Here is a 144,179-nt window from a genome sequence, read left to right as displayed (position 1 = left end):
TTTGGGCTCAAATGAAGTTGGTGTTTGCCATTTGTTGATTCACTTTATGGGCAAAAATATGTGGCAGTGGACATCAGTGAGGGACAGCAAGGGAAGGGTCCCAAGAGGACATTTTTCTAAGGAGAAAAAATATTAGAAGGAAAAGGAGAGGGTCATTACTGTGGGCTGTACTCTGTGCAGTTGTGTGTTTATGTCTGTCTATGTCTATGTCTGTGTCTATATCATCTATATCTGTATCTATCAATCCACTCTATAGCCATCAGTCTATCTATCTCTATATCTATGTTATATAATTAAATACCACCACCAACAATCCTAGGTGGATTCTTTCTCTCCGAGATAAAGAGACCAAGCTCAGAGTTTGTGGGGACCACATAGCTATGTGAAAAGATGGAATTAAACTTATATCAGTCTGACTCCATAAAGTTCCATAGCTTATCTGCTCCATCATCTTCCCTGTGCCATTTAAAATACTTCAAAAAATTTATTTTTAATTTTATATTGGAGTATAGTTGATTAACAACGTTGTGTAAGTTTCAGGTGTACAGCAAAATGATTCAATTATACATATACATGTATCCTTTTTCAAATGCTTTTCCCATTTAGATTACTACAGAATATTGAGCAGTGTTCCCTGTGCTATACAGAAGGTCATTGTTGGTTATCTATTTTAAATATAGCAGTGTGTACATGTCGATGAATAGCAATATGTGATGTACATTCACTAGATAGGAAGTTCTTGATATTATTTCTTTTCATTAGAATACTCAGAAAGAGACTTTTTTGACATTTTTTTCCTAATCACCCCACATGAAATACTAATACCACAGATATGCTATATACCTGGTTATGTGCTGTCTGTATACTTGTACTTTAAAGGTAGAGTAAAATTTCCTTATTCCCCCCAAAACCAGCTTTCGCCCATTTGGGGGTAATTTTACCTTTCCCTTGAAAATACATGCTCAACCACAAATACTACATTATGAATGCATGGTCACTTAATAATATGTAAAAGCTTTATAAATTTGAAATGATAGACCTATATCATTTAGTTTGTCTTAGAGATAAATAAGAACCAAAAGGTCCAGGGAAGTGGGCCAAGCTCACAGAGGCAGGAAAAGCAGAACCAGAGAGATACTAAAGCATCCTGAATCCCACTCTAGTGTTCCCACCATGCCGGGGTGACCAATAAATGGTTGGCATTTCAAAGTGCTCTGGGTTTTTCCTGCAATATCTCCCTGTACTTAATAAAATAATAGTACTTTGGGAGAAACCAGCATCTGCCAGTGGCAATGGAAAATCAGCAAGTCACCACTTACACCCACCTTTTATACATATCTTTTGAGAAGTAGAGTGTATTAGTTTCCCATTGCTACCATGACAAATTACCATAAATTCAGTGGCTTAAAACCACACATATTTATTCTCTTATAGTTTCTGAGGTCAGGAGTCCAAAATGGGTGTTATAGGGCAACAATCTAGGTGTCAGAAGGGTTGTGTACCTTCTGGAGGCTCTGGAGGAGAATGTGTCCCTTGAATTTTCCAGTTTCTAGAGACAGCCCACATTCCTTGGCTTGTGATCCCTTCCAGCAATGGCATAACTCTGACCTCTGCTTTCTTCCTTACATCTCCTCTGTTTCTGACCCTCCTCCCTCTTTCTCTTCTAAGGATGCTTGTGATTACACTGAGCCCACCAGGGTAGCCAGAATAATCTCCCCATCTCAAAATTCTTAATGTAATTGCATCTGCAAAGTCTTATTTGTCATGAAAGTAACAGATTCACAGGTTTGGAAAATTAGGGTTTGCTCATCTTTGGGGGTCATTAGTTTTCCCAGCATACACATCACTCTGGTTTGCCTGAGAATGTAGTAGCCCTGAAACTGAAAGTCCTGCATCCTGGGAATCTCTTTAGTCCCAAGGGTACCAGGACAGTTGGTCACCCTAAGTGTATGACAGGATGAGGTTAAAAAGCCACACTTGTTGGAATGGTTGGTAGCTTATATTTTTTGCTCTGGTATGGACCCTTGTTAGCTCTCCAGCTTGGCACTGTCAGCCTCTACCTCCCTCTAGAAATGTCCAGAAACTGGTAGTTGTTCCTATCTCTGTGCTTTTGCTTCACCAACCCTCAACTTAGTGTTTCCTGCCCACCTTCTCCCTTTAAATGGCCAACTTCTGTTCACTGAAAGGCTGCACTGTATACACCCCAGTCACTGCCCTTATCAAGCCCTTAAAGCACTTATCAAGACATAACTACAAGCCTGCCTTCTAGATTATGAGTGGTATCTCTAAATCAAGGTCTAGGTCATATTTATCTTTGTTGCCAGAGGGGATTGCATGGGTCCTTAACACTTAACTGTGATTCAGGAAATGCCTGCTGATCTGAACTGAAGGGAAGGGTGAATACATGCCTGGCTGGGTGGATGGTAAGAGATGGATGGGTAGATGAGTAGATGGTGGATCCATAGATGGATGGCTAAGAATAATCAACATATCTAGAGAGTATCTTAGATCTTAACAGCACCTAGGCCAAGGAACAATGTATACCTAATTTGAGTCAGTAGTATATGTCAGTCCAGATAGGGAGCAATGAAAAGCAAAGGGACGTGAAGTGAAGCAAAGCAAAGGAAAGGAAAGCAGAGAAGAGAAAAGAAAGGAAAAGGAAAAAAATGTACCGGTGATCTCCAGCCTGTATCACATGCCCACAAATAGATCTGGGTCCCCAAGGTGAGATTGTTCTGGAATTCCAGAAGAAAATGCATGTAGCCCAAGCACAGACCATGCCATTGGTCCTTTTTAATCACCATTCCTCCAGCCCAAACTCACACTAGCAGGAGAATGTCTGCCATGCATTTTAATCTCAGAGCTCTGGGCTGATATTTGTCAGCCCCAGGTAAAAAGCTATTTCTTTGTCTACACTTCTCACATGCTGGGCAGGCACCTTACGTTTTGCAGGGACTGTGAAGGTACAAAGTCATGCAATTCTAGAGCTCAGCCCCTTCCCAAGTCAGAAAGATAGGGGATTAGAGATCAATGGGTTTAGTTATCGAGGGGGTTCCTATACCTTCCTGGAGCCATCTTGGAGAGAGACATGGGGACTTTTGATTTTCTACTTGCTCAGCTGAGACTGAACTCCTGACTCCTGAACACTCATAAGTAAATACTCCACTCTTTTGCTATGAACCTTCTTTTTGTTACTACTTCATCACCAATGAAGAATTGTCAGCAAAATATAAGAGAATTAGTGTCCTTGGGACTCTGTGGCATTGCCAACTTTTGTCACAACCACCTCCTCTGCATCTTAAATGTTCTGGTGCTGATATTCAGCTTGGGATCCTCATCTATATCCTGACGAGACGTGAGTTCAAGGTCATCAAATATGGTGCCCTGGTTGTTTGCCAAGGTGGTATTCTACTGAATGTCAACTTAGTGGGGTCAAGGCCAGCATTTTGGGGTTTCTAATAATTCATGGGATTTTCTGGAATATCCCCAAATTCAGCCCTAAAGAACTGCAGCACCTAGGTGAGCTTTGGACAACACCCAATGCCAGCTCTGGCCCATAGCAGATACATGCTTTTGAGGGATGAGCCTCAGTTTCTCCAGTCGAGCAGCAGGGTGAAGTTTAGACCAGGTGGTCATTAAGGGTATTTCCAGCCCTGTCATTCTAACATTCTGGCATGCCTGACTTTGTTTAGGATTGCTATGAATTCATTAGCACCCTACCCTTTGCCTACTCTGATAGATAAGGTCAGGAAATATAGTTCTTACACATCTGCAGTTAAACATTAATGTAAATTGTCTGCCTGAATCTTGCCTTTGGTTATTCTGTGGATCAAACCATGCTCTCCCCTATGCACAGTAATGATCGGTTATGGTGGCCATATGTCCTGAGTTTCTTTGGACAGCCTTGATTTCAAATATTCTGTCCCATAGACAGACATTGTGTCAGATCATCTATCCCGATTTTGATTCAGAAAATATGGTGTCCATATGGCAAATATATCTCCACCACCATGGCATAGAAGGCTTTCTTCATCTACCTACAAAAGCTCTGCCTTCTTCTCCCAGGCAGACGAGGCTGCTTCTCTGGGCTCCCACTCTGGCTGCTGTATCACCTTCATTCGAGCACTTTCATGTCTGTGTCCTGTGTTGGACATTGGCCCTCTAAGGGCAGGGACAACGAGGGTTTTTTTTTGTTTTTTGTTTTTTTTGTTTTGTTTTGTTTTTTCCATCTCTATATTCCTAGCACCAGTTTTGAATAAACTAGAAGCAATTTTTCAGGGATCTGTTACATTACACAGTAGAAATCTTCCTGAAAAGTCGGGATCATGCATTTTTAAATTAAAATCTCTTTTAAATAGAACCAGAGATTCCATTACTTAAAGAAGAAATTCTATACTATTTCATTTTTCTTTTTTTTTCTTCCCCCCAAATAATTATTTCAGGCTTTCTAAAAGATATGGACTGACAGATGCCATTTGCTAGAAGGCAGATTATCTTGGAAGCAGATTCTCTTAGCTATATGGGATTCAACTCATCCGTGGCCACCAAACTGAGAGATCAGAAGAAAGAATCACATTTCAAATCTGACAAGAATGTTGTCAGTTTTGCAGTCATAGAGTGCTTTGCAAATAAAAATACAAATTGCAGCTTTTTAATTGTTTCATGAACTAAAGAAGGAAAAGTCCTTTTCAGAGTGCAAGGGGGCAAGAGATCCATCTCATGACCTTTGGAGATAAACCTTAGCCACCTGTCTTGCATTTCTGATGGTTGGCTGCTTTTAGTACTAACTGCATTCCTTGGGTGCCATTTCTTCCTGATCTCTCTAGATGAGCTTATCTCCAAGTTTCCACCAACCCAGTTTCCACTCTGACCACCATGCTAAGATTTGGTCCAATGGCATCAATAACTTCTACCTGGTTGCTTAGCATCCCATTCAAGACTTCTCATGGTTTGATCACCATCTATCAGCCTACACCTCACCTCTTCAAAGACCTATATGCCAACACCTTTTGCCCCAAGTGATCCAGAAATCCATCTTTTGCTTCAGTATTTCAACTGGTGCTTATCTCTGAAAGTAGCCCAGTCCCCTTACCCCCCATACCTTTGAGTCTTTGCACAAACTCTTCTCTCTGGGATGCGCTTCTGCCTTCAGGCACCTTAGCAATCCCTGCATGTCTTTCAAAATCTTGCTTGATTATCTCTTTACTGTGAAGCCATCTCTCATCCACTAAGTAGAGATGATGATGATGATGATGATGATGATGACAATGATGATGAAAGTAATAAAATAATGATGGTAAAAATAAAGCTCACATATGTTTAGCAGGTATTGAGTGTTGGGTTAGGTGCTAAGTGCTTGGCACAGCTTACGTAATATTATGTTTTACAGAAGAAAAAAACCCCTCAAATTCAGAAAGATTTGGGGAGCAAAACTGAGTGCAAGGACAAATAGCTAAATTAGGGTAGACTGGGACTTGGGACCCATTTTCTGCCTGACCTCAAATCCTGGACCACTCCATACCTCATGGGACTCTATAAAACCCTCTTTTATTGTATGTAGTATGGTCATACCAAGCTTGGTGGGCAGCCCTCAGTATCTTTTTTTTAATTTAATTTTTTATTTTATATTGGAGTATAACTGATTTACAATGTTATGTTAGTTTCAGGTGTACAGCAAAGTGATTCAGTTATAAGTATACATATATCCAGTCTTTTTCAGATTCTTTTCCTATATAGGTTATTACAGAATACTGAGTAGAGTTCCCTGTGCTATACAGTAGGTCCTTGTTGATTATTTTACACATAGTAACACTGTTAGTGGGAATGTAAATTGGTACCGCCACTAGGGAGAATAGTATGGAGGTTCCTTAAAAAATAAAAAATAGAAGTACCATACGATCCAGCAATCCCACTCCTGGGCATAAATCTGGAGAAAACCATAATTCAAAAAGATACATGCACCCCAATGTTCACTACTAGTTCACTACTAGTTAGGTTGCTTCACTGTTCACTATTGTTAATAGTGCTAGTGAACTAGCACTATTTACAATAGCCAAGACATTGAAGCAACATAAATGTCCATTGACAAAGAACAGGTAAAGAAGATGTGGCACATGTGTATAATGGAATACTACTCAGCCATAAAAAGAAGGAAATAATGTCATTTGCAGCAACATAGACTGACCTAGAGATTATCCTACTAAGTGAAGTAAGTCGGACAGAGAAAGACAAATATCATATGATATCACTTACATGTGGAATCTAAAAAAAATGACACAAACTAACTTATTTACAAAACAGAAACATACTCACAGACTTTGAAAACCAAACAAATTTATGATTACCAAAGGGGAAAGGTGGGTGGGGGAGGGATAAATTAAGAGTTTGGGATTAATGTACAGCCCTGAGTATCTTAAGGACAGAGTCTTTGCCCTATAATTTTATTCCTCATTAACCTTCCACATGGTTCTTGACACATCTGCCATGTAAGCAGATTGTGCTAAACGAATGGGCACAAGATTACTCCCTCCTATGGTTTTATTTTTGCCAAGAGAAACCTTTCAAAGGGAAAGATTTCCCTTTCAAAGGGAATATATATATGCCCTCTAACCAGATCTGTACACATATTCACTGCTTTCACTCCAAAGGGACCACCATGATCTCTAGGCACCAACATTAATCTAGATCTTTCTTATAGAAAGACAAATACCATATGATATCACTTATATGTGGAATTTAAAATATGACACAAATGAACTTATTTACAAAACAGAAACAGACTCATAGACATAGAAAACAAACTTATGTTTACCAAAGGGGAAAGAGGGTGGGGGAGGGATAAATTAGGAGTTTGGGATTAGCAGATGCAAACTACTATTTATAAAATAGATAAACAACAAGGACCTACTGTATAGCACAGGGAACATAGGCAAACACAGAGTCATAGGCGATGGAAGCAACTGTTTGCTTAAGGGTCAGTGCCACTAGCATGGGAGCGTTCTTTGCTCCTTTGATGGAGACTGGCAGTCAAAGATTCACCAAGCCAACCTGACAGTACAAGAAACATTCAGAGTCTGCAAAACACATGCATCAGTCAATAAGGGCGAAAAGGGATCTGCTTTCAAATCTGATCCATATCAGCAGATAAAACCCTATAATTTTGGCCACCTAGACAGAGGAGACTGTTTCGGCAACATTCTATCCCAACACAGGCCTGATCTACTCATCTGGAGAGGCTGTATTGATGAATTCTGTTTCCAACACACCGTAGGCTTGCCCTTGCCCCTCATCTTACGCCACACTGAACAGGGCTCATCTGGAGTCCTGAAGACTCTATTGGATCTGACTCATTGATTGAGTGCATCTCAGTGGCCCCTTTTGGCATGCAAGCTATTCGAGATCTGTGGACTTTGATTGGCTGGGCTCTACAATGCCAGCTCCTGGATTTCCAGAGGTGCATTTACCTCCTTGATGCACTTTCAGGAGGCTTCAGAGTTGGTAAATCAAAACACACCTGCTAACTGCCTACTGTGCACTGATGACTCTGCTGGGAGAAACAGAATCTCATGAGTTTTATAACCTTACATCGTCAATAGAACCATAAGAATAAGACAAGACTGAGGTGCAAAACAACTGTTGGAGAAAAGTGGCACGTATATGTTCAAAAGTGGGCTGTATAGTTTCTCACTAGAATTTCAGGAAGGAGAAAATCTTTCTGGAGGAAGGACTTCAGTATGTCCTGTGGACAGAAGTAAGCAGAGAATGCTGTGGGAAAAGGCCGCAGAGGACTTGAAAGTTCAAAGCTCTATCCAAACAAGGATCTCACAAGAGGTGTGAGATGCAGGAGAGTGATCTAGACCAGGAGAAAAGATGAAGTGATTGGGAGGCATATAAAGCATCCTTCCCCAAATCCACATTATATTGTGTTTCACTTACTGTCTACACAGACTTCACTCCTCTGGATCACGGAATCCTTTAAAATATGATGGGGATTTATTTGATTCTGGCCCCCAGTGTCCAGTAGATATCCTGGCCCATAGTGTGTGCCCAGTAACTTTGAAGGGAAGAATGCCTGGTAGGTATAAGCAGCAGCTGATCCTCCACTGGCTGCCTTGCATGGATTGTCTCATGGAATCCACCCACCAATCCAGAGAGAGACAGGATGAGGATCAGTGCAGTGTGACACCCAGAACATAGGACCAGACTTCAGCTGGCTTTGGCTTCAGTTTGGACTCAGTTCCTGCTCTGTGTGTGAGTGTGAGCAGGTAGGTCCTCCTCTCAAACCTCTGCCACCTCTAACTGTTAATGAGAGAAAGTATATTGACAATGACACCTGGAAGATGCTCAATATGCAGGTGTTGTGATGATTTTCTCCTTTTCAGGTATGATGCCTGGGCTGTGGCAGCCACAAATGGGAGATGTCACCAGGACAACTGTGAATTAGAATGAGACATGCTATGGTCACATGAAGTCCTTCACTGGCTTAATGACAACTATGGCTTTTTTTCTATGATTGCTCTTTAGTGAGTACCTGATATATCCAGGTAGGATACTTATGGTCGCATTGACCTCTCACAATAGCCTCATAGGCAGAAACTAGCACTGGCCTCACTTTAAAGATGGGGACACTGAGGTATGGAGGGAGGAGGGCCTTTGCCTAAGGCCACCCAGCTAAGTAACACCAAAATCCACATCTGTTTCACTAACATCTCTTGGTCTAATAATTATCCTTTAGAATATACAAGGATAATTTAAAAATTATCTTAAGATATATAAGAAATTACCCTGATGTCCCCAAATGGAAATCACTTCCTCCTTATACGTCTGCCTTAGCTGACCATCATTTATCCCATTTTTTCACTGATACATGGTTACAAAGTTCCTGGATGCAGGTCTAGGACATAACTCGTCTTTGGATGCACCTGTCTGGCATGGTGTACAACACCGAGCAGCTCCTGAAAGAATATCATTGGAAATTTTCCCAAGTGTTCTTGGATAAAATGAGCCATTATGTATGTGCACATCTATGGGCAGATCTACAAACTGGCAAGTTGGGTGCTCAACCAAGCAGAGGGCTTTTTTGTTTTGTTGTTCTTTGTTTTTCAAACCAATTCTGGCAAAATGAAATAAAGGTTTGATGTCACAGTAGGATTAAGTTTTCCTTTTGCTCAACTACCCCACACCCCCTGTATATCCTTCTCCCAAACTTCACAAACATACAACAAGGAAGAAAAGAAAATGTTCCTGTCTCATTTTGGCATGACCAACTGAAAATACCTCACCAAACTTCTATCTGGGCGTGGTCTGAATGTTTTCAATTTGGTTAAGAAACGCCACGTTTACTTACAGTTGGAACGCAAGGTTATCGCTTACCTGCGGATTTCCATACTAGAGTAAACAAATAAACACAGCAATAAGACAGCTAATGAGAAGTTAAACACGCCGGCAACCTCTCCCCAGAGTTGTCAGAAGCAGGGGTTCCCACGGCCCACAGCTTCTTCTGTCCCCTGGCTATTTGTGGCATCAGACTCCTCCTCTGTCTCCATGGGCCTGGCATGACTTTTCTTTTTATTATTAATTTTTATTGGAATATAGTTGCTTCACAATGTTGTGTTAGTTTCTGCTGTACAGCAAAGTGAATCAGCTATACATATACATATATGTCCTCTTTTTTGGATGTCATCACCATTTAGGTCACCACAGAGCACTCAGTAGAGTTCCCTGTGCTATATAGTAGGTTCTCATTAGCTATCTATTTTATACATGGTATCAATTGTGTATATATGTCTATCCCAATCTCCCAATTCATCCCACCTCCCCTGTCCCCCTTGGTATCCATACATTTGTTCTCTATGTCTGTGTCTTTATTTCTCCTTTGCAAATACGATCATCTCTACCATTTTTCTAGATTCCACGTATATGCATTAATATGTGATATTTGTTTTTCTCTTTCCAATTTACTTCATTCTGTAAGACATACCCTAGGTCCATCCACGTCTCTGCAAATGACCCAATTTCACTCCTTTTTATGGCTGAGTAATATTCCATCGTGTATATGTGGGCAGAAGACCTAAATAGACATTTCTCCAAGGAAGACATACAGATGGCCAACAAACACATGAAAAGATGTCCAACGCCACTAATTATTAGAGAAATGAAAATCAAACGTACCATGAGGTATCACCTCACACCAGTCAGAATGGCCATTGTCAAAAAATCTACAAACAACAAATGCTGGAGAGGGTGTGGAGAAAAGGGAACCCAATTGCACTGTTGGTAGGAATGTAAATTGATACCATCACTGTGGAGAACAGTATGGAGGTTCCTTAAAAAACTACAAATAGAACTACCATATGACCCAGGAATCCCACTACTGGGCATATACTCTGAGAAAACCATAATTCAAAAAGACACATGCACCCCAATGTTCACTGCAGCACTATTTACAATAGCCAGGACATGGAAGCAACCTAGGTTTCCATCGACAGAGGAATCACATGACTCTTCTGTAAGGAGATCAGACTACCTTTCAGCTCAGTATGGCTAATTTCCTTTCACACAACTGACCTATAGCTTGGGCATGGATAGCATGTGATTTATTTTTTGCTCAAACTACCAATAGGCTGTAGAAACCCAGAAAGTGGGCAAATAGCAACAGCTGAAGCATCTAAAAGTGATTTAGGAATGCTGTTGTCTTACTCTCTCAAATATAATGAAAAATCTTTCTTTATTTATTTATCTTTATTAAACAAAATGAAAATTAACCTAAAACAAAATTATGTCTCAAGGAAGGGGGAAAATAAAACTTACTTACAATACGACATTAATTGAAAAAAGCCAGGTACCATCACTTATTCAGTGTGATCTCAAATATGTAAAATAATATTTGCTAAAAGAATGAAGCACATTAAGATGTGAATCGTTTTTAATCTCTGAGTGACTCAATCATGAATGATTTGCATTTTCTTACCTATCAATATTTTCCAAATTTTCTACAATGAGAATCAATTCTCTTTTATGATGATTAAAAATCTATCATCTATCTATCTACCTATCAAATCTATATCCATTCTACACACACACATATACACATATATACACAAGCATGCAGGTAATAAAACAGCACCTTTATGCATGTTGTCGATTCACTTGACGACTCTGTTTTATGAATCACACCAGCTTTTCCATGGAAAAGCAAACCCAAAGTAAAAGACACGAAGCAAAAAGGAGAAAATCCAGCTACTGGTAGACCATTCACATAACTTAGTGTCACGTATGTTGCCAGGCCCTGAAGACACCCCCGTCTCCATCCTCAGCCTCTGCTCCCCTCAGGTCCTGAGGGCTAGTCATGATCTGAACCGCATTAGCATTTCCCAAAGCTCTCGGCCCAGTCCCCCACCTCCCACCTTGACACACCTTGCCCAGAGCAGTTGTGTTGGCCTTGGATGCACAGAGCTTCCACGATGGGCAGTGCAGCCTGCAGCAAGAGCTGTCTGATCTGCAGGGAGACTGAAGGTTAGAAGATGGTGCTTCTGCATGGCATCGACACTGAGCCCCTCGGCAACCTGGAAGTTCCGAGATGGCGTGCATGTGGTGGCAGAGGGGAGCCAGGTTAGTAGCTCATATGCCTCTTGGCAAATATTGGAACAAATGAGGGAATCATCAGGCCACAGTCTTTCTGAACACCATCTTCTCTGTTCATTTTCTCTTCCAAGTACAGTTGCATGGGGACTTTTGAAGTTAGATTGATAGCCTCCAACTAATTTTCTGTCCATGGTTCCTTCAGGTGACCACCCTGGAAGACAGTGTCCACACCTGCTTCCTTCTGGTCCGTGAGTCACACCTCGAGGTCTGCAGGCCTATAGGAGGGATCCCCTTGCCAAAACAATTCTACTGTATCCAGGCCTCGCCCTCCTCCTTTGTTCCAAAAGCCTGGGAGCCTCCAATCCATTGCTCACATTCTGGCTGAGTCCCACGGGGCCAGGGTTTCAACACCAGGCTGGCTCCTAGGAACCAGGGAGGGGTCCCTGGCGGCTGTCAGCTTGGACAAAGGCACCCAGAAAGCCCCGGAGCCTGAGCCCAGGCACCCCGTTGCCAACACACTCGTTTGGAGCATCCCAGCTGCAGCAATGCGTGACTGAACCGGGCCTCACACAGCTGAGCAGAGCTGGAAGCGTCGGCCACACATTCCTGGTTTCAGCTTCACTTTCCCTGCCTGGTTCCTATTATTTCTGTGGGTTTCCAGGGCTTAATGGCAGAGCTGTGGCTGGGGATGAGGACTGCCCTGGGGCAGCGAGCTGCCAACCAGGTCACAATCCGAGATCTTTCCGGAGTCACCCTTTACGGCCTGGACACTGGGTTACTTACAAACTTCTTGAAAGCAAACAAACAAAAGCAAAATGGAAAACCTTGGAATGCAGGAGGCTGGACAGATGCTCCTTTATTCTGGGACAGAAGTCAGGCAGATTGAAAGTCCTGTCTGTTGGTAAACTTCTGCCTCCTTCATTGTGTGCCATGGCTGTTGCTTTCCACGGAGCCCGTTCATCAGAGGTGGCCGTCTCCATCCCTCCTCATGACACAGGCTGTAGGGCATGGAATATTCTGAGACTCCAGCCAAGGAGAAGGTGGCTTGGTGCATTTGAGATCCTTGGCCAGATAAGCCTTGGGCCAGCTCAGCTGCAGGAAGAGGCCCCCTGCCGTCCCTCTCTCCATCTCTCTGGCTCTCTTGTGGGACCCCCTCCAGGTGTTAACACTCTCCTTACACCCTCACCTTCTCTGAGGCTCTCTCCAGCATCTCCAGAAAGTCAAACCATAAGATGCAGCAATAAGTGGGAAGGAACGAGGGTAAGGTCTAAGATGAGGGGCCGATGCAATGATGTAGCTTTTTTTTCAGACCCCTGAGGTAGTGGTTTTCCTACCCACTGTCCACGGAGTCTACTTCTTTCAGTGGCCTGACTCTTAAGTAATAAATTTTGGTTCCTTTGTGAGGGACCTTTGCCAGGTAGAAGGGTCTGAGCTGTAGCCTTCTGGGCTACTATACACCTGTCCATTTTCATTATCTAATTAATTCATTTATGCATTCATTCATGTGAAACCTTTCTGCAGCATCTACCACATTCCAGGAACTGTGTTTGTTGTTGTAGGTACAGAGGTGATCAAAACGTGGTTCTAAAAGAGATAGAGTTTGGCAAAGCTCATAATAAATACAGCCCAGCTCTTGTGAAAATTAAATATTAGTGAGATATGCATTAAGAAAGAGGCAAACAATCATTGAGGGCAACAGATGCTATGGCCGAGAAGTGTAGGATGCCAGGAACAAGGGGAAGAAACTCTTAACCCTGTCCTGGGGGCTCAAGGATGATTTCCAGACATAGTATCTGAGCTGATTTTGAAGGACGAGTAGGAGTCTTCCAGGTGAAAATGGTTAAGAGGCTGCTCATGGTCAGTGGAACAGCATGTGCAAAGGCCCTGTGGGATGGCCCGAATGGCACAGAAGCAGAATTTGGTTGGAGCCTGAGAGATCATAAAAGACTTCCAAAGTTAAGGAGTTGACCCTTTATCCTGAAGGAAGGAGAGTGCTTATAAGTTTAACCAGGGATCAGATGGACAGTCTGTATTTCTCCCTCTGGCAGCCATGAGGAGCATGTATGGGAAAGAAGGAGGCTGGATCTGCAAAATGTCAGGGAGGCTATTGCCAGAGTCCAAGTGCTACGTGATAGGGCGGTAGAAATGGCTAAGCAAGATAAGGGCATTCAAGATACATGAGAGGGTTCCAGTCAGTGGGACTGAACCTCAGGGACAGATTATCCAATGGGAGGTATGGTAGATAATGCCGTTGAAGATGGCTCACGGTCTTGAAGGCTTGAGAGGGTGGTGATGTCCTTCACTGAATGATGGGAAGCCGGACATCCAGGTTACGTGCTAAATGAACGGTCTTCCCTCGCAAGGGGACGCTCCTCTCTCCCTCAGCCTCCCTGCCCTGAGATGCGCTGTCACTCACACTGCCAGCGGGGCCCAAGAAGTCATTTGCACACTCCTTGGTAATCTGGATCCCATCCATTGCTGCTTTCCCTTCACTTTGAGAATAAATGAAAAAATCGACTCCTCCGAATGCCAGATTTGTGTTCCTGTGTTAGGAGATTGTTTTTTCTTTTTTGCATCTGTGTGTATGTTAAACAGCAAGAAGAAAGTTGCGAAACTCAAGGAGTTTCCCCAAAAGTAAATCAATTTGCGGTTGAATGTGCTGTGGAATTTGTTTGCAAACCTACAAGAGCGAAGCGAGCTTAAAAAAGATGCAGTTGGATGAGACTGCAAAGTTTTGGAAAGTTCTTTGAACACATGTAAACATGATATGTGTAAGCAAATGTTTAACTTGCCTTTTTTACTTCTACAAATTATATTATGAAATCAGACGTCTGTGACTTCTTAAGAATGTCAAATCAGTGTATTCCTTCAAAACAGATAATTGCCTAGAGCTGCTCAGCTTCCAGGCTCCAGGGCTCGGGAAGGCTGGGTTTCCAGCCCGCCAGTGAATAGAAGTTTGTAGGAGAAGTTGATTTGCATAATGCAGGTGGGGGCAGGCATGACCATCAGGAGATGGGCTTGCTGAACACAGTCAACCTGCCCTTGGAGGAGGAAGAGCTTCCTTCTGTGCTTCCCTTTCCTGAGGACCCTTATGCCACATGATGATTCCGTTCCCTGCCCTGTCCTCCAAAGGGAGACACCAGCGCTCTAATCTCTCCTGGGGAAGGATGGTGCAAAATGTATTCAATCTGATAGTTGTCTCAGCACTGCTTTAATACTCCGCTCTCTGAGAACCAGGACTGAAGCAGCTAGAATTAAACTTCTATTAACATTGCAGCCGGACCTAGAAAGAGATCATCCGGGACCATTGCAGGGCATTTCAAAGAGCACATGGTCCCACTGAAATCAGTAGGATATTGCCTGGTCTCCCCACTGCATCCTGGGGTTCTCTTCCCACTCCTCCAAGCCCAGGCTAATAACAACACACGTTCACTTCCAGGGGAGAAAGGACCTCATAGCGCTTCATATGCAAGTAGGCATTGATTTGATTCCTTGGGTGCAAAAGAATGTCAGTGGGACCATCATAATGTATATGTCACCTCTCATTGGTCCAATTAAATCAAGGGGTATGGTTGTCTTGCAAAATCCATAGCAGATGTATGTATGACAGATTATTGTGGATGCAACTTGCAACATTGTATGTTATTTATTCCCAATTTATTAGCTGTTTGTGGTGGTTGCTTTGGAGAGGTCGTTTCACATTGAAAGTAAGCTCACAATGAAGAAATATGTGTCTTGTCTTGATTTGGAAATTGTACAACCATAGAGCTGTCATTTTCCAAAAGTCTGAAGAGGTTTTTATAGGCTCTTTGGGACTGGATTCAATATCACTGGCATCTATAAAGTGACTTCTGGTGGTGATTTTTGTTCCAGACACATGACCCACTTATTCTTCAAATAGGGACAACATTGCCACTGAATACATTCTGAAGGTGAAAAGCTGGGAGAGGCAGGCTCTGCCTTCAAGGAGCTTACACTTAAATTATCCGAGTTCTCTCTCTCTCTCTCTCTCTCTCTCTCTCTCTCTCACACACACACACAAACACAGACACATACACAGAGTTAATGAGGAATTTATGCATATCCTTGGTTTCTAGATGAGGTTCTTCTGATACACTGAGAAGGGAGCAACTCAACCTAAGTCAGCCATCTAGTAAATGGAAGACATGGGAGAGAAGCCAGGACCCTGCAGTTCCAAATTTGTGATCTTTTTGTGTTACCTCCTTAAGGAGTGAAATGTAAATAAGTCAATGATATGGCTTGGCTGGTCTCCACAGCTCCTGAAGAGCAATAGACCCTGTGCTCAGAGAACACAGGAATATCTTTTGTACACAGCGCATCATTCTTTAATGGGTGGGAAGAGATAAAAGGATGATACTTGAATTGGTATAGCACAGGGGTCTCGCTACCTCCCTCTCTGTAGATCTGTCCCGATTTTGAGATTCCAAGGGGCTAGTCATCAGTCTACAAGGACTATTTTCCCAGTTTAAAAGGGAAATCATTGGGCTTCCCTGGTGGCGCAGTGGTTGAGAGTCCGCCTGCCGATGCAGGGGACACGGGTTCGTGCCCCAGTCCAGGAAGATCCCACAAGCCGCGGAGCGGCTGGGCCCGTGAGCCATGGCTGCTGAGCCTGTGCGTCCGGAGCCTGTGCTCCGCAATGGGAGAGGCCACAACAGTGAGAGGTCCGCGTACCGAAAAAAAAAAAAAAAAAAAGAGAGAGAGAAATCATTAAGCATCTCGCAGAGTGCAATGAATGGGCTGTATAGATACACAGACAGGGACTGGTATCTTTTATGAGGGTATTTCTTCACTTCTCCAAGACTATTTTTATTCTGTAAAATAGGGATATTTTACACATGAGAAGGTGCAGTAGGATGAAATGAGAGGAATCCGGTGGTGCCCATGGTACAATCCACGCACCTCTCAGGTGAGTTGGGAATGAAGATAATGCTGCTCTTGCCAGAGAAAATGTCCCCACGTGTTTCCTCATTTGATTCACACTCAGCTAGAAAAGCACTCATTCTCCTAATTTTCAGAGGCACTCACAGATAATCCAAAAGTAACTTACCTAAATTAGGAAAGAGCACATCTGGAATCCAAGCCAGGTCTTTGTTCTCCAAGTTCTGTTCTCTCTTCATCTGCTCTTCCTTAGTCTAAAGCAGTGGCTGGGCTGGAGCTGGTCCTGGCTTGTGAGAGCCAATTACAGGCACCTCTTCCCAATTCCACATTCAGGGAGACAGCTTGAAATTGGCTGTGATGTGAGTATTTACACCACGGAAATAAGCAACTGCTACAACTCAAGGCTGTTTCCCCCAGAGAGCCGGTTGTTAAGTTTTACTGGCACATCACTGCTCCTCCGTGTCTCGTCTTCCTATGTTATCAAATGAAAGGATTATAGAGTAACCTTATTATAGGTTACTCTAAAAGGAGGTAGTCTTGACCTTTTGGGAAGTCTAAGCAGGCATTGCTAAGAAAGCAGGTTCAAGGATATTTTAACATAAATCATCTCCCAAGGGCATTTTAAAACCATGGGCCTCTCCAACAGGTCTTGACTATGGGCCCCTGGACAGCAATACCTGGTCTGTCATTGGCACAGGCTGTTCTTAAAATTCTGGAAACCAGAGTCCCCTTCAACGGGGCAGACCAGGGTCACTGCCAACAGAAGTCCTGTAAGAGTGTTCAGAAATGTGTTCTTTTCTGGAATCAGGCCACATCTTCCAGAGCAAGGAAGGAGAGTATTTCCAGATGACATCAGCTCAGAGCAGAAGAGCCTTCTGCCCTGATATCAAAGGACAAGAAGTTGGGAGGATGGGAAAGAATGAAATCACTGTTAATGGAAGATCCATGAACAACTCTTTTTTTTAATCATCAAAATCATTAACATCTGCTCTTGAGTTATAAGAATGGGATACCTTTGCCACCCTTATCATATCTGTCATCTCTAAGTTAAGCAAAGAGCATCAGATGTGAACCTTGAACAAAAATACACAGAAACTATACATTCATATCTTGTATATCATAATATGTTGAGTAGAAATAACAATGGAAACAAAAAAACAAAAAAACAAAAAAGTCCCATCTATTTGGGTTTGAGGGTTTGGGAATGGACCAGAAGCTTTGAGTGGCTTGTGTTGTTCTCTTAACCAGAAGATAAATTAGGTTACTGTCACCTCCAGTATAGACCCCTCTACACACACACATTTTCCCTCAATGACAGGATAGTGATATTTTCTGAGCCAAAAGAAAAATTCTAGGTACATAGTCTGACAAAATCAATTCTTGGAATATTTCCATGTCAAGAGGCAGTGTATAGGCTACACTTTTTATTCTGTCATTAGTGGAATTGTAGAATCATTTTTGTTTTCTTAAAGACAATGGCATGGAAATTCTGACATCACACTGTTCCAGAAATAACCAAACAAGACAATTGGGACATATTTTTTGTATACTAATCACACACAGTTCTAACATATATATATTATATATATATATATATATATATATATATATATATATATATATAATATATATATAATGTATATATATAATGTATATATATTATATATATATAATGTATATATATAATGTGTATATATATATATATAAATATATATAAATATATATATATATATATAAATGGAATCCAGCCATCTTCCTCCCCTCCTCGTTCTCCTCCTCTTTTCTTTATCATCATCATTGTCATTATAATCATCATAATTTTACCTTCAGAATCTTATTCAGAGGTATTTCTTCCTATAAACCACAGTAGAAGATTTTCCTTTCCTCGCTTCATTAGCCACAACTCACAGATCTCCTAGAATTCCCTTCTGGAAAACTGGTAAAAAGAAAGAAGCCACTTTTAGCCATACTTCCAAAGGCCAAACTTGAAAGAAGGCACATTTCCAGGAAGTCACTAGAATCTTTGAAGGGAGGAAGGAAAATTGACTCCAAAAATAAATGAACATCATTTACCTCCACACCATGTCCTTCTCCTAAGCCATTACACCCAGCCATCCAAATACATAGTTACACATGGCTTAAAACCCAGCCTATCTGCCCAATGTACTTTAATGGAGAATTAAAAGTATAGATAGAGTCCCAGCATTCCCAGTGCAGTTAAAAAAAGCTCTGTGGTTTGGTTCTCCCGAGGCGATATTGCTCAACAGTTAATGTAATCATATTACACTAGCTTGTATTAAAATCATATGCAAGACGAAAATCGGTCTGAACGGCCGCAACTAGGAAAAGACAAAGAAAGATCTGTGAGTTGTCACAATTCGTAAAGAAATTTTGGTAGGAGAAAAATACTGACACACATACTCACACGCATACACAGAGAAGGACCGATAAAGCATACGGGGCATTTGGAAATGCACAAATAGGTTCCTGCAATAGCTCCTCTTCACATGTATATCTTCTGAAGGATAGAAATTCTCACCCACGAAAGGCAGTGTGTTGAACAGTGATGGTCACCTCAGACCTCACCCAGACTGGGGCAAAGCCAAGTCTAGCTTGATAGATTGGGATATTATGCATTCATTGATTAGTTGGGGTCTTGCCAGGCAGGACCTGGCGGGAAACCACTTGAAAACCCATGGCTTTCCTGGTGTGGTCCTTGTTTTTTTTTGGCAGTTTAACTCTGCTATTTTATACCCTCCTGTGGTAGGGATTAAGTCTATCAAAACTTCAAGATTTCTTATAGTACTAGACACGCAGACACAAAGTCAGACTCCTGTAACCACCCTACCTCACTCCTCCATGCAAAGGAAAAATCAGACTTTTTTTTTTTTTTTTTAATTTGCAGTACCTGGAATCTACTTCAAACATTCTTTCATGGAACCAGAAGCATCAGATGTTAGGTTTTCTCAGCAGGACTTTACACAAACTTGAAACCTTGCCCTGTTTTCCATTTCCCCTCCTGAAAAGGGTGTGTAAAAGGGCACATCATGGTATGAAAGCAAGTTAAATACAGGAAGTGCCCAATTATGAGGATTACAAGACTTCAAGAGAGTTACAGGTCTAAGATTTGTCCTAGACCTTGACTTGGGAGCTGCAGCAAAACCACCAATCGTAGCAGGACAACCATCTCTCGACTGTTTTTGTTTTTTTCTTTAATTTGCAGGCAGAGGTCCTTAACTCTACTCATCCCTCCATGTTTTTGGCTGGTCTTGACTTAACATCCTCCACCCTGTCTTTAAAGCGGTGGACCCATCTCAGAACAAACTGCTCGGGACTATCAGTTCTTATAGCAAATGGTCAACCTTGGAAGGAGGAGAATGGCCTGATGTTAAATAAAGCCTGAGAATGTTTCACACAGCATGCTTTGGAGAGAATGCCTAGACCATACCATGAGAAATGCCTTCCTATTGACACAAAAGAAGCTTGTTTTCTTAACAGACCATGATGAACTGGTTCAACCACTTTGGAAGTTTTCCTTTTTCTTTCTTTCTTTTTTTTTTTTTTTCAGTTAATCAGTCTAAAATCTCCTAGTGGTTAGATGGATATCTCTGCCTATGTTTTCTTCTTCCATTTGATTTATTATTGTTATTATATTTTTGTATTTAGAATTTTTATAAAAGACCAATTAACATGGTTAATCTCATCAGCATTATTATCCTGATCAACATAGATTTGGAAATGGTTTTAATTAATGACTTGAGCTACTGCAGATTCAGCAAAAGCAGAGCCTTTTTGGCATGTGTGTGTGTTGTGGGGAGGTGAATATTACATTTGTGGCAATGGCTTTCTGGATTTTATTATTTTTTCTCCCATTATACACTTCTCAGTGGTCTGGCTCCTCTTTAAAAAATGTAGTGATTTCCTCTTCAATGACGTAATCTTATGAAAGACCAAAGCTTTGCAAACTTGAATTTAGCAAGGGGAATTCCCAGTATTTATATATGCGTGTTAACATGAATATAAAAAGGACTCAGACTAGCCAGGCAACTGCAGCTCACATTTATGTTTTATTTTTTTGTTGTTGTTCTTCTTGTCTTTTCCTTTGCTCTTTCTCTTCTTTTTTTTCTCACAGATATTTTAAAGCACGTTTTAAGTGCCAAAGTCTGTGTTTAGAGTCGTGAAAGTAGAGGTGACCAGATAGTTCTCAACCTTATAACATGGGGTGATAGATAGCCAGTCAATAAAAGAGAATTAAGAAAGGATACATGTGTGTAGGACAAAGCGCATGCTGGATTCCCTAACAGCCTACTGTGAGCCTCCAGTTCATCTCAGGTTGAGTCCACAGTTGGAACAAGTAAGGGTCATAGCAGTCTTTCAAGGAAAGCTGACATTCTTACTAAGTCTTGAAGGACAAGTCAATAATACCCAGGCAGCTTGAGAGGTATGGGTGAACTGGGTTCTCTAAAGGCTCCAACATAAGTAAAATCTATAAAAAGAGAAAGTGTGCTGGGTTCCCAGATCTAAAAGGAATTTGATGCCTTTATAATTCATAGGAAAGGGGGACAAGAGATGTGTAGGGGCCAGAGATAAAGAATTCTGCATGCTTTGCTAAGGAGTTTGAACTTTATTCTTTAAACAATGAGCATATCAGACTTTTAAGTAAAGAAAAGAGAGGCGATGGCTTATGGCCCAGGGGTAAAGCATGCAGATTGCAGCTTGTGGAACCGGATGTCTGGACTTGAATTCCAATTCTATCATGATGAGTGACATGGTCTTAATCAAGTTATATCATGTCTCCATGTGAATAAATGTTTTTGCAGCTGTAAAATGATAAGTATGGTTCCTAACTCCAACTGCCGATGTGGGCAAGTATCTTCAGTAAATCTGCTGTGGTAACAAGGATAGAACATGGTCATGAGCAGAGGAAATTAGCCAGACCTTCCTTTGGAACCTGGTTTGGACATTGATTAGCCATGCAGCCCTGGACAAGTGACCTCACCCTATGGTCATATAGCGTCAGCTTCTTCCTCTGTCTGATGGGGGTAATGAGAATTCCCATAGGTAGCTGAAAGAACCAAATGAGGGAGAATGCAGGCACATTGCCCAGTGTAAATTCTGGTACACATTTATGGCCTTGATACCTCAATCTCCTCTTCCTTGACACAGGAGATTGGTGTGAAGGAAAAACCACTTATCTTTTTGGACTCTTGAGAAGATTTGAAGCCATGCCTGTTGAATATAATACAGGTATCCTAAAGGAAGGTGGTGGGAATAGAGGTTTCTCATGGGAAAGAAACAAACAAACCAGGAAAACACTGGGCTGTGTGTCTCAGTATAAACGTAACAAGTCTCAGAAGGTTTAGGAATCTCAATCAGAGGTTTTTGAAAAATAACCTCATGTTGTCATACTTGACTCCCAGCACTGGCCATCAGCCATCATCCCTGGGCAACCTCTCAGGAGAAACGGACTGACTCAAGAGAACATACTACAGGTGCTGGGGGCTTTCCATCTAAGCAATAGTGAGGTCCAGTGTTGAACCAGGTCCATTCAAGCATACATTTCCTCTTAGATATTTAGTCTCTGGCTCGCAAATCAGAATTGACAACCAAGTATCTCCAGATGTTTGATGAAAACTCTTAGCATGATTCACATTCACCAAAACAAACAAACAAATGCAAGATGAAATCAAAGGAAATAGAGACTGCACTGACCAGAAGAAAGCTGCAAATAATTATAATTACTATCCTGAGAGAAATAAAAGAATATTGTATCCAAGAAACATTAGAATACCATGAAATAATATTCAGAGAATAAGAAAAAACTCTTTGAGTTTAAAAAGTATAATGGCAGAAAAAAATCCAATAGAAGGATTAGAAAATGAGTTTGGGAAAATCTTCAGGAAAAATAACAAAAAGTCAAGTATATAAAAATGTAATAAAGATAAGTAGATAAATCTAAGAAACTCAATATTTGGCCCATATGATCTCCAGGAATAGAAAACAGGAGAACATTTTTCAAGATATAATACAAGAAAATTTCTTAGAAATGAAAAACATAGATTTCCATTTGAAAGCTATTCCATCTCTCCAAAGTGGTCAGCACAGTTAATAAAAAAAACACCCATATCAAGGCACATCAGCATGGGATTTCACCACACATGGAATAAATATAGCATCCTGTGCATTCACAGAACAAAAATAAAGATAATGAATGATAAGAAAATTGTGTTTCCAGTGGTTATACTGGAAACTAGAAGACAGAGGAGCAATGCTTTTCTTGTTATGAGAGAAAATGGCTTCCATCCAAACTCCTAATCAAGTGTGAAGATAAAATACAGATATTTTCAGACACTTAACAGATTGAAATTTGAACTTCCATGACCTGACTTAAGAAGTTACTAAATTATATTCTCCAAGACAATAAGATACGATGCCAATAATAACAAAGATAGTATTCACGACAAAGTGATGAAAAAAGGGACAGAGAAATTTCAAGCTGAGAGTGGAGAGAAGTTCCCAGGTCAAAGCTGAGAAGTCAGCCTCAGAAACAGCCCATCTCATTGAAGCAGGACAGAGAAATGGAGAATGGATATCACTGAAGAAAAGAGGACTCCAGTAAATTACTAGTGTTTGGCCATATTGTGAGCCACTTACAATTTTTTTAAAGATAAAAATTAGATCAGGGGCTTCCCTGGTGGCGCAGTAGTTAAGAATCTGCCTGCCAATGCAGGGGACACAGGTTCGTGCCCTGGTCCAGGAAGATCCCACATACTGTGCAGCAACTGAGCCCGTACACCACAACTACGGAGCCTGCGGTCTAGAGCCCACAAGCCACAGCTACTGAGCCCGCCTGCCTAGAGCCAGTGCTGCACAACAAGGGAAGCCACTGCAATGAGAAGCCCATGCACTGCAATGAAGAGTAGCCTCCGCTCACCACAACTAGAGAAAGCCTGCACACAGCAACAAAGACCCAACACAGCCAAATATAAATTAATTAATTAATTTTAAATATAGATAAATAATAGCTATATAGAAAATTAAACAAACTAAATAATAATAATAAATATTTACTCCAGGGAAAATATCTTCACCACCAACAATATGTAATTATAGTCACTTTGTGGCTCAGTATTTGACTTATTCAAACACTTCTGATTTATCAAAAAATTCTATTAAAACTACATGAGAAGAAGTGTGTGTATTTTCAGAGAGCTAAATCATATTCTGTATTAGGAAGTTAATAATATTTAAAAGACAAAATCAAGATGTAGCAGTATTATAAGGATATTATTTATAAAATTAAAAGTAAATATCATAAAAGAAAAGCTATCAAAATGAAAAGTGTTAGCCCCTGGAAAGCCAGAGTCTGGAGTTTGGATTAAGTAGAGAACTCTCCTTGTTTGTGTGGTAATTCTTGTGTTATCATTTGACTTTTAAAACTATATTAACCAATTACATTAATAAAAATTTCAGAAATTCATCAAAGGAAATATTGTGGTTTGATAGCATCGATAGTTACCACTTGACACTCATAGGAGGTATGTGAATGACTTAGTTCCAATATTTGGGAAAAAATAAAGGCATAATCTAAAGGAAAATAGCAAAATAATAAATATAATACAATTTATTGAGAACTTCCTAGGTTCCAGTGGCAACAGTTAGGTAATAGATTCATCACGTTGCATGATCCTCAAAATAAGCGGAAGTTATATGCTGTGATTTTCAAACTAAGCTGATCAAGGTCACTGAAGATTAGATAGCTAGCCAGTGAATGAGTAAAGCAGAATCTGAACCCAGATTTGACTGAAAGACTCAGGAATGTTCCCTTATCACATGCTGTCTTTTGGGATCCAATGCTGGTTATTTAAATTGTGTGTCATAAAGGGGAAAAATGTCCCCTGGGCTAAATCACATGAGCTCATGTCTCCATCCCTAGAAGGGCTCTCTACCTTATTTCCTTCTGGAGAGTTTCCATAGATGTCAAAGGTGTCCTGGGCTGTAAGCACTATGGTACTAGAAAGCCACAGCTAAGGTGGGCTGGCTGCCCTTTCATGGGCTGCTGGTTTGCTGTTGGGGAAACCAAAGGGTGGGTATTCATATGACCCTTCTATTATTATCTTAGCCAGTTAGCATTAGCTGAGTGACTTACAGCAACACAATGGTACCATCTCACAGTTCTATGGGACGGAAATCCAACCTAGTCTCGGTGAGCTACAATCACAGTATCCACTGGGTTGTTCCTTTCTGAAGCCTCTAGGGGAAAATGTTTCCTTGCCTTTTTCTGTTTATAAAGGTCTCCCTTATTCCTCGGCTCACGGGCCCCTTCCTCTTTCTTCAAAGCAAGAAACATTGCGTCCCTCTGAGCCTCCTGTACTTACTTCTCCCCCCACCCCGATCTGAACTCAGCCAGGAAATGTTCTTTGATTTTAAGGATCCTTGTGATTACACTTAGGGCCCAACCAGATAATCCAAAATAATCTCCCCAGCTCAAAGTCTGAATTACGTCTGCAAAGTCCCCTTCCCGCCAAAGGTAACATATTCTTGAGTTCTAAGGACGAGGATGAGGGCATCCCTGGGGAGCTCTGATTCTGCCCATCACAGGATTTCATCGCGTAGACTCAGTGGCTTTCTCCAAACAGCTGCTGTCTCCCAGGGTGGGGCCTCCCTGGCCTCCTCTGCACTGTGCAGCTGGACGGCACACACGGGAAGCAGCTTCTTGCGCCTTTGTACACAAGTGGCGTTGAGAGGACTGAAACGCAGGATAAAAACCAGACACTTGAAGCAGTTGCTCTGTCTGCCCCTTGGTTCAAGGATGACACAATTGTTCCCATCCCATTCAAATGTGTGCCTTTGGACGATGTCTCCATCTTCAGATTCATCATTGTCGGGGAACAGAAGCCTTCAAGTGCAGGAGAAATTAAACTCTGCCAGGGCTTTTAGCCTCTATGTACATTTCAGGCTGCCTGACGGGGCAGGGTGGCCACAATGAACCCCAAGGACACTGCTCAGAATGGTCTGTGTGAGAGAGAAGTGCCAAGAAAGATGTTTGTGTGTGTGCTTTATTTCCAGGTCCTGGGAATGGAGGCAGTCTGCTTGAAGACTTAGGCTTCTAAAGGCAGGCAGATCTGAGGGCGGGTTTTGTGATGCTCCGTCACCTTGAACCTCAGTTTCCTCTCTTGTCAATGAGGAAAATGACACCTGCTGATGGAGTGTTGTAAATATTAGATAACACAAAACTCCTAGCATGATGCCAGGGTCATGTATAGCAGCCAAGATGCAGTGGCTATTTTATCTTCTATTCTGTTCATTCTCCAGTCTGTGCCATCATTTACACCTAATCTGCACAAAACATTGAGAGGTTAGTGGCTATTTTCACAAAGTAACTAAAACCTGCTATTGAGAAATGTGGGTTTTATGGGTGGTTGCAGGGATATAAACCAACAATGACACTGGAGTGTGACCATCGTAAACCAACAATGACATTGGAGTGTGACCATTGTGACTGACAGAGGTGAAGCCCAGGGAACTTTTCACCAAGAAGGTAGCCTTGGGCCCAGGCCTTGGAAGATTGCAGAGGAGAGAAGAAAGGAAAGATGTTTCTGGAAATGGGGAAAAGCCATGCACCTGCTGAGAGGGTCAGCAGAACGGGGTGTTCAAGAAAGAGTTAAGAGCTGACGTGCAGAGAGGAAATGTGGTGTAGCTATGGAGCCATTTCTCCTCCTGGCTTCCCAAGTAAAACAGAAATGCCCTCATGCCAACCTGCATAATCCCCACGTACCCTAGTTTAAGGTAGAATGTGCTGACCTTGCAGTCAAGGGAGCAGTTCCACAGCAGGGTTCTGAATGAAGCACACACCTTGATCTTGGGCAAGAGAAAGTCTCCCTGTGCTTTGTTAAAGTCCTAATATGCCTCCAACATGGGTTACATGTGTCATTCGTACCACCTCCTGTCACCTTTACCACATCCTTGAATGTACACATCATTCACCCAGTGTCAGAGAACAGGATGAAGCTCAAATACAGAGAGGTTAGGTAATGGACTGAGGTCACACAGCTAGAGCTGTATGGTTTTGCCAAGGTCGGGATGATCTCAGATTTTGCATATGTTTCAGGCTTCTGCTCTCCATGTCTCTCTGCCTTGGACCTTCATCTCCCATCTCTACAACCAGGCCCTCTAGGCTCCCCTGATTCCAGAAGCACATGTTCTCATGTGGCTCCATATATGTGTTTTTATTCTCCCCTACTGTAAATCAATTTCAAATTATTGGAGATGCGATTTCTAATCTCTTTTCCACTTGGATTTGGGATATTTATAAACTGGTGGAGATTGTAGACCATGTGAAGAGCCCCTCTGGCAGGCATTCCTGTTCTTGCTAAGCTGGTCTTGCCCTTCCTCTGGGTCATATTTCCGCTGCCATTATTGTCCATTCAGGGATCTACCCCCATGCTGGAGCGTTTTCCATCTCCAGAGTCACTCAGTACCCCAGGCTTTTTTTGTAACACCCACCCCTTCTCCTAATTCCATATTCCAAATTCTGCTTGTTCATTGAGACCTACTTTAAATGGCACCTCCTCCAGGAAGTCCTCCCTCAGTTATCCTAATGGGAGAAGGATTTCTCTAAGTCAAGCATTGACAAACTATGGCCCATAGACCAAGTCTACCCCATCACCTGTTTTTATAAATCGAATTTATTAGAGAACAGAAAGTCCCTTTCTTTTACATATTGTCTGTAGCTGCTTTCATGCTGTGATGGCAAAGTTAAGTAGTTATGACAGAGATGGTATGACCAGCAAAGCAGAAACTACTTACCATTTTCTGGCATTTTTCAGAAAAAAAAGTTTCTAACCACTGCTATAAGCCATGAACACCAAATCATTTTGTGAGTATATTTTTGTGGCATGGTTTGAATGCTGCTGCTGAAGATGATAGCAGTGTGTGTGCATGTGTGTGTGTGTGTGTGTGTGTGAGCATGTGTGTAGGTGTGTGTGTATCCTATCTGTCCATGGTCAGGATGCTTCCAGGCTAGACCATTCAACATTTGAGAAGACTCAGAATCATTGCAAGTAGTGAAAAGACTACAGATTCTGACATCGGAAAGGCATTTTACCTGTGCCACTTTGGGCAAATTACTCCACCTCTCCGCACCAGCAGGATGCCACTGCCATCTGCAGAGGATGGCTCTGAGAATTAAATGGAACAATGAGTTCTCTGTCCTACGACAGCACTTGACACACAGTAGGTTCTCTTTGGTGGAGAAATGTGTTCCCATATTCCCTGCCTCTCATCTGTGCCAAAATTACAATGGTTACCTTATGCTTGTGTCCCTATGCCTCCTTGATACTGAGTGGAAATCCCTGACATTGAACCTGAAACAGGAATGGGTGGGGGGGATGGAGCAGAAGCCACCTTGGACTCAGCCCACCACCGCCTTTCACAGAGTGAGCCTCCTGATAGCTGGAAACTTCCTGTCATTAGGAGCCTGGGCTGGGTTCCAGATGGTGCCCTGGAGAAGAGAGGTTTCTTAACCCATTACCAGCCTCCTCAGCCAGCCTGTCCCCCCAGGATTAAGATCTTATAAACATCAGCCAGTCCTCAGGGGTGATCTTCTGAGGGCCCCCCATCGATTCCAGATGGAGAAGAGACTTGTGGGGAGGAACAAATGTTAACTTTCTCTTTTCAGTGAGCAAAAAAGAACAACAGCACAACCACAAAGAGCAACGCAACCCAATGCCTCGAGCGAACCAAGTTATTTTCTTCCCCAGACTCAGAGAGCAAGACGTTATTGTTAGGGGGCTGTGGGCCGAGAGCACAGGGGTGCTCGCTCTGTGTGCTTTGGAGATTCCCCACCAGGGCAGCACGGGGACAAGGCGCTGGGGGTGTCGGGTGAAATCCTGCCATCGAGGACAAGAGAGGTACCAACCAACAACCAAGTGGCAATCTTCATATGGAAGCCGCACTCTCCAAGACAGGTTTTAGTTCGCTTAATTTTTCTCCTGTGGGTTATGCCACAACCTCTGCCTCTATCTGGCCTTTGTAAAACCCCAGCAGACTCTGATATAATGCTGTTCTTTTCAGTGAGATACAAACAACCCATCTGTTGAAGCTCTGGGCGCCTTCTCCTCTTTCCAAGGGAGAATCTTCCAGCACCTAAGCCCAGGACTCACGAACGCAGTCCCCACCCTCAGATCACCACCTACACGGACCCCTCTGTGGGCCACACCATGGTTTGCTTCCATTACATAGAACACCTGTAGGGATTTATTTTCATGTCTAGGTATGTAGAGAACATGACTCATAATTTCTAAATTACCTGGAATTCTTAGTTTTAGAACCACCAGGAAATATTTGAAAGAACATAGTTTATGAATTGAAACAACTGAGGCATATGCCACATTCAATCACTTTCTAGCTCTGTGGCTTTGGGCAAATCATACAACCTCTCTGAGTCACAATTCAATTAACAGTAAAGTGGAACATTTAATACTAACCTCACATGATTACTGCAAGTGTGTTTGAAAACGTTTAGGAGATCTAGAAAGCTGTACAGAGAGCACGTGTTATTGTCACTCTTGCTAATAAAATGATCCCTTTCCCTCCTCTGGCATTAAAGGACAAGCGAGAGATGTCCCATCTATGCAGAGTTCAGGAAAAAAGCTTATTGGATTAAAAGGAGAAATACAATTGCCAGACATGTAAAACCTTATATTTGATAGAGGTCAACAGTCATTATATGCATTTAAAAAAAATTAAATAGGTGTGGATCACACTGGCTGAAACAGTTTTCTTTGCGTCAGAACTTATCAGAGCCTTGCACTGGGATTACAACGAGGTCCTTCAAGCAAGTGAGTTCCTCAGTGTGACCTGACCACTAGACATGCTGGTTGAGCATCCTAGGGGACTTAACAAAAATCTCAGAGAGAGACGTAGATTTCATTGAAAAGGAATAATAATAAGGGTAAGAGTAATATTATCTTTAAAAACTTACTGTATACCATGCATTGGTTCAAGAGCTTTTCATGAATTCATTCACATAATTTAAGTAGAAAGGATGCAAGATCACATGGGGCTAAGTGTGCCAGGATGCTCTCAGGCTATGAGACTCAAAACTTCAGCTGGAACGGCAAATGGGCACAGCTTCTGATTTGCCAAAAGTGGCCATTGTGAAGGCAAAGACCTGGTCCTCTTCCCTTTTCTATCTCCTGTTCTGGCTCAGGGATGGGCCAAAGGAAGAATATAAAAGTGTTGATATCATTCTAGAAGCAGGAGTGATCACTGATGCACTGGGACACCAGTGTAGGGCTGCCTTACTTGAAGAGCATCAATTCTGTGAACCTCCAATGTGCTGTATCATCAAATACAGTGAAACCATTCACAAACAGAAAGAATTTAATCTTTTCGGTGGGTCTTCCTTATCTTCTGTTACAGTAAACTCTCCTGTTTTCTTTCTTCCACCATCTTTTTTCTAATGCTTTTTTTCCTCCTGCCCCTAGTTAAGTGAATTGCCCAGAGTAGACCACAAACTCTCTCCTCTTTATTAGCTTTACCCAAACCCTGGGAAAGCTCATCTGAAGATATGCAAGGTCATCTGTAGGCAGAAGGACCAAGGAAACTGTTAGCTCCTTGGGGGCAGTGTCACAGTTTTTGTTTTTGCTTCTTCAATACCTCTCTCAGATTTTTAGCTCATAGTTGGATCATATCAAGTGTCAGATCATAAGTGAATGAATGAATGAATGAATGAATAGCTTCCCAATGATTACTTTTAGCCCCAAACCTCTTTCCTTAACTCCAGTCCCATATTTCCAGCTGCCAATTCGATCACACTCAGAAATGCATCCATTCTTCAAACAAAGGGAACTGGTCTCCTCTTGCAATCCCCTTTTTCTCATTCACAAAGCTGATTCCCTGGAGTTCTCTCTCTGCCACGGAGGCTCTGTCCTCTCTCTGCTTCAAGCATGGATCTTGGGGCTGTTATCAGATCCTTCTTTACCTTTGGGACTGAAACACGGTACCAAATCCAGTCAATTCAATGACCACGGTACTCCTCTCTTGTCACCTCTGCCTAAGGCTATTGGCTGGCACAGCCTCGTAATTGATGTCCTGTCCTCACTCCCTTGATCTTCTTATCCATTTTTTATTCATTCACTCATCCACTCATTCAGGACATGTTGACTGAGGTTCTGGTTTATGCCAAGTAATCATGGTACTAACGACAAGATAAGGCTGATTGAAGCCAGTGAAAAGCCACACTCTTACTGGAGGAGTTAAGTGATAAATAAGCAGAAAAAAGAACATGATATTTTCAGGTAGTGACAAGTGAATGAAATAAACCAGGGTGATATAATAGAGAGTGGTGGACTGGTGGTGTGCAAGGGAGGGGGCTACTTATGTGAGGGTTCATGGGAAGGCATCTCCAAGGAGGTGACATCTGGGCTCAGACCTGAGTGATAAGAGGAGCCCAATGTAGGAGTGCCAGATTCAAAATATCTGCTGGGGAGCAGTTTCATAGAAGAGGAGTTCAGGTTGGGTGTGCTCAAGGAGCATGCAGCAGGGCCATGTCCCTTGAGCTGGAGTGTGGTGAGCAATGGGGAGCATGGGCAGGAGAAGAGAGCAGAGAGGTAGACTAGTTATAATTCCTCCCATGAACCACTCTGCTCTGATCTCTTTCCTGCACAAGTGGTGTATATTAACTCCTCGCTGCTAATGTTGCTCAGGTTCTCAGAGCTTCTCCTACGTGGGCTTGCTCACCATTCTGCCCCCAATATCACAGGTGCTTCTATTTCTCATCTTCTTCAGTCACAGGAAGAAATCTCTAGCTCCAAGCTTTGCTGTAGTACTTCCTCCCCCTGATTTTTCCCACACTCCTAACTTTTATCAAACCCATCTCCCCATTCCTCATTAGCGGTGGGAACATATAAGTCAACAAGTAGAGATGCTCTCATGGAGTCACATTTTAACAGCTTATTCATCCTGCATTAGGGAATGCAGCTGGCCAGATGGGAGTGGATTTTGATGCTCTAAACTCAGTATATTCAGATAACCGGGTCATTTTTTCTTACAATTTAACTTTATTTTTTTAATTGAAGTATAGTTAATTTACAATGTTGCGTTCGTTTCTGCTGTACAGCAAAGTGATTCAGTTAGACATATGTATGCAATCTTTTGTATATTCTTTTCCAGTATGGCTTATCACAGGATATTGAATACAGTTCCCTGTGCTATACTGTAGGACCTTGTTGTTTATCCATCCTATATATACTAGTTTGCATGTGCCAACTCCAAACTCCCAATCCTTCCCTCCCCCACCCTCCCTTGCCCTTGGCAACCACAAGTCTGTTCTCTATGCCTGTGAGTCTGTTTCTGTTTCATAGATAACTTCATTTGTGTCGTATTTTAGATTCCACGTATAAGTGACATCATATGATATTTGTCTTTCTCTTTCTGGCTTACTTCACTCTTCATGATCATCTCTAGGTCCATCCATGTTCCTGCAAACGATATTTCATTCTTTTTTTATGGCTAATATTCCATTGTATATATGTACCAATCTTCTTTATCCATTCATCTGTCAATGGACATTTATGATGTTTCCATGTCTTGGCTATTGTGAATAGTGCTGTTATGAACATAGGGGTGCATGTATCTTTTTGAATTACAGATTTGTCTGAATATATGCCTAGGAGTGGGATTGCTGGATCATATGGCAACTCTATTTTTAGTTTTTTGAGGAACCCCCATACCATTTTCCATAGTGGCTGCACCAAATTACATTGCCACCAACAGCATAGGAAGGCAGATAACAGGGTCTTGAATGGAATTCACAAAACTGAAATGGAGTCAATCTTGGCCCCTCCTCTGGGGAAACTGGGGAGGTTTGGATCAATGTAACAGAAACCTTTGCATCTCTCCTCCCTCTGTGTCTCTGGCCTGGTGGAGGTTTTCTTCATATTATATTCTTTTTAAAAATTGCAGTTATTTTGGCCTATCACTTGGAAAGTAGCATTTATGATTTCCATGTTGCAGTTGGGAAAATGATATCCAAGGTAAAATAACTTACACAAGACAGTGCTAGAAACCGATACAATTGTGAGGTTCAAATTGTTAATCTCTCACTTATTTTCTGAAAAGTGCAGATTAGTGCATCTCTCCCCTTAATCCACCACCCCCAACATGTGCACACACATGCACACGGGTGAACAAATACACACAAGCATACCCTCTGTCAAATAATATGAACACAATACACATCAGTTCTGTTCCTTCTCAAAGGCTCTGTCACAGACCATGAAGCCAGTCTAATTAATAAAGTTGGTCCTGGATGTCTCAGAGCTGGCCTTGATTGGAAAATCCCCCTATGGGGACTGTCATCATGCCTCTAACCCAATGGTTCTCCCTAAGAGTTGACCTCCTTCAGGGATCTTCATGACTACCTCTGGCTCTAGGAGTCTCTGAAACATTGTCACCAGGAGCAAAGCATAGAGTGTGCACCTCACTGGACCCATCTATGCCTCCCCCAGCCAAAGCTGAGACCACCTCCAACTCCAGTCTGTGAAAGCCTCCCTCATGCTCTTGTATCAGTTTTCTATTGATGCATTACCATCAGCTCCAGCTTAGCAACACAAAACCACCCCCATGTATCAGCCCACAGATCTGTGAGTCAGAAGTCTGACACAGTTACTGGGTTCTCTGCTCAGGGTCTCGCTAGGCTGAATGTCGATGGGTTGAGGCCTTTAGACCCAACACCGATCATTATTCAATCAAACACATACCGTAAATATTGAGTATTTCCTATATACCAGGCATGTTCTATCAACGATTTCATTTGGTTTTTCTAAATACCTATGAGGTTGGATCACAGTTCCTTGTTTTACAGACAAGGAAACGGAGACTTTGAGAGGGTAAGTAACATATTCAGCAACATGCAGCTGAGAAGCGGTCCAAGTTGGATTTGAACAAATACCTGCTGTGCTATGCTGTGGCCTCAAAGAAAATGCAGTGCACTCAGCATGGATTCAAGGCGAGCACACATGGAGTATGACACTGGGATGGATAAGTGCTCTGTAGACAAAACACTTTTCAGCAATGGCACCCTGGGTGTGGATCGGAGGTGTCTTGGGGGTTTCTCTGACCAGTCCATCTCTGGGTCCATTTGAAGCAGAAGAGGAGAGAGAAGTGATGACAGTAATGCCCTCTCAGCTACAAGCACCCCTGAGGGCCAGAGCTCAGGAGCCAGGGCAGATAAAGATCTCTACATCCTTTCAGACTGAGGATACACCCAGAGCTATGGTGGAGCATATCTCTCAACATCTATCTAGTTGTCCCCCCTTGACCTTCTCATCCATCCATCCATTCATTCACCCATTCATTCAACCGTCTCATGGAAGCCTCTCCATGCCAGGTCCTATGCTCTGTGTTAGAGCTACAGGGAAGAACAAGCACCTTCATCATCTTCAGGAACTCATGAGCATATGGAGGAGATGCAGCTCAAGGAAAATCATTCTAATAGATGGAGAAAAGGGCTAAGGTAGAAGCCCATGAAAGTGGTGGAAAGGCGAGCAGATAAGTTCTTTTGGGTGAAAGGTGAGCTGTGGTGGGGCAGGTGGCCTTCTCAGGGGGGTCCTTGAGTTGTCTTAAAAATGAGAAGATGATGTCCCAAGCAGAACAAATAGATAAGGAGTGGAACAGAAGCCTAAAAACATCCGGACTCAATTTGAGAATTGTAAAGAAAGCCATACTGCTGTAAGAAGAGATGCCGAGGAGTGGAAAAGAGATAAGACAAAAAGACAAATAGGGGTGGATCACGGTGGTTTTCATCATGACACAGATGAATTTGGGGGACCGTGTGTAGAGATATCACCATATAAACATGTCATCAGGGGGCCGTCTGGCTCCTCACAGCAATCCCTTTGCTCAAAGTCCACACCTGACTGTATTGTTGAGAAATCAGTCTTGGCTAAGAAAGGAATAATGAAACAGGGGGTATGAGTATAAAGCCAGATCATACAAGGGCACCCAAAATACTGAGTTCCATGAACTTTCCTACGTGAGTAACATGTTGAGACCTGCATGAAACCAAACCCTGGTTCTCTGCAAATAGTGAAATCAGGGGTTGAATTTGGGCAACCAGAGGACTACAGACTGAAATAACAGCCTTATAAAAGTTAAATGCAGTAGAATCAACCCAATACTTCCCACTACTCAACGGTGTGTGTGACTGTGTGTGTGTGTGCTTGTACGTGTGCTACATGATAAAAGATTGTGAGCTGAGAGCAGGGACTTGCAGCCCAATTTCCACTAGGGCACCGGCCTAAAGAAGATTCCATGGATTGGTGTAGTGATGTCAGGGTGGGTGGCAAGCCCCCTGGTGTGGCCTTCAGGTATCAGTCAAGCTTTTTCTCCTCCCAGGGCCCAAGTTCTCATCTCTGAAACAAATTCTCCTTCACTATGACCATCTATACTTCTCACATTGGAATGTTTTTAAAAATTTATTTTTATTTTCCCCTTTTTGGCTCCTGCATACATTAGAAGACAAAGTAACATAGTAAAAAGTGTCAACCAGGGCAAGACGACTCCTGACGCACCACTTACCCCTGGACAGCCTTGGGTCCTCTCTTCATGGCCCTGAGAGTTGGTACTTTAATCTGTTCCTATTTCTATAGCAAAATACCACAGATTGGTGGCTTATAAGCAATAGAAATTTATATCTCTCATAGTTCTGGAAGCTGGGAAGTCTGAGATCAAGGTGCCAGAAGACTCAGTGTCTGGGGAGGACCCTTTTGTTGGTTCATGGATATCTGTCTTCTCTCTGTGACCACCCATGACAGAAGTGGGGAAGGAGCCCTATGGGGTCTCTTTTATAAGAACACTAACCTCATTCATGAGGGCTCCCCCCTCATGATCCAATCATCTCCCAAACGCCCCACCTCCTAATACTGTCTCACGGTGAGGGGCAGGGGTGGGTTAGGTTTTCCAAATATGAATTTTGAGGAAACTCAAGCACTAAGTCTATGGCACTCGGCTTTCTCACCTGCGAGATGAACTTTGTCACACCCAAACACTAGAGCTGTTTTGAGGTCCAGAGGAAATAAGTGGAATAAAATCTCCAGCATCAACCTGTGCTCAGTGAACTTCAGCAGGTACAGGAGCTGGAACTCTGTCTGAGCAGGAGGATTGAGTCGGTCAACTTGGTGGGGGCTCATCAGCCAGACACTTGGATAAGTGTTTCAGGGCCAGCTGCTGTCTCCACCTCACTGAGTTTTACCTCCCTGGATCAGCAAAACTGCGGGCACTAAATTCATCTTAAGGTAGGATTCATTTCTTTTGCCTGCATGGCATCCAGGACAATGCAGTTGGAGACAGGAAGGCAGCAACCAGCAAAGGACACTGTGGGAGAAGAGAAGAATGAAGAAAGGAGGAGAATGTAAAGTACAAGAAAGCAATGAATGCAAAGGAAAGGAAAAGACAAGAAAGAAAGAAAGAAAGAAAGAAAGAAAGAAAGAAAGAAAGAAGAAAGAAAGAAAGAATGAGAGGAAGGAAGAAAGAAAGAAAGAGGGGAGGAAGGAAGAAAGAAAGAGAGAGGGAGGGAAGGAAGGAAGGAAGTGGAGACACTAAAAGAAAAGACAAGGAGGAAAGGGCAAAATAGGTAAGATAAAAGTGATTTCTCAATTAATGGTCTAGTACAAGACCTGAGTGCACACTTAGGAGCCAGCTCTGGCTATTCCTGGGGTGCTGGCTGTGTGGCCTTGGCAGGTTACCTAAACATCTCTGCACCTCACTTCCCTCATCTGTAAAATGGGTGCAGTAATAAGACCTACCTACAGGGATGGGGTCAGGGTCAAATACATTAATATGCAAAATATTTAGCATGGTGCCCTCAGGAAGTGCTCAATAAGATGTAGCTTTTTTTACAATAATACTTATCATTGCAGAGTAAAAAGAAAGGGGCAGGCAGGGCAGGGCCTGTCCCAGCACGTGGGGCTGCATAGTGAACCACAACCTCAGGCTGCAGGCCGTGGGGGTCCCCCTTCTCTTCTTCAGCCAGAGGCAGAGTTGTAAGGAGGAGTGAGGTCTTCACACCCAGGAGTGGGTGCCCTTCCTTGGCTGGTCAACATTCAGAGCACAGGCACTGGCCATGGAAGTCACAGATTCAGCATTGTCACTTAAGGTGGAGTAAGGCATAGGGGAGATATGGGTTTTAGGATGGAGTCAATGTAAGACCATTCAGTGTGAAACTAGCGATTCTCTTGCAGAACCCACATTTGGAAACTGTGATGCAGCATGGTCCTCCACTGAGAGCCAGAGTGGGTGATGGGAGTCTGTGCATGGCTGAGTGTGCACCAGGGCACACTTATGTGGATATGTGTGTATGTGTCTGCAGGAGTGTGTCTGTGCTTGTGTGCATGCATGGAGGAGGGCCCATGTGGGCTGAAGACAAACCAAACCCATGGCTGCTTGTTCCCTTGCTCTACCTTCCTTCATTCAGGAGTCCACCAAAGCTCCAAGTGGGATTCATAAACCAGTAGAATCCTGAGAGTTTGCGAGAAATGCAGAATCTCAATCTCAGGTCCTGCCCAAGACCACGGAGTCCAAATCTGCATTTCAACAAACCTCCTCTGCTGCTTCCTAGGCACATTCAAGTTAGAGAATTTCTGTATCTTCAGGGTAAGTTCTCTGAGCTCAAGTCAAACAGCCTGGGGAAAATGTGACTATCTCAGGAAACAGGTACAGCTGGGGCATTCATTAGGTACTCTACACACTTCAGCCCACTTGGGCCCTCCTCCATAAAGACTTTTCATTATTCCCATTTCAGAGGTGAGAAACTGAGGTGCAAGAAAGTAAATTCTGGTGCCCAAGGGCTCAATGGGAAGCCGAGTGTGGGTGATGTCACTTTTATTTTCTTGCTGCCTTCCAAGATGGAGGAATTGCCTAAGATGGGAGAGATTTCAGAAGGATAACTAAAGATATTTATTTTTTATGTTTGTTGAACCTGAGCCCACCTTGAGGATAAATCCTGGCTGACTCGAAGTTTTGCTTATGAGTTTCTATGTCAGCAAGAGGCTGTCTTTATAGAGGAGTCTAAGGGGCATATCTGGGAGCCATGGATGTTCACCTCAACTCTGAAAATGGTTCTTCATGTCCCCGAGGCAAGTTGTTACCCTCTGACTTGCTTCTCCATCTGGATGGAATCCTTGTCTTAAAAGCTCAACTGAGAAAGGGAGATACATAACATAGACTGGTTCCCACAGACCTCACGTTGGAAGTTCATCTATGAAAAACACAAAGTTTAGGTCTGTTTATAAATATACACAAGTTGCCAGGATATTTTTGATACCTTAGTTAGATAGGGGCTTTTGAATATTTCATCACATTTAAGTTCATGATGGCCCTAGGAGATCAACTTTATCAAATCCATTTTAGACATGAGGAAACTGGGGGTGGGGAGATTAAGTGACTTTTCCCTAGTTCTCAAAGGTAGTAAGGATGGATCCAGAGTCCTTAGCTGGCTGGTCTGGTCTTTGCTCACTCGATGGACCCCATCCTCTTAGCACAGCCTTGGTGTTTGAATTTCTGACTCAGCCTGAGATAAAGACAATCTGGATAAACAGATAGATGGAGAACCATGTGTGAGACAATTTTAGCAAGTCTGTCTTCATTCTGGACGCCTAACACTCTCCTTTTACTGACATCTCAGTAGTTCAAGAATCTAGTGAAAGCCAATGAAGTATTATGGCCCCTGGTGGGCTGATAGGTAGGATCACCTCTCCTGACCCCTAACCCTCCATCCATACAGGTCTGGGTTCACATGGAATCAAAAGCTTCCTTCTGAGAAAACATAGATGCTCGGGCTTCACTGGTGGCGCAGTGGTTGAGAGTCCGCCTGCCGATGCAGGGCACACGGGTTCGTGCCCTGGTCTGGGAAGATCCCACATGCCGCGGAGCGGCTGGGCCCATGAGCCATGGCTGCTGATCCTGCGCGTCCGGAGCCTGTGCTCCGCAACGGGATGGACCACAACAGTGAGAGGCCCACGTACCGCAAAAAAAAAAAAAAAAGAAAAAAAAGAAAACGCTGATGCTGAATTATATAAACCTCCAGATTCTATAGTATTCCAGAAACTCTTCCTCTAAGCCCATCACTAGAGTGTGGCTGAACTACAATGTTTCACCTGTCCATCTAAAATTGCCTACTCTCTACCATTATTCCCACTCTTAGAAGAACTGCACTGATCTCAGATTGTAATTTATATTCTGAGTGTGTGTTTATTATTTAATGCCACTCCCCCCGCTCTGACCCATATGTTCCATGAAAGCTGAGATGGCCCCGCCCAATGACTGCTTACCCAGTGCTGAGCAGGGCATGGAGCATGGGAGGCACTGGCTAAGATCTGGTTGAATGACTGACGGAATGAATGAGGTAGGCAACTCCTGTGCCTGATCAGAGGCCAATGTTAGGTCTTCAAGGGCTCATCTGTCTCCGGTGAAGACATGGGATGTGACTTTGGATCTCCTATAAGCAGCCAAGTGACTGAAATATGTCCTGTTGCCCAGTTGGTTTGTTTCTCCATCCAAGGTGACTGCATCATGCCCAGCACTGTGTCTGGTGCCCCCACAGAGTGAGGACAGGGACAGTCCCCTCTCTGCCAGCTCACAGGCTTTCCTAAAACACAGACACAGAAATAGTAAGTCGCAGGATGGAGGCTATTGGATTGTAGCCATGAATGGGGGGCATCTAAGGGATCTGAAGTCAAGGAAGATTGCTCCTCCCTCAGAGAAGGTGTCACAGGACTGTCCCTTTGGAGCTGGAGCTTGGAGAATATGGTGAAATGAGAAACAGCTATGGAGAAGCTATAGCCAGACTGGGTAGGGCATCCCAAAGGCATCTGGCTACTTTTTAATTTTTTTTTATTGGAGTATTGATGATTTACAAGGTTGTGTTAGTTTCAGGTGTACAGCAAAGTGAATCAGGTATATATATATATATATATATATATATATATATATATATATATATCCATTCTTTTTCAGATTATTTTCCCATTTAGGTTATCACAGAATATTGAGTAGAGTTCCCTGTACTATACAGTAGGTATTTGTTAGTTATCTATTTTATATATAGTAGTGTGTATATGTCAATCCCAATCACCTAATTTAATACTCCCTCCCAGCGCACACACACACACACATTTCCCCTTTGGTAACCATAAATTTGATTTCAAGATCTGTGAGTCCGTTTCTGTTTTTTAAGTAAGTTCATTGGGGGTTGGGTGTCAAAGTCACCAGAAGACAGATGCCTTCTATAAAGAAGTTCATTTGTTTCATCTAATTTAAAAAATGATACAAATGAACTTCTTTACTGAAGGTATCTGGCTTCTGGTGACTTTGCCACCCAACACCCCACTGCGATGAAACCTCTCCTGGAAGTTTCTACAGCGCTCCTCCCATGGGGCGCTGCCTCTTCTGCACAGACTGGAGGATGCCTGTGACGGATGCTGGTGTCCCCTCTGCCACAGGTTACAGCAGATGCTAGATCCCTTTCTAGACGCCACAGCCTTGACCCTCAGATGGTAGGAAGGAAGGAGAGTGAGCGGAAGGCAGAGAGGGAAGAACAGAAAAGCACTTGTATTAAGTGATCCTTGTGTTTCAGACTCTGAGTTGGACTCTTTAGATACATTGAGTCCTCAGAAAAGTCAAGAACTTCTTAAAGTAATTTGTATTATAAATAAGGAAACTCAGACAAGTTTAAGCAGCTTTTCAGGAGGCTCAGAGTTAGGAAGCAGAAGTGTCAAATTTTGAGAGCAGGTTTGGCCAACATCTAATGCATCCTCCCACCCACTCTGGACCTTCTATCACGAGTGTCCCACTTGGAAAAAAGGGCTGCCTTTCTATTCAGTCTCCAGATGAAGACGCATCTCATCCTCTTGGAAGAATGAAAACATTTCAATTGTTAACAATCTAAGGAAAGAGGACAATTATTATAATCTGAATCATATACATTTAGATCCTCCATTTGCCCCATCTTTTAAGGAATACTATGAGTCCTCTGGCATCTGCCTGTAGATGGATATAGGAGTTAACACATTTTTTTCAGTAATAAGCTCAGGTACCAAGCTTTTTTTTTTTTTCTTCATTGAGCATATTGACTTAATTGATGTTCAAAATAGGGACATCCTCAAGTGTCTGCTCTCACTTTGCTTCTCTGGTGACATTGCATTTGGAAGCCAGGACAAATGTTCCTTTCCAGATGCATTTTGGTTTCAACTTAAAATTTGGGTACTCATGTTTGTGTTTGGATACAGTGTAAAACCCCTTTCCTTCTCCCTCGCCTTTTCCCTCCTTCCCACCCACTTTCTTCGGTGCCTTCCGGGACCCTGGGGGAGATTGTCACAGGTCCCCCCCCACCAAAGCAGCTCATGGAAGCAGCCCCTGCTGAGAAGGATCCTGGCCCCAGAGGCTAGAAGAACTTCCATGGTGCCCCACATGGTGAGAGCCTAGAGTCCAGCAGGGATGTGGTGAGATTGGGAGTTCCACGTTGTGAGCCCAGATGACCGGAGGGAGAGATCTCAGGCTGACCCCAGGCTTGGGTGCTCTGGAGAGAAGAGCGAGCCCCAGGGGGCAGAGCGGCTGGCCACAGAATTGGGCTCTAAAGTAACTGAGAGTCTGGGCTTGGGCAGGCACTTCCTTCCTCTGAACCCACGGTCACTTCCTTTGTAAATGGTCACCAACATCGCAATGGCCTGGTGGATCTGCTTAGGATTGAGTAAAATGGCAGGTAAAGTGCTTAGGGCTGGACTTGTCCTTATTCTTGGTGGCAGGAAAGGCATGGGACTGTCAAGGAGAAAAAGGAAATACACAAACCCTAAGAAGGACATTCCTATTTCAATGGGTGGATCAGAGACTTCTGATTGACTTGTCCTTATTGACTTGTCCTTATTCTTAGTGGCAGGAAAGGCATGGGACTGTCAAGGAGAAAAAGGAAATACACAAACCCTAAGAAGGACATGTCTATTCCAATGGGTGGATCAGAGACTTCGCTCCCATAGTGCTGTGTCAATCTGCTCCTTCAAAAGTACTTGGGAAAATGGGGCTCATTTCTTTAAAAGAGCACGTGCCAACGTTGCTTTAGATTTGATGAGTCACCAGTGCCTGACACTAGGTCATAATTCCTAATATATAGTTGAGTTCCCTAACCTCAGGTCACACAGAGAGTCAGGGAGGAGTGGGGCGAGAACCCACGGCTCCCAGGTCCCGGGGGGCTCCTTGTCTGCCTCTCCTTTTTCTAGAAGATAAAAGAGCCAGGGGACAAGAGGTCAGATGAGGGCAGAATCCCTTGACAGCTGCTCTTGTTTACTCTGAGTGGGAGAAGCCGGGCCATGCTCGCTGCGGGCCCTGCCCTGTCCCAGGGTACTTGGCAGCTTTGTCCTCATCCCAACTCTGAAATTAATCACCACCTTTGGGAAACTCATGTAGAGAGGTGAGTGGGCCTGCCAGCTGGGAAGACGAGTGGCTTCACGTAGTTCTTGCTAAATTAGGCAAAAGCCCTGAGTCACCACCCCCCTCACCATGCAGGGGGACAAGGCCCAGCACCTTTCCTTCAGTAGCAAGAACCCACCACCTCCCCACGGCCTACTTGGCTGGAGGGATGGTAGGATGCCACGGGTGAACAGAGGAGTTAGAGAGGGCCTGGTGGATGGGGTACATGAGAAAGACTCAGCGCTCGGGCTCTGGGTCCTCCACGCACGTTCTCACAGCCCCAGACAAGATATCTCCCTACTTCCTGCAGAAGGTTTCACCAGCCAAAACAGTCTGGAGAGAACCAGTCTCACACCTCTTTAAAGCATCCGCTTACTAGCCTCCATGTTCATTCCAGGGCCAGAAACAAGTAGCTTTGTCCATCCCTCTGTCTTTTTCTAACCACTCTTGTAAGCTTGCATAAGGAAAGGAAAAAAGACAGTTTGGGCATCTACGTTGTGCTAAGTGCTTCAAGACCATGACTCTGTTCTCAAAACAAGCCTGTGGGCACAGAGAATCGTTTCTCTTTTGCAAAGGAGGAACTGAGCCTGCAGGAGGTGAATTTGCCCAAGTTCTGGCTTTACGTGAAAAAGGAAGGATGAACCTGGTTTCAGCTGCTGATTCTTTCAGCACCTCCATGTAGTCCATGACTGTACGTGTACAATGGCGAGTTTTGTTCCAGACCAGCCACTGGCCAGAATGGCACGTAGCTTCACAGGCTCATGGACTCACCTGCTACCCTCCAAAAAGAGGAGGCTCCAAAGCTAAGCTGCCCAGTGAGACCAGCCTCAGCTAAAGGCCCTGAGTTGAGACCCAGCTCTGCCACTTCTGCTGAGCTATGCTGAAGGGTTCTAATGTCTGCCTCTGTAATGTGGCCACAACAACAATTTCCACCTCATCTCCTGGAGGAGTTGATGAGAATATTAAAGGAGAAGTTGTCTGGGAAGGGATGTGACAGCGTGAAGCCTATGCAGACCATGAGTCTGGGGGCTGTTATTCATCCATTTCTAACTGGATGGGGACTACTTCACCCAAACACTGGGGAGACGTGGAAAATAAATCAGCGGCACACATCAGAACGATTCGGAGATATTTCCACACATCCAGGTAGCTCATTTCCTCCACCAGTTTAGAGAGCCAGAAGGGGCTGGAGTGGTGAATGTGAGTCTGATGTTGAGTCTTTTCTTCATGAGGACCCTCAAGAGAGGAGACTGCCTCCAAGGACCAAAATGGCTCTCAATGGAATTCCCAGTTGCACTGCGCTAAGAGCAGGGCACCCGACTTTGGAATCAGGGATCTTGAGAGCTCTTGTCTGTACCCCTAATAAACAGATGGGGAAACTGCTGGCTCAGAGAGAAAGGCTTGACTTGCCAGAGGTCACCTGCGAGTTGGTGGCAAAGGGGCACAGTAATGAATCTCTTCTGTTCCTTGGCCAGAACTTGCCTCCACCTCCTAGGCTTGGGAATACAGTTTGCCAAAACTCTGTACTTTAGTCTTGTTCCAAAAATCCACCAACATTTCTTTCAGTTTTTAAAGTTCCCATCCCCGCCCCCCAACATGTGAAATTTTCTGTCCCTGAGCCCAACCCCAAAAGAAAGCCCATGTTTGGAGAAATTGGAAAGCATGTCTACTTCACGGGCCACACCCCCATCTCCAGCCCCACCCTGAGATATGTCTACTCCACAAGGACCCCAGGAGCCCCATCTCTCCGAGATGGTTTGGATTTCCCAAGGGAGGAGGTAAGAGCTCTTCCACTTCCTGCTCTCTCCCCTCCTCAACAAAAGATGATGCAACAGGCTTCCCTGGTGGCACAGTGGTTGGGAGTCCGCCTGCCGATGCAGGGGACACGGGTTCGTGCCCCGGTCCGAGAGGATCCCACATGCCGTGGAGTGGCTGGGCCCATGAGCCATGGCCACTGAGTCTGCGCGTCCGGAGCCTGTGCTCCGCAACGGGAGAGGCCACAGCAGTGAAAGGCCAGCGTACCAAAAAAAAAAAGAAAAAAAAAAAAAAAAAAAAAAGATGATCCAACAAATTCAAGTGTGGGGAATGCACGCTGGATGAATGGGGAGCCAGTTTCCCTGTGACCTCAGTCACTTTGAGAGGCAGACCTGGGGTCAGCAGGAGAGAAAGCAAACAGCTATGGAATTTACAGATTTCTATAATTCCAGAGTGCCAGCCTTGAGCAATTGAGTTACCTAGAGCCTAACTGTCCATCAGAAATGTCCACAAAGATGGAAATATCCTATGCAATGTTCTACACAGGTATATACACTGTACAGTCCACTACATAACACAGAATAATACAGAAGCCATGAGCCATGCAAGGTCACTGAGTGCCCTAGAAGTGTTACCATGACTGAGGAATGGAATGTTTACTTTTATTTAATTTAAATTTAAATGGCCACGCATGGTTAGTGACTATCTATCAAACCAGAGTTCCAGAGAAGCTTCCTTTTTAACAGATTTCACTTGATTGTCACCATTTTTGTATTCAAAGCATAGAGCCATGAACTGCTTGCCATACCCAACATCCTATTACTAATTACTAATTACTTAGTTCAGTCCAATACCTTGTCAGACTCTCCTCCCAACTAAATGCAGGCATAAGCACACAGGGTCCCTGTTTTGAAACTCACCTTCTGGTTCTGGGGGGGTATCTGGAAGCAGGCACAGGGTGAGAGGGCTCGACAGGGCTGGGGATTATCCAAGAAAGCTTGATCTGCGTCTGAACAGGGCTGAGAGGGACAGAGTTGGGTTCCAAAGAGGCTCTAGTCTTGGGCTGTAAACTCCAATGATGGGGCTAAAGGGAGGGAACTGCCAAGAGAGGTGTGATCCTAGATCCTGGAGAGTCTAGCATGTCATACTGAGGAGCTTGGGCTTTGTCCTAAAGGGAATAGGGATGCCCTAGAGCCGTGGTTCTTAACCTTTTAGGGGCCAGGGAGCTATGAACTCTTTCTCCCATCCATACCTCGGCATACAATTGCCAGACAGGATCGTGGACCCCAGGAAGTCCATTCTTGGATGATTTGAACCAGGAGGGTGAAGCAGTCACATATCTGATTTGGAAGTCCGCTCTCTGAGCCAGGGAAGGTTGCCTGGAGTGAGGCGGGGCTGGTTAGTCCAAGAGGCGGCAGCCTAAGCCTCAGAGCACTGGCATGGGGCGAGCTGGCCCAGCAGACAACGGATGGCCCGTGGATGTTTCCTGGAGCATAAAGGGGCCTGTCTCCTTTCCCTCCTGCAGACACCGAGCCTCTAAGCCAGCTGACCCCCTGCCCCCAGGGTGTGCCTATGTGTCTGTTTTCAAAACTGAACTGCTGGGGTCCACTGCTCACAGCACAGGTATGATCCATCCAGAGGCTGCTCCCTAGCAGGTCTAAAACATAGGGAACCCTGTTCAAGGTGGCCTGAGAAGGGATTCAGCCTTTATTGAGTTTGGTTTGGGGAGTTTCCATCTTCCTTATTTATTTCTTGCCTCTCCTGCATTCAAAGGAAGTGAAATGAAAGTATTAATCAAAATCATACAAATGGGGCAGAAGTGTCAGGTGGCCCCTGCATTGCACTAATTACTTCCAGCAGGTCTGGCCCCTTCCCGGTGTAGAGTGGGAGCCGTAGCGGGGGGCAGGGTGCACCCCTCTGCTGCTTCCCCAGTCGCCACCCTCACCAGCAGGACCGACTTTAATTAATCCTCAGTTACTGTTGAAATTGCACTGTCCCGAGGGGAGGCCCAACTAAGCAAGAATATTATTTTAAACATATACTGTAAACAACACTCATTCTCTGGGGAGCCCTGGGGTGCTGTGGTCTTGACCCTTTCCCTGCCAGGATCAGAAGCCACTTATTTTTTGGTCATTTCCAAACCAAGCACTTTGCACTTCTTTACCCTTTATCTGTTGGGTTGATTTTCTAATACTAAAGGGTGAAGGTCAAAAGAAAAGAATCATCAACAATGCTGAGTATCTCAGCTGTCTTATAAAATGATTGCTCAGAACTTATTTGAAATGTCATCTGTTAAACTGTAATAATAGCTAACAATTGTACAGTGCCTGGCACTGTTTTAAACTACACACACACACCCTTATATGACATATATATATATATATATATATATATATATATATATATGTACACACACACATATATTTATTTATTTCAACTTTGACAACCATGTGATGCTGGTACAATTATTAATCTGATTTTATAGAGATGGGGGTGTGTGCAGAAAGCTTAAGTAACCTGCCCCAAATCCCACAGCAGGCAAATGACAGACCCAAGCTTTGCACACACATAGGGTGGCCTCAGGGTCCATATTCTTAGCTACTACGTTACACCAGATTGATATTTTACTCTTTCCAAGTTCCTGATTTTATTCAGTCCTTTGCAAGAATCAAATCCAAGTTGGGTTCAACTCCCATGTCCTACAGGCTGTCTTTTGAAAGTGAAATGCACACTTCTTTTTTGGCATTGCCCTCTTTTTTCTTTCTTTTTTTTTTTCTTTTTCCTTTCCATATACAACTACTTAATTGCATGCCTAATTACTTGCATGGGAAATTGGTTCCCTAGCATCAGACCAGCACTAGGAACTCAACGGATTGCTCCCAAGGCCTCTTGAAAGGTGGGATGGATCATTCAGAATTAGCTGCTTTCTTTGGAATTCTTTAAAAAATGACTTGCTTTCCTTTCAAAGGGCTGGAGAGGGGATTTGGAGAGTGCTTTTCCCCCAGAGGCTCCCCCAGGATCACTGAGAACTTGGCAAACTTGCTCAGAATTACCCCAAAAGAGCAATTTGTTCCCTAGCAAAACAGGATAATTGTCTGGGGCAGACCTGAGGCTGTTGGTGCATGGGTCACCAGAATGGGAGGGAGCGCGCCTCTCCAGTGAGAGTCTGTTTGGGAAACAATTATCTCACTTCCGTTGAATCAAAGATAGTCCTGTGTGCCTTGTGCACACAGAGATCAAATATATTGTACAGTCTCTACAGATTCTCTTCCTTTCAGGAAATTATTCATTGATAAAGCTGCTGGCCCAGACAGGCAGCTTCCTTACAGTAACTGTTCTTTGCTTTCTGAGAAGAAGCCAACTAGGCAGGAACTGCCGTGGCTCTTAATGATGTTTCTTCCCTTTGGAGAATGGTCTGTCCTCTGCCCAACTTACATCATCTCCAAGACGTGGAGAGACAGCCGCTTCTCTCTCAAATAAATAAAGGAGTGTTCAATGCTCCTTCCAGAGAGATGACATCACTTTTCAGTTCTAGCTTCAAAGATGTAGGAGTGAGAGCTTTGATTGCTGAGGGTAACTCATTCATTCTGCACCCATTCAACTGCCACCTGTACTAGGCACCATGCTTGGCACTGGGTTTTTAGGGAGGTAGGAGCAATCATCCTTGCCCTCCATTGTTTCTTGGTCTATGCACAGTGAAGAGACTGGAACTCACCTACAACTGAGGCTGACAGGCTGGACCATAGTGTGGAAAGATTCAGAGGCCCTTCCAGGCTAGATAGAAAAGGGGACTGTTATTAGTTAGACTTGTCCCTCATTGGCCCAGGAGATAGAGCATCTTCACCTTGCATTTGTCCTCTTGGATTCTAGAGCAATCCTAGAAATGATCTAGCCTAACTCTATCATTTTAGACTCATGGAAATGAGGTGCAGAATTGGCGATGCTTTTTGGACAAGGGGAGACTGTGATAGCAAGAGTTAGCCAGGGTGAGAACGGCTCTAGGTTCTGCTTCCAGAGAGAGCTGGGAAGAGATGGAACAGTCAAAGTGGAACCGTTCGTGAATGGGAGTCCTGCAATTTCAGAGAAGTGGGGTCAATCCCAGAAACGGCCACCCAGGTGAGGAAGAAAGACCAGGGGGGTCCCAGAGAGTAGGCAGCCACGTTTGCAGTGAGTCCCAGTCCTGGTGCAAAGTCTGCCTTCCCCCCATGTTATTTTTTTTCTCAGTGTTGGTGGCCCCACTGGTCATTGTAGATAGAAAGTATTCAGAAAACAAGAATATGATTGACTTTGATTGGACAGGGGGACGGGGCAGGGGTCTGCAAAGTTCCTCTGAATTTCTGACATCCATAGATATCTTGAAACTTTCATGGTAAAGTATATTAGCAAGAATGTAAAGAGGGACCAGTTATTAACTGAGTTTCAACAATTTCCCCATCACTGCCTCCCTAGTCTCCACTTATGTGATCATCTCAATAAATCCTTTCAGTAATTTGCATAGACTTACTCTTTCTTTTATTGATGAAGAAATGGAGGATCAGTGAAAATAAACATCTCACAGCTCAGGAGAGAAATTCTTATTTAAAGCCATGTCTCTCAGACTTTCTACCTGTTCTCCTGCCATTATTATAATCCTGTCTCAGGCAAATGGCCCTACAGGTTGAAAAGTTCTTTCTTACATGCATTTTCATTGGATTAACACAAATACCCATTTCACAGGTGACAAAACTGAGCCTTTAAAAAAGTTACATAATGTCACCAAAATTGTACAGCTAGTAAGGACAAAGCCAGGTTTAGAAATCTGAGATATTGTTGCTTCTGTTTTTTGCTATTATTCCCTGTATGAGCTTCCAAGGCAGGGGACCAAAAGTAGAACTGTTTTTGGCAGAGCAACCTGGAAATCCAGTAGCCAAAGCCTGTTAAAGACAGCTTTCTCAGAATTGCCTTGACTGTCATGAAATTCACTAACTTCTGGATAGACAAGCTATCAGTACAACCCTTCTGCCCCATTAGAGTTTTCTCTTCATGCAAATCATTAGTGAACAAAGAAAGAGTATCAGACAATTCAACATGACCATTATAAATTTTGTTTTCTCTCCTGCATCTCAAAAAAAGCATGTGTACATTTGGGAACAATGCAGTAAGCATGGTCAGAGGATATAATTCCAGCTAGAATGTCTTTCTCTCTTCTGAGAAACACACACACACACACACACTAAAAGTAAAAGTAAAATTAAAGAAGAGAACATTTTCAATGTGACAAGGAAATGGCCACAACCCCAAACCACAAAATATGAAGATTTTCTGCCAAATATAATAAAATGTGAATCCAAACGTGGAAAGTGGGAAAGAGCCAACACAGATCTCCTCAGACAGAATACAGTTTTCTCTAAAAGTTGCTCTCACATCCCTACAAGTGCCATCCAGGAATCCTTAGACCCAGAGTTGTGGGTTATACACAGAGGGAAAATGGAGAAAAGAAATAAAAGGAACAGGCGAAGAATGTCTCTCTAGATCCAGCTTTGTGCCACATAACATCAAGGTTGGTAGAGGTGAAGGTGGAGCACAGACGTGCCATCTTCACTTTCTGAGATTCTGTCTCCTCACCAAGGAGTATTGATGCAGACGAGGTAAGGTGTCGAAGGGAGAGGAATTCACAATGGACACATCATAGCACAAGAAGCTGGGGGTCATGGGATTCCATGGGATGCTTACAAGCCACCGGAATGCCAGAAATTGATGTAGATATCTACCCCAACACAAACAAACAGCCTCAGTCAAATCCAGCTTCCCTCTATCTTTTAACAAGATACTAGCCCAGAAAGGACTGCTCTTATCTGAAGATGAGTAAATACCAGAAAGCAAGTATCAGGGTGTTCAAAAGTTGTTCAGAAAAGGAAAGAACAGAGGGAGGGAAATGAGAACAAATCAGGTAAGAAACATAAATCTAAGAAAGAACGAAATCTGAAAACAGATGAAGAGTAGGGATAAATTAAAGACAACTGGTGTTTTGGGAAAAGAGCTCAAGAAAGGGATACAACAAATTAAAGAATAGATGGTAGGATTAAATAGAAAGGAATCAAGGTCAGGAAAATGCATACAAAAGAAAAATGAAAAGAAATAAAAGGTACATTAGAAACAACCAGGAAAAAATAATGGAAGAATAAACAAACTGAAACAGAGATAAGGGCATAGAAAATTATCTTGGGAAAATGACAGTCCCTTAAATGAAACAAACAAACAAAAAAACATTTTAAATGACCACAGAGAAGTTACTACATATGAGGAAGGAGATTCAGCATGATGGTATTAAGCACAGCTAATCAAGAGGTCAACTAAGTGGTCACAGGAAAATACCCAATGCTATAAGAAAGCTTAATGTTTGTATAAAGACTTGAATTGGGTATTAAAAATATATAGTAGGTCCCAAGGTCCCAGGGAAGAATTTATTATTTTTTTCTTTAAATCACTTAAGCAAAATTTTCATTTGGTAGATTTTTTTTAACATCTTTATTGGAGTATAATTGCTTTACAATGGTGTGTTGGTTTCTGCTTTATAACAAAGTGAATCAGTTATACATATACATATGTTCCCATATCTCTTCCCTCTTGCATCTCCCTCCCTCCCCCCCCATCCCACCCCTCTAGGTGGTCACAAAGCACCAAGCTGATCTCCCTGTGCTATGCGCCTGCTTCCCACTAGCTATCTATTTTACATTTGGTACTGTATACGTGTCCATGCCACTCTCTCACTTTGTCCCAGCTTACAATTCACCCTCCCCGTATGCTCAAGTCCATTCTCTAGTAAGTCTGTGTCTTTATTCCCATCTTGCCATTAGGTTTTCCATGACCATTTTTTTTGTTTCTTTTATAGGTTCCATATATATGTGTTAGCATATGGTATTTGTTTTTTTCTTTCTGACTTACTTCACTGAGTAAGTAATATTCCATTGTATATATGTGCCACATATTCTTTATCCATTCATCTGTTGATGGACACTTAGGTTACTTCCATGCCCTGGCTGTTGTAAATAGAGCTGCAATGAACATTATGGTACATGACTCTTTTTGAATTATGGTTTTCTCAGGGTATATGCCCAGTAGTGACATTGCTGGGTTGTATGGTAGTTCTATTTTTAGATTTTAAGGAACCTCCATACTGTTCTCCATAGTGGCTGTATCAATTTACATCCCCACCAACAGTGCAAGAGGGTTCCCTTTTCTCCACACCCTCTCCAGCATTTATTGTTTGTAGATTTTTTCATGATGGCCATTCTGACCAGTGTGAGATGATATGTCATTGTGGTTTTGATTTGCATTTCTCCAGTGATTAATGATGAGCAGTCTTTCATGTGTTTGTTGGCAATCTATATATCTTCTTTGGAGAAATGTCTATTTATGTCTTCTGCCCATTTTTGGATTGGGTTGTTTGGTTTTTTTGATATTGAGCTGCATGAGTTGCTTGTATGTTTGGAGATTAATCCTTTGTCGGTTGCTTCATTTGCAAATATTTCTCCCATTCTGGGGGTTGTCTTTTCACCTTGTTTATGGTTTCCTTTAATGTACAAAAGCTTTTAAGTTTCATTAGGTCCCATTTGTTTATTTTTGTTATTATTTCCATTTCTCTGGGAGGTGGGTCAAAAAGGATCTTGCTGTGATTTATGTCATAGAGTGTTCTGCCTATGCTTTCCTCTAAGAGTTTGATAGTGTCTGGCCTTACATTTAGGTCTTTAATCCATTTTGAGTTTATTTTTGTGTATGGTGCTAGGGAGCTCTAATTTCTTTCTTTTACATGTAGCTGTCCAGTTTTCCCAGCACCACTTATTGAAGAGGCTGTCTTTTCTCCACTGTATATTCTTGCCTCCTCTATCAAAGATAAGGTGACCATATGTACATGGGTTTATCTCTGGGCTTTCTCCCCTGTTCCATTGATCTATATTTCTGTTTTTGTGCCAATACCATACTGTCTTGATTACTGTAGCTTTGTAGTATAGTCTGAAGTCAGGGAGCCTGATTCCTCCAGCTCCGTTTTTCTTTCTCAAGATTGCTTTGGCTATTCAGGGTCTTTTGTGTTTCCATACAAATTGTGAAATTTTTTGTTCTAGTTCTGTGAAAAAATGCCAGTGGTAGTTTGATAGGAATTGCATTGAATCTGTAGATCGCTTTTGGTAGTATAGTCATTTTCACAGTGTTGATTCTTCCAATCCAAGAACATGGTATATCTCTCCATCTGTTTGTATCATCTTCAATTGTTTCATCAGTGTCTTATAATTTTCTGCATACAGGTCTTTTGTCTCCTTAGGTTCGTTTATTCCTAGATATTTTATTATTTTTGCTGCAATGGTAAATGGGAGTGTTTTCTTAATTTCACTTTCAGATTTTTCATCATTAGTGTTTAAGAATGTAATAGGTTCTGTGCATTAATTTTGTATCCTGCTACTTTACCAAATTCATTGATTAGGTCTAGTAGTTGGTTTTCTGGTAGCATCTTTAGGATTCTCTATGTATAGTATCATGTCATCTGCAAACAGTGACAGCTTTACTTCTTCTTTTCCAATTTGGATTCCTTTTCTTTCTTTTTCTTCTCTGATTGCTGTGGCTAAAGCTTCCACAACTATGTTGAATAATAGTGGTGAGAGTGGGCAACCTTATCTTGTTCTTGATCTTAGTGGAAATGGCTTCAATTTTTCACCATTGAGGACGATGTTGGCTGTGGGTTTGTCATCTATGGACTTTATTATGTTGAGGTAAGTTCCTTCTATGCCTACTTTCTGGAGGGTTTTTATCATACATGGGTGTTGAATTTTGTCAAAAGCTTTCTCTGCATCTGTTGAGATGATCATATGGTTTTCCTCCTTCAATTTGTTAATATGGTGTATCACATTGATTGATTTGCATATATTGAAGAATCCCTGCATTCCTGAGATAAACCCCACTTGATCACAGTGTATGATCCTTTTAATGTGCCATTGAATTCTGTTTGCTAGCATTTTGTTGAGGATTTTTGCATCTATTACTCATCAGTGCTATTGGCCTGTAGTTTTCTTTCTGTGTGACATCTTTTTCTGGTTTTGGTATCAGGGTGATGTTGGCCTCGTAGAATGAGTTTGGGAATGTTCCTACCTCTCCTATAATTTGGAAGCGTTTGAGAAGGATAGGTGTTAGCTCTTCTCTAAATGTTTGATAGAATTTGCCTGTTAAGCCATCTAGTCCTGGGCTTTTGTTTGTTGGAAGATTTTTAATCACAGTTTCAATTTTAGTGCTTGTGATTGGTCTGTTCATATATTCTATTTCTTCCTGATTCAGTCTTGGAAAGTTGTGCGTTTCTAAGAATTTGTCCATTTCTTCCAGGTTGTCCATTTTACTGGTATATAGTTGCTTGTAGTAATCTCTCATGATCCTTTGTATTTCTGCAGTAACAGTTGTTACTTTTCCTTTTTCATTTCTAATTCTATTGATTTGAGTCTTCTCCCTTTTTTTCTTGATGAGTCTGGCTAATGGTTTACCAATTTTGTTTATCTTCTCAGGAATCAGCTTTTAGTTTCATTGATCTTTGCTCTCGTTTCCTTCATTTTTTTTTCATTTATTTCTGATCTGATCTTTATGATTTCTTTTCTTCTGCTAACTTTGGGGTTTTTTTGTTCTTCTTTCTCTAATTGCTTTAGGTGTAAGTTTAGGTTGTTTATTTGAGATGTTTCTTGTTTTTTAAGGTAGGATTGTATTGCTATAAACTTCCCTCTTAGGACTGATTTTGCTGGATCCCATAGGTTTTGGGTCATCATGTTTTCATTGTCATTTGTTTCTAGGTATTTTTTGGTTTCACCTTTGATTTCTTCAGTGATCTCTTGGTTATTAAGTAGTGTATTGTTTAGCCTCCATGTGTTTGTATTTTTTACAGATCTTTTCCTGTAATTGATATCTAGTCTCATAGTGTTGTGGTAGGAAAAGATACTTGATATGATTTCAATATTCTTAAATTTACCAAGGCTTGATTTGTGACACTAGATATGATCTATCCTGGAGAATGTTCCATAAGCACTTGAGAAGAAAATATATTCTGTTGTTTGTGGATGGAATGTCCTATAAATATCAATTAAGTCCATCCTGCTTAATGTATTATTTAAAACTTTTGTTTCCTTATTTATTTTTGTTTTGGATGATCTGTTCATTGGTGAAGGTGGGGTGTTAAAGTCCCCTACTATGATTGTGTTACTGTCGATTTCCCCTCTTATGATGGTTAGTATTTGCCTTATGTATTGAGGTGCTCCTATGTTGGGTGCATGAATATTTACAATTGGTATATCTTCTTCTTGGATGGATCCCTTGATCATTATGTAGTGTCCTTCTTTGTCTCTTGTAATAGTCTTTATTTTAAAGTCTATTTTGTCTGATATGAGAATTGCTATTCCATCTATTTTTGATTTCCATTTGCATGGAATATCTTTTTCCATCCCCTCACTTTCAGTCTGTATGTGTCCCCAGGTCTGAAGTGGGTCTCTGGGTCTCTTGTAGACAGCATATATATGGGTCTTGTTTTTATATCCATTCAGCCAGTCTATGTCTTTTGGTTGGAGCATTTAATCCATTTACATTTAAGGTAGTTATCAATATGTATGTTCCTATCACCATTTTCTTAATTGTTTTATATTTGTTATTGTAGGTCTTTTCCTTCTCTTGTGTTTCCTGCCTAGAGAAGTTCCTTTAGCATTTGTTGTAAAGCTGGTTTGGTGGTGCTGAATTCTCTTAGCTTTTGCTTGTCTGTAAAGATTTTAATTTCTGTGTCAAATCTGAATGAGATCCTTGCTGGGTAGAGTAATCTTGGTTGTAGGTTTTTCCCCTTCATCACTTTAAATATGTCCTGCAACTCCCTTCTGGCTTGAAGAGTTTCTGCTTAAAGATCAGCTGTTAACCTTTTGCAGATTCTCTTGTGTGTTATTTGTTGTTTTTCCCTTGCTGCTTTTAATATTTTTTCTTTGTATTTAATATTTGATAGTTTGATTAATATGTGTCTTTGCATGTTTCTCCTTGGATTTATCCTGTATGGGACTCTCTGTGCTTCCTGGACTTGATTAACTATTTCCTTTCCCATATTAGAGAATTTTTCAACTATAACCTCTTCAAATACTTTCTCAGTCCCTTTCTTTTTCTGGGACCCCTACAATTTGAATGTTTGTGTGTTTAATGTTGTCCCAGAGGTCTCTGAGACAGTCCTCAATTCTTTTCATTCTTTTCATTCTTTTTTCTTTATTCTGCTCTGCAATAGTTATTTCCACTATTTTATCTTCCAGGTCACTTATTCGTTCTTCTGCCTCAGTTATTCTGCTATTGATCCCTTCTAGAGAATTTTTTATTTCATTTATTGTGTTGTTCATCACTGTTTGTTTGCCCTTTAGTTCTTCTAGCTCCTTCTTAAACGTTTCTTGTGTTTTCTTCATTCTATTTCCAAGATTTTGGATCATCTTTACTATCATTATTCTGAATTCTTTTTCAGGTAGATTGCTTATTTCCTTTTGATTTGTTAGGTCTGGTTGGTTTTTACCTTGCTCCTTCATCTGCTGTGTGTTTCTCTGTCTTCTCATTTTGCTTAACTTACTGTGTTAGGGGTCTCCTTTTCACAGGCTGCAGGCTTTTAGTTCCTATTGTTTTTGGTGTCTGCCCCCAATGGCTAAGTTTGGTTCAATGGGTTGTGTAGGCTTCCTGGTGGAGGGGACTGGTGCCTGTGTTCTGGTGGATGAGTCTGGATCTTGTCTTTCTGGTGGGCATGTCCATGTCTGGTGGTGTGTTTTGAGGTGTCTGTGGCCTTATTATGATTTTAGGCAGCCTCTCTGCTAATGGGTGGAGTTGTGTTCCCATCTTGCTAGTTGTTTGGCATAGGTTGCCCAGCACTGTAGCTTGCTCGTTGCTATATGGAACTGGGTCTTGGCATTGAGTTGGAGGTCTCTGGGAGATTTTCACCATTTGATATTACATGGAGCTGGGAGGTCTCTTGTGGACCAATGTCCTGAACTTGCTCTTCCATCTCAGAGGCACAGCCCTGACATCTGGCTGGAGCACCAAGAACCTGTCATCCACATGGCTCAGAATAAAAGGGAGAAAAAATAGAAAGAAAGAAAGAAAGAAAGAAAGAAAGAAAGAAAGAAGGAACGAAAGAAGATAAAATAAAATAAAATAAAGTATTAAAATAAAAAATAATTATTAAAAAAGATTTTTAAAGTAATTTAAAAAAAATAGAAAGAAGAGAGCAACCAAACAAAAAAACAAATCCACCAATGATAACAAGTGCTAAAAACTATACTCAACAAAAGAAAACAAACAAACAAACAAAAAAAAAACGGACAGACAGAACCCTAGGACAAATGGTAAAAGCAAAGCTGTACAGACAAAATCACACACAGAAGCATACACATACAGACTCAGAAAAAGAGAAGAAGAGAAAAAAAAAAATATATATATATATATATATCATTGCTCCCAATGTCCACCTCCTTAATTTGGGATGATTCGTTGTCTATGCAGGTATTCCACAGATGCAGGGTACATAAAGTTGATTGTGGAGATTTAATCCACTGCTCCTGAAGCTGAGAGATTTCCCTTTCTCTTCTTTTTTTGCACAGCTCCCAGGGCTCAGCTTTGGATTTGGCCCCACCTCTGTGTGTAGGTCACCTGAGGGCGTCTGTTCTTCTCTCAGACAAGACGGGGTTAAAGGAGCAGCTAATTCATGGGATCTGGCTCACTCAGGCCGGGGGGAGGGAGGGGTATGGAATGTGGGGTGAGCCTGTGGCGGCAGAGGCCAGTGTGATATTACACCAGCCTGAGGTGTGCCCTGTTCTCCCAGGGAAGTTGTCCCTGGATCACAGCACCCTGGCAGTGGCGGGCTACACAGGCTCCCAGGAGGGGAGGTGTGGATAGTGACCTGTGTTTACACACAGGCTTCTTGGTGACTGCAGCAGCAGCTGCCTTAGCATCTCTTACCCATCTCTGGGTCCGTGCTGATAGCCGCAGCTCATGCCCATCTCTGGAGCTCCTTTAAGTGGCACTCTTAATCCCCTCTCCTCGCACACCAGGAAACAAAGCAGGAAGAAAAATTCTCTTGCCTCTTCAGCAGGTCCAGACTTTTTTCCAGACTCCCTCCCAGCTAGCTGTGGCACACTAGCCCCCTTCAGGCTGTGTTCACACAGCCAACCCCAGTTCTCTCCCTGGGATCTGAACTCCCCGAGCCTCAGATCCCAGTCCCGCCTGCCCCGGCGGGTGAGCAGACAAGCCTCTAGGGCTGGTGAGTGCTGGTCGGCACTGATCCTCTGTGCAGGAATCTCTCCGTTTTGCCCTCTGCATCCTTGTTGCTGTGCTCTCCTCTGTGGCTCCGAGGCTTCCCCCCTCCACCACCGACAGTCTCCACCTGCAAAGGGGCTTCCTAGTCCCCAGGGAAGAATTTGTCAGGGGTGAACAGCATCAAGATATATAAAGGTTACTGAATAAGGATGAAGGCTGAAAACTATGGGCATCAATGTAGAAAAAAAAAATAATAAGCTAGTGACCTACAAAGAAGAAAATAAGCAAGTTAGCCACAGGTTTCTCTTTAACAAAAGCCAATGTCAGAAGACTGGAATGCGGTGTTTCCCAACTTCTGAGGGAAATGATGCATGTCTTAAGAATCCCTGCTCACCTAATGCCTTGGATATATAGAGTCCTCTGGGGAATTACTTCAAGTCAGGAACCACCACCACCACCAGTGTGCCAAACACATTTGTAAAAGCTCTGTCATCTCTCAGTCCTGGGATTCCCTTTGCTTTAGCAATATCCTCAATTAGAAAGCATGTTGGTAATTCCTAATTCACAAGCCAATGTGGTCCAATTCCATCCCTTCAAGATCTCAACCTCTTTCCAAACCAAAATTCCTTCCCATGCTATGTTCCACGATGGAGCTGGCTCAACCAATCACATCAATATATCAAATCATTCTTATCTTTAAGTATTCACCAAGTGAACAAAACAAAACAAAAAATGCTGTCACCTCAGCCCATAATACAATTCATTCCATTTTCTTGTAATATTTCATTGTGAAGAAATTTAAATGAGGGAAAGGCTGCTAAGTAGGCAACAGGTGTCTGCAAAATACAGCCTTCACCAGGAAGGTTAATCCACTCAGCTGAATTCCCAACTGTGCTTGGGATGAACTCATCAATGGGATCATTAGAATATAAGGCTTTGTGGGCATTTCTCCCTCATTTTCTCTGCCTCTCTTAGGGTCCCTCCTTGCATTTATTGTTTCAATACATTCTATTTCTAAATTTCTAATTTTCTAGAAAAAAAAGTGAAAAAAAGAAGAGACATTAACTCTAAAATCCCTTCTAACTCCAAAAGTGGTTTTATTTTCAAAACATCATAATTTCCATGGGATATTAATCTAAGATATTATCTGTTTAGAATATTCAAACATTTTATCGATATCTTTATAATTTCTTCTGTTTACATTTACTATTAATCTTGTGATTTACATAGTTTTAAAAATCACACCCATAAAAGATATTGGGAAAATTTGTTGTGTGAGGCCAGTGTGATATTTTTTATTTGAAATTAAAATTATGATATTAATTAAGATGCTGGGAGTTAGGGGTTAGTAAATGCAAACCATTATATTTAGAATGGATAAACAAGGTCCTACTGCATAGCACAGGGAACTATATCCAATCTCCTGGGATAAACCATAATGGAAAAGAATATAACAAAAATGTATATATGTGTATAACTGAGTCACTTTGCTGTACAGCAGAAGTTAGCACAACATTGTAAATCAACTGTACTTCAATAAAAAAAAGTGTAAAAAAATTAAAAATTTTAAAAAATTTAAAAATATTCTAATTTTATAAATTGATTTACCCCCTTCAGTAGAATGTATCTTCCTGCTTAGCAATATTATCTAATGCACTTCATGTACAAGAGTCATGCACAGAAATTCTCAAACAGTGAAGAACTTGAGAAATGAGACTTTCCTGGGGGTGGGAGGATCAAAATAAAGAATTTAGAAATAGAAAAAAAATTAGAAGGCTGGCACTTAGAATCATATTGTTGAGTTAGGAATAGGCAACTGTTGGATTGATGGTTACAGAAAAAAAATACATGTTATAAACCTTGGCAATATAAAAACAATAATATAACTGAAAAAACCCAAAGGGAGGGGAGAAAAGTACAAGTAAAGGTATTTTTGCAAATGTCTTCATCTTTCATGGCAAAGAATCAATGAATACTGTCTAAAAGTTATATTTACAACAACTCTTTTAAGAATCAAACAATAAAATGCCAATGATTCCTAACTTCTAATTGTTTTTCACAATTTTTTTGCAACTGAACCTGGGTATTGAGGGCTAATCTGAGTTGTTTATCTATTTTATATATAGTAGTATGTAGTAATCCTAGTTGTTAAAAGACATTTAACTCAAGTTCAACAATGATTGCAGTTTCACAGCTCTTTTTTTCTTTTATATGCAAATACATTTATTTTTAAAACCCTAAAAAGTAGTATGTCTAGTAAATGTTACATTTTACCAAAATGATTTCCATCTATGTATCCATCGAACTATGTAGCTTTTTATATACGTGTATGCATTAGAGAGAGGTTTAAAAATATATTAACTATTAAAAGTCATTTTTTAGATGAAAGCATTTTAGTAATTTAATTATGCTATCTTTACATTTTTTGTGTTGCTCAAATTTTCATATTATGAGACTATATATCTTTTATTAAATAATGAAATGACTTTCAAAATTCAAGAATGGGTAATGTAATCAACTGAATAATTTGTTATTGAGTATGAATCATCTCCATCATACTAGACAATCTGGCTGGCCCTAATGAGAAGACCCATTCCTCCAGATAATTAAGTAGAAAGGAAGCATGAACAAGATGAAGCAGCAAAACATAGACAAAGTGATGGCACTTGAGTTTAGTTATAGGAAGACATTTCTGTGAAGGCAATAGGCCTTGAATATGGAATCTTAGACTGGAGAATGAAAAGACCCCAAGGGTGTGCTCAGAAACCAAATCATTGGCATCTCAAACTCATTATAGGGAAGGGGAGGATTAAAGGTTTTTAGACTTGACAGACCTAAGCCTCGCCCTTCCCCAGACTTTTTTTTTTTTGTGTGTCCTGGTATTATCTTTTGGGGGGGTATAATAAAAACAACTCATAACACAGATAAAATATGCACAGTTTTGTAGACTTCTGCTGAGTTGCCGTCCAAAATCGGCTTTGTCCTGAAATCACTTGAAGAAAAAACTGTAGCCTGATGAAGTTATCTGGGATTTGGGGGCTAGTGTATGAAAATCCTTGCCACAGACAAGGCCACATTCTCCAGATTTAGCAGAAAGTTTTAACTGTAATTAATCTGTAAAAGGAAAAAGCAAGGAGAACATTTGAAAAACATACAGTCTTAAGAAAGGGGGCTTCGTGAAGTTTTGGAAAATGTATTAAGCAAGTGGGAGAGAGGCAGAGAGGATGGACAGAGAGGACCAAATAGAATCTGAAGTTCCTGCCAGTCCCTGGGGCTGCCCCCAAATTATCACAAACTTCTTTGGTATAATGTAAGTAAAATGGGATCCTCTGTCATTAGACCTCCACTAAACAAAACCCTATTCCAGTTTGCACCCAGATTTGTGGCCACTCCCAGGCTTTGAAAGTCTTAAAGAGAAAGCCACACCAATTATAACAGGTTTTATTAGCCTGAATCTTCCACTGGTGAAGTCCAGCCCATCTAAGCAGCCACATCAGTTGCAAAACAAGAGAAACAAGCCTATTTGTATGTTTATGGGACAGAGGCAGTTCACCTCTGTTATACACCACATCTCCAAAGGAATGTCAGTAAGAGTTTGCAGATCTCTCTAGATGTTAGGTGGTCTTGCCTGGAGTTTCCTCTATATCTTGGCCCCATCCTTTTCCAGGTGTGGTGCTTGCATTGTCTTCGTTTATCCTTGAAACCACCCGTTTGACTGTCATGAGGATTAAGTCGGATTCCTGAAGACACATGAGAGATGTTTAATAAATACTCACTAACTGAGTGCCTGAGTAGGCTGGCTCAGAATAGGTGCTCAGAGATAGAAGCTTTATTATTGTTGTCAGATATTAAGGCCCATTTGTCTGATAGCAAGCATTAATTTGGCCACTGCCAGGAACAGTTCCTGTATAGCTAACCTCCAAGGCGCAACTTGAAATTCAAAAAATCACCAGAGCTGTGCTGTGTGTGGAATTGCATTGCTGAGCTCCCTGTGTCTTTTATAAAACCACACACATTTATACCCAGCAGCCAAAACACATATGGTTTAGGAGCTGTGATACATTTTGATGATAAAGGAAAATGCACTTTTATATATATTTTTTCTCCCCTGTCTCTTTTGCCTTCAGGGAAAACTGGGAACTGAATAGTTGGTATGAAGACAAGAGGGCAGTTCTTGCTTTAAAAGGGTTGAAGTGACTATTAATTTTTTTCTGTTAGTTCTAAAAATCATCCAGAATGGAATTAAGAAGAACAAAATTGATTTTCCTAAATTCAAAACCCATTCAAAATACTGAATTTGTAATAAGATTCTGAGTCTGTTCTCTGGATTTCTCAGGAACATGTAATGTCTGGCTTTTAGGGAGACACCTTTTAAACTCAGAATGCCTTTCCAAGCAACCCTTCAAAGGCCAGGCTCCTCAGCCAGTGGAAACTAGTTGTCATTTTTTTCAATTCTTCTGTTCTCCTCTCTCTTCAACTATACCATTAACTGCCAATTTTTTCTTTCCCTCTTACAAGAATATATTAACCTGGATCTCTGGGTTACAAGTGAGATAAATTTAATTATTGCTTCCAGTAACTAAGAAATCCAGGGCTGGCAGACTTCAGGCATAGCTGGATCTAGTCACAAAAATGATATCTGTAAGAATCTATCTTTCTCCCTCTCTGGCTCTGATTTCCCCTATGCTGGTCTCTGTCTTAGTCAGGCTTTACATCATTGTGGCAAAGATAACAGCAAAGGAAGAGAACCTCTTTTCAGCAAAATCCCCATGGCCAATTCTCATCAGTGTGCTTTAGGTCACACGATTATCCTTAAATATGAGCATCCAGGCTTGTGTCCTGGTCCCATCCCTGGAGCTGAGGTTGGGTCTGTTCCATTAAGAACCACATGGACTCAAGAGAGAGGAGAGAATGGGGGTGGGATATTGGCCCTGCACTAACAAAACAAAAATATTCTTTATAGAGACCCCATCCAATATGCACTTCTCCACAAATCTTTGATGAGTTTTCTGGGTTCAAGGAAAAAAAAATCTCCTGAACAACCCAGTTTATGGTTGGTATTAACCATAAATTTTTTGGTAATCACATTCCATAGGGTGCATTATCACAGCGTTGGTGCACATCTTTTCTTCTTTGCTAGAGCAACACAATGGAGGGACATTAGCACAGAGTTCTATACATTAGGGTGTGAATTTTTCCGTAATAAACCTGAGGACCACAAGCATGGAAACCAACTCTTTGATGATTGAACACACCCAATTCACCCGTTTTATTTCTCAAAGTACCTAAGACAATGTGTTGGACATAGATCATTCTTTACACTTGTTGAATGAATAAAAACATCACTTAATCAATGGGGAAATAAAAAAATTTAGAGATCTGTCTACCCACCTGGGGAAAAAAAAATCAAGGCAACCTTTTCGGTATCCTGCTTAAGCTCCCATGTCAAGTCCTGTTGGTCTTCGAATATGGAATAGAGGCAAATGTGTCCAAGGCTTGGTAACGTTTAGGTGCCTCCTTAGTATGAGGCCGTACACTGGATGTTGAGACATCACGTTTTCAGACTGTGAGGTCATCACATGGTTTGGCAAAGGCTGTATGACTTGAACTAGCAGAATGGTAGAAATGAGAAAGCTCTAGGCTGTAGTGTAGCTGATCTGGCTGCATTCAAACACTGCTTCCACCATTTAAAACCATGAACTTGGTCCAAGGGTCTCATCACTGCCTCCCATTTCAAATAGAGATTTTAATGCTTGCTTTAAAGTATTTCCTTAAAGATTAGGTTCAGTAATGTTCCTTAGATGAGTGCCTCAGGATATACTGACAGACTCCTTTGTGCCATCCTGAGACTCTCTTTCCCAATTGTTAATTGAGGGAATTGGACTAGCTCAAAAAATCTGAAGATTCGTTTTAGGGCTAAATGAGACTTATGCTGTAAAAATGCTGTAAAAACACACAAATCATTTAAGAAGTATTATTGTTTCCCCTAACCTGGTAATGAATGGGAAAGACATCCAAATAAACACGCTGTGAAGTAGATGATCAACGGCTTGAGTGAATGTTGTTTGCATTGATAAACAAAACCCAAACCAAAACAAAACAGCTCAGAGAAATTGATAAAATCTAAGATCTACACGTGACCGAACTGATGTCCTCCTAGGTAGTGTTTTCAACTTTAAAGTAAAGCACCTGGAAATGGTCCCCTTCCTGGACCCAGGTGACACCCAAGAATAAAGATAATTCCAAGAGAGCCATCACCCCACCTCAAGTGGCCTTTCTCTGTAAAGTCAAACTCCTCTCATTGTTTCTGTGATAAACTTTTTATTTCATGCTTCCTATGGAAGTATTTTGAAGAATTCACTCAGAAAGTTGAGAAGACAATGTTTTTTAACTGAATGACCTTGACTGATTTATTAAATCACCTTGAACTTTGGCTTTCTCATCTGCAGAGTGGAGCCAGTCACTTCATATCTGTGGTTTTCTTTCCCCACATACATAAACTCAGTCTAATCATGAAAAAACATCACACCAATCAAAACTGAGGAGCCTTTTTTTAACAAAATACTCTTTAAAAGTGTCCAAGTCATGAAAAACAAGTAAGTGTTGAAAAACGGTCACAGATCAGAGGAGACTGAGAAGACAGGACTACTAAATATAATGCAGTATCTTGGATGGGATCCTGGAACAGGAAGAAGGTATCCGTGGGAAAACTGGTGAAATCTGGATAAAGTTTGTAATTGAATGAATAGTGGTCTATCCATGTTAATTTCTTAATTTTAAAAACTATACTGTGGTTATGTGAAATGTTAACATTAGAAGAAGCTGGGTGAAGAGTATATAGAAACTCTGTACTATCTTTGCAACTCTTCTGTAAGCCTAAAATTATTTAAAATAAAATTTTAGAATTAAAATAATGGGACCAAAGAGATATCTAACTCATAAGGCTGAAGTGAGGACCCAAGAACATAACATATACAAAAAGTGTACTACATTGTGGGGACTAAATAAATTTCTCCTTCTCTCTGCTGAAGGATGTGACGTATGAGTCTATTGTTGCTTTTGCCACCTTTACTCAGAATGTAGATAATTTGCCTTCAATCTGAAAAAAAAAGCACAAATAATTGCTTGTCTGTAATTTAGACAAGTGGACTGCATTATGGCAGGGGCAAGGAGCAAGCAGAAGGAGTATTATTTCATCTGTCTAAATCTTTTGAGAAAATCAAGGGGGAAAAAAAGAAGAAAGCCACTCAACATTACTTTCTGTCTTTGGTGCCAGCTGCTGACTGTGTCTGACAAGCACAGAGCTGGAAGTCTGGTCGTGGAGGTAGAAAAATCTCAGGTTCCATCCCGCCAACCACACGCTGCCACACACACGAAATACATTTTTCTTTCCTCAAGTAGAACATTTCCTCAGTAGAGCAGGGGAGGATTTCAGAGGTCAGTTTGGAAGCAAACCGCATGTAATTTTCTGGAGTCAGAACACCTGACCTCCTTGGTCTCTGACCTCAGCTTCACATATACCAAAATCAGGGGTATCACCTATCCCAGCAAAGTGGGACATGAGGCACATTTGCACTGAAAAGCCTACAGTCTTAACAACCTTAAATATCTTCACTGTTCCTTAACTAAGAGACCACTTAATTTGTGTTTTTGTTTTTTTTCCAGATTTATCCAGGAGTAGCATTGCTGGATCATATAGTAGTTCTATTTTTAGTTTCTTAAGGAACCTCCGTACTGTTTCCACAGTAGCTGCACCAGTTTGCATTCCCACCAACAGTGTACAAGGGTTCTCTTTTCTCTACATCTTTGCCAACGTTTGTTATTTGTAGACTTTGATGATAGCCACTCTGACTAATTTGAAAAGATACATGCACCCCAATGTTCATAGCAGCACCATTTACAATAGCCAAGACACAGAAGCAACCTAAGTTTCCATCAACAGTTGAATGGATAAGAAAGATGTGGTATATATATACAATGGAATATTACTCAGCCATAAAAAAAGAATAAAATGCTGCCTTTTGCAGCAACATAGATGAATCTAGAGAATATTATGCTTAGTGAAATAAGACAGACAGAGAAAGACAAATTCTGTATGATATCACGTGGGATCTAAAACATAATACAAATGAATGTATATGCAAACAGGATGTGACTCAAAGATATAGAAAACAAGGGAACTGTATAGGAAAGTGGTGAGGGGTAAATTGGCAGTATGGGATTAAGAGATACAAAATACTATGTGTAAAATAGACAAGCAACGGGATATATTTTACAGCACAGGGTATTATAACCATTATCTTGTAATAACTTTTAATGGAGTATAATCTGCAAAAATACTGAATCACTATGCTATACACCTGAAACCAATATAATATTGTAAATCAACTATACTTAAATAAAGAAATATATTTATAAATAAATAACAGATTTTTCTCTATCAGAAAATAATGAATAGAAACTTTTGAGATAGGCTGTGTAAATGATAACATAAATAAAACTCATAAAGACTACCAAATATACTAATAAAATGAGCTTCAGAAATAATATGTAATGATACTTCAACCTTATACTTTCATATCAGTTGTATAGTTTCTTAGAATAAAATGGTACACCAAAAACAAAAACTAAAAGGCAGATATCTATCAGAATGGCAAAGCTATCATCAAATAGCAAGTTCTAGGCACTGGAGGAGGATTTGAGTTGTTCTGTAGGATTTTCCCAAGGATTTCAATTACTGCACAAGGAGAACACAATTGCACTTAGTCTTGAATCTCTGCTCCTTCAGTTGATTTTTCTACCTTGTTTCAGCTCCATAATTCTAAACCAGAGCCTTCTACCAGTTTGTATTGCTTCTCTGCTCAGCATCAGCACTGACACCTTGCTGCTTACAGCAATGTTTCCCAAAGTGTGGTCCCGGGACCAGAAGAATAAGCATCACCTGGGAGCATGTTAGAAATGCAGACACTTGCGTCTCACCCCAGACCTACTGAATCAGAAACTCTAGGATATGGGGTCCAGCAGCTGTGTTTTAATAAGCTCTCCAGGTCATTCTGATGTCCATTAAAGCTGGAGAATCCCTGGCTTATGACATTAAGTTCAAATTTCTCAGTATGCCTTTTAAAACATAATACAGGTCCAAACAACCTTCTAGGCTTATCTTTCATGGAACATGAAATGACAGGAATGACTTCACCTGAGATACAAATATTGTCCTATTCCATAAATATAAATAAATAAATATATGTATGTCTAATTATTTACTGAATCTTCTACCTGCCCAACTTAGCATGCTTGTCAGTATCTCCCTCTTTAAGACACATCAGTTTCCCTAACTAATCCAGAGACTCAATCTAAAGTGGTTAGTTCTCATAACTAACTCTAAGCCATGAGGGACTTTAGGTGTCACTTGGAATCACCATTGGACATGGTCCTTCATGGCCCAGTGGATAATTATCCTCTTCTGTAGAGATTAACTTGCTGGTCCAGATTTTTCACATCAGCCTATACTCAAGTCTCAGCCACTGAAACCATATGATGGCCATATGGCTGGGGATTAGGGGGTGGACAGGTCTAAAGAGACTTCTGCAAAACCCAGCTCTTCTCACAAGCCAAGGACCCTGGTGACAAGACCATGTCCCAGCCCAGCTTCCTTAAAGATGAGCTTACATTTGAAGCCCTTTCTTAATGGTTGACTTTGGAAGGGACCATACCACCCATCAAGCATATTACAGTAATACTGAACTTGTAAAAGAGAGAGATGGAGTTTTGATTACTCTTTTATTAGGATGCTTCTAAGCCCCTGTGCAAAAAATGTCTCAGCTACCATTGTTGTGTAGTGAAAAGTATTAAGAACTCAAGAAAACCAAAGGTCAATGATGGTAAACCAAGGCTCAGGTTCACCTTAGAAAATTGGCCAAGACCCTTCTTACTCATTTGTCCCCATGGAATTAATTTTATTCAGCTTCTTCCTTGCTCCTAATCTGAGTTTTGTCTCTTATTTTCAGGATAACTCCTGACTTCCAGGTTTGTCAACTGGTCTTCTTTTCCCCAATTCCACTCTTAAGAGAACTCAGAGGAAGCTGGTCACTTCTGGTCCTTCAGGAATCATTCTTAGTTCAAATACAAGCCCCTTAGCGGACAAACCCTTGACTCTTCTCCTTGAAGGCATGTTAATCAAAACATACAACTCTGCCTTTTCCTTTGCCAGGAGCAGTGGAAGTGGGGATAGTCTTAAAACTCCCCTTTGATAGCAATATGCATAATTTTTACAAAAACAGAAGTAAAAACAAGCTATCAACAGCTTCTCTACTAGTTAGAAAAAAAGTATTCATTATCTATTATCTATAACTGCATTTGCATAATTTGCATAAACTACCCATAGTAGTTTAAAATAACAATAATTATTGATTAGCTCTCATAGTGTCTGTGGGTCAGGAATTTGGGAGGAGTTTGGCTGGTCAGTTCTGGCTAGCATATCTCATGAGGTTGCATTTATCTGAAGGTTTGATCAGGGCTGGAGGGGCTGCTTCCAAGATAAAATACAGAATACCTTGTTAAATTTAATTTCTAGATAAATAATGAAAAATGTTTTAGTATAAATATGTCTCAAATATTACATGGGACATATTTATACTTTAAAAAAATCCATCATTTATCTAAAACTCAAATTTAGTTGGGAGTCCTGTATTTTTATTTGATATATCCAGCCATTCTAGGCATTACGATGTACAACTGGCTTAACTCCAGAATTAACCATCCAGGAGACCAAGAGACCGAAGAACAGTGCTACAGAGCCTTTTATAATCTAGCCTTGGAAGTCATCTGCTATATTCTGCTCACTGTGAAGTCCAGCCCTGATTCAATGGATAAAAAGTGCACACAAGATTGTGAATATAAGGAGAGGTGATTCACTAAGAACCACATTGGAGGCTACTTACCACGATTTCCATAGCAGACTCACCTGGCAGAGGTCTTAAACGTTGAAACAAGGATGTTTGGGAAAATAGATGAGAAGCATTGTGATTAAGGTTTATCCTTAATCAAACACAAATTAAAATATTGAGAGCAGGGTTTCCCAGGTGGCGCAGTGGTTGAGAGTCTGCCTGCCGATACAGGGGACATGGGTTCGTGCCCCGGTCCAGGAAGATCCCACATGCCGTGGAGCGGCTGGGCCCATGAGACATGGCTGCTGAGCCTGCGCGTCCAGAGCCTGTGCTCCGCAAGGGGAGAGGCCACAACAGTGAGAGGCCCGCGTACGGAAAAAAAAAAAAAAAATTATTGAGAGTAGAAAAAATTAAAAAGATCAGTTCATTGTAATAATTTTTACACACAGTATGACTAGTCAAAACAAAAGTTTAATTTTATTTTTAGACACAAAAATGGTGATTTAAGCCTTAAGGCATTAATTAGGTCTTGAGTCACAATTCAATTCTACTTAAAGTTCATATATATATATATATATATATATATATATATATATATACACACATGTATATATGTTAATATTAACATACAAAAAGTGAGAAAGTTCATAGTTTATAAATAAAGAAAGACGAATAGCACCCAGACACAGAGGGGAAAAGGGAATGTTGTAAAAAGTAAAAAGGCCTAAGTTATTAACTCACCAATTCTTTAACTACTTTCAACATAAGAAAGAAGAGGTTAACTGCCTTTAAATTAAAAAGACAATATGTGCAACTGAGAGCTTGCCATCTGTCTACTTAACAGATCCCAGGGGCTCTGTCAGCTTATTTAGGGGGCTTGCAGAATATAGGATTAATATATTTTTCAATATTTATAATAGGCTAGAATATGTGCTGTAATCTTCTCTTATCAAAGATGTTACAAAATTACTCTTTACCTATCCACAAAAAAATAAATAAATAAATAAAAGAGAGAAGAATAAAAGCACCAAAAATGTCAGGTTTTCTACTTTATAAAATATTCTATCTAAATGTAGATTCCAGGCAAAATAGCCTAGGAAATTTACAGCCGCCATGCTAATGTGGGCAGCCAGGAAGGCACCTAGCAGCGACTATCACAGAGGAACAGATCTCCTGTCGTGTTTTGATTCAGGTGCCCATGACAGGGACAAGGAGCCTGGGGTCCCAGCCACTTGAGTCTGGATATCAGCAACTGCGCTGTTCTGCAGGCATACCCTCCACTTGGCCTTGGTCATCCACAAACTCATTTCTTAGCCTCTGAGGAAACTACAGCCTCAGGCTTTCTAGCTGAAAATAAATTAGACTATCAATGGAGAAGATATTTACTAGGAAAGAAAAAAAATGCATTTCTTTTCTCAAGTATAAACATTAAGCAAGACTCAGGTCACCTCCACTCCAGGGTCCAGACTATTTTGTTCCTGTGGAACCATGGAGTGGAATAAGATGTTTAAAATGATCATCATATAAATAACTGTTGGGATATGGGATGGGGACTAAGGGGGCATCAGTATGCCAGGGCCTGGAAGTTGGGTGAGCCAATAGAAGGGCAATGGGGGATATGTCTGGATGTTTACTCTTCGCATGGAGAATTGTGTATCAGAATGTTCTTTTGCTAATGAGTGAAGGTTGCAGCAAAGTGAATAAACTGAAAAAAAATGCAAAGAATAGTCTCCTGACTGTTTTATAATATTAAGTTTCAACTTCAAGGTGTCAAAGCTTAGGGTATGATTGACTTTCAAGATTCTGCCTGGGGCTGTTAAGAAGGGTGAATAAGTGGCAAGGCTGGGAAGTCACACCAGTGCAGGTAGAAAGAATGTGTGTGTATGTCCGTGTGTGTGTGTGTGTGTGTGTGTGTGTGTGTGTGTGAGGGCACTTAGTACCTTTTAACAAATTACCAGAACAGTACAGAGTATTTAACCTAAACCCAAATAGTGGTTCTTAACCTTGGCCACACATTAGAATCGCTGAGGAGCTCTTAAAAATCCTATATTTTTAAAGCCATGCCACATGTCAATTAAATCAAAATATCTGAAGGTGGAACCCAGGAAGTATCAATACTTTTGAAAACTCTCCAGGTGATTCCATTGTGCAACAAAGGACAAGAAAACCACTGCCCTTCTAGAACATTCCCAACATTAAAGGAGCATTAGAGTTACCTGGATACTTGTTACAAAGGCCAATTCTAATTCAGAAGTCCTAGGGTGGGATCTAGAAATATTGTTTTCAGCTACACCCTACACAACTATAATAAAAATGGTCCTTGACCCCTGCTTTGAGAAACTCTCCCATAGATCATTTTCAGTTGAAATAGTGAATAATACAGAGACAGAGGGAATGACAGGGTAAGGAGAGTGGTACATGGGAGGGCGGAGCTCAAGCTGAGGACTTCATAGAAGCACTTCACAGGAGACGCCTACAGAATTCACAGTGAGTTGGACGAATCTACCTGGTTTATGACAGAGTAGTGAAGCTCAATCCAGTCTCAATCAAATGGGAAAAAAAAAGAAAGATTTCCACTATAAGTCAGCACTCACACCCATACTAATTATTTTGTTAACCAGATCTGTGAGAATTACATGCAAAGAAACACCCCATAATCTTTGATTAGGGTCCAATGATTTTTTTTTTTTTTTGCAATGAGAAAAGTACAGGAGTTTTGTATATGTGAAACTGATTTTGGCTTCCCCGAGTAATATTTTGCTCACCTATCAGGTCTATGCACCATCCCAGAGATTTGAGACTTCAGAGCAATTGTTAATTTTGAAGATGTCAGTGTAAGTTTACATTCATAACAAGCCTCTCTGTTTCTGTCTCCTTCTCTGTCTCTCTATCTCTTTCTCTTAGTCATGTATCCACTTGCCAATCTGTTTGTGAATATAAGTTTGCCATCTCTTTTCTTAACTCAGAATGAAAGGATACCACCCAGAGCTCTTAGTTGGGTTGACAGGAAATGTTTTTACACACCCATCTCTCCCCAGCTTCTCCTGCAACTTGACATTTCTTGGGCTGAGTCCATTGCAGAGGAGGAGATGAAAGGAAGAAAGTTTGGCCAGCTGAAGCTTTTAGGGGAACTCAGGTGAGGAGATGATTTTTTTCTAGGCTGAAATGCAGCCAGATAGCTTAACACCTCACCTTTTGCAAGAAGGGACTTGGGACAGCAAGTGATGAATCCAGAGATTTGCTCCGAGCCGCCTGTTACCTGTCAGTGCCCCCTGGCTTCATCCTGCTTAGTCCTGACTAATGGGACAAGCCTGGCAGCCAAACCACCTGTCCATGTCCCACGGACCTGGAGATGCACTCTCAGGGTTTCTGTCCAATGACTGACTCAGCCAACCCATCTTCCCCATTTCAGACATGAATAGGGCTTGGGGTGAAACTGCTCCACCGAAGAAAGATGTCCACACACGGAAACCATAGGCTGTTGCAGTCCTTCAGAAGCATCTCCTGGAATTTCCCCCACCACCACCGCTGAAAAATTATTCAATCATTGGACCTCAGAGCTAAAAGGAATCATTACTTCCAGCCCTTTCAAGTAGACAAAGGACAACTCAAGTCCAAGCCATTGATTATTTTACCTCCAGACCTTATTGCAACTTTGTAGAGGTGCTGAGGCTGGAATTGGGGTCTCCTGGCTCCAGGTTCAGTACTTGTGGTGGGACACCAGGGATGAATCTGTACAGGAGGTCACTGGCTCAGTTTTCAAGTGGGAATTCTAGAAGATTCTAGATCAAAGCTGTGCATGAGAGTAGCCAGTAGTGGATATTACTGTTAAGTGCTTCACTTGAAAAGCAGGTAGATCAAATTGAGATGTGCTATGAGCATGTAATACCACCAGATTTCATGGGGAAAAAAGGTATGTAAAATATCTCATCGATATTTTATGTTGATTTATGTGTTAAAATGATGATATTTTGGATAGATAGAGATAAATAAAATATTAAAATCAATTCATTTGTTTTGTTTGTTTTTATTCTTTTTGAATGTGGCTACCTGAGCATTTTTGTTTCTTTTGTTTTCTTTTTTGTTTTGTTTTTTAAATAGTGACAGATTTATTTGAAAGGGAAATTGTGAACTTTCCTCATGCCCTTTATTCTTTTTTTTAAATTAACTTTTATTGGAGTATAGTTGGTTTACAATGTAGTGTTAGTTTCTGCTGTACAGCAAAGCGAGTCAGTTATACATATACATATATCCACTCTTTTTTTAGATTCTTTTCCCATGTAGGTCATTACAGAGTATTGAGTAGAGTTCCCTGTGCTATACAGTAGGTCCTTATTGGTTATCTATTTTATATATAGTAGTGTGTATATGTCAATTCTAATCTCCTAATTTATCCCTCCCCCTGCCTTTCCCTCTTGGTAACCATAAGTTTGTTTTCTACATCTGTGACTCTATTTCTATTTTGTAAATAGGTTCATTTGTACCATTTTTTCAGATTCCACATATAAGCAATATCACATGATATTTGTCTTTCTCTGTCTGACTTACTTCACTCAGTATGACAATCTCAATGTGGCTACTAGAACATTTAAAATTATATGTGACTCCTATTATATATCTATCAGACATTGTTTTGGATATATGAATTTGGATTGACAACCAAATCTGGGAATCTGTTACTTCTTCTCAAAAAAATTGGTACCATTACTACATTAACCAAACTGTTGTCTACTCTCTACTGGAATGATATAATAAGTCCTAACCATATCTTCTCTTGAATGCTCAGATCTTTTCTGTTCACCCCAACTAAAGGTCTCTTCGATAAACAGAAACCTAATTATGTTACTCCCCTGCTTGTAATCCTACAAACTCTTCTCTATCCTCCAGTACTGCCCTCCCTACTCCCCCCTCTTCCCTCCTGCCTCTCTGTCTTTGTTGGTGTTGTTCCCTGTTATCTTAGTCCAGTCTGGCTGCTATAGCAAAGTACCACAGATTGAGCACTTTGTAAACAATAGAAATTTATTTCTCACAGGCTGGAAGTCCAAGGTCAAGGTGCCATCATGGCCGGGTTCAGGTGGTAGCTCTTCCAGGTTGAACAATGCTATCTTCTCCTTATATCCTCACATGGTAGAAAGAAGACAAGGGAAGCTTTCTGGGGTTCCTTTTATAAAGGCACTAATCCATCCATGAGGGGCCCACCCTCATGACCTAATCACTTCCCATCCTTGGTCAACATAGTAGTTTTGGGAAGATACAATCAGTCCATGACACCTCCAATAGAAATGGCCTTTTTTCCCTTGACCTCTTGGAAATGAGGCTATTTTGAGAACTCAATACACTTTTCCTGCCCCTCTCCCTCCTGGCTCATGATCACACCTTCACACAGCCAGATCACAGGACATGGTCCAGTGCGGACCCATCTGTCTGACTTGCTGAAATGAGAACATGTCTTCTTATCCTTTTTTTTTTTTTTTTTTTTCATCTCAGGTCCATTAAATGCCTCCTGAATGTAGGACTTTATATCCAGGTATCCAGAAAGTTCATTTTGGTCTTCAGAATACTGATGTGGTAAATAAGGGGAGCGCTTAAAACCTCTCAGATTTTGCCTAGAGTTTAGTTAGTGCCACAAAAACCACAGACTGAAGTCATCCAAGCAACAAGTTAAGTCTAAGTAAAGTCAGGGAGATTTGCTGAGCCCAAGAAGTAATATTGACTTGTTCTTCTTTGACTGCTATATGTTTTGAAAACCTCACAATTTGAAAACTATACCAGCATTTTCAAATATTGCACCATCTGCCCCAAATTCAGCTCATCAGCAAATACTATAAACTCTATCTCCTAAATAGATGCTGAATCATCTTATTGCTCCATCTTTCCTACAGTCACCTTATTACAAAACAGGTGTCCTCTCTTCTCTGGGAACCTCAGATTGCTTACCACCTGGTCATCTTGCATTGTGAACAGATCATTCAGATCATTCCTCTGCAGAGGAACTGTTTAGCTATGATATAAATACATACATGAAAAGAATGAATATATGTATATGTATAACTGAATCACTTTGCTGTATAACTGAAACTAACACAACATTGTAAATCAACTATACTCCAGTAAAATTAAATACATACATACATACGTGGAAGAGATAGACCCAGTTGAACCCTATGTCAGGGTCAGGGTTCTAGACACATAAGTGGATGGGCTAAGCAAAATGAAACAAACAAATAATAAACAAAGTGAATGTATGTTGTAGCAAGATTTATTTATCTTTGGGCTTCGTATATGTGTATTGTCCTTGATCCAGGTTTTCTAAATGAGTGAAACAAGATTGAAACTTAACTCAGGGTTTAAAAGGACATGATCTTTGGGTTATGTGACCATGTATGGTGGTCCTGTTGGCTTCTGAGCATCCTGCTCTTGTTCCAGGACTTGCAAAACTCATTTAGTTTACCTAGGCTTTGGATTCTTCTGTACGATGAAAAGACAGCATCAGGCTACATGAACACCAGGGAGACCTCCATTTGGAACACCCCTAGCTTTTGTATTTTTACCTTCTGTCATCTGGCTCCAACATAAATAGACAAATGACATCTTATTCTAGGAATGCTGTCTTGCACTGGGCATGCAGCCTCACAGGTGGCCATGGCTGGACCTGTGGTTGTAGACCACCCCCAGCAGACGAAGGGACGAGCTGAATGTCTGGGTGGCTTCGGTGTCCTGCCAGAGCCTGTGCCTGGAGCGCTGAGGTCACAGATGTCCCTCCCAGATAACAGTTACAACACATGCCTCTCCTCTCAGGAGGAGGTTGCTGGCCCCCAGTTCGGAACAGGCTGGGAAGCCACCCAACCCTTCACACTGTGTGCTCCACATGCCGGGGTGTAAGGACAGTTTTGCTCCAGGTGAGGATTGTTTGGAGTCCAGTTCCACCCTTGCCACCCTCTGCCACCTCCATTATCCTGGCCTTGCTGGATTCCACTGTGTGGATCAACAGGGGTTTCTTTCTGTTTGTCCATTTGCCTTCCTGATTGGGGCAAGTCAAGCACCTGGCACCAAACATCTCCCTCCATTTGGCTATGTTCCCAGGTATCCCTGGAGACCAGACCCGATTCCTTTTATTATATGTGAGCTTGTGCAGAACGCTGCTATAGCTCTTCTTTGATTTTATGTAACATGTAATCATCTGATCAGAAATAGATCTTGTTCAGGTGGTTTAGGGCCCCTTCCCTAGGGGGACATCTCGCCAGGATAGTGCACCATGGGCCACCGGGGTCTCGACAAATATCAGCTGGTTTCAACTGGGAGAAATTTAAGGCCTAAGTAGAACCAACTTGGTAATGGTGGCCAGGTCTCTCTTCCTTGTATCAGTTTTCTAAAAGCTAGGCAAGCAAGGCATCTAGGGTGTCATATTTAAGGAAGCACTTGCCCTAAGGTCTATACAAGTGTAGGATTGTCACCTGACAGTGAAAGCCACCTTAAGTTGTGCAGGTGGGCCCTTCTTTTGCCTCTCTCTAGTCTCTGTCCTGCTGTTTACATGAAATGGGTGGAATAACATAGTTCAGGATTATTATGACAATATAAAGAAATCATGTATATAAAATAGCTAGCACTCTTCCTAATATCTCTTTCCATTTCATTTGTGAAAAGTATCAGGAATCTTGAATTCAGAATTCACAATGACAAGAGAGAGGCTTAGCTGAAAAAGTCTAAATCTACACAGTAGAAGAAGTCAGTTTCCATTTACAGATTTAAGCCATCTATATGTGCAAACCACATGACATCATGGCCTGATAATGCAAATCTTTTCTCACTATGAACTGAGGACAGCTCTCCACTGCGTCCTGGGTACAGGACGGAGCTCTCTTTGATCCGATGCTGTGTCATTCATTCGTTTTCTTCCGCATCCCACCTTGGCCTGCATCCAGGACCACTCTCCACTGGGGGTTCTCCTGCTTTGATCAGGTCCCTGGAGTGACTACAGTCCTCTTTCACTATCTTTGACAGCATTTCACAGTTAAGACTTTAAAAATAGACAGTATCCACCACAATCTAAACTGCTGCTTCCAATCCTTCTTGTGCAAGAGTCTTTGCATAATCCTGAAATTTAGGAAAGTTTGCTTTTCCAGTAACACTCTACAAAAGCCTTGCCTTTCCCCCTGTGCCTTAGTATGTTAGGGAGATGAGATATGTCATATAATCTTTTTTACAAGGATTCAAAATAACAGTCTCAGGTTAAGTGTAACAGGAAAATTCCCTCTCATGCAAAACATCCATTGACGATTATAGTCCTTGGCTGAAGAATCCTGGAGATTTGCCACTGAATGGATTCATGCTCATCATATATGTAACAGAGATGCACGATTTATACTCTGAGTTCTAGATAATTGTCAGTCACTAGAATCTTTTTCTTTTGTGTGTCTACCTCTACATTTTTGCAGTATCTCCTCAATCTTACCTCTTCCTACTCATTTTGTAAAATTTCCACTGGACTAAAACCTTAACAAGAGCCCTTTTTTAAAAAAAGCGGTCACTGTGGGCTTAAAACTGGGCCTGGTACTTTGCAGGCATCATCTCTAAGTTTCATACTATCTGACAAGCAGATTTATTAGCCCCATTGTACAAACAAGAAGATTGAGGCACAACGGAGTTAACGATCTTTCCAAAGCAGGTTAAGAACTGGAATTTGAACCCAGGTTTATTTGAAGTTGAATGTGGCATCCACTTTTCCCAAATATTTGTGTATTTGGGCATTCATGTGTTAGTTGATCCCTGCAATGGTTCCTTTTAGTCTCCTTGTCAGGGATGTTCTTCTCTTTCTCTGAATCACTGCAGCCCGCAATCGAAGATCTCACTAACCATACCATGGCATTTATCACAAGGATTGCTCAGTGATCTTTCTGAATGACAGTGTATCTGTATGAACTGTTCCTTCTGCTAACCACATTCTGAGGATTCCATGTTTGTTGGACTTGGTGCATTTCCCTCAAATAACTTGAACCCTATGCATCCATTCTGAAAGACATGTGTCCAAAAGACATGGAGTTTTGGAAGGCATTGGGGTCTGTTCCCAGATGTCTAATGATTTATCTCTGTGGCTTTTGGTCCTCATTTGCCTCAGAATAAAATGCATGGTGAAACGTTTCTCTGAAGTTTTAATATGTGTTGGTTATTTAGTTTTACATTAGAGTAATTGCTTTGATGCATATAACTTCCATAATACACATTCAAATATATATTCACTTTGGGAGATTCAAAATCCACCAGGCCAGTGTAAATGTTAACACTTGGAATTTAGTTTAGCTATTCAAAATTAAAATAAGCCTGCAAAGTGGATGATTTTGCAGAGTATTCTAATTGCCTTTGATTGAGCACACAAAGTTCCTCCATAACATGAGTTCAGATCCCTCAGCTTCAACGAAGCCTGAAAATCAAGAGCTACAGGCTCTGAACAAAGGAATGGCCTGTGGGATGGGAAGGAATTTGGAAGAAGGGTGTTATGTGGGGTGAGCAAAGACAGAAAAGCTGGAGGGCAAATGATTATGGGATCTGTAAGACGAGGAGAAGCCACATGTAAAGATGCAAAAACAGGGAGAATCCAGTGGACCCATGTGAGCAGGTCTGGATGTAATTATGGATTAGAGAAGACCATGGGTTTCAGGATGAGGCCCATGCAACCTCCCGCAGAACAGTGCTAACTGGAAGCCAACTGTTAAGGATGCAGAGTTGGCTGTGGTAGCTTGAAGGGCCTGATATAGGCTGAATCATGTCCTTCCCCAAATACATATGTTGAAGTTCTAACCTCAGAATGTGACTGTATTTGGAGGCAGGGTAATTAAAGAGATAATTAAGTTAAAAAAATGTCATTAGGATTGACCCTAATCCAATATGACTGGTATCTTTATAAGAAGAGGAGATTTAAACACATATACACACAAAGGGAAGGTGACGTGAAGACACAGGGAGAAGGCAGCCATCTACAAGTCAAGGAGAGAGGCTTCAGAGGAAACCAACTCTGCCAGCACCTTGATCTTGAACTTCCAGCCTCCAGAGCTAAGCCAATGCATTTCAGTTGTTTAAGCTACCTGATCTGTGGTACTTTGTCATGACAGCCCTGGCCAATTAACACAAGGCTCAAGTTGGAAAACACTTGCTGGATTCATCTTTGTGGTCAACTCCAAATTCTGACAAATTGATATGTCAATTTTTTTATATATTAGTTCTAATTTAAATAACTATTTTTTTCATACCTGTTTTGTTCCGAATGTTGGTTTCTCCTTCAATGTTATAAAGATAATGTTGTCATTAGATTATATTTAATTCTTATACTTTTGTATATTTTTAAAAATAAATTCTCAAATAGGAAAGGAAAGATCTGTTCCTGAATCAGGAGTCCTCTTTTGTGGTTCTGAAAAAGTAGGTGTATATACCCATAATGAATTTTATACTTTACAATGCTTGCAGTATGGCAGTTACTGATTTCAAGTAAGGCTAGAGAAAGCAAAAACCCTTTTAATTAATAGAACTAATCAGATCATCTCATATAAACAGCTCCAGAAAGCTGGTGGTTTTTGGTAGCAGGGAGATATGTGCATTGGCAGAGAGTTTGGGAGGTAGAGTGTTATTTCTAAAATGGCCAAAACATGTGATTGAGTTTCCTTATTCCAGGATATTTGTTATCTGGGGGAGCACTCTTTGCCCTTTGATGTGATCAGGTCTTCAGACCCCTGGCCGCTAGTAACCTCAGAGGTACATATTTAAGATATTCTTTTAGGCTGCTCTCCTTACCTCTTTTTTTTAAATTGAAAGTACTTGTTTCTTTTCTACAACTGCCACCAAAGTCAAACTATTGGAAAGGAACAATAGAATGACAGATTGCTTGTTCCAAATAATTGGATCGACAGTGCAGCAAGCAGTGGGTTATGACAAAAATATTTCTCCAAGTGTGTCAAGCTGCAGTAATTCACTGGACAAAGACACCAAGCTGTGTCTTCCAGGGAGACGAGGCTGTTTGAAAATCAGGATGAAATTCCCCACAGTTTTCTCAACACAAGCAAAGAATGAGAACTGGCCGGAATGCAGGCATGTGATCTTGAAGGGAGATGCTGGCTTTGTCTCACCCTGGACACAAAGAGGTGGCAGGAGGGAGGTAGAGTCGAAGCTGAGATAAACACTTAGATGGCTGTGCCCCAACCAGACCCTCATGGGGGTAAATGTAATTAACAACAGAGATGGGGCAATTCTCTCTAACCCATGGCTAGGTGGGGGACCTGGATTAGAACCTCTTGGAGTTGTTTACACATCCCATGGCACATCCTTAAGACTCAAAGACTATGCCCAAGGTTTTGGCCAGAGTCTGGGGTCAGGTAGTGATGGGGGTAATGGTCACACTTCCTTTGATCAGAGAAGGTTGAGAATCAAGGCTGTGCTGGGGAGGGCGGCTGTGAGCTCCAGCAATAGCTGCGACTCACCCCACAGGGCGTGACTAACCAGAGGCAGAACTCAGCCCAATCCTCCCTTGATTTGGATGGAAGGGAATTTGAGACGCTCACACCCCCCAAACCAGCCCAGGGCTCCTCTGATATTGGCAGGGGGTGAGCTTTATGACCCGCAAGGTCTTTTTCATGTCCAATGTCTGCATTCAAAGGCATAACTTTCAGATTGGTTTAAGCTGACAGTCTGAGGCTCTCGCATGCAATGCTTAGTTTGGTTTTTTTTTAAGTATGTTTATTTCATTAATTTAAAATCAAAGCAATATCAGCAAAAAAAGAGAGAGATGAATTCATTGTCTCTATCGTTACTTGGCTGTTAGTTTTCTGAGGCATGGGGAAAACTCCCAAACCCACCTACAACCCCACCAGGCCCATGTTAGTTTGGCAATGTGACAGTCACACATGGACAACAAACTGTTTGGGCAACCAAGTTGTAGCTGATGGGCTTGGGGATTCTGGCAATCCTCAGAATATTCCAGAAACAAATAACAGAAGACAGAAGGTCTAGTAGATATACCTGCATGCTAACAGAACACCAACATAAAAACTCAACAATGGAGGGGATTTAATTTATGGCCACCATTTGGCGGTCCCGAGAACAAGAATCTTTTCCCTTCTCTATAGGCTTTTGGGCTATTGTCAGTGACCAAAGTTTTATGGCTGACACAGAGGAGCCCAGCTACTCCAGTAAAGGACAGTTCAGCCTGAGAAGTAACTCCAGGCAGAGCATGAGGAAGCATGGACTTCCCTTGACCCCAGAAGTATCTGTTGGGCTTTGTTGGAAAAACTAGGAGTTTATTGCTGAAAGGATACAGTTCATTTATTTCCCAAATCAGTCCAAAACCTCTGGCATCAGATTCCACAGCACTTTCCAACATGTATGGTATCACTCTCAAGTTCACCATGAAAGAGAAAGAATCTCAGATCGGGATCAGGTGGGCAATGGGGAGCCCAGCTCTGCCAGGTACTGGCCAAGAGAGTGATCTTCAATAAGCCAACGTGGTCATCATTAGTGTCAGAGCCATCTCATTAGGGTCAGGCTGACCTTGAATCTGGGTTTTGTGTCACACAACTGAAACCAACAGTGTTGTCCAGCAGCAATGGAGAAGCTAGTAAAACGGCAGTACTGTGCCTTGAACTCCATGGGGAGAAGTGCAGGCTCTACCCTGGAGGTGATGGGACATGAGGATGGATTTTACATCCTTAGGAAATTGTTCTACCAAGCCAAATAAATAGACACATAGGAGAATTAATAAAAGAATAGGATTGAATCCACATTAGGTAGGGACTCTGCATCTGCAGAATTAACGTGGTATGTTTCCTCCCCTGTCTAGGCATTTGGATTTTAACCACTCAATCCTTATGGACACATCTAACAAAAAGATAAAAGTAGGGGTGGGTTGGAGAAGAGTCAGACATCCACGTATGAACTTGTTAATATCTACAAGGATCTGGTGAAGAAAGTGGGCCAGCAATGGTTACCATGAGATTGCTCATCTCCATTTTTCTTTTATTTGTCCATTCAATCCATTGCCTCCATCTCTATGCCCTGGTGATCATCAGCTATCAGGGGATTGAATTTCTGAGAGACACTATGATCTGGCTGAAAGAGGACAAAGCCAGTGGCAGGAAAATTCTCCATTACATCATCCTCTTTTGTGGCTAGTAGATTCTGCAACTTCTCTAAGATGCAGCCCCCTCATGTGTCTTAGTAATAATAATATTTCCTTGTTCTCCAGAGAGATTTTGCAGTAGTCAAATATAGGTTATGGACTGGATTAGAAAATCAAGAAGTAATAATTAAATCTTTACAAGGACTATAATTCCATAAAGAGAGGGATCCCATAATCCAAACACTGCAAAATGAATTCACAACCATTTATAGGACATGCAGAAAAAACAAGTGTGAAACACTCTAATATTTTAAACATAATGCTTGTCCTTGGAGACTCTGGTCCAACTGGGAAACTGGGGCCAAAATACAAAGAATGAAAACTAACAGTGCTAAGGAGTACCTAATTAGTTGTCAAAAAAGTGGTCATATTTTCTGAATCCAAGTTGAAATATATATGGTCCCAAGAATATATATATTTTGATGTGCATGTTTATTCATGAGAAGTTCTTGTAGGGTTATACAAATAAGTCTATTTCAAAGAGTCTTCATTTAAAAGAACAAAATGATAAGATGATGGTACTTTCCAAGATAGAGGCTTTGTGGTTTCGTTAAGTGTGGTTAATTTCTGAAAATGTCTTTGTGAACATCATAATGATGGTGGGCCTTTAACAGGCAATGGTTTTGGAAAGATATAAGGTAATTACTAGGCTATCAACGAATTAAAACAAGACTCCATGTCATATTCTTTTTTGTATCTTCTAAAGTGACTAGAACAGTCCCAGATACATCCTAAGCTTAAGATAAATACTCACTAACAGAAAGAAATAGGAAGACATCAGAAAGGACATGGCATTTGAGAGAGAAGAATTTTCTTTTCTTTCTGGAGATGTGTCCCTATGTGGTTTCCAAGAACAAACTTCTTTTTGGAGCCACCCCAAACTTGGGGTAGACATGAATCAACTTTCAATTTTCCCCTAAAATTACACCCCGTTGTCCACACTCTTGCTTCATATAAGAATAACTCTTATTAGTTCGACTATTCAGAACTACCATATGACAACAAAGGGACAAACATGATTACTGAGAAACTTGAATTGATACCTGAGGCCCTCATGGCCATGGGCCCTTCCTAACCATTTCCTTTTTTTTTAAGCAAATGTCAATGTAGGTAGCAGATATTGCACTAAGGCAGGAGAGAGAAATACCTTAGCAAGCTCTTCAGTTGAAGGGATGAAGCACTTACTCATACTGGCTCCAGTAATGGGGTTTATCCTGGGGATACAGAGTGCTGGCCTGGGGATTCAGAAAATGCCCCCGAAACACACCTCAGAGAAGGCTGTAATCATAGCAGTTCTGGGAAATCTATGCATTTCCTGGGCCTCTCGCTCAAGGCCACAGTGGCTATCTTAGCAGCACACCTTATTCCCCCTCCACCCCCCTGCTCCTTCTTGATTACCACCTTTCTCTTTCAACTCATACAATGCCCTGATCATTTCCCTAGTCTGAGTACCCAGGACTTAGCTCAGATCCCTATAGCATTTTGGCAACAGGCTCAGAATTCCACTTCCAAAACACTTGGCAAGAGATCTCCTTAACTCAGCTCATCTTTTCCAGCCAATCTGCAGAGACTTGAGGTCTCTGGCCAAAGCACATGTGCATCTTAAGCTAATGAAGCTTAAGATGTATATCTTCACTTGCTTGGGCCCCCTCCTCGGCTGAGGAGGAACCCTAGGAATGTGTTCCTGTGGTCATGTGTCTTCAGAAATCTGCCCTAGTAAGATAGTTTATCCACATTGTTTAAGACAGCTGTCTCTTTCTGCTCTGACTTTTGCTCCTTCACACTGGCCCTCATCCCAGGAAATCTTGGGGCAGCCAGAATATTTTGGGGACCTAGAGAAGGGAAAGTTGAGTATACATTTAGTTTGGATTTTGTACGTCCACAGTTACTTCCAAGAAAAGCTAAATTCTCCTTGTTCTCCTGATGTAAATGGTCTGGCTTCAGGAAACCATTGACTACCTCTGGTGCTAACCTACCTACCATGGTAACAGGAAGCAGTGAGGCTAGAGGTCCTGTGGGGATATGAATGTGTCCTCAGTGCTCAGCCCTGGAGGTAGATGAATAAAGGAGGATATATAACAGAGACAGAAGCTACTTGTGGACATTTCTTCCATGTATCAGATGTGTAATTCTATAAGAGAGCAATGAGTTCTCAGTAATACCGGTAGAAATGGAAGTCTTATCCTGTCACAAATATACTAGACTATGCAGTGTATTCAGGTATAAAAACATAATCCTTCTTTTAAGTGAAATTGGGTTTGTAAAGCAAAAGCCCCTGGTAGAGCTACAAACAGCAGTTAATTTTTTTTTTGTAAGGTATCAGGTCTCTCTCTCTTTTTTTTTTTTCATTTTTATTGGAGTAGAGTTGCTTTACAATGTTGTGTTAGTTTCTACTGTACAGCAAAGTGAATCAGCTATACGTATCCATATATCCCCTCTTTTTTGGATTTCCTTCCCATTTAGGTCACCACAGAGCACTGAGTAGAGTTCCCTGTGCTATACAGTAGGTTCTCATTAGTTACCGATTTTATACATAGTAGTATATATATATATGTCAATCCCAATCTCCCAATTCATCCCATCCCCCTCTATCCCCAAGGCCCCAGAATCCATACATCCATTCTCTTCATCAATGCCTCTATTTCAAAACAAGACATATATTCTTAACAGCTCATCCATATAAGGTATCTAACAATGTTTTTTATGCTTGGCCACATCTTAAAACTCTACATGAAGAGCAATATTTTATGATAACTGTAAATGGAAAGTAACCTTTAAAAATTATATAAAAATTTTAAAAAAGTTAAAAAATCTACATATTACCAATGAATTGTGAAGTTGAAAGAAACTTTTTCAAACAATAATTTAAAAAAATCACCCGTGAAAGATCTTCTTTTTTTCCTCTCTGGAAAAAAATGATATTTTAAAAGTTTACTTATATGTACAAGTGGCCAAAAATGCAGGGGTAAAGAATTTTTGAGATGTTTAAGGCAGTAAATGAGCACAAATTATTTTGTTCTTCTGAACATTTGTCAATTTCTTAAAAATCTGTAATTTGTTGAAATGTATTTTCTCATTCTAAATATATATTTGCTGTCATACAGAAACTTTATATTATTTTTCATAAAGAGGATTCCCAAATAGCATGGACTTAGGCCTCATGACCCAGCTCTGCCTCTGGTCAGAAGGATAGCTGGATGTGGGCTAGCCTTGACTCAGATGATCACATTTGGTTTCATAATCTGTGACAGAGTGGTCAGGGGTACACAGCCCATGTTACAGGACATGACAGAGGATGTGGCTGCTGCCATTTAGCTAAAAGAATGGTGAAAAATTCAGAAAAAGGAAAATGAGCAACCATGCACCCAAAACATTAAAAGAGATAAATCACACATCACATCTTTTCCTTCCTCATGAAATAAATCTAAGAACATTATTGTTATTTTCACATCTGTATGTTTCATAAGTATGGATGATACAGTGAAGGACTAAAAGAGAAAGAATTAACCCTAGTTATTTAGTAACTATATAGTAGTGTCAGAAAGTGCTTTCAGTGCCTTACAAATATTAATTGATTTAATCTCCAGAACACCCTCATGCATTAGATACAATGATCATTCCTACTTTACAGAAGAGAAAACTGAGGCATAAGAACAATAAGTTACCCAAGGTCACCCGGCTGGTCACAAGGCAGGAGTTTGAACTCAGGCATTCTTAATGCTCCCAACCCTTCTACCATTCAGAGGGGAAGAAGGGAGAACAGAGAAGGCTTCCTGGAGGTGGCAGCTCTACAACAAAACCCCTCGGGTTTCTTTCAGACACCAAGTCAGTGGAGGTGAGCATTGCATGTCTGAGGCTATTGTAGATGAGAAGTCCAATACTGGGAGGGAAGAGCTGTGTTCAGAAGTGACAGATGGCAGCCTGAGATCAAGGAGCAGAGACACTCAAGAGTGCAATTAATGGCATGACACAAGAATTGAAAAGCACAGAAAACCCAAAGTCCTTTTATGTAGGGTCAAATGTTCCTATTCCCTCTCAGTGGCTCTGATGAAGTCATGCAGATAGTACAGTCATCAGAATCCCAAATAATAACCTGGAGTCATCAAGAAGAATTAACATGAAGCTCATTTCCTTTCCTGCCTACGTAATTCATTTTAGAAGGACTTCATGGCTAAAGAGGTAAAAGTTGTCTGAGATGCTTAAAAAGATAAGCTTCAGTCATATGATATGTGAACTAGCTTAATGGGTAAAACTCCAAGTGGCTGGGATGATACAGTTATTTGAAGCATCCTTCAAAAGGGTACTGGAAGTGGGGAGGGATCTGCTAAAGGATGTTGACTGAGAAGACTACTTTCAGGATTTGGGTCCTGAAAGGATCAAACAGAAAGGGGAGATTCTACTCTCGGAAAGGAATAGTGAGACAGCCAAGAACGTGTGACACTTAAGAATAGAAGTGGGGGGACTTCCCTGGTGGTACAGTGGTTAAGAATCTGCCTGCCAGTGCAGGGGACATGGGTTCAATCCCTGGTCCAGGAAGATCCCACATGCCGCGGAGCTGCACTCTAGAGCCCGCAAGCCACAACTACTGAGCCTGCGTGCCACAGCTACTGAAGCCTGTGCTCCACAACAAGAGAAGCCACCGCAGTGAGAAGCCCACTCACCACAACCAAGAGTAGACCCCGCTCACTGCAACTAGAGAAAGCCTGCCCGCAGCAACAAAGACCTGACGCAGCCAAAAATAAATAAATAATTTTTTTAAAAGAAGAATAGAATTGGGTTAACATATACACACTATTATATATAAAATAGATAATCAACAAGGACCTACAGTATAGCACAGGGAACTCTGCTCAGTATTCATGACCTATGTGGGAAAAGAATTTGAAAAAGAATGGATATATGCATATGTATAACTGAATCACTTTGCTGTACACCTGAAACTAACACAACATTGTAAATCAACTATACTATAATATAAAATAAAAATTAAATTTAAATTTTTAAAAAAGAATAGAATTGGGATAACAGAAGCCATGTAAAACAAGCTAGAAAAGGATCGAAAATTAAATAAAGCAGGAGAGTCTGAGATCAGATGGAGAGAGATTAGTGCAAGTCAGAAACAAGAGCAAAGAATCCATCTCCTTGAGATGTGGCCTTCAATGTTTGAGTGGGTCCAGCAGTTTCACAAAGATACCCATTTGTTTTTATAAGAAAATATGTTAGCTCCCATGATGAATCATGATTGAATGATTTTAAGACTCCATTCCCTCCTCTTTGCTGGGAGAAATAGGAAGTTTGGGCAAAATTGGACCAACACATAGTTTGGTATTCCTTAGACTGTGATTGCAAGATGCTTTGTGAATAATCACACACAATCTCTATAGTTGTCGTTATAGTTGTTACTCTTGTCCCTCTTTAATGCTCACGTCCTTTTAAATGCATCAGTTCTGTGTTTCTGACCATGAATTCTGGAAGCTTTTCCTTGCTGAGGGAAGAGGTGTTAATTTTTAGAAACAATTATCATTATGACCTTGATGATTAAGTAGAGTAATTAAATGGCATTGTGACTAATATGTTTTATATCATAAACACTGCTTTCTGATCTACTTATGGGTGGGGGAGAAATGCCATTTTTGAAAAGAAATGAGTATTTTTTAACATGATTAGCAAGCCATCTGTTGACATTTCGGTGCAATCTCTCATGAAAGTCCCTAGCTTACAGCTTCAGTTTTATCATAGCAAGAACCCAAAATAGTACTGCCTTTTGCAGTTACATCAAAATAAGGTGATTTAGAAAGGGCGCTCTTTTGAAAATGCAAGCATACATTTCAAGCTTACCTAGGCCATCTCTTTAGAGACCCCGGGGAGCTCTGATTTGATGATTGGTAAGTTAAGGAGAAAGTGTTTCTTCCTTGTTTGCCTGCCTCCTTCCTTTCTTCCTTCTCGAGCAGTGGAGTGAACATAGGGTCCTCTGGATTTAGATGGACCTGGGTCCAAATCATATATTCACCAAGATTCTTTTGATTTAAGGTGATAGAAATTCCACTGGACTTAGCCAAAGCAGAAGGAGGGAAGTTATTAGTCATGAATAAAATCACAAGAGGGACAGGGGTGAAGCTTACCCCAGGGATAAACAAACCTGTGATCTGCACTTTCCTTCTTGTTGTGTCTTGACTCCGTTGTATGTCACCTTCAAACTCTCAGACCAGGGCTTCCCTGGTGGCGCAGTGGTTGAGAGTCCACCTGCCGATGCAGGGGACACGGGTTCATGCCCAGGTCCAGGAGGATCCCACATGCCGCAGAGCGGCTGGGCCCGTGAGCCATGGCCGCTGAGCCTGCACGTCCGGAGCCTGTGCTCCTCAAGGGGAGAGGACACAATAGTGAGAGGTCTACGTACCACAGAAAAACCTCTCAGACCAGCCACTCTGTGTCGCCCAGACCCAGCCATAGACAATGCCAGGTAGGCAATCAGAAAAGTGAAGAGCTCTTCTTTCTGCTCCAAATCAAAAGGACCAGGGATGGGTTAGACTTGGGTTCCATGACCAAGATTTGAACCCACCACTGTGGCCTAAGGGCTGAGGAATTTTGATTTTTGATAGTCCCCACAGGGGAAATACATACATAACAGCCAGGACATTTATTCCATGGCCTGTTCCAAATTATCCAACTTCGTGAACCTTCCTCCCTCGTCTATAAACTGAATAACAACATTTATAGGAAGACTCATGAGAAGTCAGAGAGACATGGTGTGACAAGTGTCAGCCACTGAGCATGAACTGAGCTCCTACTGTGCTTGCTCTTTCACACACGATACCCAGATACCCAGTTTGGAGTGGTACCCATTACCCCACCATTTTACAGTGACTTGAGTGATTTATGTCTCTACAGAGTGGAAACGGCAGGAATGAAACCAAGGTCTGATGCATGACAAATCCTTAGTATGTCTCTACGCCATCCTGAAATTCAATGACTGAACACCCTGAGCAAAAGAAGTGAATGCAACTGGTTTATGTTAGGTAAAAACAAGCCCAGAGAAACTGGGAATTCTTATGTCCACTGCTTTACTGCCTCTGGGAGCTTCAAAGTGTCCTTCTCAGTCTGGTCCCTTGTGACTGACTGGGATGAGCTGGGAGCCTCAGCCCCTTCCTGTGGACCACACTGTGTCATCATTACCTCAACACATGTGTTATCATGACCTCCCTTGCCTTCCATCCTGATTCTCCTGTTGGTGGTCATAAGTCACTTAAGACACTGCTAACATTGGACTCCAATGTGGTCAACCAATTGCTGTGGATTTCCCCACCAAGAGGGCAGGGATTATTCAAAGATCTGATTTCCTGTCCTTCCTCTTACTTGTCATGGGAGTGCTGGCAAATAACTGAGCCTCAGGCTCCTCATGAACAAGAAGAGAGGGTTCAGGGACTTCCCTGGCAGTCCAGTGGTTAAGACTTCGCCTTCTAATGCAGAGGGTGCAGGTTTGATCCCTGATTGGGGAGCTAAGATCCCACATGCCTCGCAGCCACAAAACCAAAACATAAAACAGAAGCAATATTGTAACAAATTCAATAAAGACTTTAAAAATGGTCCACATCAAAAAAAATCGTAAAAAAAAAAAAAGATGAGAGGATTCAGACAAATCTGAAGTCCCTTTAGAACTAACTTTGTGAAAGTACAATCTACATGTAATTACTTTGTTTTTTGAGGATTTTACCTTCTTGGTGTAGGTCTGAAATTCTCAGGGGCTTATTATATGGTCAGAGCAGCTGTGGGCAGGGGTGTCTGCCTCTTGGTCCCGCTCTGATCTCCCACCTTGCCATGGCTCTCAGGTCTGGTCACCCTGTTCACACCTTCCCCCATTGCTTACACAGAGGAGTCTTCAGCCCCCAGCCTCCCCACCCACGTTTCACTCTGCACCATCCACACTCAATCACTAGATCAGCTCAGACCTTGGGCCCTTCCTCAACTCTCTGTGCCATTGTTATGGGTTCTGGATGACTCCTTTTTCTCCAGGGACTTTCACAGGTGAACTGTGGGGAGGGGGAATGCTGCCTTGTCCACCTTTTCCCTACTATCCTCACCCCTTGATGTACTGGGATAGCAATAAAACAGGTCTGCTGTTAATGAGAATTCCAGAAGAGATGGGTATGCACAGTTCCTCCTAACTCTTGGATCTCCCAGATTCAATGTAGGGTTTCTGTGACCTTCGTCTGGAACCAGGGCTAGGGACCCAGAAGACAAGGTGCAGAGTCCTCCCTCCAACAAACATGTTCTCTCTCTCTCTTTCTTCCCCTTCAGTTTGAAGGACTTCAGTAGTTTGGCAAAGCAAGGGAGCACACTTTCTTCCACCTGTATCCCTCTTCCAAACTTTCCCGTCTCATATCTGAAGTATGATTTTTCAACTAAGAGATTAAGATTTCATTCTTATGATTCTGGCTTTGGAGTTAAATCTGACCCTCTTCCCCCCAAACAGTGGTGACTTATGTCTGTCTGTCTGTCTGGATTTGAATGAAGATCTTTGTGGTACAAAGATGGAAATTCAATGAGTATGTCCATGGGGGTGATAAACACTTTGCATATCAAGATGCCAAATCAATGCCATACTTGATGTGTATCTCTATACCCTAATAAGCTAATGAAGACATAGAGGATCTCCATTTACCTTGAGTATAGCTTGATATATCGAAAAATTTGTGTGCACAAAAATGTTTTAGCAGAGGTATAGAAAATATTAAAAACATAAAAATTAGAAAAAAGAATTATCCAATAAGAGATTATTGCTTAGTCAATTCATGATCTATCAACTTGAAAAATATTAGAAAATGATTGGAGACAATGACTGGAAGGAATATATGCTTCTTTTGCCATTATAAGTCAATAATTTGAAAAAAAGAAAATGATGTTACAAAGTCACAGACTTTCTATTATATATAATACACATATATATAAATATATATAAGCTGTGTTGCAAAGACAGTTGCGTTTTGTATAAAGAATGCATAAAAATATGAAATAATGTTTTCACAATTATCTTTCAGTGCTAGAGTGATGGGCGATACTTTTCTCCTTTCTCCTTTACAATTTCTAATTTTTTTACAATGAGCTGCTATTATTTTTTTTTAATTGGAGAAGAATATTATTAACTTTTTATTGATATTATTGATAGGAAGCACACAAACATTGTATTCCTCCTTCAAGGTGGACTTTACATCCTGCCTCTCCCTCCAGGAACCTCCTTGATGGATTCCCCTCCTGCCTTCACTAGTTCCTCCATCTAGAGAAGCTTTCACCCCCTCTGGTATTGACTTCATCCTCCTTTGTATTATACTTATTTATTTCTATGTCTTAAACCCTCCCAACTCCTGTTTTAATAAGATCAGACCATCTATGTCTTGTTATTAAAAAAAATAAAAGAAAATCTCAACTAATTACATTTGATTTACTCCTGGTCACTTGTGTAATTGGATGAGCTTGGAGGAAATGGGATTTGGAGGGGGCAGCCCTCCCCGGGGCAGACAGGTTCAAGGGCTAACCGGGACGTCACTCCAGACCACCCCTGACCCCTTACACGCTTTCCCTTTCTGAGTCAGGCAGCTCATCCCAAATTATGTGATGCAGAATACAAAGACCTTGCAGAGATTTTTTTTAAGTTTTAAAATCTTACAGAGATTTCTTTTCTGGGTGACTCTCCAGAGCCTTTGATACATTTGTGTTCATTGTGAGTCACCAAGTGGGAATGCGACTCACATTCCTTCTTGGTGACTCACAGTGTGGAATGTCTCCCAAACCCAGGTGACAGATGGGCATTAGGTGAAGGAGAAGCATCCCCTGGACCAGCGGTCCACTGACTGCAACTTGGGAAACACTGAGCTAAGACATGCCCAGAAGAAAGCAATTAGGCCAGCTACTCAAAGGCAAAGCCCAAGATCTCCTTGACATCCCTGGTGCCCTGAGAAACCACTCTCTACCCCCCGAGGCAAAGCTGACCTCTCATGTTCCAACTAACATGATGTTTAATCCTTTCCTCCAGATGAGTCCAGCCCTTACCATGTTCCACATACCCTCAGTGCTTTGGAGCCCAGAGGACCCAGAGTGAATTCTTTTTAGTTCCTTTTCATGTGGTCTTTCAGCTGAGGTCAGAAGCAATGCACTCCATCTACAAAATAGTTTAAATGCTTTCCATATTCATTGTGAGGCAACAATGTCTCCTGATTAAAAAGCCATATCAAAGCTGAAGGGTGGCTGGTGTAACTTGCTTTGAAGGATGTTTCAATTATATTTCAATGGTATCAATAATATTAAATAAGAAGAGCTAAGGGAGCTTTCACCAACCCCCAACTTTTATGCTTTGTCTCTTGATCATCAAGGGGACTTATCTTTGGCAGGAAACCCCCCAGAGAAAATTTTAATTATAACATTTGATTTTTGCACCCTCGTATGACATAGCGTCACAGAGTGTGTTGTTTGCAAAAGGAAAGGGAGTTGGTTTGCAAGAAAATGAGAATTCTTAAATTCACTGGGAACCAGGTAAACATGTCCTGCTAAAGGGTTTCTTTGTCACTCTTCTCTGAAAGACATGATCATCCGTGCCTCATTCAATTAAAAAGCCAGTTGCTGATCGCCTTCCAAGACAGGCAGTAAGTGCAATGGTTAGAGCATGGCTCAGGGCTAGACACTTCCAATCCCAGCCTTATCTCTTTTTCACAGTGATTTGAGGCACTTTGCTGGGTCTCTGTTGATGCTTCCATTTCCCTGACTGTAAAATGGGAATAAAAATAACACCGATCTCAGGGCCAGGCTCACAGTGAAGCACCACACAGGTGGCTGCTCTGGTCCTTACGATGATGTATGATCCCAGTGCTAGCACAGTGAGGATGAGGTGGGACTCATTCACAGAAGATGCTCTGGATCCTGAGGCATGGCCAGATATCCCCTTGTCTAGAACAGTGGGTGGTAGCCGCTATCTCAGAAGCACAAGCTAAGCATGGTGGGAGCACACATTCTCCAATCCCCTAGTCGGGATGGGCAAAATCTGGTGGACACTCTTGTCACATCAGCCAAAGATAAGAGCTGTGGTCTCAGGGCTGTTTCCTGGGGTCAGCTGCAGGGGTCAGCTCAGGCAGGTTAAGGCTGCCCCAGGCAGAGAGATGGCTGCCACTCCTAGCCTCTGCCAGAGACTCCAGGTTTAATACATTCAGTTCACAAGGCCCAGGAGGCGGAGGTGAGAGAGACCCCAGAGGTGAATGTCCAAAGGCAGCAGTTCAGTCCAGAAAACAAAGTGTGATGTGAAAGAGGTGAGTATCCATAACATCAGCTGTACTTATTTCATTATGATCACTAACATTCTTTTTTTTTTTTTTTTTTTTTTTTTCTTTTTGCTGTATGCGGGCCTCTCACTGTTGTGGCCTCTCCCGTTGCGGAGCACAGGCTCCGGTTGCGCAGGCCCAGCGGCCATGGCTCACGGGCCCAGCCGCTCCGCGGCATATGGGATCCTCCCAGACCGGGGCACGAACCCGTATCCCCTGCATCGGCAGGCGGACTCTCAACCACTGCGCCACCAGGGAGGCCCGATCACTAACATTCTTGTCGGTGTAGCTGCAGTTGTTATTGCTATGGGTTACTGCCAGCTCTTTCTTAATTTTCTTATTGTAAAATTCTGAATACTTTCATCAGTATGGAACTCCCTCTTTTCTTTGCTGCTTGGCTCTGCATGTGCCTAGCCTGCCTGGCAGACTTGAGGATTTAGAGTGACTTGTCCCCAGCATTAGCCCACGTGAGAAGATCTGACAAGTCCGTGGCCCCAGCTCTCCTGTCCTGTCTCACAAGGGTAAAGCACCTTTCTGGTTTGTTCCCTCTTCCCGTCGTTGAAATCTCTCATCATAACTGTACTTCTGGGTCTCTGGATAGATGTGTTTTCTCCCCCACTCTCTGCCTAGGACATGCAATCATACCTCCCATGTCCCTTCTTCTGTCCTATTCCATTCTCCAAATATGCTCTTTTCCTGGACCACCCTGAATTTTGCTTTACACAGCACAGGAACATCCACTCTTCTGCACCAGCCTTCAGATCTGGTTCCATCCAATAGGAGGTCACTTGGGGTCTGTAACTCACCCCCATCTTTGCCACCCTCTTTCAATCAACAGAGCCATCCCTATTTTTTTATTTCTGCAGACATTTCCAAGTGAAACCGCTTTTAAAAGACGTTGAAGAGACTGTCATCAAGTCATGATGACGTTGGTTGGGGAAAGGTTGTAGTTGATTAACCTATCTTGCCTTGCTGTCTCAGAGCAGGCTCCCTACATCCACCTTGGTTTAGCAAACTTTGCCTGGCTTACAGTGACACTACAGGTCAGCACCATTTGAGGAGCCTTGAGATGGCACCCTAAAATAGGTCTTCCATATTAGAAGTGACATATTTTCAGGGGACTTGAGCAGTTAAGAACTGCCAGCATTGACTTTCAGTTTGAAGACATAAAGAATGTCAAGTCCATGTGACACAGTTATCATCCTTCATCACCCTTCCTTGTAATACAACTTTGTGGCATAGGCGGCATCCTTGGTATGTGAGTTTCCATGCAAATAATGTCATTTGAATCCTTTTAACAGGAGATAATGACACAAGAGCTCCTGGAGCCAAGGGAACAGTCTTGAAATGAGGACTTTCAAGTGACAAAAAGCAAGGTGTGCCTTCTTATTTGCCACCTTCTAATTTCTGCTCTTTTTTTCCTCTGATTATGAGTTGCTGTTGCAGAACCTCTTTGTGAACCCAAAACTAGGAGCCCTGACCTGCAAGACAAGTAGAAACTTTTTTTTTTCATCCAGATTTTACAATTTGGGACACAGAGGCTCAGGGCAATGATATAATCTTCTACTAATGATGATGACGAAACTGAGGATGAGGATGAGAGTCAGGGTTTGTTGTGCATTTACCATGGACCACGCCCTGTTCTTAGGTATTCATCCATTCAGTCCTCACCAAAACCCACAGCAGTAGTTTTTATTATTGCCCACAGCAGAGAGAGGTGACGTAACTTTTCCAGGGCCACCAGCTAGGAGTTGAAAAGCCAGGGGCGTGGGAAACCGTTCCTTCTGCCCTAATGCATCACTATCATTCTCCTTTAGAATAATAATTTTCTCTGAAGTTATGCACACACTTCTGTCTTTGGATCAATCAGCATTTGGTTCAAATAATGTGAAAGCCCGATCTCAAGTCCCAGGGTAAGGCTTAGAGCTGAGCCGACCATCCCTGGCTCCATGGGATGTGGACGCTGGTCAGGGAAAAAGCTGTCCCCTTCATCTGCCTCTTCTGACTCCAGAGTGGGTCCTCACTTCTCAGGTGAACGTGACCACATGATGAAATGAATGGGAAAAAAACAACACATAAAAACATGGCTTTGGGAGTGTGTGTGGTGGGTGCACAGAGCTTGATCCTCACAGGGTGCAGAGAAATATTCTGAATAGCAGCGCTTTTGTGTCTTGCTTCCTGTAGATAGGCAGCCTCCAGCCCTCCCTCTCCCCTCCTCCTGTGTGGCCTTGACCTTGGCTGTCTGGCAGTCATCTCAGAGGAAAGACAGAGGCAGATGGAGGGCTCCTGATATTTAATAAGGGCTTGACATTCCCCCACGGCATGCCTTAAAATGGGACATAGGGCCCAAGGGGCAAGGTGAGTCTTAAAACCAAGCCAGACCCCAGTACCTCCCCCATGGACAAAACAAACCAGGACATGAACCCTGGGTTCAGTGTCCCTAAGCATAAGAAAGGAGAAAATGGCTCGAGCCTTTGGAAAAGTGAGCAGTGATGTCCCCTGCCACACCACCCTGCAATGGTCTAATGCTCTTGAGGATGCCAAGAAAGAAAGAAAGGGCAAGACACGATCTCCCTGCAGTGGAAGAATCCTTAGAGAGGATTTGGTCCCCAGTACACTTTGCATCCCTTTTGGATGAAGTAATTGAGGCTCAGAAGGAAGAACTGGCATGGTTCACGTCCAGACATGGTCTGCAACATGGATCTCAGGACTCCAGCTCTCTTCTTGTAGCTACCTCTCTTTGTGTGTGTGTGTGTGTGTGGTACGCGGGCCTCTCACTGTTGTGGCCTCTCCCGTTGTGGAGCACAGGCTCCAGACGTGCAGGCTCAGTGGCCATGGCTCACGGGCCCAGCAGCTCCACGGCATGTGGGATCCTCCCAGACCGGGGCATGAACCCGTGTCCCCTGCATCAGCAGGCGGACTCTCAACAACTGTGCCACCAGGGAAGCCCTGTGGCCACCTCTCTTTAATTCTCATCTATGATGCCAGAATATTAAATTTTTAAAACTCCAGCAAAAATTATTTAAAATGCAGGCACCCTCATGTAGGAAATAAGACTGCTTCCTTTAAAGGCCGTTCCAGGAGTGGGTGCCACTTGGGGCCCAGCAGGGTACAGTGGGAGGAACACAGAGCAGAGAGGTTCGGGTGGGGACTGCAGCTTGCAGCCACCTGGCTCACCATTTTGGGAGCCTCAGGTTCTTCTGATCTAAAGCAGGGTGACTGACATGCATCTTCAGTTTTGGTCATGAGATCAAATGCATTTATGAACAATTGAACAGTCTCTAATACATAGTAGATGCTCAATAAATGGAGTCCCTTTCTGTGAGATATATTTCATCATAAATGTCCCTCCTGCCTAAAAGAAACAAAAAATCAGTAGCCAGAAGATATATATATATATATTTTGTTGTTGTTGCTGTTGTTATTTTTTTAACGGTACGTGAGCCTCTCACTGTTGTGGCCTCTCCCATTGCAGAGCACAGGCTCGGGACACGCAGGCTCAGCAGCCATGGCTCACGGGCCCAGCCGCTCCCCAGCATGTGGGATCTTCCCGGACCGGGGCACAAACCCGTGTCCCCTGCATCGGCAGACGGATTCCCAACCACTGCGCCACCAGGGAAGCCCCCAGAAGATATATTTTAATAGGGTAGCTCCAATGTATTAACCAAAGTGTTTTGTAATATGGTTCTTAGAAGAGGGAAAGAAGTCTATTTTGCCAACAGCCTAACTTTTGTCAGAGGGAATTTAAGACCAAAACCTCCCTGATTATGACACTTAATCTTCCTATGAACTCACTAAAACCTAAAACATGCTTGCATTTCTAAAGCCTGAGGATCTTAAAACATTTTAGATATTAGATTATTTCTCTTTCTGAACTTGAACCAGAAAAAACATAGACTTGGGTTCCTTGCTTTTGGTGTGAGCTTAGGGTCTGACACTTGGGGTATCACATCACTTGGGACTGAACACAGGTGTGCTTTTACCTAACTAGGTAACTTAGAGCACACTTACTGAACTTTGCCCTCACTCAGTTTCCCTGTCTATATGATGGAAAGGGTCAAATGCTGTGATATCTGAAAAGCTGTGATCTAGCTCTGAACTCAGAGTGGTCCCTCTGTTCTTCATCTTCCCTTCTTCTCTCTTCCCTAAGTCTACCCATCCTTCCAGGCCCATCTCAGGCCCTTATAATCTACTCTCCAAAAAGACCCCCACTTCTCAACCATGCCCTGAGCTGGTCCTACTTTCCTCCCTAATCCCTTACAGACTAGTAGGTCCGATTGTATTTTGCTCATCTTGCCTTGCACTATGTTTGTTGAACTGATACCTTGGTTCTTGTCTCCAACCCTCAGCCATGGTTACTGACCACTGGTCAGACTCTCTCTCTGTAGATCCAAAGATGAACGAGTGTCTTCTGAGACCCACTCTTGATTCTCCTCCATTACCAGCCATTTCAGGAGGCTGTGTTGGGTGTCAACAAGATGATGGCACTTGATCCTTTGTAACAAGTGAGGTCATTGGCCCCAGGAACTTTCTTACCAAAACCCAATGCCCCTCAGATCTGTGAGTATATTCATTTAACATGAGAAGACCCTACAGGTTATACAGTCAAGGGTTTACCATTGCTATACGAACTTTGTATGGCCATGCAAATTATTTCATGCTGTTCAGAAACTCAGGTTTATTACTATATAAATTTTTTGAGTCCCCCAAATTGAGAAATACATTTATTATATTTTTAGTAAGTAAATTATATATACATATGATTATATATATATGATTTATATATATAAATCTTCTGCAATGAAAACCCCCATGGAAAATTATGAAACTGGTGTATTATTATTAATCTCTATGACACAATCTTCTCCTAGAGCTATGATTTTTTTAAAAAATTCTTTATCTCTGCCCAAAGGGCCCATTTTCTTATGATCTGAGTCTATGTTAGAATGCATTTATTTGGATTTTGAAAATATAGTCTTTCTGGACTTTCATGGCAGAAGTCCACTTGCAATTTGAAATGCCACCAGCACCTCTCTTTCCTTCTTTCATAATTGATCTGCTTCCAAATTTAAAATTTAGTTGCAGCCATACCAGCGTCTGGCAGGGGCCATGTGTCCTAAATCACGGCCATGCATGTCATCTGACCCTTCCTCCTGCAGTCTGTTGGAAAGTCCGTGCAAGCTTCTTTCTCTAACCTAGGATCAAACAGTGTTTCTCACTCAAATTTGATTAAACGTGCCCTCCCTCACTGCAGTCCATATGGCAACAGAATGCAGGCTGCCTTTCTCATTTTTCCAGACTCTGGGGTCAGACAGTGCCCAGACACGCAAATAATAGTCAAATTAGACAGGAAGTTGTCAAAGGAGTCCGAACACAGACAGAGGCAACCCCTGACCCCACAACTGGTCAAAGGTCTGGTTCAAGTTTCTCCTTCTTAATCTGTCACCACAGCAACATTAAAAACAGCCCTTTGAATGAAACCATTTATAGATTCTACTCTTTTTTCTTCCTTATTTCAAAAGTTTTGCCTTTACTGCAACTTGAATCTTACTTCTTTTAAATGACACTAACAATTCTCATCTGAGAAGACATATTTATAATATTAAAAGATGAGAATTTTTTCCCCCTCTCTTTCTCTTTCAGGAAAGGACCCAACTTAGGATATTTTCTCCTCACTAAATTTAGATGTAGACCTTTTTTATTTTCCAAGTCAGAAAAGGCACCAATAAATACGACTGTCTGCCTAACACACATCCAAACTTTGAACACCTGCCAGCAATCCTAAAAATATTTTAAGATCCACAGCAGGCTGTGAGAAAAAGAAGAAAAAAATAATACAGTGGGATAAGGAGACATTGTCGCCCAAGAAAGACAAGGAGGCAAGATTTAGAAGGACTCCCAAAGTCATATTTAAAGGCCAAAAAATTTGTTGAAATGTTACGATAGTGAAGATGAACTTGATGTTTTCTAAGCCTTCCTCTGCAGTTAACAGTCCTTTGCCTTCTTTTGCCCAGAGCAGAAGGTGATGGAGAAGGGAAAGCTGGTCATGTGATTCCACATATTTTCTTTTTTCAGGCTGATATCAGGATAGCCACCTCCGTGATTGAAAATGCAAAGCTTTTGTGTTTTCTACTTCTTGTCTGATTTTTAAGTTGTGATTGATGAAGGTGTCGACAATATTCCCTGGGGCAGGCTCTGTTGGAGGAAATTGATGGTGGTCTCGGTATGGACACTGAGAAACTCATGAGGGAGAACACTCAACATGCCAGATTCACTCCAATGAAAGATCTATGAAGTACACAGAGGGGAAGGAGTAGGTGAACCCTAAGTCTTACAGGGAGAGGGATCTTTGTCCATTTCATTTCCTGATAGGCCACAAACACTTAGAATATTGGACTAGCATAATAAGTATCTGTTGAATGAATAAATCAGTTAACCTACTGCCTATTTAAACAACTTTTAAAAAGTTTTAGGGGTTAGTAATCAAGGAGATATTCATATCCCTCTGGCATATACCAAAAAGAGACAGCAAGCTGAATTCTACTGTAAAGGATTCCATGGATTACAATAACAGAAAATCCAATAATTATTCAATTAAAAAATTAGGAAGTTGTTTTCACCTTAAAATTCTACATGTAGGACGTGAAGGGCTAGAATATTAACAGCTTAACAATACCATTGAAAAATCAGGCTCTTTGTACCTTTCTGCTATTCCATTTCAAGTATATCAACTACTGCTGCTTGGGTATAAGATTGCTCTCTTAAACCAAATCATCATGTCTGTATTCAAAGTGGAAAGAGGGGGAACTGGTTTGGAGCAGCCACATTTGTCCCTTTTATCAGAAAACCAGAACCTTTCTCAGAAGTTCCTAGTAGGCTTCTACTTCTTGTCATTGACCTGAACCTTTGTGTGCCAATCTATATTGGTTTTCTACAGCTACTGTAACAAACTACTGCAAACTGGGTGGCCTAAAACAACAGAAATTTATGGTTTCACAGTTCTAGAGGCCAAAATCCAGGTATCAGCAGGACTGCATTCTCTCTGAAGCTCCAGAGGAGAATAGTGGCTTCCTCTAGCCTTTGGTAGCTCCAGGCATTCCTTGACTTGTGATAGCATCACTCCAATCTCTGCCAGCATCCTAACTCGGCCATCTTCTTTCTGTGTCTTCACATTGTCTTCTCCACGTATGCCTATGTGTCCAAATCTCTCTCTTCTGATAAGGACATGGATCTTATTGGATTAGGGCACACCCTAGTCAAGTATGACCTCATCTTAATTAATTACATCTTTAACAATTTTATTTCCAAATAAGGTTATATCCTGAAATACTGGGGGTTATAATTTCAACAAATCTTTTTGAGAATAGAGTTAAACCCATAACACCCTGCTTGGCTTCAGGGAAATCCATAAAAGTGAAAGTTTACCTTTGTAAACTTTTACGTGGAATGTGTTAAAAAGGAGGTTGGGAAAGATTTGGGGGTCAACAAATGAGCAGCATCTGTCTTGCCTCTTGATCCACATGATAAATGATGGACCATTGAACATCATTAACCCAGAGATGCCTTTCAACAAGATCTAAATTATGTTCATCTCATATAAATATAGTGTAACTTTACTGTATTATATTAAGCCTGACACATCCCTGAAGACATCAACTTAGACTATGTGGTTGGGAGCCCTTCGTAGAAGACTGGGTCAAGATTTTGACAATCTAACCTCTTAGGCCCTACCTGGAAATGTCTTTCTCTATTTGAAGGGAAAAAGTGAAATAAGAAATGACTCTTTGTCTGAAAAGTACAGGGTCAATTCAGAGTGTGTGTGTTGGGGGGTGGAGTCGGGTGGGGTGGGTTAACTCATAGTCATTGAAACAGAAACACAGTGACACAGCTCATTTGTTGAAGTGGACATTCAAGCCTGAGAGGGATTTGAGATATTAGTAATTTCACCGTTTTCCAACCCCCTTCAAACAATTACGTCACTGAATTTCTTCTAGTGATGCAAATTTATCATTAGCAATCTACTTCTGTAAAACAACAAGCAGATCCATTTTAAATAAAAATAGTCTCAGAATATTGTCACACTAGGCCATCAGGCATAAACTGTGGAATTTTGGCACTTGTAGGATTTTATGACTTATCTTTGCATCAGTTAGCTGATGTTGAAAAAATGTTGGTTACAAACAGCCAGAAAAATCTCAGCAGGATGCAACAAGCATTTATTTAACTCATGAGACTGTCTGTCATCTGGGGGGAGGCTGATCTAGCCTGGACTTGGCTGGTTTGGACAGGATGCATCCTTGTGTCTGTGGTCAGCTATGTGTTTACTGCTCTAGGCTAAGTTCAGCATGTGGTGACTCTTCCATGGCTCTCTCATCCTCCTTCTGGAACCATCAAACAAGCATAGGCATGTCTTCTCAAGACAGTGGTAGAGATGCAAGAAAGCAAGTTTTTCTGCTTATATCACATCTGCTAACAACCCATTGGACAAGAAAACCAAATGACCAAATCCAAAGTCAAGGGATGGGAAAATCCTCCTTCCCACAGTAAGCAGGCACTGGTGAGTCACATGGCAAAGGTACAGATACAGGTAGAGGTGACTAATTCAGACCATTGATACGATACTACCACAATCCTGGAAACTTCCTCATGCACAGTAAGAGAAGCATGACTGTTAAATAAAAGACACTAATTAGTACAGGTGAAGAAATGAGGCAACTTCAGTTGGCTGATAGATACCTTATCATAAAGCAAGTTAAGGAGAGTAATTTAAACCTTAGTAAGAAAATTTGTTCTCACCTGCTTCCTATTCCTTATTCAGCTAGTCAGGTCAGGTAATCTTTAACATTAAAAATACATTTAGAATAATTTTCAAACTTATTTAGGAAGCAGTTCAGACAGTGCCTCTTGAGATAAATAGGTACTTTTTGAGAAACCACAAAGCCAGGCTAGGAAATACTATTTTAATAATTATCATCAACCACCTGGCCCTAGATATGTCATTCCTTGGGTAAGAAATTAACAAATGTATAAAATGAAGTCTCAAAAACACATATACTTGCTTGTCTTATCACATCTTTAGGACACTGTACAGGCAACAGTTATGTATGCATGTCTACAGTATTTTCTGAAAACCAATAATCAGTTTTCCAATTCTCTAGATACCAACTGGATGTCAAACAATTCAATTCAGTTTTGACACTAACTACCCAGAGTTAACCTCAGACCCCACAGGTTTAAGTGTTCAGTCCCACAAGACTCTCCCCACTACAGACACCCCTGCTTCTGTACTTCTGACTGACTGGCTGTAAATTATAGTTCCCACGACTCCCATTTTCAACTAGAATGGCTCATAGAACTCAGGAAGGCACTTTACTTATGTTTACCAGTTTATTACAAAGGATAAAACTCATGAGCAACCTGAGGTAAGAGATATGTAGAGCAAGGTATGGGAGGTGAGATGCAGCATGGAAGCTTCCATGCCCTGTCCAGTTGTACCTCCTCCCAGCACCTCCATGTGTTCACCAACCTGGAAGCTCTCTGCATCTCATTATTCAAGGGTTTACAGAGCTCAGTCGCCAACTCTCTCCCATTCTATTCCCAGAGATTGGAAGTCATTAAGGCTGCAAGTTACAATCATCTAGTCACTTGGTCTTCCTGATGATGAGTCCCACCCTAAGGTCATCTAGGGACCCCCACTCTAAGTCACCTCATTAGGATAAACTCTGGTATGAGAGTGAGGGGATCTTAACAATAACAGAAGATACTCCTATCACTTAGGAAATTCCAATTGTTTTAGGAACTCTGTGCCAGGAACTGAGGACTAAGACCAAATATTTATTTTTTTATTATATCTTAGCATGTGAGTAGTTAACTGAAGACATACTGAGACATCAAGATCTACTCCCCACTGAAAAATGTGGTGGCCTGAATCCCTTTAATGTGACTTTGTGGACATTACAGTACAGGCTACAAAGGCCATGAGTTGGACTCTCTTTGGACCTGGATATATAATACCTGGGTCCATCACTCTACTGCCTAGAAACCTTGCAAATAAGATAGAATCCAAACTCTAACATGAAGTGTAGGACCTTTTATGATGTGATTTCTGTCCAACCACAGGACTCTTTTACTTGATTTCTGCCATCTTTCCAGTATCCTCTTTAAACTTGGCCTCCATTTCAATCCCTGGATTTCTGTACATATCAGAGCTTCTGCCTTCAATACACATCTTGCTTTCTTATCAGTCCTTGAAATGTTGACTGAGATGCCCTTTCCTTTAGAAATTCTCCTCAACATCCCAGACAGTTGGGGACAGGTGTCTCATAGCCCCTGCCACTCTCTTATGGCACGCATCACCCTGTGCTCTAGTGGCTTTCAGGACAATTTACTCAGTAGAGTGAGTTTCCCTTTGGACCTCTATTGCTCCTTGCAGTGTCACTATTGAAGGCTCTTGGGGTGCAGTAGTACATAAAATAGAGAACATTCTCTGTCATCCTGAAGTTCATGTTGTAGTGGAGAAGACAATTAAAAAAATAAATAAGTAAATTATATTACATATTTGATAGTAGTAATTACTAAGAGGAAAAAGTAAAGCAGAGGGAGAAAGGAATGTCGAGTGGGAAGAGTAGATATATTAGGTAAGAATACCAGAAAAAACCTCACTTAAGACATTATACTGAACTCATCCATCCATCCATCATTCATCCATCCATCCATCCATCATCGATCCATCCATGCATCCATCCATGCATCCATCCATCCATCCATCATCCATCCATCCATCATCCATCCATCCATCCATCCATCATCCATCCATCCACGCAAATATCCATCCATCCATCCATCCATCATCCATCCATCCATCCATCCATCCACCCAAACATTCATCCATCCATCCATCCATCATCCATCCATCCATCATCCATCCAACCATCCATCCATCCACGCAAATATCCATCCATGCATCCATCATTCATCCATCCATTAATTCATCCATCAGTCATTCATCCATCCAACAATCTGTCCATCCATCCATCCATCCATCCACCCAACTATCCATCCATCCGTCATCCATCCATCCATCCATCCGTCTGTCCATCCATCCATTCATCTATTCATCCATTCACTCATATATTCATTCATATATTCCTTCATCCATCATCCTTCTATCCTACTAACCAACCAGTTATTCTTTAAGTTATCCATCCAATTATAGAAAAATGTATGCATTCAATATTTTACTCACCCATTCATTGACCCATTCATCCATCCATCCATCAAATTATCCACAAGTTAGTTGGTTCGTTTGTTCATTCATTTATTCACCAATTCATTTATTCATCTATCCATTTTATTTATTTACTTATTTGTTCAAATATCCATTCACATAACAGATATTCATTAAACCCTTCATTATCCTTCAGCACTAAGAAAAACAAAGGGTGTGTGAGTGAGACAGTCAGAGCGAAAATTTCCCAGGCTGTCCCTGATTGTAAATGTTCAAATGTATTTTATTTAAGTACTCATGTCCTTGCTGGAGCCTCTGCTTGGACCCTGAGTGCTTGCATTGAGCTCCTGGGATGTCAGATAACAGGGCAGCAGTGCCAGGTGCCTTATCAGAGCCTAATACTACTAAAAAGGTGTTATCAGGCTTAACCCTGTCACATTGAACCATAAATGAATAATGCACACCTTTCACAGTTAGTATTCATCCAGACTGTCTCCATATATTATTCACCAAAAGGCATAGTTTCTCCCTGAGTCCAAGAGCTTTGGTGCCACAGTAAAGGGCATGGTGACTTCAGGGGAAAATGTTAGGGTGAATTCACACTTTGTAGCTGAGTGTACCCATACCACCTCAAAACAGAAAGCAGGATAGATAGATTAATAAAAGAGAAAAGTAAAGAATACATGGCATTAATCAAAAGCAAGATCAGTATTCACATGGAACAGAAATCCAGTACATAAATGAAGTTAATGTCACAGGCTGCCAGAGTTTAAGTTTGGAAGTCAGCAGCAGAAGTTAGAGTTTCATATCCTAAGGCATAATATTTTTTTCTTTAACCTACTATATCTACAGTATTATCATTTCAATATGTAATCAATATAAAATACATTGATGAGATAGTTTATATTATTTTCCTTGAACTAAATCTACAAATGCCAGTGTGAATTTTATGCATATGGCACATTTCAATTCGGACTAAACACATTCAAGTTCCCAATAGCTACTTGATGCCAGTAGTTATTAACTGGATATCACAGGTCTCAAATTTGGTGGCAATATTAGGGCCAATGGGAGTAAAATACGGGGAGTGGAGATGAAGAATGTGTTTTTTCATTTGTTGGTAAGGAGGATCACTGGGCATTGACACAGAGTTAGTCAATTAATACCATGGCGACCTTTTGAGGTAGTGTTTTTTGTTTTGTTTTGTTTTGTTTCCCATTTGTAAGAATAGGGAATGCCAGACACAGACAAATTCAATGACATGCCCACAATTGCTGGGTCAGGAAGCAGTGACATGTGAACTAGAGTCTGGGATGCTGAAAGTCGAGTTCTTTACTGTGCACCTGATGCCTCCCTGAATATTAAGCTGTGTGCAAGGGAAGCGTACACCTTACGTGACTCTCAGCTCAGGATGTTTGCCCTGTCTCTGCAATTACTTCTTGTCTTGCGTAGTGGCAGGGGAGCTACTCCTCCTGTGTTGTCGCCACTTAGCCAGCTGATGCCGTCACCTCCTCCCTCCTTCCTTTCCCTGGTTCCCCTGCTCCAGGAACCACTGATCTACATATCCAGTACCCCACCCTCCTCTCCTCTCAATCCTCAGCCCCCTGGACAGGGGGTACATCATCTCTCCAACGTTTGGTGCATGACAGACAAATGGATTCTTGGAGCAGCCACCAGAAAACCAAGACCCAGACATTAAAATGAATTGAGAAAAAAAGTACCTTGTCATTTTCCTTGTTTGCTTCATCAACATGCCAGTAAATCACCAGAAAGCACTTAACAAGGACACAAGCTTGTAATGTAAATAATAAGACCCTTTGGTCACTGACAGAGCTCCAGAAGCCAAACTGGAGAGGCTGCTTGGAAGAGAGGTGAGTGGTAGGTATCAATGCAGAGCCTCTGGCTCAGGGCTCAGCTTCTGGTCTTGGCTTCTCTGCCTGCTTCCTCCCTGCACACTCTCACCCCCGGCTGAGTTTCCTCATCGGTAATTAGGGCTAAGAGTCCCCATGTAGTTTATATACAGAGGTAATACATTACTTTGTTTTATAGAAGCTAATCAATTTATTCATGTTATTTTATTTATTAATCCATCCATTCAAAAAGCCCTATAATGTGCCAGGAATTGTGCCTGGAGATTCAATAACATGGGATGTCAATCTATTTATCCTCTCAGCCCCGAGAACATGAACTCTACAGAAGAAGAGACTGAGTCCAGTGTCTGTTTCCATGTCTAGAACTATAGTGTCTGACTTTTGTTGATCAAAACTTATTAAGAGAATAAGATCCCTGACTTCAAATTGCTCACATTCCAAATGAGGAAGACAAGCAGGTCAAAAGATGACACGGAACTAGAGTGTTATTACATTCTCACATTTAGTGGTGGAGAGATACCAGATGTCAAATGTCATGGGAGGCAGAGCAAGGGCACTAAATGTGGCTTTTGAGTGTCAAGGCAGGCTTCCTGGAGGAGGAGTTTTCTAAGCTGAGGTTAGAGGGGTAGATAGGAGTAAACGAGGTGAGAAGGGGATGTAACTAGCCGCATAAGGGTGATGGTAAGCTTCCAGGAAAGGTACAAACCTGAAGAATGGGTCAGCTGCCCCAGAAGTGCTGGGGCTGGAGAGAGACAAGTTTCAGACCCAATGCTTCAGGACAGACAGCTGGAAGATAATAGAGAAAGAATAGTTTTGGGCATACACAGACTGTGTTTTTGCCCTTCCTCTACCAGCTTTAGCCATATGACCTTGGGAAAGTCACTGTCATTTCTCTGAGGCTCAGTTTTTCCTCTACAAAATGGAACTAGCAATCCATACAACTAGAAGGTATTTTTGAGGCTCAGATGAGATAAAATTGTATAGTTAAGCTTTCCAGTTCTGTCTAAGGAATTAGCCAAATAAGTGCCGTGTCCCAAATGCACCCCTCACCAATTATCAGACATTTGGTTCTGTCCAAAATGACCATTGAGACATTTGGTTCACACCAAAAAGTCCTTGAAATTCTGTCCTATCAAAATTGCCCATGAGGGCTTCCCTGGTGGTGCAGTGGTTGAGAGTCCGCCTGCCGATGCAGGGGACACGGGTTCGTGCCCCGGTCCGGGAAGATCCCACATGCTGCGGAGCGACTGAGCCCGTGAGCCATGGCCGCTGAGCCTGCGCGTCCGGAGCCTGTGCTCCGCAACGGGAGAGGCCACAACAGTGAGAGGCCCGCGTATCGCAAAAAAAAAAAAAAAAAAAAAAAAAAAAAAAAAATTGCCCATGAGCATATCTGGACCATGCCACATGATCCTTCATATTTGGTCCTATTAAAAATTTCTATACATAGAACACATTCCTGGGTTCATATGACCCATAATATTTATTTATACTTTTGGTTTACAGAGTTAATATATTAAAATACTAGCACATTTTATTAGTCCAATTATTATGTTGTGGCTGTATTGTTAATAGGAACACTTCTTACCTTGGTAGCCTAGGTTGTAATGGTACATGGGGTTAGATAGACAGGTTGGGGTTTGGAGCTTGCAGAGAAACAGGATTTATATTAACTATGCCAACTGAGGAAATGCCTTCAGTTAGAGAAATGCACAGAAGGTGACGAGTTGAGGATGGGATCTCATGATGCCTGGTGCATTAATACATCACAGGTCATTTAGTTGGATGTGGCTGGGTCATTCAATAAGGGTGGAGTTTGAAAGGAGGAGCTTGGTCAAGCTGCTATGTAAAATGCCTGGTGCACATATTGATGTAAACACCTTATAGAGCATCTTAATTATTCAGAGGAGTGAGAACAGGTGTGGCTCTCCTACCGCAGAGTGGACAGGTTAAATAGCCACCATGAGGGAGATGCTGGGCATCTAATTAAGCCACTACAACTACCCCATTGCCCAGGGTTAACGAGTGATGTTTCCCTTGAATCAACACCCTGTAGAAGCACAACTGTGGTAGAGTACAAGAAGCATCTGCTGCTATTTGGAGAGGGTTTAGTGCTCACGATTCCCACACACACTTGTCAATCAGTGTGGACCACCAAGCCCTTGTCTGGTGCCTACCTACTGGCTGATCCAGCCTGACCAAACTGGATGTCAAATCCATAAGACATTAGTAAAGTTTCCCCTACAATTGGTCAGATAGCTACAAAAAAAAAAAAAAAAAAAAAGCTCTTCTTCTGTCCCTTGGCAATATGGTATCTTTATTTGAAAATACTCAGTGTAATATGGCAGAAATAGTATACTCACACAAAGAAAAGTCAAGGCTATTTAGAATATTTTTGTTACTATTTCCATTTCTTTAACTGAAACAGGAATAAAAGGTACTTGTTCTGTGAAGAAAGGAGAATCTGCAATGCCTGATGTATAACTAGTCAGGATTTGGGAAACATTAAAATCATTCCAGATGGAACAGAAAACATGAGCCCAATGCTGGTTTAGAAGGGGAAGGAAGGAAAACCTCAGGTGCGAAGGTCATGCAGAAGAACCGAATGCAACACCATTGCAGGGACTTCCAAAAGCTCCCTATGATATTCAGAATGAAGAGGTCCCGTTAATACTCCCAGAGAGAAACTCATTAAAGAGACAAGTAAATAGAATTCAAAACAGACATCGACCTCCAGACCCAACTTCATTGCATGGAATTGAAATTCCAGAGGAGTATGTGACCAGATGTGGAGAACCATTCCTTATACATGATTCTGGTGCTCAAGGAGATAAAAGAATTCTTATTTACACAACTTACGACACTATTGGATATTTAAGTGACAGTATTCCATGACACAGTGATGACACCTACATCACTGATAGTTCACTCAGGTTTTATTGTGCCTGGTGTAGTACTGGACTGTACTATGCCAGATTTATGTCCTAACGATGAAAAGGCAAGAAGAAATATACATATATATGTATGTATGTATGTCTATGCATATATATATATATGTATATGTATGTGTATATGTATATGTATATGAGAAAGTACTTGCATTTGCACTGGAAAAAGATCTTGACATTAACCCTTCATTGTGCATAATGGATTTCCAGTTTGCACATATGAATGTGATTCAACTACTCCTACCAAATATACAAGTGAAAGGATGCTTGTTTCACTTTTCACAATCATTGTTACCTTTGGGTCTAACACCGAATATATGACAACAGACAGTAACACTCATAGCTGTGCATCCATGTTGTTTGGACTTTGATCTGTGTGTTTGGAAGATATAAATGAAACTTTTGAGTACCTTGTAGAGTATGCAGAAGAAAATGTAGATGACCTCATGGATTATGTTGAAAGAGTGTATGTCCATGGAATGTGTGTCAGGGGCAGAAAAAGACCAAAAGCTTCAGGATTCCACTGGAAACTTGAAATGTTTATACATCAGTATTAAATGGTGATCACGGGATGGACACCACGGTGAAAGCTGGCATAGTAAATTACAACAGCTGATGTACATCATCCTTTAATTTTGTGATTTATTAAAGTATTAAAAGAGGAAAAGCAAAGCAATGAACAAGTTATCACTCAGGTTCTTTGTGGTCACACTCAAATACAGACACCAACTTCACAAGGATACCAATAAAATCAACTTTGTATAACTAATACTAACAGGTATAACAACTATAAAGCTAAAAATCAGGTCAATATACACTTGAGAGCAATTGTTCATTGATTTAAGAGTAACCCTGCCAAACTTCAGGACAAAGAAGGACAAGAATAAATGTGAAATTCAAAATTTTTCATGAATTACAATAAAAATAATGTAAATAAAATGTAAACAAAGTTCAATGCTTGTTTTATTTAAGGAATCATGGATCAAACGGATGTTTCAGACAGGAACAAGTTACAAGGACTTTTTTGGCATGGACCAAATGTCTCAGACATGACCAAATTTTAAGGACCTTTTTGGCATTGGCCAAATATCTCAATAGATGTTTTGGACAGGACCAAATTTCAAGGACATTTTGGAATGGACCAAATGTCTCAGACAGGAAGGACTAAATTTTAAAGGACCTTTTTGGCACGGACCAAATGTCTCCATGGAAATTTTAGACGGGAGCAAATATCAAGGACTTTTTGGGGTGAACCACATGTCTCAGTGGACATTTTGAGCAAGACCAATTTCCTGAAAGGCCACTGGCTTGTAAGGTGCCTTTAGACAATTATCTACTCCAGAATCTAGAAGACAGAAGGCTATTCAGGGCTTAGATTAAAATGCTTAACAAAGCACTTGAACATTAGCTGTTGTTTATTATATGGTGCCTTAGACACATTGCCACTGTCTCATTTAGAGTCATTCTAAGTACTGGAACTTTTGAGCACTGACTTTTTTTCCCAACTCCAAACTTTTATGGGAATGAGACAATCACCAGAATATTTCTAATGTTAGCTAACATCCCTATTAAAATAGCCTTGGCCAGAGGAGGCTCCCTGAGGCTGCCTTTGGACCCTACTCCCTGACACATGGGTCTGCACCCTGGGATAGGAGTCCAAAGCCAGTATCTCCAACAGACACATCAGAAAGTCTAGGCTTCTTCACTGGACTCTTCTTCCCAGTAAAAAAAACTCCGACCCTTGGCGTGGTCAAAATGCCATCTAGAACCAAAGAAGAGGTTTCCGTTTGATGAATGGTTTGTATGGATTAATCAGAAGTGCTGAGATTTAGCCCCACCTGGCGTCTGCTGTATTCTGGTTATGCAGGGTATCACTATACTGATGCTTTGGTGGAAAGTGCAAAGAAATAGTGAGAGAGGGGAAAGGAGATGGGGACGGGGAGGGAGAGGGAGGGAGAAAGAAAATAGGGAGAGAATGAGAGATTGATTATGGGAGAATGTAATAGAAGTGGAAAGAATACAGGGAGAGAGCATAAAGGAAAGAATGAGCGGGCTTCCCTGGTGGCGCAGTGGTTGAGAGTCTGCCTGCCGATGCAGGGGACGCGGGTTCATGCCGCGGTCCGGGAGGATCCCACATGCCGCGGAGCAGCTGGGCCCGTGAGCCGTGGCCGCTGAGCCTGCGCGTCCGGAGCCTGTGCTCCGCAACGGGAGAGGCCACAACAGTGAGAGGCCCGCGTAATGCAAAAAAAAAAAAAAAAAAAAAGAATGAGCAAGAGAAGGGATGAGAAAGATCAAAAAGGAAACAGGAATGAATCTGAGGAAGACTGTGGGGTTATTCATTATTATCCAATTTTTTTCTTTTTTTTTTTTTGTTATTTTTAAATCCCAATTTAGTCTTCTCGGGATATTTTTGCCTTGCTGGTAATTTATTGGATCAATAACATCCAAAAGAATAAAATATCTTTTATTCCAGGTTATAAAGAAAACAAATACGGGTTCAGAAGTTATTTTATAAATTATAACAAAAGTAATTCATCTTTTTTTTTTAATAAGGGAAGCTGACCCTTTATTTAAAAACTATTTTTGACTGTTTACCTGGACTCTTTTATGCTTTCTGTGTGTGCGTGCGTGCGTGTGCTGAAAAGGGGGAGTGGAGGTCCCAGTTAACATTTGCTGGATGTTATCTAACTAGGATGCTCTACATCTGAGATATACCCAGATCCAGTAGCATAATGAATCCACCACCCCCTAAATAAGTCCGTATCCCAGAATTTAAATGTACTAAACCTTACATTTGGACCTTAAAACTGGGTCACCACCAAGAATGCCATCTTCTCAGCGCCATCTGAGATTTGCCAATTAAAATTTTTTTAAATCTAAATTTGGAAGCAGGTCATTAGCATATCATTATTGATGCCACACGCAAGCTACTTTTTTCCCTCCAAGGGAAAAAAAAAATAAATCACAGCATTTCCAGCACACATTTGTTAATATAAAAATTTCCATATCAATAACGCATCATTATTTGATAGGAACTGCCCCTCAAAAGGTTCCAAACGATTGTTTAGTCCAAACGTGCATGCTCTTGGTGGTAGGTTTTCTGTATTTATTATTATTATTATTGTTAATTTGTTGGCCCTTGGTCCTACCAGTGAAGCTGACCACATCCCTTCCACCCCTCCTGAGGTTCCCCAGGTCCCACGCTCCTTAACAGTGACCTTTTGACAGGTCTGTGTACTCAGGCAGGGAGAGACAAAGGAATATATTTTCCGATGAAGAGCCATCGTGAAGTTGGGCAGATGGATCTCTGATATAAGCTCTGAATTAGGGCCGCGGCTGGTTGACCTCTCAGGAGACAAAAGGTGTGTTCTCAGAGCCTCCGGGCTCAACTGCTCCTACACCCTTCACCCATTAGCTGGGTGCCTCTCAGAATCTACCCTGAGCATGCAGAGATTGGGGCGGGGAGGCTGCCTTTATTCTGAGAGAGAAAAATCAGCAGTTTAACATGAAATATTCTCAGCTGGCAGATGGAAGGGGGCGGGTTGTCACTTCAATAGAATCTGATCCGATGCTTAGGTAAGACCAGGGGACAAAGATGGTATTGTTCCAACATCGCCCAGCCAACACAGTAATGTGATGACCTCTTGTTTTGAGGGGGTAGGAGAGAGTGGGGTGGGAGTGGGAGATGAGGAAGCCAACCTTCCCCAAGTGCTTGTTTATTCCAGAGCATTTGCATCTGCCACTCTCTTGAAACCCCCAACTATCCAGACAGATCATAGTGTTTCCACTTTCCAGGTAAGGAAACCGAGGCTCAGTGAGTGAACTCAGTGAGTAACTAACAAATAACAGATCTAAGGATCCAAACCCATACCTTTCTGACTCCAAAACCTGCACCAACTCTAACCTGTCTTCATTTGTCTTATCTCCCTGGAGACCCCTCTCCCATCGCCCTGCTCAGGGTCTTCCAGTTCAGGTGTCGTTCAGTGAATGACCATGCAGTGTGTGTGTGCAGCCCAGGATTGGTACCTTCCTTCCAGAGACGCAGACACTGAGGCTTGGAGAAGTGACAGTTTTCCAAAATTGTACAACTGATACCTGCTGGAGTCAGGATGCAAAGTCCAGGTGTTTTGGCTTTGGGTTTATAACGCCCTCCCCACCCCAGTGCTGCCTTCCTCTTTTTCTTCCAGCTAGCATGGTGAGCTGGTGCAGGAAGGGTCTACCCTGCCCCTTGAGTTATTCTGATGCAAAAGAAAGCCTGTGACTCCATGGAGATTTCACTGCTACAGTCCAGCCCTACTGTAGATAGGACAACCCTAACCCAACCCTAAACCCAGAGAAGGTTAGGGGCTCACTCTGGGCCACCCTGTTTCTCGATAGCAGGGTTGGGGCCAGATTCCTAGTCTCCTAACTCCCAGCTCAAGGCTATTCCCAGGTACAGTGTAGCTCAGGCCATGGGATCCTTACTGGTCTTTTTTCTGCTGAAGTGTTTCTCACCAAGCCCAGTGCCCTTAATGGGAAATTGCTGGAGAGGAAACCAGGTTGTTGCTCCCTTCTTGACTCCTTCCTTTCTTCCTCTCTCCTTTCTTCCTTCCTCTTTCCCTTCTTCCTTTTATCATTTCCATTTTTTAATATTAAAAAATACATTTGGATTTGAAAAAAAGTTGAAAGAAAAGAATTTCTGTATGCTCTTTACTCAGATTCCTTAAGTTAATATTTATTACAATCTCTATAATTGATGGATAGGTGGATAGATGGACAGAGAGATGATAGATAGATAGATAGATAGATAGATAGATGATAGATCTGTAGGCATAGATTTGTATATACACACACACTCATTATTATTTGTTTCCCTGAGTCATTTGAGAGTGAATTGCAGACATGATCTCCTTTACCCATAAATACTTCAGTGTGTGTTTGCTAAAAATAAAGACACTCTCATATCACCATAGTACAGTGCTCAAAATCATGAAGCTAACACCAACATAGCACTATGATCTAATCCACAGATCTTATTCAAATTTTGCCAATTATCTCAATACTGTTCTTTATAGCAAATTAATTTTCTGGTCCAGGATCAAATCCAGGATCCACACTTGATTTTGTTGCCCTGCCTCTTTGGTCTTCCTTATCTGAACCATCTCACAGTCTTCCTTTCCCTTTCATGAACTTGCCATTGGTGTGGAGCACAGGCCAGATATTGTGCAGAATGTCCTTTAATTTGAGTTTGTCTGCTATTTCCTGGTGATTAGATTCAAGTAATGCATTTTGGACAGGAATGCCACAGAAGCAATGCCATGTCCTCCTGGACGCGTCGTACTGGGAGGTAAGTGATGGCAATCAGTCCCATTACTGTTGATGTTACCTTTACCCACTTGGTTGAGGTGCATCCACCAGGTTTCTGCACTGCAAAGGTGCTCTTTTTTCCTTCTAATTGAGAAGGATCCTCTGATAAGATACATGGAAGTTAGGTATCCTGTTTCTCATCATATTTCGATGCCTAGATGAGTTTTACTAAGATACTTGCCGAATGGTGATTGGCTAATTCCTTATTTCCTTCTGCGTTTATTAGTTGGTACCCTGTGGTAAGAAAGAGCTTTCTCTTCTTGCCAATGTACTCATTCATTTATTCATTCATTCATATTATTATAGGCTTATGGATTTGTACTCATTCAATGAGCTACCTTCCTTCTTTCTTCAGCTCTCTCTCTCTTTCTCTCTCTCTCTCTCTCTCTCTCTCTCTCTCTCTCTCTCTCTCTCTCTCACACACACACACACACACACACACACACACACACCCCACAGATACTGGGAGAGGGGCATGGAGAGCAGAGAATAAAACAACATGGTGAGTTTGAAAATCTGACCTCCGGATGGAGTCCTGCTGGGAGGACGATGGGGAATACAGGAGCCCTGAGGCCTGCTAAAAGGCTCTGCGATAGGGTTCACTGTCTCTCTTGCCCTCAGCAGAGAGGCTTAAATATCTCCTTCTTGGACAAACAGATCAATACAAGCTTTTTAACATCTTCAATGAGATCTCATTAATGCTCTCTGGGTGTCCTCCTGCAGCTGGGCTGACCTGCGAGGAGCAAGGAAACTGAACTGCAGACAGATAATTATGCCAGGGATAACACTTCAGATCAGCTCCTGGCAGAATGTGAATTGTTTTCCTAATTATTCAGGACAGCAGCTAGTAGGAGTGCAAACTAATTGAAAATACATTATGATTTATTTGCTTTAGTGAGTATCAGCCTGTGTGTTGGGTTAAATGCTCAAGGATGGGCATGTTGGGTTTCTCCTCTTTGCAGCCCACCCTTCAGTCCCACAGGAAAACAATGAAGCTTCTTGGGCCTGATGATGTAAAAGAGGAGGGAGAACTCTTTTTTATAAAAAAAAAAGCATCAAAGAGAGCTGATAGTAATAAAGGCGTTTTCAGAAGACTCATAGACAATCTATCTCTTGAGGGGTTTATCCTTTGAGCAGTTGGTACTTGGTCCTCTCCATTTTTGCCCAACTCAGAATCGCTTTTATCAAATGGCCTTTGACTTTTTGACCTCAGCTTTTCCTGAGCACAGGCACTGCTGCAAAAAAGCATGAGGTATTGTTGAGGTCCCTGTACATGCCCCTTCACAAAATCTCTTGGGAGAATTGTTCTCTTTAAGATGCTTAGGCCAGGCAATAGTCTGTTTCGCCTATAAACTTTACTATTTTTGGACCATGAGAATCATAAATATCTTGTCCTTTACAAAAAAAATTATTGAAGTGTAGCTGATTTACAATGTTGTGGCAATCTCTGTTGTACAGCAAAGTGACTCAGTTATACACATAGAGACATTCTTTTTTTTACATTCTTTTCCATTCTGGTTTATCACGGGACACTGAATATAGTTCTCTGTGCTTTACAGTACGACCTTGTTGTTTATCCATCCTCTATATAATAGTTTCCATCTGCTAATCCCAAACTCCCAGCCCTTCCCTCCATCTTGTCCTTTTTTGATCAAGCTACCAGGAAGCTCAAAGCAAAAGTTTCAATTCAACTCGATTAGATAGAATCGTATGCCCTACATTTTCACAGTAACACCACCAAAAGCCGGGTCTGGCTGCTTACTGCTCTAAAGCCAATGCTTGAGAGGCAAGATTGGTGGAAAGGAAAGTTTGCTTTCCGGAGACCAGCAATGGGACAGAGGGGAGGTGGGAGAGGTGGGGAAGGAGGGGAGGGCAGACTCATGTCCAAAGGCCAAGACCCCCACTGCCAATCAGTGGGCAAGCGCTTTGAAAAGAGAGTTTCAGGGGTGTATAGGTGGAGGGAGGGGGCTCCATGCAGAAACAGCCCTGTCAGCTCCGACATTCATCTTGAAATTGGTTGTGCGGTGGTCTGATCAGCATCATCTTGATTGTTTTCAGTACAGTTAATCTTCAGTTCCAGGGTCAGTTTGTTCCCATTTCTTTGAGGCCAGTTCTCAGAATTTTAGCAGCTAATGTCATGGCTACATTCTGGTCATCATGTAGTTAACTTCTTCCACCTGGTGGGGGCTTCCATATCTACAAGACAGCTCACAGGATATGGCTCAGAATATGATCTGTAGCCCTTGAGGAGGAACTAAAGATCCTTGACTTTGTTTAATGACTAAACTACTATTATTTGGTCTTGTTTGACTGTTTTCCTTTGCTTCTGCATTTTCTCATTTCTTTGATTAAACGTATTTTTGGCTAAAGTTTTTCCACAGTCAAAAGGCAGGCTGAGGCCATGAGGGTCCTGCTCTGTTTCAGGAATAATAATTTTTAAATGCTGCTGGTCCCATTTATGATGCAAATACTCTTTCCCCAGGTCAGAGGTTGAAGTGACATAAGCAGTATGTGTCATAGCAAACTCCAGGGCCCAGGCTCTTGTTGTTTTACAACATAAATCCATGCCTGGGTCCCCGGAGGCATCCTGTTTACCTGGGCATGTTCTAGTGCAGAGGTTGACAAACTTTCCATGTAAAGGGCTAGGTAGTAAATATTTCAGGCTTTTCAGACCATATGGTCTCTGTCACAAATACTCGACTCTCTCACTGTAGCATAAAAGCACCCAGAGACAATGTTTCCTTGAATGAACGTGGCTGTGTTCCAAAAAAACTTTATTTATGGACACTAACATTTCAATTTCATATCATTTTCATGTGTTACAAAATATTACTGTTCTTTTGATTCTTTTTTTAAATTATCCCTTAAAAGATATAAAAATCATTCTTTGCTTGTGGGCCACACAAATAATAGGCAGTGGGCTGGATTTGGTTCACGGGCCATAGTTTGCTGATCCCTGATATAGAGAAATATATGGAATAGGAAAGAGGGGAATCCATAATTTTGGAGATTATGTGTCCTTGGAGATTTTGTGTGTGTGTGTGTGTGTGTGTGTGTGTGTGTGTGTGTAGACTACAAAACATGATTAATACATAATTGTTGAACTCACCAGAATTATAAGTTAATCAAAATATTTTATCCATAAACCATGTGATTTTACAAGCACATTGTCACAAGCAAGACTGAGGCCAACCCCATGTACTAAGGTAGAATGTGGGTCTACACACAGACTACCATTTGTGGCACTGTCCAGAAACCTTGTTTTTCCTAATTATTTTTGTAATCCCAGACAAACAGGGGGTTCCTTCCATTTCGACACTGGCTATTACTGACAGAATGTTCTTAACTCAACTGAATTTGGCAGGTTGGTGAGAATTCAAAGAGAGAAAGCTCTCCCTTAGCCCTATTTACTGTCACATTTCCAATGGGAGAATGTACATCACCACCATCAGCCTCCCCCAATGCCAAAATCATCACTACCATTTTCACCACCTCTATCAAGTCATCACATGCACCACCATCACTACCTCATCCACCACCACTGTTTCCCTACTCCCCACCATCACCTCCACCATTATCATCACTGCAACCTCTACCACCATTCCCACATCCTCACCATGACAACCACCATCATCATTTTCAAACCATCACCCCCCTCTCCATAATCATGGCCACCGTGGCCAGCACCACATCTCACCTTTCAACTCAAGATTCAGAAAGGAGCGTGGCTCTGGAGATCGTTTCCAAGTGTATGAAATTCTTCCTGCCCTTCCTTGCCTTCATTTATCTCCAAGCCTAAAAGTGTATATTCCATTGACTAATTCCATTTTCATTTGTCATTCTAAGGAAATAGTCCAAATGTGAATAATTCTTTAGAAAGATATCTCCCAACTCATTAACCATAATAATAACAATTTTGCTGATATAAATAGAAAGTGATTTTTAAATGGTCAAGTAAATTTTGAAATATCCTTGTGATGATCTAGATATAACTATTAAAAATACTTTCCAAGAGTTTTAAATATTGAAAATTCATATTATATGGTATTAATTAAAATATACACAATACATAGATGATGGCTTCAGTTATGAAAAAATACAGAAAAAAAAACAAGACTGGACTAAAACATACACTATAATGCTGATAGTGGTTTCAACTAGGTGATGCATTTATGAGAGATCTTAATATTTTTATACTTGTCTGCCTTTTCCAATTTTTCTCTAATGAGAAAGTATTTTGCTTATAATTAGGAAAATATTTCAAGAAAAACATAAATGATCATCTTCCGTCTTTCAAGGCACAATAAAAAAGTCACCGCATCTGAGAAATCTTCTCTGGCTCTGTTTGGACTTAATCCCAGCTCTATCTCCTTTAGCTCACCTAGAATATCCTTTGCACCTCTATCAGGCATATTTTACATCCTAATATATACTTTTGTTATTTGTATACATTCCTATATTCGCTCAGATGCATTCAGACAAGCTGCATACTGGGAACTTCAAAATCCCCCCTTCCTCTCCTTCCTTCCTTCCTCCCTTCCCTCCCTTCCTCCCTCTTTCCATTCTTCCTTCCTTTCACAAATATTTATTGAGCATCTATTATAAGCCAAATACTATTCTAGGCACTTGGGGTATACTGGTGAACTGGACAGACAAATGTTATCCCCTCATAGAGCATATGGACTCTGTTATACTGTCTGGCAGGGGATACAGATGATAAACAAATACAATAAAATAAGATGCCACCATTGCTGTGCAGTTTGCTTTGGCCTGTAACCCCGTCCCCTTCCCCAATACACACACACCGTGGGCATTACACAGGACCCAGCTGGAAGGGTAGCTGCTGGTGAAGCCTGAGCCCTACTCCCCCGCCACAAAGCTTAGGTTTCATGGGTCCAAGGGGACACCCATGAGAACATCTGATCCCTTTTCCCTCAGCAGCTCCCATGGGAGCCAGGGTACAAGGCTGAGGCATGAACACTTGTCCACCAGCAGCTGGGCCTGATTCCCACCTCTGAGCCCAGACTGGCGACTTCCCTGCCTGGGGACAGCCTGGGGTCCAGCACTTCCCAAGCCTATTAACAAGGTTTGATCAACCAGCCTTCTGGGGCAGCCCTTTGGCTACTTTGAAAACTAGGGGAGTCTTCCAGCCACGTGGAGGGAAGCTTAATAGGATGTGTTCTTTAGTCCATTGCAAATTCACCTACCTCATTTGCTGCTCACAGCAAAACAAAACAAAACAAAACAAAACAAAAAAATCTTGCTTCTTGGCCTTGGACAAGAGCAGGCCCGCCCAACCCAGCTGAACCATCAAATCTCATCCTTGAAACTTCAAAAGACATCAACAATTATCTGCAATTTAATTTTATTATTTATATGTATCCCACCTCACCCCCAAAGCACTTGAGAAAGCTGGCAGAAATATACCTGAAACAGCCAAATAGATATAAGTAAAGAATTTGGGAAAATTGGGAAATATTGAGGGAGAAAGATCTTCCCCTGGGATGAACTGAGTGCCCAAAATGAAGCCCTGAGTACTTCTTGGAAGTCACACGTGGTCTTGGGTTTACCCAAAATTGGAGAAACAGGATTATTTACATGAGTCTCTGCATCCATAAAGCAAAACAGATCATTTCCTCCAGAGAAGTCTTGTTCTTTCCAAAAAGAGGATCTAGAAAGTGTTTCTTAGGCTCTTCAACAATGTCCTCCAAAATCTGCCTGTAGTGACTAGAGCCTCGTTTTTAGGGTGTGGTTTATCACATGGCCCCTGAGAGAGGGCTGGCGCTTGGCGGCAGTGTCAGTACAGAGGAGTGACGGTCAAACCCATTCAAAGCAAATTTGTGCAGAGACGTGACTCTTGGATGGGCTGACCTAGGACAGGAATGAGTTCCAGAGCGTCCTGCAGAAACAACCAGACAGTGATTCTCCCAGCTCTGTCATGGGTGGGAATCAGGGGCAGAGAGATGGAGGGTGCGTTCCTGACAAATCCTGGGCAGCTCTTCAAAGTCATGAGCAAAAGTACTTACTGGTCTGCTTCTGAAACAGGAGGGAAGGGGGCAGGACACAACCTCTAAAAGAATGACATAGGCTTTGAGGATAGGACATAAACTGGTTAGAACCAACTAGGTCCAAGATGATGGAAGTTTCGAGTTCCAGTAGACGGTGAGCCATTGTATACTCACTGTAATACATTAGCTAAATGACACACCCACAGGTGCCATGACAATTCCGAGGCTGACCATAAAAGGCCAAAAAGTGGGTGGTGGCCCAATTCCTGGAAATCTCTGCCCTTTCTCCAAAATAGTTGGAATAATCCTCCCATTCATTAGCCTATGAAATTATTCAGCCCATAAAATCTAACCACCCCAAATTTCGGGGCATTCTAAGAAAAAAATATGTCATGAAGAACCTAGGGGTAAGACAGGAATAAAGACACAGATCTACTAGAGAATGGACTTGAGGGTATGGGGAGGGGGAAGGGTAAGCTGTGACAAAGTGAGAGTGGCATGGACGTATATACACTACCAAATGTAAAATAGATAGCTAGTGGGAAGCAGCCACATAGCACAGGGAGATCAACTCGGTGCTTTGTGACCACCTAGAGGGGTGGGATAAGGAGGGAGATGCAAGAGGGAGGAGGTATGGGGATATATATACATGTATAGCTGATTCACTTTGTTATAAAGCAGAAACTAACACATCATTGTAAAGCAATTATACTCCAATAAAGATGGAAAAAAAATTTCGGGATATTCTGTCTATGGAATGTAAATCTCTCTAAATAAATGCATTTCTTACCTATCACTTTGTCTCTCACTGAATTCTTTCTGCGATGAGACATAAAGAACATGAGCATCATTAAGTCCTGAGACCAGGTGTATGATCTCAATTAAAAGGCAGTGGGGGGCTTCCCTGGTGGCGCAGTGGTTGAGAGTCCGCCTGCTGATGCAGGGGACACGGGTTCGTGTCCCGGTCCGGGAAGATCCCACATGCCACGGAGCAGCTGGGCCCATGAGCCATGTCCGCTGAGCCTGTCCGCTGAGCCTGCGCGTCCGGAGCCTGTGCTCTGCAATGGGAGAGGCCACAGCAGTGAGAGGCCCGTGTACAGCAAAAAAAAAAAAAAAAAAAGGCAGTGGGTTCAAGTCCCAGTCTGAGTTTGTGGTTTTACTCCCATAAAGTGTCACTGGTGTCAGCAGGGTCTGTGTGATGTAAGCTCAGAAAGGACTTTTTCTTTAGCACTGGGGAGGTCCAAGAGCAAATGGCAGGACTGTATCTTTTTGCACGTATGTCACGTGAGGACTGGTTCTCAGGCAGAGACCCTAGAGCCAGTTTACCTGGACTCAGGTCCCAGATAGCCACTTACCAGCTTAGGTAAATCACTCGTCTCTTAGGTGAGTCTTGTCATCTGTCACATTGGGGTACTAGAGTCTCCCTTGTGCTGTCATGTGTTTCAGTGAATTGTTACATGGAGAGCTCTTAGAAAAGCTTGGAATCTATTGGGAGCTCTCAGTGTGCTTATATCCATATCTGTGTGCATGTGTTTGGGTTGTGAGGGCAAATAAAAGGCTATTTTGAAAGATATCTTTAGACCTGTCTCTATCTCAATTGTGAGGTGGGGATGGGTGGGAGCAGGCAAAATCAATCCTCAGAAAAGGACTGTTTTTATATTTGAGACATGACTTTAATAGGCTTGTTGGTTATGACGGCTGAAAGCCTAGTTTTAAAGGATTGATTTGAGACAATAAGGAGAAAACTCTCTTTGTAATAAAATTATTAACTTCCCCCCTTCCTCCCTTCCTTCCTTCCTTCTATCCTCCTATCCTTCTTTTCTACCTCATATAAGCATATAAGGATTGTCAACTGAAAAAAAAAAGCACAACCTAAAAGTTGAAAATTATGTTTTATTTGGTGAACCTTCTGAGGACTTAAGCCTGGGTGTCAGCCCTCAGATGGCTCTAAGGGATTGTTCTGAAGAAGTTAGGGGGGAGGAGTATATATAGGGGGTTTTGCAACAAAAACCAGGTAATTGGAACATTAAAAGATTACTGCTAATTAAAGAAATCTAGACATCTCAAGTTAATCAATTTAGCACTTGTCTGTATATGGGAAGATGCAAGAGTCCGGGCTCATAGAAATCATTCCTTTGATGTGCACCTTAACTGTCTCGGGCCAGTATGCTGTTTTGTATCATCCTAAATCCCCTCAGAGTGCAGAGTCAGGGAGGCTGTAGTGGCTGCTGTCTTGATGGCCACAACATCCTTTGTTTACTGACATGGCAGGAGACATTCTTTGTCCATAGTATGAAGTGAATCGATGCTTTCCTCTGAGAGTGTAGAACTGATTAGAGATAGTTTCCAGGACCTCCCTGGAACATGACGGGGGAGACCATTGAGAGAGGAGGAGGTCCCTGATAGGAGCATGGGATGGGCACCAGCCCCATGGAGGTGACAGGGGCTAAGGAGAAGCATCCCAGAGGCAACTAACCATGCTGGGAATGGTCAGTTTACTCTATGAAGTGGTGTCTGATATACTGTGTGATATCAAACTTTGAGTGGTCCTTCCCTAGGTTGAAATCCTCTTGGTATCTCCCTAGTATTTCTATAAAAGTGGTTAGCCATTAGTGGTTCACCTTTCATTAGCACTGCCTTGGTAAATGAACAGAAGACAGTGCCTGCTTTGCATATGAGCAGTGGGGAAACAGGTAAAAGGTTATGGGAAAGTGGTGAGGATCGAATGGCCAGAGAAGAAAGAGGGTGAGATAGTGGCTCTGAGCAGTGATAGGGCCAATCAACACAGAAGGTGCTGGGGTGGGGGGAGCACTGGTTTCTGCAGAAAACACTCTTGACATGACAAGGTTGGGGATCCTGAGAACACTTCAAGCAAGGTTAGAGAACACACAATTTCTGGAACATAGCGTGAGATGCACTCAAGCTGTGTTGGCTGAGTTGGTTTGTGTTGAATTGAAAGAAATGGGGCATGCCACTTTAAACAAACATATCCATTCATTTGTCTTTCTCACTCAAAAAGCCCACAGGTACTCAGAAAAAAGTAAAGTTCTTGCAGTGCTGGAAAGATAGGTCCCACACATTGTTGAATGCACTCAAGTATTTTCTGAATGCCTACTATGTGCTGGTGTCATAGAGAATGCAGGGAACTGGAAGTACCAAGTCCTCGTGAATGAATGGCAGTTGGTAAAGAAACTCAGAGATGGAAGAAGTAACTAGGGCTCATAGACCATCTGACACAAATTTTAGATATAAGATGCCTCAAATTCAGAGAGGCCAACTGGATGGTCCAAAGCTGCACAGCAGGCAGAAGAAAATTGGCAGCCCCTTTAGGTAACTTAGAGGTCTCCTCACCCAGGCCAGGCTCTTTACAGGACGAAGGGGAATGGCCATGTCCTGTCCTTCCACTCAGTGCCTAGAACGTTCCGGGCATTTCCCACATTTGTTTCACTCATTTGTTCCTTAAGAGAAGTCTGGAAACTGAGGCTCAGAAATATTAAGCACACAGATCAGATGACTCCATTTGCAAATGGTGGAGCTGGCATCGGAGCCATGCCAATGTATTGAGTCAGAATTAAGAATATTTACTCCCAGCACTCAGAGTAGGTTTATTTTTGTGCCCTTTCTTCCTACTAGCAAAGGACTCAGGAATCCAGATTATTAATCAGAATATTCCTCAGTGAGTTGACCACCAGGGTAGTTGGCCCTGGACTGTGAAGAAAGTCTTCACCCCACTGGGAACACGGCTCCAGGGATTAGAATTCTCTCATTCCTAAATCCAGGACTGCTGAACAGACAATTTCTCTCTAACTCTCTTCCTCGTTTTCTTTCATTCTCCCCCCGCACCCACATAGGCTCCCAGCAGTCCAGGGCCCTTCCTCAGGGATCTGGTGTTTCTTCAGGGAGGGGAAAGCAAAGGACCACTGATAAGGCATAAGTTTTCTTAGATGTAACCCCCTTCTGTGTGACTTCTCCAGGAGACCTGTTAGGGCAATTTTTAAGCCCTCATTTTGTGTCCTCACTCCGAGCTATGAGTAGAGCGAAGATCTTGTCGAGGTTGAGTTTTTAAGAAGCAGATGCTGACATAGAGTTTGAAAGCAAGATGTTTATAGAAGGATCAATACCTTGGAAGGAAGGGAGAGGAAACAGGAGAGCAGGTAGAGGAGTTAGACCATGATGGGGGCCTAGCAAAACCATGGCCAGCCCCGTTCTGGCAGGAACACTGCTCCTCATGGGCCAGGGTGCCCCCATCTGACAGACGGTCAGGTCCAGGTACCTCTCCACCACCACCAACCTCAGTCACCAGCTGTGGGCTGTCTCTGGAAAGGCTTGAGGGTCTGAGAGCTGGGAGCTGCTTGCTGACCCTTTCCTGGCAGGACCATCTGGACAGCCCATCTCCATATCTACCACAGGTCTTTACATCCATTATTTTGTTTAATTTCCACTACAACACTTGGAGGCAAGTAATATCATCCTCAACTTACAGGTAAGAGAATTGAGTCCTAAGGTGAGTAACTTGCCTAGGGTCACACAGAGTGGGTGACAAAACCAAGGTTTGACTCTTGATCCATCTCCAAATCCTGTAACAGACCAGATGCCCCAGAACATCCTAGTTTCACATTTACTGAGTAGATCTTGGCTCACAAAGACACTGGTCTTTTTCATCTGGTGCTTATGAATAACCTACCTCATTTCCCCAAAAAAGGGGCATCTTGTTCCCAATAAGAAGCGCCACCCCTTTGAGAAAGGCCTCCCTTTTTCATCCCTGGAGGGCAGTGTGGGGGGATTGCCATTCGTGGGGGTAAAGCAGGCAGAAAACCCCAGAAAGAAATCTCCCAAATGGTCCAACTCCCTCCTCAGACAAACCAAAATAATCGGCTTCTTTATGCGCCATCTCCAGAGACCAGAAATGGATTTTTCCCTTTCTTTCCCCAAAGGACAAGATGCCTGCGCCTCAGTGTCTGAGTCCCTTGTTGGTCTTCGGAAGCTCCAAGTTTCTCCCTCTTGAGGACAAACAGGCAGTTCTGTCCTCAGGACTTTCTGGATGCAGGGAGATCAGGGCCCGAGGGATGCAGCCACACTTCAGGTTGGATGAATGGGGCCCCATGCGTTTTGGTCAAATCCAGGTTCATGACCTCGTCAACATGCAGGGTCGTGCCTGGGGGCACCTCTGTGCCACGCTGGGAGCCAAAGTAAATAAAGAAAAGAATAACTCTCAGTATTGTCCCCGAGTAGAATTGTGCATTTATTCCCAATGTTGGCTTTTCCAAGCACCTGTGTCTAGCAGCCTTACTGCTGTGTGAGAGCCACCCTGTCCAGCTGTCATGCACACAGCCTGTGGCATCTTCTATGAAAATAAGGCAGCCAGCACCTGATTGGGAAAGAATTTTTTGTTAACATCTTTATTGGAGTATACTTGCTTTGAAATGGTGTGTTAGTTTCTGCTATGTAACAAAGTGAATCAGCCCTATGTATACATATATCCCCTCCTTCTTGCGTCTCCCTCCCACCCTCCCTATCCCACCCCTCTAGGGGGTCGCAAAGCACCGACCTGATCTCCCTGTGCTATACAGCTGCTTCCCACTAGCCATCCGTTTTACATTTGGTAGTGTGTATATATGTCCATGCCACTCTCTCACTTCTTTGGGGGAGAATGTTTAATCTCCATGATTTGTGTCTAATTTTTGGGGTGACCGGGCTGTCCCCACCAGCAACCCAGTCATCTTCGAGGTCGACACAGGTGGCAGCAGCTATAGCCTCAACACGTCTTTTTTATTATTATTATATATTTTTTTTTCTGGAGGAAAGGGGAAGGGAGGGGGAGAAAGAGAAAAAGAAAAACACATGCTGCTATTTCTGTCGCATTTTCGAATCCTGTTTTAGTGCAAGAATTTAATTATACATATTTTCATCATTTCTTATATTCTGACATATTAATTAAGGTTGCTTTAATTCAGTTTCCGTAGCACCATTGGCTGAGCCTGTAAAAACATTTTACCATTTTTGTACAAATAAAAAGTGAAAAGGTAAATGTAGCAACACTCTTGGTTGTCAATACATGTGCCCCCTACCCCCTATCACCCTCCTCTTTGTCACTGAGAATTGAGCTCGTCGTTATTTTATAAATAAAGGGATGGAGCCGGGCCCCAGCTCCCACACTGCATGGATTGGCCATGCTAAGGAAACTGACCTCCCAAAGCTGCCTCATCTTGGAGGTGGCTGATGGTCCATCCTGTGGGTGGAGTGGGAAGTAAAGAAGACAAAAGGGCCAGGAGTCTCGTAGGGATGATTTGAAGAACAGGCCGGTGGGGCTGACCCAGGCTGATCTATCTGTTTTGCATTCTGGAATGTTCCCAAGCCTTTTTGCATCCTGTATCTCTAAACCCCAAACCATGCAGGGTCCTACTCTACTCATAGGTACCTTGAAGGAGCAATCCTGTGCATTCCCAGAATGATACCACTGTGACCTGGTCCCGGTGAAGAGGGGTCTTGGAAGGCATCCTGGAGAAGAAAGATCTAAACTGGGTGCTGAGGGACAAGGAAGATCTACTGAATGTAAAGAAAGGAGTTCAGGCAGAGGTGTAGACGGTTTGAGTTGGGGAGGAATAGACCTTGCCAACAGGTTGGATGAAAGCTGAGAGTCACAAGGGGAGAGGAGGATGGGATGTGTATGAGAAGGAAAACGCTCTGCAGGCCCCTCAAAGATGCCAGCCTTTCCCAAAGAGCAATGAGTCCAAAGGTACTTGGGTGCTTCAAGTGAGTCGGACACAGTCAAACAGGTTCTTCACAAAGGTCATTCTGACTGCCGTTCAAAATCACGTCTACAGAATAGGCATCATTTTAAGTCATCAGTTCCAGCAATTTATTTACATTTCTTGGTGAGTATCTATATATATTTGAATTTTTTCAGATCCTCTGTTCTGCATTTCTGCTTAAGAGATTTGCTCACAGTAAAAACGTTGGGAAGTCTTAAATCAAAGCTGAAATTTGTTTGTAATCTAGGCATTCAAGGTCCACTGTATGCTGACCATCTTGTTTTAGACTTCATATTTTCCTAGCATAAAAACCCAGATGTGGCTACATATTTTTCTCTCTTTTTTAACTTTCTCTCTTCCTTCCTTCCTTCCTTCCTTCCTTTTTTATTTCACTTACTTATCTTTGCCAAGGTGATGGCAAAAGATAGACGAGTGAAGAACCTGTCTTTTCTTGTGGGGGATTTCAAGGCCTCGCTAAGAGTTTGAGAAGGTAAACAGTGAGTGATTCCTAAACCAACTGGGATCACACAGGTGATATTGTACACAGTTCCAGCAGGCTTGTCAAACTTCCAGAAGCCACCGTGGGACCTTGGAGTTCAGGTTAAAGCCTCTGCCTGAGGACCTTGCTAGTCTGGATGGATGTAACTCTAAAGTGTCTTTGTGCTCCCTGCACAATCCAGTTTCTTTGTGTGGCTCCGAATCTCTGGCTGACCCCAGGCTCACAGTGTCACCGGTTGAAGGATGAGGCTCCATTTCTTTGGTTGGCTTTTCCAATGCCAGGTTGTCAGGAACATAATTAGGATAAGGGGGTGGGAATTCCCCTTGCAACGACTCACATGGGCAAAAAACGTGCACGTGACCATCCCTGCCTCTCATCCCTGGCTTTCCTTTTTCTTCAAGCCTGGATCACCCTTCCCTCCGTTGTACCCCGAGAGGCCCTCTCCCCTCCTGCCTCTCAGAGACCAGCTCATGGACACTACTTCTGGACAGGGCATCCAGCACCCCCTGGTTTGTCCACTGTGTACCATCTGCTACATGGAGAACAGACCTATTCAGCTGGAGGCACCTGGCGAAGTCCCAAGTAATTGAACTATCCAGGTGTTTCCAGGGAGGGAGCACACCTCAGTACAAGGGAGTGGTCTAGTTCTGCCACTTATGGAGAGACCGCCTTTCTGCCGTCCAGCCATCCCCTGAGGGCTTACTGAACACCTATGTGACGTACTGGAAATCCGCCCAGATGAGTGACAGTTCTTGCTCCCACCAGGGTGCTAGGCATGGTGTCAAGGAAAGTCCCTTGGGGAAAGTGATACTTACAAAGTTAAGAAAAGGGACAGGTGGGCTTCCCTGGTGGCGCAGTGGTTGAGAGTCCGCCGGCTGATGCAGGGGACACGGGTTCGTGCCCCGGTCTGGGAAGATCCCACATGCCGCGGAGCGGCTGGACCCGTGAGCCATGGCTGCTGAGCCTGCGCGTCCAGAGCCTGTGCTCCGTAACGGGAGAGGCCACAGCAGTGAGAGGCCCATGTACCGCAAAAAAAAAAAAAAAAATAGAAGGGGGACAGGCAAGAGATAAGGAGCAGCTCCAGATTCTGGAAGTGAATGGCAGGCCAACCAGCAAGACGTCATTCACAAGATTGTGCAACTATCATGCCACTAACTCCTTCCCTTTGAAATGGTCAGCTTGATGTTATGTGAATTTTGGCTCAATTTTCAAAACTGCATTTTCTAGGGAAGATCGTTTTTAAAAGACCTGAGGCACATAGAGAGAAGGGGTCTGTGGAGGAGAGATGCGGGACACACAGCACCCAGCACTGGGGCACTGGAGGTCACTCATCTGCGGGACACCCGCCTGTCAGGGACCTCCTCCCAGGGGCCCACTTACTGCTGCCCTGCTAACACCGTTACTGTCTCTACTCACAGCCACTGAAGTTCCTTCTCATTTGTCACTGACCCCATTGCCCTGATGTCGTGACCCAATGGAACCTCCTAATGCATCATTCTCCTCTGATGGAGCCAGACTGAGTGAGCCTTAGACCAGTTGACCCCTTATTGGATGCACGACCAGCACCGGTGCCAGAGAAAGCTCAGCAGCATCCACAGTTTGCACCAAAATCAGCTCCATGGTAACGCCTGCCCTCTACTTCTGGAGTTGGTCCTGGAATTCTGACTTTGGCATCGTCCCTCTCGTTCCAACCATGTCCTCCTGGGTATAAACAGCTTGTGGCTCACTTCTAGCCTCTCTTGTGACTCCCTAGCCTCCTGAAGGCTCTTCTACAGGGACTTTCTACATGGACTAGAGTTCACATCTGGTTTGCACTGGTCTTATGCATCCTTGCTCTGGACTCTGTAGGTGGCCTATTCCATTCCTCCCAATGTTGGCACTGTCCTCTCTGAAAGAGTGACCTGGAGCGCCCGCCTGCATACAAGGACACATCCCAGGAAGCAGTCCCCGATACTGGTGTAGCCGCTGCAATAATCTGAAGCAATGGGATCTGGAGGCTGATTCTAAATGTACTTGGAAATGAGTTCCGGGTGCTCTGAGTCCTACAGCTTTCTTCTGAGTCATTCCGCTGGCTTGAGCTTCCTTGCCCAGTCCGCTGTGGTCTCAATTCCCGTGGCCAAACTGAGTGGCCCATGGAAATGAATCTGTCCTGGAGGCTTCCACCCATGGGCTGGCCAGCTATAAGGTGACCCCATGAGATGCCTGCAGACTGAGTGCCCCTCACCTCAGGTAGAGTCTGACTTAACCAGTAAGAGCCCCTTTTGAGGAGGATCTGTTAGGTATTTCAAGAGAAAATCAGTTGGTGGAGGTGGGAGCAACAGAGATAGCAACAGAGGGTGACCGAGGTAAGAGGATGGTGGAACTTCAAGTGAAAGGAGCAATAATGCCCTAGGATGTCCAGTCACCAGGGCAACTGGGAGGCTGGTGCTGAGAAGGAGCTGCACAAAGCACTCCAAAGCCTTGTGGATCTGCCTGTGTGCGGGTTCCTTCTGCTTTCTCTTTTCCTTGAAACCCCGTGTGCTATAAGAAGAACTTTATTGACTGAATCAACCTGAGAGTGTCTGTGTTTCTTGAAATTCCAAAGAGCTGCAGCACAGGAAACTCTGCTCAGTATTATATGGCAACCTAGATGGGAGGGGAGTTTGAGAAAGAATGGATACATGCATGTGTGTGGCTAACATCACTTCGCTGTACACCTGAGGCTAGCACAGCATTATTAATCAACTATACTCCAATACTCCAAAAGAAAAAGTTAAAAATTATTAATCAACTATACTCCAATACTCCAAAAGAAAAAGTTAAAAAAAAAAAAAGAGCCCTGCCGAAATCCTACGGGAAGACCACAGAGTTAGGAGCCAAGGAACCAGAAGTGAAGGTGTCATCCAAAGAGGAAGGAGAGAGATGAAATTCAGAGCAAAGCCAATAGTCAGAAAGAAGGCAGCAAGTGGGCAGACACAGATCCCGAGACTGTCATGGACACCAGTGGAGATTCACCCCCTAAGACACCCACAATGTGTCGGTAGGTCTGATACCAGAGTTTGGGGGTGGGGGGGAGGCCCAGGAGGGCACCCAGACTGCAAAATCCCAGATGCCTTCACTTTAGAGAGAGGCAGTTGTTGGCTGCCTTTGGTTTGAACACAAACCTCAGAGAGAGACGACTGTGAAAGCCAGTCGTCTTGCCCCTTGCCCACTGGCAAAGCAGTTATGAATTATTCCCTCCCTGTGAAATCTGAAGTCATCTTGACTCTTTCAGACTTCCCGAATATACTTTGATTCAAAGCCGAAATGAGGTTTAAGCTGCTGATAGCACGCTTCGAACCTCTCTGGGAAAGCAATGCTGTGTGCTGATGCCGGAACGCGGGGAAAGGGGGATTAGCAGGTCTCGGCTGAGTTCTACTGCGGCAGCTCTGTGTTACTATTAAGAGGGAAGGATTAATATCAAGTTTCGGGGATCTGGTTGCTTGCTGATACTGCTTAATTATCCAGATAAGTGATCGGTATCCAAGCATGAGTGGCAGCATAAATCTCAGGGCCATCATTTTTTTTTCTTTCCCTTTCTCTCTCTCTTTTTTTTTTTTTTTGAAAAAATAATTTATTCATTTAATTATTGTTGAGATACATTTTTTTAAGCATGCATTAAACTTTAAACGCCAGTGCCAACCTTTGGCTGTGTCTTGTTTAGTTTTCGTTTGGCACACCACAGGAAAGAAGGGATGGGGTTTTCAGTGACCCAAAGTGGCCAGGGGTCTCTTTCCCTTGCCCTGTTCATTGATTCCAGATTCTTCCTTTGCATTCAGAAAGCCCCTGTCTCCGCGACCCTATCCTTCGCCTCACTGTAGGGAGTGGGGCGGCCCCTCTCCCCAGGCTCCCGTCACAGACGGGGAGCATCTGCTGGCCCAGCCCGGGCGGAGACGGGGGGGTGGCCAGGGCAGACTCCTGGGCGGGGTTGCCCGCCCCACTGCCCCTTAGCCTTCTGTCTTGGCTGGTAATTTTATCCCGTGAAGACTTTTTTTTTCCTCTTCTCTCTTGTTCTCTCTGTCTTCCTGACCCTGCTCCACTTGTGTTCATTGTATTACTCCTGTCGCCCTGATTAGTGCTGTCTGGCTCAGGGGGCACCCACCTGAGGCTGGGATTAAGGATCAAAGCAGAGGCCAAATGGGGCTGCCGGAGCTGCGCCTTCCTTGCCTGTAAACACCACTTAGGTCTCCTTCTTCGGTCCATCTGCTGCTTGGCCGTGTCAGATTCGCTATCTCTTAATTAGACACTAAATGTCCATTGGGCACCCCACTAGCTAGGCCATCACTGCCGGGTACCCCTGCCCTCAGGAGAAGCCCCCCTTGCCCTCTGCACTGAGGGCCCCTGTTCTTCTCTGGCCCAGAGAGTTGTCCCCTCCTGTTGGATACTCGGCAGCACCGGCCAGCTTCCAGCACCCAACAAAGCAGGAGGCTTCTCACTGTCAGGCCTTCCCTCAGGCTGGGACCTCTGCCTGGAAGGTCCATCTTCTTTGAGACGGCAGCTCTTACTCTTGCTTTAAAGGCAGCCCATATTCTTGGCCTCTACAGTGCCTCAGGCTCACCTAAAGATATTCAAAACTCCTAGTGCACAGGCTGTACCCTGGATGGTCTCAATTCAGTTGGCCCAGCGTGGGGTCTGGGTATCGTCTTCCCACCATGCTCCCCAGGTGTTTCAGATGGAGACCCTGGACTAAGGCTCACCCTCTCTCCATGGGCCAGACCAAGCTTCTCTGTGGGTCCCTGGCAGAGTCCCATCTATACCCAGAAAAATATAAACAATCATCATAGCTGGTGCTGTGGATTGAGGCCAGAGCTCTCTGTAAATTTCATCCCTTCTCCTCGACCACAGCTTCACACAGGTGGTTCCCCATTTGCAATGAGGAAACTGAGGCTCAGAGATGTGGAGTGAGATGGTCATTGTCTATTCATGAGTGTGCCCCTCTCTAGACCATGTGATTCCTATGAGCAGAGATGGTGTTTTAAATTTCTTTTTATCCCTGTACTGGTTTGAATTGTGACCTCCAAAAGCTGTGTCTACACAGAACCTCAGAATGTGTCCTTACATGGAAGATCTTGGCATATATAATTAAGATAAGGATCTCTAGATGAGTTCGTCCTGGGTTAGAGGGGCCCTAAATCCAAGGACAAGTCCTTGTTAGAAAAAAAGAAGAGGAAGCAGACACAGAAACACACAGAGGGCAAGACCATGCGAAGATGGATGGAGAAAGAGATTAGAGTGATGTGTCTAGAAGCCAAGGATTGCCAGCAGCCACCAGAAGCTGGGAGAGAGACATGGGAGAGCTTTACCCTCAGAGCCTCCAGAATGAAATACTTCCTGTCAACACCCTGATTTTGGATGTCTGGTCTCCAGAAGGGTGAGGAAATACATTTCTGTTGTTTAAAGTGGCCCAATTGTGGTGACTGGTTATGGCAGCCCTAGAAAATGAATGCCATCCTGCAGCACCTAGCAGGGTGGTCCCCAAGAGGAGGTCAGCAAAGCCCTTGATTGACGAACCAATGCCCAGTGCAATTCTGCCAGCTCCAGACTCACTGTCCCCATCCTTCCAATGACGGAGTCGGGGGGACAGCTCAGGGGCCTGGAGGGACTTGCCCAAGAGGATGCAGAAGCAGAAGGAAGACTTCATCCTGAGTGTGGCTCCGAGACTCCAGGTCTGGAGGCCATTCCACCAGAGCACATCATGTCTCCCATGAAAATACGAGGGCAAGGTCAACACAGAGGCCTTGATTCCTTAGCTTAATGCCACAAACAACTCTTCTTAGCTCAGGGCCTTGATAATGAAGGCCAGCCTTGATGGTGAAGAGATGATGTCCCCTCCTCTCTGCATGAGATCAAGGGCTTCAGGTTGCATCACTGCCATCTTAGGGTCTTGCTGATGTACCCTGTCCCAGCTATTGGGATGTGGGACAAGGTAGGGACAAGCTAGGTCCCCTGCTCTCCTTTCTACAAGATCAGCCTCATGGTGTCTGGTTCATATACTAAGATTTTCTACACACTATTATTTGGGGCAAAAACATGGAGGGTTTGCATTCCATTGCTTACAATAAATTACCAAGATGCCTTCCAAGAAGGCCTGGCATTCTATGAACTGGGAGCAGGGAGAAAGACACTCAGAACATGCATTGATTGTCCAGGCGTCCTCTGTGTGCTCTGCTTGTCATTCCCAGTGCAGATCAAAGGACAAACAGGGTTAGGACACCCCTCGGTAGAGAAGCTCTTACAATGGTGGCCCTTCACTCCATGCTGTGCTGGTCTATTTAAGACCAGCTTCCAGGAGGAGAGTCTACTTACCAAAGAGGGAGAGGGTTGGGCTCTTCCATCTGTGTGCCGGCCCTACAGAGGAACCCCCCAGTCTCCACGGAAGCTTGGTCTGGAGGCAGGAAGGCATACTCCTTCTGGGTTCTTCCTTTTGGTCCTCTGTCCCTGACCCGTCCTGGGGATGCATGGAGAGAGATGCATGGCTCCTACCTGAGCTAAGTGTGGCTAAGTTTGTTCCCAGGGATGTTTTATCCCTGCACTGTCTTGGAAGCTAGACCCAGATCAAGTCAAAGGAAACAGATATTTTGATTTCTTAATCCTTGGTTACTTAGAGAGAAATTCTCAGATCACGCTTCTCTCCTAATAGGTCAGCAGCTTCCGGTCATGTCAACCAGTCCCCACATGTCCCCTATGATATGCCAATGGTAACCCTTGCTTCAGAGTCTTCAGTGGGCTCCCCAACCCCGAGGATAACAGCACTACCCCGGCCACCCCCTCCTCTGCTTTCAGCAAATGCTGTGACTTCCCTCCCACTGCTGGTCTTTTCTCAAAGCATCATGTGGCCTCAGGGCCTTACTAGCACTGAACTCTCTGTTAGTAATATTGTCCACACCCATTTTTCCTCCTTATCCTCTCCTTAGTCTTCAGATCTTAGCTAAATTGTCACAGGCCCAGGAAAGCTGTCCTTGTTCCCCAGGCTGTGTCAGTTCCCTTGTTACAGACGCTGTGTTTCTCTCCTTCTTCCTACAATAGTGGGAATCCCAGGACTCATCCTGAGGTGGCTCAGTTGACTACTGACCGTCCTCCTCTCTGTAAGCCCAGAGGACAGGGGTCATGTCTGCTGTGTGCACCATGGGGTCCCAGATCCAGCTGTGAGCCCAGCACATCACGCACTTTGGAAGGTTAGTGAGGGAGAGCAAGGAGGCCAGAGCTGGTCATCACAGAGGGGGCGGGCCGGTCGACTCCTCCACACTTCTGCACAGATTATCTCACTGAGCCCTGGCATTACCCTGACTGGCAGGTATTGCTCTCCCCCTTTACATGGAGACCTACACAATGTGGTCATTTTGCCAAGGTCACAGGTGAGAAAGCAGGGATGTGAGTGAGTAGCCAGGAAAGAAGAACCTCAGGAGGCCACTAAGTACCATCCTTAACTCATGGGATGGCTCTGAGTGAGGGGAGCAGCCCGGTGTCTCTCTGTGCACCTATGATGGTGGGCATTAAGATGGTGACAGACACATAGGGCCTTGCACTTAGGAAGCCCCTGAGTTTGGTTTAATGATCTATGGACACCATCTTGAAATTCTTCATTTTTGAATGAGGGGCCCCATGGGTTCATTTTGCACTAGGATCTACTAATTATGGAGTCAGTCAGGTTAAGAAAGGATGGCCACTTTGACCAGGGGTGGATATTCAAGAAGAGAGAGAATTAAGATGAGTATTAGTGTGACTTGGTGGCAGGTGGACTCAGGAGTTAAGGACGGGAAGGTGCATTTTTACCTCCAGTGTTGCAGGCCAGAAACCAGTTCAGAGAGACAAAGTGATACCCCAAAGCTCTCTCAATTAATGTCAAAACAGGACTCAGACTAATTTTTTAAAATCAATCTGCCTTAAAATGCAGTCTCCAAACCAGGTCACTACTAACAGTTAAGCCCAACTTAATTGACAACAGGATAAAACAGGGCTGTTCTGGGCATACCAGAGGGTGTGTATTTGACTTAAAGTCATAAAATGTTGTACACGTGTACATTATTATGGCCATTACAATGAAAATATAGTTAGAATGATAAGAATTTATACATAATAATTTTGTGACTAATAATATTCTGCCTTTCTATTGCTTATCCTGACTTTACAATTTTATTTATTTTTATCATCACTAGTTCATTAAAGGAATGATTTCTGAAAGCAGCTCACAGGCATAGGAGACATAGAAAATGTCACAGTCATGCTAATCATCTGCATTTTCCTCTCTTCTGGTAAGCTACCGGCCCAAGATACCTACGTAGGGGGTTCTTTACAATAACATAGATTACAGACCCACAATCACAATCTCCTCTTCTTTAGCAATCTTTACCACCACTGGCGATGGACAGGTTAGGTTTTGAGGCATTCGTGTCCCTCATATTTAAGCTAAGAATTTAGAAAACTCTTCCTTTTGACCAGATTTGGTTACAGAAAAGAGTTGAAGTTTTACCCCTTGAAGAATTTGCTCTCAAAAGCCGATTCTAGGGCTTCCCTGGTGGCACAGTGGTTGAGAGTCCGTCTGCTGATGCAGGGGACACGGGTTCGTGCCCCGGTCCGGGAAGATCCCACGCAGAGCAGCTGGGCCCTTGAGCCATGGCCGCTGAGCCTGCGCATCCGGAGCCTGTGCTCTGCAACGGGAGAGGCCACAACGGTGAGAGGTCCGCGTACTGCAAAAAAAAAAAAAAAAAAAAAAAAGCCAATTCCACTTGCCCAGGTGGGCTAGTAGTAACATAGTTATAGGATGCCCAGTATGGGATGATCAAGAGTCATTATGGAAATGGAAATGGAAATTAGAATTAGGGAAAGGGTTTTTCATAGGCTTTTTATGGAGAAGTGGTGATGCCTGGAGAGAGATAAGATCAAAGACTGTTATTTCTGAATCTTTTTAAATTATAAAGTATATTTAGCATACAGCAAAGGATGGCAAATAATATAAAGAACAGCACTGTCCCCAGCCATCTGTACATGCATCTATTGATTCATAGTAGTCTCTATTTCTCGACTTGTAAATAAATTCATCGTTATCAATACAGTTAAGGCCTCTTGTTCACTCCTTTCCCAAACATATCTTCCCCTTCTCTTCTTAAAGTCAACCAGTTACCATATTACATTCATTCCTTATCCTTCTCATATGAACTGTACATTTTTCCTTTCATCCATAATCACAGTATATACTATTTTGCTTCATATTCAATTTTATATCTTTTGCCTCATATAATACACAATACCCAGAAAATCCTCTTTTTTTCCCCTAAACACAGCAATTTTGAGGTTTTTATCCTGTTGTTACATCTATCTCCACTTCATTTATTGTAACTGCTGTATGGTGTTTGAACAGAATTTTAATAGACTCTCCTGTTGATAGATATTTAGACTGTTTCTCTTTTATTTTGTTAAAAATAAAGCCATTGAAAATTCTTGCACATGTTTCCCTCATATGGTGAGAGTTGCTATAGAGTATGTAGCTAGAAATGGAACTGCTGAGTTATAGAACATAAATATCTTCAACCTAACTAAATATTGACATTTATTTTTCAAAGTATGTGTACCAATTTATATTCCCTCAGCTGTGTCTAAGAGGTCCCACTTATAGATTCTTGTCAATTCTGAGTATTATCAATTTGTTTTTAAAAATTGACATTCTCGCCGTATTTTGTCCCCCTAATTTATAGTGATGATGTACATCTTTTGACGTCTTCAACACCCCAGATTTCCTCCTTGCTGAATTGCTTATTCATATCTTTGCCAAGTTTTTCTCTATGATTACTTCTATTTTTCTTATTGTTTTATAGATATTCTTGTTCTGAATATTGATGTCTTCTTGGTTATATTTATTGCTCTACATTTTCAATTTTTTATGGCGTCATTAGTAAATTTAGTAAAATTTAGTTATGTCTTTACATTTTGATTTGAGATTTAGGTGTTCTGTATTTAAAAGAAAACAAAATGAAAACCCCTTGCTTAAGACCATAAAGATGTCTTTCATTGTCTTCTGAGGTTTTGTTTTTACAGTTAGGTCTTTCACACATTTAGAATGCACTTTTGTGAATGGTCTTAAGTAGAACTCTCATTTTCTCTTATTCGCAAAGCAAAACCTATTACCTTGGGCCATTCATCAAATAGACCATTATTTCCAATCTGTGGCAGGGACTTATATGCTATTCATCAAACTTGGTTTCTCTTCCTCCTTCTAGCAAGTTGGACTTCTTTCCCCCAGTCACCACCCTTGAAGTTTGATGGCTCAGTAGGACTGAGTTCTAGCCAGAGGACTATGGATGGGCATGATGTGCACACTTCCAAGCCAGACTCACAAAAAGACTCCTGCAAGTGGTACTCCATGTTTGTTTCTTCGCTAGCTTGTGTTGCTTGATTAAGGTGGACAAGGATACCATAAGTGGAAGATGCTGGCATCACAAGATTGAAAATACAGGTCCTTGAATTACAGCTTTTAGAAGAGGCACCTGCCAATCAGGGCTTCTCATGAAGTTAGAAATGAATTTCTATTGTGTGAAAATATTGCAAGATTTATCTGGTAGGGCAGCTGGCATTTTCTGAAATAAAACACTTGCTAATCTCTATTGCCACCTATACCATATATCAAGTTTCCATATATACATGGGTCAGGTTCCGGATTTTCTGTTCTGTTCCATTGGCCTTTATGTACTCCCTGTGCCCGTTAACATCCTCTCATTGTTAGGATAAATTTATAGTAAATATTCACATCTGAGAGGTTAAGTCCCACCACATAGATCTTGCCCTTTGCGCTATCATGCAGGAACTGCTGCTGCAGCTGCTGGCCTGGCAGGTGGGCACCACTAGGAAGCATGGGCCACCAGGCATCCCTCCTATGAGGACTTATACACTCAGAATATTGTCATTAATGTGGATGACCAAGAAGATCTTCATCGAGCCTCACTGGAGGGGAAATCTGCCAAAGAGAGATCTATTTGGTTAAGAGAGAGCACTGTCCAAGGAGCATATAGTTCTGAAGAGATGAAGGAAGGTAAGAGTAGAAAAAGTAAGATGAATATGTCTTGGGTACGTTAGAAAATGAACTTGACTTAGGGAATTGTAGAATGAGTTGTCAAGCTCTGTAAAATTCCCATTGAGATTTTGATCAAAATAGAATTGAATTCATAGGTTGAATTGGGTAGACTTGACATCTTAACATCATTGCCTCATTGCAACATGAACATGGTATGCACACATACATGCACACACATGTAGTCATAGTTAAGATTGTGAAAGTAATAGTTCCTACAGAACTGCAAAATTTTAGTTAGATTTATTATATGATGCTTTGCATTTTGTGTTGCTATTATAAATGGTATTAGAAACTTTTGTAATCATGCCTCTTTATAGAAATATAATTCATTGAATAAATCAGACATGTATCCAGCCAACTTGCTGAAATCCTCTTATTAATTTTGTTAATAATGCTGATTTAGTCTCTTCCCTTACAATCCTTGTGCTTTCATTGATTTGTCTTACTTTCTGTTCTAGTTAGTCCAACACAGTGCTGGACTGGGCAGTGACATGGGAACCACTAGTCTTTTATTTAACTACTAATGGAATACAAATGTGTTACTAGTGAGTACGCTCTTGGTCTTTGAAATTTACAGAATTAATTTCTAGTTTGCTAAGGGTTTTTTTAATTTTATTTTATTTTTTAAATTTATTTATTTTTATTTATTTTTAACATTTTATTGGAGTATAATTTCTTTACAGTGGTGTGTTAGTTTCTGCTTTATGGGAGGGTGGGAGGGAGATGCAAGAGGGAGGATATATGGGGATATAAGTATATGTATAGCTGATTCACTTTGCTAAGAGATTTTTTAAATTATATTTTTTGAATTTAATCCGTAGCTCTGCATCATTGTCAACATAGTTTTACTCCTTTATTCTGTTAATATGGTAAACTATATTAATTTGTCTTTTAATTTAAAATTACCCTTATGTTTCTGGGTTAATCACAAATTGATTATTTTACACATTGCTTAATTCATTTTGTAGTATTTTATTTCAGATTATTTCACTTATACTCAGAAATTATATTTATTCACAAGTGAAATTGCCATAATTTTCTTTTCTCATAGTGTCTGTCTCTAGTTTTGGTGACAAGGTTATTCCAGACTCACAAAGTAAAGTTTGGAACATTCTCTCACTTTTTCTCTTCTGTTGATCAAATAGGAGAAAGAAAAAATTAAATCTTCCCTGACATGAACTTCCATGTAAAATACAGTTCCTTTTCTTCTTTTAGGTAATCATTATTTGGCCATTCAATTACTTTATTTCTATTTGGGTTGTCTATGTTCATAAAGCATGTTTTACAAATTTAATATTTCCAACTATTTTCCCATTTATATGTTTTTCAAATTTATTACGTTAAGTTATTCATCGTTTCCTCTTATAATGTCTATCTCTTCTCTACCTGTGGTTGTGTTCCCTTATATTACAAATTCTTTTTTTGTGTGTTTTTCTTTTTTTAGCTTTTCTCTCTTTGTTTGATCTATGTCACCAGATATAACTATATTATTTGTAAAGAGTTTGGTTTTGATTTTGTTCATTTTTCTCTATTGTTTGTTTAATTTTATTAATTTATTTCTTCCCCTACTTTTTGATACCATTTTTCTTTTTTTCAGGGTTTGCTTTTATGTTTTTAAAAAAATTTCTTCATTTTTACCCTTAGGTCACTGATTTTGTTTTTCTTTTATCTAATAAAGGTGATTAAGGCTATTAATTTTCCCTTTAAATCTAGATTTAGCTGCACCTCACAAATTTTGATTATAGTATGTTCATTATAATTTCATCCTAATTATTTTCAGGTTGTTACTATGATTTATCCTTTGATGTTTAAGTTATTTTTAAGTGTGCTTTTTTTACAAATGCATGTGTACTATTCAGGTTCTCATCAGGAAAACAGAACAACGTTATAAATTTCAAGAGGGGATTTAAGTAATTACCCAAGTATTGAAAAATGAAAGAGCACAAAGCAAAAGCTGAGATAACTCTGCAATAAAAACTATAGGAGTAGTTGCCACCTCAAGGCTCAGAATAAAAAAAGAAAGCTGGTGTTCAGATTTCTGTAGACTGACTGGTGTTCTGTTGTGTTGGTGTCCTAGAGCAGGCACTGGGGATTGTTTCTGGGAGTGCTGAAAATATCTCGAGGCTGGAAAAACCTACTGCTTTGGGGATGAGGTTGACAGGAACAGGAAGACAGAGAGGAAGTTCTATCTTCCTCTCTCCCACCTTCCAACCTCCCTCTATTGGCCAAAGCTTACCAGCAGCCAAATGACCAGAGAGTTCAGGAAATGGGGTTTGTAAGGTCCCAGCCCCAGTATTTCAGAGCAGAGCTTAGTAGCTGTTTCTTGAGCTGAAAGTCAATAAATAATTAGCCAAAAAATATGTTTTTTAAGTATTTTAGTTATGGATATCTTAGATATCCATAACGCTAGTGCTTTTTTTTTTGTTTATCTTGGTTCACTGAAGAGAATTTTCATGGGGAAAGTTCAAACTGAGGCTGATCAATACTATCCAGGTGGGAATAGATAAGATCCAGCATCTGCCATGTGCTGATCTAGAGCTGCCCTGTGCAAGAGAAATAAAATGCAAACCACATAAACAATTCAAAATTTCCTAGTATCCACATTAAAATGAATAAAATAAAACCTGAGAAATTAATTTTAGTGATATATATGTTTTACTCAAGTCAGTACATCCAACATGTGAGCTTTTCAACTTGTAAATAACATATAAGTTATCGACAAGATATTGTTTAATTTTTTTAGCTCTGAGTCTTTGAAATTCAGCATGTATTTTATACTTTCAGGTGCTAAATTTTTATCAAAAATACCTTATCTGTATTTAGATTTAATAAAATTTGCAGTTGGAAAAGTTGATTTCCATATTCAAGTTGTTTCAAGCATAAAGTTTTCCATTAACTAAATAAAGTATGTTTTTAAAATAAAAATTAAAATTAATTACAATCAAATAAAATTAAAAATTCATGTCTTCAATCCAAGTAGCTGCATTTCAAATTCTCAATAGCCACATATTGATAGTGGCTGCCATATTGGTGATACAGGTTTAGAAGATATAGTAAGGACAGGTTGGGATACACATATTTCAGAAACTCTTCAGTTGGGGCAAGATGTCTTCCTCCTTGTCTTTTGGGACTAAATACAAACACAATTTCCTGAATGAAAACCACAAAGACACACTTAATGAACTTTTAATTTGTGCCTGCACTTTTAATCTATGACTATAGATCTGAGGGATAACATTATCAACCCATCTACCTATCCATCCATACATCCATCTATCCATCTATTCATTCATTTTTTTCTTCCTATAGAAGTTCTCTGATCACCTACCTACTAATATATACTATACATGGTGATAGGCTCAAGGGGCAAAGATGAATTAAAAAAAAAAACATAGTCTGTATAGTCCAGTAAGTATAACAGTCTAAATAAACTAGGTTTTGAAATTGGGGCAATACTATAACACAAGTGTAAACAAAGTATATACAGATGGTGGTTCAACTTACCATATTTTGACTTAACAGTGGAATGAAAGTGATATGCATTCAGTAGGAATTGTACTTTGAATTTTGAATTTTGATACTTTCCTGGGCTAGCAGTTTGTGGTATGATGACTCTCTCCTGATGCTGGGCAGTAACAGCATGCCACAGCTCCCAGTCAGCCACACAATCACAAAGGCAAACAACCCATACTCTTACACCCATTCTCTACCCATACAATCATTGTTTTTCATTTTTAGTACAATATTCAACAAATTACATAAGATACTCAATACGTTCCAAGTACGTTGAAGGAGGGTTAGTCTAAGTTATGATGATGTTCGGTAAATTAGATGTATTAAATGCATTTTCACCTGTGACTTTTCCAACTTACAATGGGTATCAGGAAGTAACCCCATTGTAAGCTGAGGAAGACCTGTAGCGAGAATAAGCACAGGTAAGAGGAAGAAATATTTCTTGGAGAGGGAACAGCAAGTATAAACTCAGGGTAAAACACTAGGATAAGCTTAGGTAATTAGGAGTGGTGTAAGTCAAGTTGTGGGTGTGTCGAGGAGAGAGGAGGTGGAACCAGAATCATGAGCCGGAGCCCGAGTCCTGATGGTTTGGACAAGGTGTCTGAGTCCCGTCTCATGGGTGGGATGGAGTTGCTGCAGATGGTTAAGTGAGAGATGGCAAGATCAGACATGTGTTGGGAAAAGATCATTCTCCAGGGTAGTGACGGAAAGCAGAAATAACAAACAGCTGAATACTCACATTAGATGCTCCATTCTCGTGGTGTGAGGTGTGCTCTGTTATATGCTTTCTCTGATCCCTTCTTTGAGTATTTCAATTAATAACTGATTCCCAATGTCTTGGATACACTTATCTTTTTTAAATGGAAATATAGTTGATTTACAATATTTTGTTAGTTTCAGGTGTACAGCAAAGTGATTCAGTTATATGTGTGTGTGTATGTATCCTTTTTCAGATTCTTTTCCCTTATAGGTTATTATGAAATACTGAGTATACTTCCCTGTGCTATACAGTAGGTCCTTGTTGGTTACCTTATTTTATATATAGAAGCGTGTATCTGTTAATCCCAAACTCCTAGTTTATCCCTCCTCCCCCTATCCCCTTTGGTAATCATAAATTTGCTTTCTATATCTGGGATACAGCTATCTAAAAATAAGCGGTCCCTTTGTATATTCTTTGAAAAACCAGCTTACTTAAATTTACTATTGAGAACCACTGCCTTCAGTGATCAGTGAATGGGTTAAAAATTACTCACGGGTAGAAGCCATGGACTAAAACTAAAAAGCACATAGTACTGCTTCTTTTTATACTACCACAGATATTTTATGTTCTACAAGTTCTGTTATTTTCCATAATCATCAAATCTGCCTTCAAAATTCCAGAAAACATTTTTGGAGCACCTGCAATGTGCCTCTCAGAGGCTCCTGAGAGCTGTGCATCCCAGTTGCCTGCAGTGATAATCTGATCACTAACACACTTTTTACTGGAGCTCTTCTTTTCTTGCCTCCTGTTCTCACACCCACAGTGTATTTCCTGGGTCATTTCCCAAGTAAATACTTGTACCTAATCCATGTCTCAAAGAGTGCTTTGATAGGAACCAAACTTTGACAGCTAACACACCCAGGCACCGTGTAGTGTGTGTGTACAGCCTGGCACAAACTCCAGACCTGGGGAAGTCTTCTGGTGGTTGTCACACCAGTGCCCTCCATACTCTGCTCTCTCTGCTTGTGTGGCTTCTGAGCCGATACATGTGAGAACCTTCTGAGAGTTTATCTGGAAAACTTCTTTTTTTTTTTTTTGAAACTTTTTTCTTTTATTTTGAATTCTGTCCTGAGTTCTATCATCTTACCTAATTCTGGTTTATGCTGTTTGTTCATCTTTTTTTTATTATGGTAAAATATACATAAAACAAAATTTAGTATTTCAACCATTTTCAAGTATACAATTCAGTGACATTAAATACATTCACAATGCTGTGCAACCATCACCACTATCCAAATTCAAAATAATTATGTCAAAAGATTGAGCAGGACCTCAGAAAGATGGAAGCAGCAGCATAGTTTCTGAATCTCTCCAAACCCTTTCATGGAAGAAGATCAACTAAAACCAAACACCCATAGGTGGCATTTATCAGCATTTACCATTTCCAGAACTTTTTCACCATCCCAAACAAAGACTCTATAGCCATTAAACAGTAACTTCCCATTCCCTCCTCGATCCATGTTCTTTCATCTTTTCCATTGTTTTTCCTAACATCTTTTAGCCCACTTTGAAATAATAGGCTACAGTTTTTATCTGTTTTGTGGACCTGTCTTTTCCAACTTGATTTTATTGTCTGAAGAGTTGCTATTCTGCTCCTTATTCTCTCTTTTCTTACACTACCTCTGTACGGGATTTGATCCCAATCCTTTTCTTTTATTGATTTTTGGATGAAAAATGTTTTAAAGCACTTTGTAAAGGAGGTGCGAGGCCATGTGGAAACATGTTCTTCGTGGCTCTTTCATCAATGCTTCACTTATACTGTTTTGAAATAACTGTTTTCCAGGAGGCATAAACCAGTGGGCTTTATCATTGGACAGAGTGCAGAGAAAGGACCCCATGAAAGCTGATCACCTTAGCAAA

This window comes from Mesoplodon mirus (genome assembly GCF_964341445.2).
Source record: "Mesoplodon mirus genome assembly, chromosome: 4".
NCBI lineage: Eukaryota > Metazoa > Chordata > Mammalia > Artiodactyla > Ziphiidae > Mesoplodon > Mesoplodon mirus.
The sequence above is the reverse complement of the archived record's forward strand: the minus strand, read 5'-3'. Positions refer to the sequence as shown.